The sequence below is a fragment of the Neoarius graeffei genome, chromosome 3 (assembly GCF_027579695.1).
Source record: "Neoarius graeffei isolate fNeoGra1 chromosome 3, fNeoGra1.pri, whole genome shotgun sequence".
Classification (NCBI taxonomy): domain Eukaryota; kingdom Metazoa; phylum Chordata; class Actinopteri; order Siluriformes; family Ariidae; genus Neoarius; species Neoarius graeffei.
Window position 1 is genome coordinate 114,408,345 of NC_083571.1, and position 144,179 is coordinate 114,552,523.

The 144,179-nt window shown below is 41.6% G+C and overlaps 2 protein-coding genes across 6 annotated transcripts; both read left to right on the top strand.

Moving 5' to 3' along the window:
• Positions 1-4,454: 4,454 nt before the first annotated feature.
• filip1b (filamin A interacting protein 1b) lies at positions 4,455-102,935 on the top strand. Of its 5 annotated transcripts, XM_060917926.1 has the most exons (7): positions 4,580-4,661; positions 43,946-44,240; positions 50,987-51,160; positions 54,461-54,639; positions 79,838-82,631; positions 85,204-85,264; positions 101,019-102,935. In XM_060917926.1, the coding sequence occupies exons 2-7, from the start codon at positions 43,947-43,949 to the stop codon at positions 101,054-101,056; spliced, it is 3,540 nt and encodes a 1,179-aa protein (XP_060773909.1). In that variant the 5' UTR covers positions 4,580-4,661; position 43,946; the 3' UTR covers positions 101,057-102,935. The 5 variants fall into 5 exon arrangements, with proteins under 5 accessions (XP_060773910.1, XP_060773909.1, XP_060773912.1 ...); XM_060917927.1 differs by lacking the exon at positions 101,019-102,935 and having other exon boundaries at positions 4,455-4,661; positions 85,204-85,880; XM_060917929.1 differs by lacking the exons at positions 4,580-4,661; positions 43,946-44,240; positions 50,987-51,160; positions 54,461-54,639; positions 101,019-102,935 and adding exons at positions 78,972-79,126; positions 79,611-79,688 and having other exon boundaries at positions 85,204-85,880.
• Positions 102,936-123,087: 20,152 nt separating this feature from the next.
• Positions 123,088-139,721, top strand: LOC132883863 (cell cycle control protein 50A-like). Its single transcript, XM_060917937.1, has 7 exons — positions 123,088-123,594; positions 127,146-127,262; positions 131,621-131,728; positions 131,858-131,945; positions 132,043-132,189; positions 135,026-135,232; positions 138,741-139,721. Exons 1-7 carry the CDS (start codon positions 123,349-123,351, stop codon positions 138,932-138,934), a joined length of 1,107 nt encoding a protein of 368 aa, XP_060773920.1. The 5' UTR covers positions 123,088-123,348; the 3' UTR covers positions 138,935-139,721.
• Positions 139,722-144,179: the final 4,458 nt, after the last annotated feature.

Genomic DNA, 144,179 nt, shown 5'->3' on the forward strand with positions numbered 1-144,179 from the left:
GTATGAAAAATATGAGTTTTTCAACATGAGAAGATAAACTTCAGAGAAGATAAATGGCCGTTAACAATAACGAAAATGTCAAATTAGCAGTAAGTCAGATTATTGGTTGCATCTGAAGCAGAATGTTTTACATCCAGTCACAGTAACGATGTTAACAAATAAATCAGACAATACATTGGCAATTTAGTGAAATCCCCACAGTTGTGGTTTCGACTGGTCTTGAAATAAAATCCCAAGTCCTCTATGTCTGAGACTGAGACAAGACCGAGTAAAAATGTGGTCGATTCCGAGACCAAGACCTTCACAAAGTGGTTTTGAGACCAAAACCGGTCTCAAGTACTACAACAATACTTCTTGTTGTGAGGTGACAGGGCTAACCACTGCACCACCCTATTGATACTTTATTAATTTTATTACAATTATAATTATAAGAATCCATCCATCCATTATCTGCAGCCGCCTGTCCTGCACAGGGTCACAGGCAAGCCGCAGCCCGTCCCAGCTGACTGCGGGTGAGAGGCAGGGTACACCCTGGACAAGTCGCCAGGTCATCACAGGGCTAATTATAAGAATTAATGTTATTATTATGCTTAAACTCACAATTGATATACTGGAAAAACTAGGGCTGGCAGCAACAAGCTGCCTTAATGTTCTAGTATTCTTCGAAGGATTCTTGCTGAGCCTAATAGTACGGTCTTCTGCATTCTATTTGCCTTAAGTCCAACATGGATAGCTTCCAGGAAGATCCTAGTTGTAGGATGTGTAGAATTCTCCTGGGTTTTGTCTCTCTAGTGCTCCTATAACAACTGGGGCGATGCCAACTCTTTTCATCTTCCAGAAGGTTTTTATTTCCAATGCTAAGTCATGATATTTGTTGACCTTTTCCTCATCTTCGAGGGCGATTCTACTGTCCCCTGGCCATGCTACGTCAATGATGTGACATGTCTTGTTGGTCTTATCTACCATGACTATATCAGGCCTGTTGTGAGGCATCTTCTTGTCAGTCTGGATGGTGACATCCCAGAGTATCTTTACATTTGTGTTTTCCACAACTGGCTATGTTCTTACCACTTATCACCACACTCAATTCCAAAATGCTTGCAAAGATCCCAATGGATACCCAAAGGTACCCTTAGCCACATTGTCATGGCGGCGTTTGTATTCCATCTGAACTAGTTTAGGGCATTCACTGAGAAGATGGTTCACGGTTTTGTCACTTTTTCTACACATCCTACAACTAGGATCCTCCTAGGTCTTGTCGATCTTTGTCTTGATAGCATTTGTTCGGACTGACTGGCTCTGTGCTGCCATAATCAAAGCTTCAGTGTTCTTTTTAAGGTGGGCCTTTTTTATTTATTTATTTTTTATTTTTAAAGATTTTTTGGGGGGCTTTTTTCACCTTTATTATTGGATAGGACAGCGTAGAGACAGGAAATGAGCAGGAGAGAGAGACGGGGAGGGATCGGGAAATGACCCCGGGCCATAACTGAATCCGGGTCCCCGGACCCATGGCACGGCGCCCCATCCACCCGAGCCACGACGCCCCCAAGGTGGGCCTTTTCAAGCCAACCCCAGCACTTGTCACTAGCTACTCCTTCCATCTCTCTGATGAACTGGCCATGCAGTTTCTTGTCTTTCAGCTCACTCATCTGTTCATCATATATTCTCTTCTTGAACTCTTTGCAATTCTCCTTGCAACCGCTCCAATCCCTTCAGGTTGCCGTGAACAACCTTTCACTGCATCCCACTATGTAATTAGTAAGTAAGTAATTATTATTATTATTATTATTATTATTATTATTAAAAGGCCTTGCCTTTTGATGTATCTTTTTTGCAGTCCAAATAAAGTGTGATGTCTTTTCCATGTCCAAATTATATAAAAATTTTAGATTAATTTTTGATGGCTTTCCCCACCTTACCATCTCTGTGCTGAGGATTTCACGAAGGCTCTGACTTAATCGAGTCTGATTCTGTATATTTAAAAATAAATGTACAGTGGATATAAAAAGTGTCCACGCCCCGTTAAAATGATCGGTTTTTCTGATGTAAAAAAAAATGAGACCACGATAAATAATTTCAAAACTTTTCCCACCTTTAATGTGACCTATAACCTGTACAATTCAACTGTAAAACAAACACATTTGTTCAGGGGAAAAACATAAAAAAAACGTACAATAAGCTGGTTGCGTAAGTGTGCACACCCTTAAAGTAATACTTTGTTGAAGCACCTTTTGATTTAATTACAGCATTCAGTCTTTTTGGGTTCACACCTGCCATCAATTAAAATGACTCTGATTAACCCCAAATAAAGTTCAGACATTTACTCAGTTGCCTCCTCCAGCAAAAGCCAGGGTTCACAGAGAGCTTACAAAGCATCAAAGGGATCTCATTGTTGAAAGGTATCAGTCAGGAGAAGGGCACAAAAGCATTTCCATGGCATTAGATATACCATGGAGCACAGTGAAGACAGTCATCAAGAAGTGGAGAAAATATGGGACAACAGTGACATTACCGAGAACTGGACGTCCCTCCAAAACTGATGAAATGACCAGACGAAAACTGGTCAGGGAGGCTGCCGAGAGGCCTACAGCAACACTGAAGGAGCTGCAGGAATTTCTGGCAAGTACTGGTTGTTTACTACATGTGACAATCACCCGTATTCTCCATATGTCTGGACTATGAGGTAGGGTCAAAGAAAAACATCCAGGCCCGGCTAAACTTTGCAAAAAAAAAACCCATCAATTCTCCCCAAAGCATGTGGGAAAATGTGTTATGGTCTGATGAAACCAAGGTTGAACCTTTTGGCCACAATTCCAAAAGGTATGTTTGGCACAAAAACAACACTGCACATCACCAAAAGAACCCCATACCCACGGTGAAGCATGGTGGTGGCAGCATCATGTTTTGGGGTTGTTTTTCTTCAGCTGGAACAGGGGCTTTAGTCAAGCTGGAGGGAATCATGAACAGTCCTAAATACCAGTCAATTTTCGCCCAAAACCTTCAGGTGTCTGCTACAGTAGAAAGGTGAAGATGAAGAGGAATTTAATCTTTCAGCATGACAATGACCCCAAAAAAGTTTTGGAACGGCCCAATCGGAGCCCAGACCTAAATCCAATTGAAAATCTGTGGGGTGACCTGAAGAGGGCTGTGCACAAGAGATGCCCTCGCAATCTGACAGATTTGGAGCGCTTTTGCAAGGAAGAGTGGGCAAATATTGCCAAGTCTAGATGTGCCAGGCTGATATAAGTATTAGTTTAAGGGTGTGTACACGTATGCAAACAGTTTATTGTACGTTTTTTTATTTTTTATATTTTTCCCCCTAACATATTTGTTTGTTTTATAATTGAATTGTACAGGTTATAGGTCACATTAAAGGTGGGAAAAGTTTTGAAATTATTTATCGTGGTCTCATTTTTTTTTTTACATCAGAAAAACCGATGGGGCGGCACGGTGGTGTAGTGGTTAGCGCTGTCGCCTCACAGCAAGAAGGTCCGGGTTCGAGCCCCGTGGTCGGCGAGGGCCTTTCTGTGCGGAGTTTGCATGTTCTCCCCGTGTCCGCGTGGGTTTCCTCCGGGTGCTCCGGTTTCCCCCACAGTCCAAAGACATGCAGGTTAGGTTAACTGGTGACTCTAAATTGAGCGTAGGTGTGAATGTGAGTGTGAATGGTTGTCTGTGTCTATGTGTCAGCCCTGTGATGACCTGGCGACTTGTCCAGGGTGTATCCCGCCTTTCACCCGTAGTCAGCTGGGATAGGCTCCAGCTTGCCTGCGACCCTGTAGAAGGATAAAGCGGCTAGAGATAATGAGATGAATGAATGAGAAAAACCGATCATTTTAATGTGGTGTGTAGACTCTTTATATCCACTGTAGTACTGGTTTTAATTGTTTGACATAAATCAGATTATGTTCTAATCCAGATTATTCCATTCTTTTCACCGAACGTTTGTCTTAAACACGTGAAATACGGTACCTAAAGGCTTGACTCTGTCCACTGAATGTGCACACAGCCCTGGGTTTGATATAAACTTGCGTCAGTGTTCTCCAGGTCCATTTCAGGCTGTATAATATGGCTTTGCTGGAATGATCTCTGTGTTTATGGGGGGAGTCTGAGAGCTCAGCTGTCAGCTGGGCCTGGAAAGCTCGGCCACAATCTGTTCAGCTGCTAACAGCAATGAGTGAGTGAGAACACAGGTTAAATATAGACACAGTTCTGGTCCATACACTATACACCACTTTAATTTCACTCTGGAACAAAAAGGAGGAGTGGGAGTCGACCAAACAGTCTGCTCGGCTCCCTCTGACCTTGCTTACTTGGAGCTTGGAGCGTGAATTTTTAAGTGCTGGTGGTGATAGAGAAGATCTGACCACCTCTTTTCTCTGATTGGTCACTCACTCTCTCTCTTTCACCGCACACTTCTTTCTCTCTCTCTCTTCTCCTTCTAAGCATGTCAGAGTGTCTCTGCTGGCTCACAGAGTTCGAGAGAGGACAAAACACAGACAGGGAGTTCGAGGCAGGAAAGAGGGTTGGAAAGAGCTCTCTTTCTCATGGTGTCTCCTTCTGGACTGTTCAACTGAAGCAGAAGTCAGAAGAAGGACTGGGATTTTTTTTCAGATTTCTTTTGCTTTTTGTAAGCACTCATACTTTGGGACCATTGTTGAAAGGTAAGTCACTGGTCTTGTTTCTCAGCTGGTGTTTATGTCTAATATTCAACCCTGCTATAAGGAGCTGTCATGCGTGTTTATAAAAGTGAACAAGAACCTCATGGGGAAAATGATTACTGAAGATTTCCCATTTTGCAAGAGCAACTTTCCCACATCCAGTGGAATACACATGTCCTTGATATGTGTACGCATATTCAGCCTTTCAGTCCTTTTCCTTTTTCTTGTTCATTATTGATTTATGTCTATGGGAATGATGATCACCAAAACTGTAACATGTGTGCATTAACTCATTGCTGGACAACTCATGCGAGTTACTCTCAGAGTCCCACATTCGAGGGAAAGCAATCACCCAAAAAAAAAAAAATTCTGGCTGCAATTCTGAGTTTCAGCAAAGTTCAGGAAATACTTACATACGTTGCTTTAATGGCTTACATCTCAGAGTGGTGGAGAACTCAGCATCACACCCAGGAGAGTTAGGTGAGAGGTAAGCTTTCAGCCTCGACAAGGAAACGATACAGCAACAGTGTCATAAGACAGACTCAGACACTGCGGCTCGGTAATCTCCTCAGAGACGTTTAAACGTTTCAGTTTGTAAAGATTAGGATCCAAACACATTCATATCCAGAAAGACAGATGATTATTGTACATCTTATGAGGATCGTTAGTGAAAATCTATTTGACACAAAGATTCCCTTTTCCCAAATGTTACCAATCAGCCATAGTGTCTAATATTTGTTTTATTACTTTTGCACTGGAGATATGAAGCTAATCAGGCTAACAAGCAAAAAACATTGGTTTCATCTGTACAACTTTCTGGAAACATCTGCCTCAAAGCACATCTGGTTTTCCTGTAACATTGCACAGATACTGTATGATTTGTTGTAATCTTTAAAAAAAAAAAACAACAACTAATAAATAAATAAAAACCGGTCAGTATTTAGGAAAATTCAAAATCAGAATTTAGCAAAGCACCAAAGCTGTGGAGGCGGCCATCTTGGACAATGACTTTTTCAAGGTGGAATTGCAGTGGAAGGCTGGAAGTTGTACTGGTGGTAATGTAGCTCAGTGCAAATTTGTAAAAACAGACACTCTTTGCTTTGTTAATATTTTATATATATATATATATATATAAAATATCTCATCTCGTCTCATTATCTGTAGCCGCTTTATCCTGTTCTACAGGGTCGCAGGCAAGCTGGAGCCTATCCCAGCTGACTGCGGGCGAAAGGCGGGGTTCACCCTGGACAAGTCGCCAGGTCATCACAGGGCTGACACATAGACACAGACAACCATTCACACTCACATTCACACCTACGGTCAATTTAGAGTCACCAGTTAACCTAACCTGCATGTCTTTGGACTGTGGGGGAAACCGGAGCACCCGGAGGAAACCCACGTGGACACGGGGAGAACATGCAAACTCTGCACAGAAAGGCCCTCGCCGGCCACGGGGCTCGAACCCGGACCTTCTTGCTGTGAGGCGACAGCGCTAACCACTACACCACTACACCACCGTGCCGCCCCATATATATATATATATATATATATATATATATAAACTTAATTTATTTAGAGTGAGATCTGGGTGCCACACAGATCCAGCGCAGCACGAAAGTGGCAAGTCTTAGCTTAGCTTATTGACGACATTTGATTTAAATTGTGCAAAGTTGATTTGATACTGAGCGTTTGTTTTAATCCTTGTGCTATTAATGAGTTCATGGTGGATGATGTCTGGACTTCGATTCTGTGTTGAGAAATTTCCAAGCCAAAGGCACTGTAGTGAAAGAGCACAACATTAAATTTAATGTAGCATTAAATAACAGCATTCCATCTTGTTAAGTTTCAGTATTCATAGCACTTTGGTCAAGTCAGAGAAAAGTGATTTGAGCTGGTGTGTTTTTCACTTGGCTGATCGCAAGCTATATGCCCAGGATTTACAATAACAACTAGCTCCCTGGTGGACCTTGAAATGCTCATATTTCTGCTATAAATATAAATATACTGGACAACAAATTGGATTCTCAAATTTCTATGCAATCCCTTCGATATTTCTTGTTGGCAAGTTTCAGTTTGTCTCTTTATTGATTCAACTATTTCATTTGATGTGTGGACGAGACATCATAACTTCATTCGTTCTGCTATTCTTCGTTTGCAACCACGTGACCAAAACTGCTTGCGTCATTGATCGCCGCCGTGTTGGAGGATAAACTATATACATTATATACATATACACACAGTGTTTTGAGTACAGACTGGAAGGTAAAGAGGAGTTCCATTTAGAAGCTTGTAGTCGTTTCTCAAATCTATTTTAAAAACAACCATTTTGTCTGCTTCAAAAGACCGGTATCTAACACACTATAGAACATATTTAGTTCTAAAAGAGCCCTCACCGGGCGACGAGGCTGCAGGATTTGAGGTCGGGGATTGACGTGAATCTTGTTCGATTGATTCTGTGATTGTTTGGGAAGATTCTTCAATAATTCTGCGTTTCTTTCTGCGCTCTGTAAGCCTTGCATTTCGAGCTGCCGCTTTAGTCCCATCTTTGATTTTGTTGTTGCTCGTATTTTGTGTCGGAGCCCAGTCTGGATCCGTAAAATTGTCGAGATCAGCAGGTTTCACTAATGGAAAGAAAAAGCAAAATAAAAGCAGCGTCATCAAAAATGATATACAGCTCTTTTTAAAATGAAATAATCATAGAAGCCTTTGATTGTCGGATCGCACACTCGATGATCACAGCGAGTTTCTGTACGACCAGGCTATTAAATGATCCGATATTTCTTATATATTGCGATCTTTCATTAATAACTAGTTCGTAGCACTTACCGTTGATAAAATGTTCACTGCAGACTCATGTGGTTTTTACTTTCTCATCGCTGAGATCAGCTCGGTTTATGTTGGACAGCCAGTGACGTCTACGTTCCGTCGACAACTCTCTTGTTTTTTCTCCTTGATTATTTATAATAGTTGGAATTCTAAAGAACTTATAAGCCCCCTCGTCTCAAATAGAGTTGAACCCACATCCAGTTACAGCACAAAGAGTGTAAAGGCATAGCGAAGAAACAAAAGGAATTCTTGAGCGTAACGACCTCTCTAGCAGATCTTCTATAGTAAATGTGCGCCACGTGAGTTTGTGTAGATCCTCCAACATGGCCACCTTCCGGTTCAAAGCCTCGCGCAGAATTACTGTAGCTATGACGTCACGTGCAAATGAAGAATTCTTGAAGGCATTACAAGTTTATGGTGTCCTTCCTTGCCATACCACAGAGGCATGTTTCTTGGTGTATTTTCCCCCCAGAGGTATCTTAATTGCCTTTCTCACCCTCAGGAATGGCTAACACCATGTTTTCTTTGAAATGGTAGCCAGAGTCGGCGTCACAGCTGAAAGCTAAGCGATAAGCGGCTCGATCCATGAGATCAGCAGTCTAATTCAGCTCGGCCGTGTCACTGAGGAAGAGAAACAACAGCACAGAAACTGCCTGATCCATAGCAACATATCAGGCAGGATGGAGTTATATTGGTTTAGGGGTTTTCCGAAATCAACTCTATAATGCTTTATGAAGCTATGGAACGCTCGTGTGTACAAATATTCTGCCGGATCAGAAACTGGTAGTTTATTAAGTGATTAAAACGATGAGGCTGGAAGCTAAAGGCATTATTTCACCTTTCATTTTATATAGTTTGGGTTTGATTGTAAGACAATATTTTCTTCTGAGCATAATCTAATTTTGTTTCGTCTGTGATCTCGATGTGTAATTATAGACTTCAGAAAGTGATAGATGTTTATCGCAAATGAAACATATAATATATCATTTAAAGATTTTGGCTGACAGACTTTCATAACTTGAATTTTCTCTCTTTGTATCTTGAGTGAAAAACTAAAAGTGTAAGCACCAGACACTGGCTGATTGACTGCATTTGTGGGAAAAAAAAATCTTCTATGTGAATTAAACTAAAGGCTTTTTTTCTGATTATATTTAAACTGGAACAAATCTGTTGAAAAATGCTTTAAAAAAAACCACACACAGTATGTGAAAAGACATCTTAAAGTCTGCAGCCTTCTTTCAGTGGGTGTTTCTTCACATTCCAGCCATGAAACACGGAATTTTCTTGATATCCTGGACGTCATAACACGGCCACACACACTGGAGCTAATCATTTATTACACACATGCAGGAAAAAAGATGTACAGTAGATCCCAAAAAACCTCATGTAACGATGAAATCTTTTTCACAATTTGTCCTTCCAGACATTCCTAAACATTTCAGAAAGGCATCATGGGAATGCTGTAATATCTATTTGATTTAAAATTCTTTCAGCTTCTTGTATAATTTACAAACTATTTGGAGAGATTCGCTGTGAATGTAACCCTTGACAGAGAGAGAGAGAGAGAGAGAGAGAGAGAGAGCCTTGAGCCTTGAGTACTGGAAGATAATTCAGAAAAGCCATCATAAGTGGTGGAGACATTGGACATAGTCAGTATTTGTTCTCTCTCTCTCTCTCTCTCTCTCTCTCTCTCTCTCTCTCCTCCCCTCGCTCTTTCTCTGCTCTCTCTCTGCATTTACTTTATGAGGGAAGTGATCTCATTTCCATCCCAACAGAAAGGCATTTGAAGCCAGGCTGCTTGAAGAGTACATCTGGCCAGTGATGTCACTCCTCTGGACACGGATGGTTCTGTCCGTGGAGATAAACCTCCATACTTATCATTCACGTTCACTCACGTTCACGCATCGATCACACTCACACACTCAGCCCCCAAAAACTCTTTCTCCTCCCTTTTACTTTTACATTTCACTTATTCCAGACCATTAAAAATGAAACATGAACCCAAGTGTTATACAACTATCCATGTTTCTCGCTTGGTCTGTAATGAAGTACAGTAACTTTGGAGCCTTTCCCCAACTCAGGCCTGCATTTATGACCTCTATTTTTATACTCGCTCTGGAGTTATGGCCCTTCATCCACTGTAGGTGACCTGTAATAGGGTCACGTTCATGTGGAGGACGGCTCAAATAGACTTCGGCAGAAAGTCCCTTTCTCGTAGTTGTGCTAACTTTCAGATTTGCCTTTAACTCTTCACCTATTAGATCCACCACAGATGTCCGATGATGTGTGTAAAGTCGGACGCCTGAAGATAACAAAAACTTTCACTGAATTAAACGAGAACTGAAGTCATTTTTAAACTTGCTTTATTTCTTAATTAACGTGTTATTCAATTACGTTTCCGGTTTTAGTAACCTTATATCGTGACTCGTATTGGCAACTCATTGCAATTAAATATTATATTATACTTATCGGCCTATTCGGTTTTTAGCCGTGTTGAATTGAGTTCGTTTGGTCCACGGCAGGCGTCGCTTATCCGCGCGATCTTCACGAGACTTGTGTGAGACTTCGAAACGTGAAGCGTCAGCCAGGTGTCAGTGCCGCCATTTTGAAAACTGTTTTCCGAACGAAGTATTGCACAAAAACGAGTTTAAATGACGATTACTGCCTACTTTTTTCAAACTTTCCTGATTGCTATCAAAACAAACAAAACTTCCAGCTTGATCACGTCAGCATTCGAAAGAGGGCACGCGCGTCTTTTGACAACGTTGGTAGCTTTGATTTCCACTGTACGTTTTACTTCCGTCCTATGATGTCTCGCACAGGTCTCAACGAATCTTGTTTATGCCCATTGCTTTGACATCTCATCTCATTATCTCTTGCCGCTTTATCCTTCTACAGGGTCGCAGGCAAGCTGGAGCCTATCCCAGCTGACTACGGACGAAAGGCGGGGTACACCCTGGACAAGTCGCCAGGTCATCACAGGGCTGACACATAGACACAGACAACCATTCACACTCACATTCACACCTACGGTCAATTTAGAGTCACCAGTTAACCTAACCTGCATGTCTTTGGACTGTGGGGGAAACCGGAGCACCCGGAGGAAACCCACGCGGACACGGGGAGAACATGCAAACTCCGCACAGAAAGGCCCTCGCCGGCCACAGGGCTCGAACCCGGACCTTCTTATTGTGAGGCGACAGCGCTAACCACTACACCACCGTGCCACCCTTGCTTTGACGTATGGACTGATATATTACAGAGCATATTTCAAACACTCAGAACTTGCTATAGCAGCGACAAAATAGCGATCAAAAATGCATTCCGATATTTAATAAAATGAGAAATAGAATTTTGATAATAAAAAAAATTGCCTTCAGTTCTCCTTTAACTGGCTTTAGATTTGCTAGTAGTGTTTTTTAATAGATTTGAATCCATACCATATACAGTATCATACAAAACATCACAAAAACATTTTAGAGTTCCAAACGTTCTTATTTTTTCCAGCACAAAATGAAATGTTACGGGGGAAAAAATTTTTGCATGTAATCTGAGCAGCGTATTCCATAAGAGAGCACTTTTCAGATTAAAAAAGAAAACATAATGACCCTTACAAAAAAGAAGTTTATTCAAGTGTGCTTCTAGTAAACTTCTTTTAAACTAAAAATAAGAGAGTATGCTTTCAGTTTACTTTTTATTTACTTATCAGGGATATCCTTAATAAAGTTATACATAAGTATACTTGGCTTATACTGAAAAGTATATCGAAAAGTCTAAGTATATTAAGCTTATACTGAAACTTTTGATCAAGATATACTGAACAAAAGTGTCATAAAGTATTAAAATATTTGTGCCTTAAGTTTAAGTGGACTTACCCTGGAGTTGTGCTTCAGCATTGTTGACTCTTAGGTATCTCTGTGAGTCCATATAAGTTTTTTTTTCTCTTGAGTGGGATAATTAAAATTTTTTAAATGTATTTGTTTTTCTTTAGAGCTTGGATGTCCATTTCAGTTGTCATTGCCATGTTTTTGTACTTTGGCATTGAATACAATGTTGCTTTAAATTTTGATTTTTAAAGAAAATGAATATGTTCTTAATCCTGAGTATCTGTTGTTATTTTGTGAATTCTTACCTTTATAACTTCATTGTAACTTAAGGTACAAAACACTTAAGTTGTCTCCTGGTAGTGTGTATGAGGTAAGGGTTAGGGCGCGAAAACTAATAGTATACCAAGAAGGGTAATTGCAGTAAACTTCAAAACTAAAAAGTGGACTAGATGTATATAACCAGTAACTAATAGTATATTCCAGTATACTACAAAGTATACTTTAGTAAACTAAAAAGTGGACTACAAGTATAAAATAAGTAAACTCGTACAGTAGTATATTTCCAGGATACTATGAAGTATGCTTTTGTAAACTAAAGAGTGGACTACAAGTATAGAACTAGTAAACTATTAGTATATAAGTTTACTTGTGGTATACTTGCAGTACAAAATAAAAAATACTAGTTGTATACTCAAAGTTTACTTCTCTTAGACTTAAAGTATACTTTTTATAAACTAAAAGTGGGCCAATTTAGTCCCAAGAAGTATTAGATTAGTTTACTTATAAGTATACTGTAAGCACATTGATATCACTATACTTGGTACATAAAAGTATACTTAAGGAAATATACTTTAACTTTACTTAAGTATACTTAATAAAATGAACTTAAAGTATACTTCTTTTTGATAAGGGGAAGGCTACTGGGTTTCGAGGCAAAATGAAGAAGTGAGTGTGACAGTCAAAGTGTCCAGAAGAACTGTGGCTGGTTCTGAAGATGCTCAGTAAAACCTACAGCTCATTTCCGCATAAAACTGCACTCACTGGAACTGAGACGACTATTTCTTTTTGTTTTTAAGCAAAGTATTTGGTCTCACACCAAATACTGCTTTTGTTTCATTTATTATGGCTTACTGATTACTGTTAATAGTATTTTTTTATGTCGGAACATTTCGTTTCATTATTTTTAAGCCTTTTTTTTGTCTACATGTGTCTAAGACTTTTACACTTTACTGTATATTAACATTTTACCAACTTCTCTGTACTGAGAAAACAACAACAGTCCTGTTTACTCCAAACCTGAGGTCTATGGACAGATGTTGAATTTCCTAAATAAATGCTTTCGTGAATTCATCAATCAAAGATATTTCTAAATTAAGCTATAAAGCTGTATAATTCAACCTTTCTAAAATGAAAAAAAAAAAAATTTAGAGGAAAGAATTTGTGGTTATGCGTCACCATGGTATTTGTGTGGCTCTGGTTGCACATGGATACCACAAAACCTAAAGACGAAGGAACCGTAATTACTTTTTACTGTATTGGATAAAACTTCAGAAGAACAGTTTTGGTAAGACTTCCTCTCAAGTCAATCTCGTCCTAAGACTTTTACTGTTATCGTCTAAATGTTGTTTCCAATTTCATATGGGTTTTGGTCATTGCGATGAACTTTAACGACTGCCCTTAAACCTGAAATGTGCATTAATAAGTGAGTTTCAAGTAAACATTGTGTTGCTTTTTTGTCCTCAGTGCCAAAAAAAAAAAGATTTTTTAAATCTGGTAATCAATAACGCAAGTGCTGCAGATGCAGTAGATCGAGATTAGGTGGGAAATCACTGGAGAATTCCTTTAACGTTCCAGATGTGCAAACATCAAACCATATGTCATATGACATCCAAGGATGTCTCTCACGTCACGCTGATCCTAAAGATAAACGCTTAGCGACAAAAGCACAGAGCAGATGGCTGGGAAGTACGTAATTAGGCTAAAGCTAGATTTATGATCTAGACATTGTTACTTGGACTTACCCGTGATGTTTTAGGCTCAGAGTGCCAGCTGTGTATTAATAACAGCCTGAATTGGAAAGCGTCACACATAGTGTAATAGGTGTGAAACCAGTTGATGAAATTCAATGAAATCTGAGCTCAGTCTGGAAATCTAGTGGATTATAGTTTACAGATTCTCAAAGAATTACAGAAAAGATCTTTTCAATAACCAGGATGTTTCCTGTTATATTTATTTAAGTCATTATATTTCACAGATTATTACCAGAGTGCTGTTGGATTCTGCATTCTGATTGGTCTTCGGGTTTTGATTAATTTTGTAATTAATACATCAGCATTTTTATCCGAACAACTTACACAGGGACTTGTATGATCGACGCGCCACAAAATATAACGGATCACAACATGTGTGATTGTTGATATTCTATGAGATGTTTATTTATCAGTTTCGAAGCCGTCTCCAGTGTCGGAATTTTGCAACAGACGTAAAGCGTAAAGCTGTAATTTTACGTTTTCTGACACAGGAATATCTTCAGGATGGAAGACTTTGTGGTTTCAATTTCATAAAATCGGTGAAATTTAGTTCCGTCTGAAATGCAGTCATTGTGATATCTGTTTATTTCTGTAATATCTCAAAATATCAGGCCATTCTGTGGCTGGGAAGTTATTTAATTTGAGGGGATTAAAGCAAATAATGTGCATGAAATTGTTTGCGTCGCGCAGTCAAGCAGACAGAGGAAGTCTGTGTGTGTGCGCATGCGCAGGTTTACCTTCTTCTTTTGGGTTTTACGGCAGCTGGCATCCACAGTGTTGCATTACTGCCATCTACAGGTTTACCTTTGAGCGTGCACTGACAGTTCCATCATTCTGTCGCTAAACGAACAGCTGATCACACCGAGGTGCTCGCTGAGCGCCAATATTTATTAGTTTGGTCCTGCGTTTCCTTTCCTTCGTATAGAACATAACGTCTTTTCTTCTCGCTTTCTTTCCGTTACTGTAGTCGGTCTTTCACGTTTCATTCGCACACTCACGTCCTCCATTTTTCTCTCCTGTTTCAAATTTGTATCCCACAATGCCTTGCGTGAATGGGGAAAGCCCACCACGTGATGCATGACTTAGTATCTTGAATTGCATCATGGTGAAGCAGGAAAAAAATAGCAGAGAATTTAAGGCCATGTGGCTCTAAATACATTAATTGTTCTATTTTTAAAAAAATAATAAAATTGGAAGTCTGTGATTGAAATTCAGTAGCTTTCAGTCCACTAAACAAAAATAATTGCATGTCGGGGAAAATTCTTTTTATGACCTACGCTTGAAAAATCTGAAAGGCGGTCTAGCTTTAAAGGAACAGTCCACCGTACTTCCATAATGAAATATGCTCTTATCTGAATTGAGACGAGCTGCTCCGTACCTGTCCGAGCTTTATCCTTCTACAGGGTCGCAGGCAAGCTGGAGCCTATCCCAGCTGACTACGGGTGAAAGGCGGGGTACACCCTGGACAAGTCGCCAGGTCATCACAGGGCTGACACATAGACACAGACAACCATTCACACTCACATTCACACCTACGCTCAATTTAGAGTCACCAGTTAACCTAACCTGCATGTCTTTGGACTGTGGGGGAAACCGGAGCACCCGGAGGAAACCCACGCGGACACGGGGAGAACATGCAAACTCCGCACAGAAAGGCCCTCGCCGGCCACGGGGCTCAAACCCGGACCTTCTTGCTGTGAGGCGACAGCGCTAACCACTACACCACCGTGCCGCCCTCTAGAAAGTTCTGTGATAAGTATTTCTGCACCCACCAGTGGCTCCTGGTTAAAAACAGAATACGATCTTTGATGAGCATCGGAAACCTTGCTGTTAGACTTGCTGTATATGTTTATATTCCACAACAATAATTATAGACACCTTGAAAAGCTAATGGAGGAACCAAACAATGTGTTTCTTTTCAGTGACAAAATGCTCATTAGAAACTACTGGATCTCCCACAGGCCAGGATAGTGGAATTAACTGCACAGCTGTGACTGACTAGTGAAATGCTCTTGCACTGTCAAAAATAGAGGTACAGTAGGAGTCCATTTCTGTCCCACAAGGTACAGTCTACACTAATGTACCCTCTAGGGCAGGGGTCACCAAACTATGGCCCGCGGGCCAGATCCGGCCCGCCACCCCCCTTTGACCGGCCCCCCAGCCCCTCTGCCCCCCATCACTTGAACCGGCCCTATGAGGCAATCCCCAAAAGTGGTCATGGCCTATTTTTTTTAAATTGCTTTTTGGCAAATAATAACATGTCTGCATCTTGTATTTTGTTGATTTTATCAATTAAAATTGATATTTAGTTATAAAATGAACTATTAATATTTTCCGAATTTTCATCATATGCTCGCGATCAAGCAGTGACAGGCAGCGCATGCGCAGAGAACCGTCAGTGTTCAGGACAGCAAAATGGCTAGCGGTCAGCGAAAAGCTGACAGAGAGTGCAGAGTTTTTAAAGAACAGTGGACCACCGATTATTTTTTCGTTCAGTGTAAGGACCGTGCAGTTTGTCTTGTATGTAAAGAAAGTGTGCCGGTTTTCAAAGAATATAATCTGCGTCGTCACTATGAAACCCGCCACAAAGAGTATGCTAGTTTGTGAGGGCAAACAAGAGAAGACAGGATTCGGAGGATGAAATGCAGACTGGCTGCACAACAGAATGTATTCCTTCACCAAACCCAGATCAACCAGGCTGCTGTCCGAGCTAGCTATAAGGCAGCTCACCTACTAGCTACCCATGGAAAGCCGTTTACTGATGGGGACTTTGTTAAAGTATGCATGCTTGCTGTGGCCGAGGAGGTGTGTCCCGACAAGAAGGATGCGCTCAATGCGGTGAGTCTCTCCGCACCTACTATGACCAGGTGACCCGAAGATTTGGGGGACAACGTGTATGACCAGCTGAATGAGAAAGCGTCAGAATTCGAGTTTTTTGCTTTGGCCATGGATGAGAGCAATGACGTGCAGGACACAGCACAACTGCTGTGATCTATTGATCTACTGCTCATATTATTATAATTTCACTGTTTTTTTAAAATGTATTTATTTTATAGGCCTATTTATTTGACCTTTATTAAGTGCTGCATACAATTATTATTTATATTATTAATAATATCAACAGGCCTACCTACAATTTATAATTTTCCACTCACCTTTGCCAGTGTCAATCACCTCAAATAGGCAGATGTTTCTTACCTTGACAGCTTTGATATTATTTTTATTAGAAAATAAATAAATGGAATATCAGTGGTATTTCAAATTAAAACAAAGTGTGAAGACTCGATTACTACTTTTGCAAACCACTAGTAAAGATAAACAAATATGTGCCAGGAATCAAGTGCTGATATAGTAGTATGGATATAGTAGTGTGGATATAGTAGTGTGGATATAGTAGTGTGGGGATATAGTAGTGTGGGGATATAGTAGTGTGGGGATATAGTAGTGTTGATATAGTAGTGTGGGGATATAGTAGTGGGGATATAGTAGTGTGGGGATGGCCGTGCCAGGCTAGTAATCTCTACTACACAATGAGGCCTGCTGGTGGTCATATTTGTCTGGGTCATACAATTCTATGTGATATAGCTGACCCGACCCCGGCCCCCATCACAGTCAGGAACGACAATGTGGCCCCCAGAGAAAAAAGTTTGGTGACCCCTGCTATAGGGCTTATTATTGGACCTCAAGGTAACTATGTGTACCTTTTGAGGGCCAAAACGGTACATACACAGTGGTACTTGAAAGTTTGTGAACCCTTTAGAATTTTCTATATTTCTGCAAAAATATGACCTAAAACATCATCAGATTTTCACACAAGTCCTAAAAGTAGATAAAGAGAACCCAGTTAAACAAATGAGACAAAAATATTATACTTGGTCATTTATTTATTGAGGAAAATGATCCAATATTACATATCTGTGAGTGGCAAAAGTATCTGAACCTTTGCTTTCAGTATCTGGTGTGACCCCCTTGTGCAGCAATAACTGCAACTAAACGTTTGCGGTAACTGTTGATCAGTCCTGCACACTGGCTTGGAGGAATTTTAGCCCGTTCCTCCGTACAGAACAGCTTCAACTCTGGGATGTTGGTGGGTTTCCTCACATGAACTGTTCGCTTCAGGTCTTTTCACAACATTTCCATTGGATTAAGGTCAGGGCTTTGACTTGGCCATTCCAAACCATTAACTTTATTCTTCTTTAACCATTCTTTGGTAGAATGACCTTCTCTTGAGATTCAGTTCATGGACAGATGTCCTGACATTTTCCTTTAGAATTCGCTGGTATAATTCAGAATTCATTGTTCCATCAATGATGGCAAGCCGTCCTGGCCTAGATGCAGCAAAACAGGCCCAAACCATGATACTACCACCACCATGTTTCACAGATGGGATAAGGTTCTTATGCTGGAATGCAGGGTTTTCCTTTCTCCTATTTTGGTCTTATCCATCCACAAAACATTTTTCCAGTAGCCTTCTGGCTTGTCCACGTGATCTTTAGCAAACTGCAGATGAGCAGCAATGTTCTTTTTGGAGAGCAGTGGCTTTCTCCTTGCAACCCTGCCGTGCACACCATTGTTGTTCAGTGTTCTCCTGATGGTGGACTCATGAACATTAACATTAGCCAATGTGAGAGAGGCCTTCAGTTGCTTAGAAGTTCCCCTGGGGTCCTTCGTGACCTCGCTGACTATTACACGCCTTGCTCTTGGAGTGATCTTTGTTGGTCGACCACTCCTGGGGAGGGTAACAATGGTCTTGAATTTACTCCATTTGTACACAATCTGTCTGACTGTGGATTGGTGGAGTCCAAACTCTTTAGAGATGGTTTTGTAACCTTTTCCAGCCTGATGAACATCAACAACGCTTTTTCTGAGGTCCTCAGAAATCTCCTTTGTTCGTGCCATGATACACTTCCACAAACATGTGTTGTGAAGATCAGACTTTGATAGATCCCTGTTCTTTAAATAAAACAGGGTGCCCACTCACACCTGATTGTCATCCCATTGATTGAAAACACCTGACTCTAATTTCACCTTCAAATTAACTGCTAATCCTAGAGGTTCACATACTTTTGCCACTCACAGATATGTAATATTGGATCATTTTCCTCAATAAATAAATGACCAAGTATAATATTTTTGTCTCATTTGTTTAACTGGGTTCTCTTTATCTACTTTTAGGACTTGTGTGAAAATTTGATGATGTGTTTGGTCATATTTATGCAGAGATATAGAAAATTCTAAAGGGTTCACAAACTTTCAAGCACCACTGTATGTTCCCAAGCAGTATTTACAGGGCACAAGTACGTACCTTAGAGGGTACTGATCCAGTGACAAGCTGTTGTACACCTAAAATTTAAGTTTTCAGTCCTTAAATCTGTGGTAATGTTAATCTAAACCTTGTCAAATGAAATAAGCTCTACTTTTTCTACTTTTATCTTGAAGACTTTTTGTTTTTCCATTAAATTTTTACAACTGTAGCTGTTTAGTTCTAACCTAAATCTAGCATGAAGTATTTAGTGTATGTCTAACAGCTCTGTGTGCATTCTTTGTTTGCAACCATATGACCAAAACTGCTTGCGTCACTGACTGCCGCCATGTTGGAGGATATACAATATACATATACACACAGTGTTTTGAGTACAGACTGGAAGGTAAAGAGGAGTTACATTTAGAAGCTTGTAGTCGTTTCTCAAATCTATTTTAAAAACAATCATTTTGTCTGCTTCAAAAGACCGGTATCTAACACACTATAGAACATATTTAGTTCTAAAAGAGCCCTCACCGGGCGACGAGGCTGCAGGATTTAAGGTCGGGGATTGACGTGAATCTTGTTCGATTGATTCTGTGATCGTTTGGGAAGATCCTACAATAATTCTGCATTTCTTTCTGCGCTCTGTAAGCCTCGCATTTTGAGCTCCCACTTTAGTCCCATCTTTCATTTTGTTGTGGCCCGTATTTTCTGTCGGAGCCCAGTCTGGATCCGTAAAATTGTCGAGATCAGCAGGTTTCACTAATGGAAAGAAAAAGCAAAATAAAAGCAGCGTCATCAAAAATGATACACAGCTCTTTTTAAAATGAAATAATCGTAGAAGCCTTTGATTGTCAGATCACACACTCGATGATCACGGTGAGTTTCTGCACGACCAGGCTATTAAATGATCCGATATTTCTTATATATTGTGATCTTTCAGTAATAACTAGTTCGTAGCACTTACCGTTGATAAAATGTTCACTGCAGACTCGTGTGGTTTTTGCTTTCTCATCGCTGAGATCAGCTCGGTTTATGTTGGACGGTCAGTGACGTCTACGCTCTGTCGACAACTCTCTTGTTTTTTCTCCTTGATTATTTATAATAGTTGGAATTCTAAAGAACTTATAAGCCCCCTCGTCTCAAATAGAGTTGAACCCACATCCAGTTACAGCACAAAGAGCGTAAAGGCATAGCGAAGAAACAAAAGGAATTCTTGAGCGTAACGACCTCTCGAGCAGATCTTCTATAGTAAACGTGCTCCACGTGAGTTTGTGTAGATCCTCCAATATGGCTGACTTCTGATTCAAAGCCTCATATATAATTAGCTATGACATCACGTGCAAACGAAGAATTGTTGGCTTCTTCATAAGAGACGTAACTGTTTGATCTGAGCTTTGAGTTTAATCGTATAGTTTATGTTTTTCTCATTCGACAGATGTTAAGATGTTGTCAGATAAAACAAAGATATCTAAATTAGGAAAGTTTGGATTTGCCATTGTTATGTGGTTAGCACTGTTGCCTCACAGCAAGAAGGTTCTGGATTTGAACCTCGTGGCTGACTGGGGTCTTCCTGTGTGGAGTTTGCACGTTCTCCCCGTGTCTGTGTTGGCTTCATCTGAGTTCTCTGGTTTTATCCCACAGTCCAAAGACATGCAGATGAGGTCAACTGGCCACTCTAAATTGCCCATAGGCGTGAACGTGAGTGTGAATAGTTGTTCATCTGCCCTGTGGTAGATGAACGACCTGCCCAGGATGTACCCCGCCTCTTGCCCAAAGTCAGCTGGGATTGACTCCAGCTTCCCCTGTGACTCTGACTGATGAACAGTGTGGGAGAGTAGTAAAAAATTTTGGTTGACAAAAATGTTTAACTGCACATCCCTTGCTGCAGTGTCCAGCTTTGTACACTACCGTTCAAAAGTTTGGGGTCACTTTGAAATGTCCTTATTATTATTTTTAAGTTTTTAAGTACACGGTTCAAGGCAATACTGATTTGTTTTCTAGGGGTATAATTGAGTTATTTAGACAAAAGTACGTTTTTTAAAAAAACATTTATTTTTCAAAACATTTATTTCTGCAACAGAAGCCCAAGACAAGCCCTGAAAACATGAAACATACACTACCGTTCAAAAGTTTGGGGTCACTTTGAAATGTCCTTATTTTTGAAAGAAAAGCACTGTTCTTTTCAATGAAGATCACTTTAAACTAATCAGAAATCCACTCTATACATTGCTAATGTGGTAAATGACTATTCTAGCTGCAAATGTCTGGTTTTTGGTGCAATATCTCCATAGGTGTATAGAGGCCCATTTCCAGCAACTCTCACTCCAGTGTTCTAATGGTACAATGTGTTTGCTCATTGCCTCAGAAGGCTAATGGATGATTAGAAAACCCTTGTACAATCATGTTAGCACAGCTGAAAACAGTTGAGCTCTTTAGAGAAGCTATAAAACTGACCTTCCTTTGAGCAGATTGAGTTTCTGGAGCATCACATTTGTGGGGTCGATTAAATGCTCAAAATGGCCAGAAAAATGTCTTGACTATATTTTCTATTCATTTTACAACTTCATCTCATCTCATTATCTCTAGCCGCTTTATCCTTCTACAGGGTCGCAGGCAAGCTGGAGCCCATCCCAGCTGACCACAGGCGAAAGGCGGGGCACACCCCGGACAAGTCGCCAGGTCATCACAGGGCTGACACATAGACACAGACAACCATTCACACTCACATTCACACCTACGCTCAATTTAGAGTCACCAGTTAACCTAACCTGCATGTCTTTGGACTGTGGGGGAAACCGGAGCACCCGGAGGAAACCCACGCGGACACGGGGAGAACATGCAAACTCCGCACAGAAAGGCCTCGCCGGCCCCGGGGCTCGAACCCAGGACCTTCTTGCTGTGAGGCGACAGCGCTAACCACTACACCACCGTGCCGCCCATTTTACAACTTATGGTGGGAAATAAAAGTGTGACTTTTCATGGAAAACACAAAATTGTCTGGGTGACCCCAAACTTTTGAACGGTAGTGTAGCTCTGAAGGAAGTCGGTTACTCTAAAGGGCAACATCTAACTTCTGATGTGACCTAAAACCTGATTGGTTGGAATTAATTTATGGGAATACAAACTGTACCAAGTCTTCCTGTCCCAAGTCTCCCTGCTCTCCCCTATAGATAATAGATGGATATGAATTTATGAGAAAATCATAAATCTTCATACCTTTAAAGGTAGTTTCTGGAAGACAGTTTTTGTTAAGACACTAATCTGGGCTTCCATCTCTTTGAGAAATATTTTGGAGCTCCACAGTAGGCGTGTGGGATTTTTATCAGCCCCAGTAGTGCTGCTTTTTCAGGGCAGAAGAAAAGTTACACCCCACAGTGACCTTCCTGACCTTGTGGCGGCTTCCTGGTTTTAGTACCATAGATCTGTTCAGGACTGCAAATCACCATGGAGAACCAGGTTTTCACAAAAAAGAAAACAAAACAAAACATCACTTAACTCAAACTAAACCTTTGTAGAGATTACAGTTTAGCATCTACTCCTAAGTTCTTCTATAAACTGAGTGTCACCATGTAAACAGAATAAAGCAACAGAAACTTGAGGACATGTGAAGCTAAAAGGAGATACTGTATGACCTTGCAGTTCTCCATAATGCTTTCAGCTAACTGATGAGCCTTAAAGCTAATTCAGAAGCTAAAGCTTCTCCAAAAAAGAAGAGTATGGGTCTGTTCATGTTACTCTTGCCTTATTTAGTCATATTTCTTCTGATCCGAATTCTATTCTCAGGACTTTTCTTCCAGGATCAGAAAAAGATGATGGTGGGGGTTGGAAAGGCTCCAGCACCTGTCACAACCTTGTTTTATTGCTGCTAACTAGACGCACTCCCGGCTGAGTTTAAGGGGGTGGAAATGGCAAGAATGTGTTAGTGTCTTTCTTCATTACTTCTCTGGGAGTGCTCTTTTTTTGTGTGCCTTTCACTTGAGATAAGGAAACGAAACCATAAAAGATGTGACGTGATCTGGAAATTTGGAAAGAGGGGAATGGGGTGTGTTAGCATGGAATGGAAGCGGTCATGAAGAGAATATTAGTACTGATCTAACTAGCTGCTGGCTGAAAGAGGGTGGCAGGTGGACATTAGCACCCATGAGAAGCGAAAATACTGTGGCCTCGAGTCTGTTTATGTCCCACAGCAATTGCGTTAGCAATGCCTGGCTGGCAAGAGCCGGTCTTTGTGTTCCCAGTTTAGCCTGACTAGCATCCCAGTGAGGATTATATATGTCAGCACACCCAAGCAGAATCCATGGCTATATTTAAATGTTGTGTACTTGTAGTGCTGAACACCCCCAATACCCCAATAATTTAAGGAATTCATTAACACAAGAGGAGCAAAGATGCTACAGTGCTAAGTATGCTAAGATCTCAACCGCTGGCTGTGTAACAATGCTCACAATTGGCGACCGGAATAAACTTTGCCAAGTGTTGTCACGGAGATACATGCTCAAGTAGGAAAGCCATGAAAGCCTAGAGGTTAGAGATGCAGCTTTGGGACCAAAAGATCACCGTTTTGATTCCCTGGACCAGCAGGAATGTCTGAAGTGCCCTTGAGCAAGGCACCTAACTGCTCTGGGTATGTTGTATGTCGCTCTGGATAAGAGCGTCTGCTAAACGCCATTAAAGTAATAAGAGAAGTAATACTGTTTGGTGTTTCCTAAGAGTACATGAGGGAACGACTCCATAAATATCAACTTCAGCTAGAGATGACAACCAGGGTTCTAGACATACAGTCTTGGTTCTTTCTCAATCCAAGTACTCGGCTTTAAACTTAGAAATGTAAAACTGTCCATTATTTTCAATGATAATTTTAAATTTCAGAACTTTTTATTTCCCTTTCATGTGTAAAATGTTACAAGGCAGCAAAGAAGTTGAATGATGCAATATAATATGCACGCAACAACAATAACAACGATATATAGAGTTGAGCCTGGGGGATAAAATTGATTATATTAAGGTCCAATGGATTACCAAAGTCTTTTCAAAACACATCAGTAGCATACCGTTAAATGTTCGATCGAAAATGGCATTCATGATTTACAGTGTCTTGCAAAAGTATTCAGCAAATGTCACATGATCTGTCACATGATGTCTGTATAAATCAACCTGTTCTGGAAGGACCCTGACTCTGCAAGCAACATGAAAACCAAGGAGCCTCCAAACAGGTCAGAGACAAAGTTGTGGAGAAGTATAGATCAGGGTTGGGTTATAAAAAATATCCTAAACTTTGAATATCCCACGGAGCGCCATTAAATCCATTATAGCAAAATGGAAAGAATATGGCATCGTGGCGGAGTGGGCGGGGCTTTATGGAAGAGTGGTCAGAATAAAGGTCATTGCTTAAGAAAACACGTTTGGAGTTTGCTGAACAGCATGTGGCAGACTCCCCAAACACATGGAAGAAGATTCTCTGGTCAGATGAGACTAAAACTGATCTTTTTGGCCATCATGGGAAATGCCATGTGTGGCACAAGCCCAACATCCTGAGAGGACCATTCCTACAGTGAAGCATGGTGGTGGCAGCATCATGCTGTGGGGATGTTTTTCATCTGCAGAGACAGAAAAGCTGGTCAAGACTGAAGGAAAGATGGATGGCACTAAATACAGGGCAATTCTGGAGGAAAACCTGTTTGAGTCGGCCAGAGGTTTGAGACTGGGACGAAGGTTCACGTTCCAACAGGACAAGGACCCTAAACATACTGCTAAAGCTACACTGGAGTGGTTTAAAGGGAAACATTTAAATGTCTTGGAATGGCCTAGTCAAAGGCCATTGAAGGACTTGGAGCAGTTTTGCCTTGAGGAATGGGCAAAAATCCCAGTGGCTAGGTGTGCTAAGCTAATAAAGACATAGAGACCTGCAGCTGTAATTGCAGCAAAAGGTGACTCTACAAAGTATTGACTTTGGAGGGGGTGAATACCTATGCATGCTCCAGATTTCTGTTTTTTCATCTTAATTATTGTTTGTGTCACAATAAAACAACAATTTGCACCTTTAAAGCAGTCGGCGTGTTGTGTAAAATGCCTACAAATGGTGCTAACTCCAAAATCCATTTTAATTCCAGCTTGTAATGCGACAAAACAGGACAAACACCAAGGGGGATGAATACTTTTGCAAGACACTGTACTTTGAACAACCATCAAACACAAGTCACTAGGTAGCACTAAACATTTACAGGAAATGATGCATGTAGATAGTTATTGCTTACATGTTATCGTTGTTTCAGCTCATTGTTTAACAATGTTCACTGGGAATTTTACACTTGCAAGATTGACTTGTTTTAAAATTACATTATAAGAGCTGATGTTTGAGGAATTATCTTACTGAAATGCTGTTAAATTACCATCATTAGTGTCTTTAACACTAATGATGGTAATTAAACAGCGTTTCAGATCACTTTTTACAAATATATCACTCGCTATTGTTGGTTCTTTTCAGGGATTACTTTTCCAGCACTATCATTTTTGGCTACAATGCTCATGACTGATATTATGGAAATGTAATTAAAACTAGTTTTCTGGCTCCCGAGTGGCGCAACAGAAATGTGTTCACTGTATCATTCAGCGATCATGAGTGTGAATCCAAGTCCAAGTTTTGTTTGAGTCCAAAAGCGCAAAATTGGCTGTGCTGTCTGGGTAAGAGACATGTCATACTCTCTCTCTCTCTCTCTTTCTTTATCTCTCTCTTTCTTATCAATCACAGTAAACCCCCCCCCCCCCCCAAAAAAAGCTCATAAAACTAGTTTCAATATCTCTGTTTCTACAACCCCGATTCCAAAAAAGTTGGGACAAAGTACAAATTGTAAATAAAAACGGAATGCAATAATTTACAAATCTCAAAAACTGATATTGTATTCACAATAGAACATAGACAACATATCAAATGTCAAAAGTGAGACATTTTGAAATTTCATGCCAAATATTGGCTCATTTGAAATTTCATGACAGCAACACATCTCAAAAAAGTTGGGACAGGGGCAATAAGAGGCTGGAAAAGTTAAAGGTACAACAAAGGAACAGCTGGAGGACCAAATTGCAACTCATTAGGTCAATTGGCAATAGGTCATTAACATGACTGGGTATAAAAAGAGCATCTTGGAGTGGCAGCGGCTCTCAGAAGTAAAGATGGGAAGAGGATCACCAATCCCCCTAATTCTGCGCCGACAAATAGTGGAGCAATATCAGAAAGGAGTTCGACAGTGTAAAATTGCAAAGAGTTTGAACATATCATCATCTACAGTGCATAATATCATCAAAAGATTCAGAGAATCTGGAGGAATCTCTGTGCGTAAGGGTCAAGGCCGGAAAACCATACTGGGTGCCTGTGATCTTCGGGCCCTTAGACGGCACTGCATCACATACAGGCATGCTTCTGTATTGGAAATCACAAAATGGGCTCAGGAATATTTCCAGAGAACATTATCTGTGAACACAATTCACCGTGCCATCCGCCGTTGCCAGCTAAAACTCTATAGTTCAAAGAAGAAGCCGTATCTAAACATGATCCAGAAGCGCAGACGTCTTCTCTGGGCCAAGGCTCATTTAAAATGGACTGTGGCAAAGTGGAAAACTGTTCTGTGGTCAGACGAATCAAAATTTGAAGTTCTTTATGGAAATCAGGGACGCCGTGTCATTCGGACTAAAGAGGAGAAGGATGACCCAAGTTGTTATCAGCGCTCAGTTCAGAAGCTCTGATCATACTCTGATGGTATGGGGTTGCATTAGTGCGTGTGGCATGGGCAGCTTACACATCTGGAAAGACACCATCAATGCTGAAAGGTATATCCAGGTTCTAGAGCAACATATGCTCCCATCCAGACGACGTCTCTTTCAGGGAAGACCTTGCATTTTCCAACATGACAATGCCAAACCACATACTGCATCAATTACAGCATCATGGCTGCGTAGAAGAAGGGTCCGGGTACTGAACTGGCCAGCCTGCAGTCCAGATCTTTCACCCATAGAAAACATTTGGCGCATCATAAAACGGAAGATACGACAAAAAAGACCTAAGACAGTTGAGCAACTAGAATCCTACATTAGACAAGAATGGGTTAACATTCCTATCCCTGAACTTGAGCAACTTGTCTCCTCAGTCCCCAGACGTTTACAGACTGTTGTAAAGAGAAAAGGGGATGTCTCACAGTGGGAAACATGGCCTTGTCCCAACTTTTTTGAGATGTGTTGTTGTGATGAAATTTAAAATCACCTAATTTTTCTCTTTAAATGATACATTTTCTCAGTTTAAACATTTGATATGTCATCTATGTTCTATTCTGAATAAAATATGGAATTTTGAAACTTCCACATGATTGCATTCCGTTTTTATTTACAAGTAGTACTTTGTCCCAACTTTTTTGGAATCAGGGTTGTACAATTGAGTGATCAGACCTAAAGTTTTCAGTGTTCCTTGTTCATCAGCTTTAACACCAAAATCATTTGAAAATATCTGCATTATGTCACTTCTTTATCTGAAAAATAAGATACAAAACAGGCTTGTAGTCCGTTTGCACACTTATGCAACCAGCTTATTGTACATTTTTTATTTTTTATGTTTTCCCCCCTAACGGATTTGTTTGTTTTTCAATTGAATTGTACAGGTTATAGGTCACATTAAAGGTGGGAAAAGTTTTGAAATTATTTATCGTGGTCTCATTTTTTTTTTTTTACATCAGAAAAACCTATCATTTTAACGGGGTGTGTATATTTTTTATATCCACTGTATATAATCCACCAGATTCTCACACTTGCCAAAAACCAAATAAACCAAAAGTGGTGCAACTCCTCTGTATTCCTGTCAGTTTATAACCTGGCTATTTTAATTTTAATCTCCTTCAAATAGATATCATTCATTGACTTATTCATTAAACTTCAGTAAACACTTTATCTTGATCAGGGTCACACGGATCCAGAGTCTATCCATGGAAAACTGGGCATGAGGTGGAAATACACCATGGATCCCAAATAAGGGATCACGTTGTCCCCAATCAGTTTTCATATCAGTTGAGTCTTAATATAGACGTTACATGATTGCTAATGGAGTGAATTGAAGGTGCTACATGTTATCGGCTGTAATCAGATTGCCTTAAATACAAACACGTAATTTTAGACAGTGACGCTCAGGCTGTCATCTGAGTTCCAAACCACAAATCAACACCAATCTGTGTCTGATTACAGAGACAAACTGAGAATCATCAGCGTTACTGAGATTGTAATCCTTCTGAACAATGTTATTAAACGTTTCTTTAATAACAGTATCATGGGATGCAATTTAAAAAAAAACTGTCAAAATGAATTTAGGAGAAACAGATTTGAATCTCCTATGAAATGTACAGTACTGTGCAAAAGCCTTAGGCACATGCAAACCAAAAAATGGCTTTAAAATAAAGAAATGAAATGTTCCAACATTTAAATAAAATACTACAAACAGTAAGCAGTCAGCCATACACTGTAAAAAAAGAATAGTTGAGAATACTTGAAATTTCAAGGCAACAGTCTGCATTAAGAATTTTATGTTTTGCCAATGATGTGCCCATGATAATCCAAACTATGATAAAACACTTATCTTTATTAAGAATTCTTAATTAAGTCAATTTTCAATTCCTCATTCTGCCAACATAGATTTCTCTTTTTGCTGAACAGTGGCATTCACAGTAGTACAAAAAGGCAATTGAGGTTATCAGACTTTTTTGGGGGGCTTTTTTCACCTTTATTTGGATAGGACAGTGTAGAGACAGGAAATGAGCGGGACGGGGAGGGATCGGGAAATGACCTTGGGTCGGAATCAAACCTGGGTCCCCGGATTTATGGTATGGCGCCTTATCCACCTGAGCCACACCCACGACGTGGGTTTTAAAAAATTTTTGTAATTGTGTAGAACAATGAAAAAAGGCATGTATAAATTGTGATAACCTCAGGGGCGTCGTGGCTCAGGTGGATAAGGCGCCATACCATAAATCTGGGGACCTGGGTTTGGTTCCGACCCAAGGTCATTTCCCGATCCCTCCCCGTCTCTCTCCTGCTCATTTCCTGTCTCTACGCTATCCAAATAGAGGTGAAAAAAGCCCCAAAAAAATCTAAAAAAAAATTGTGATAACCTCAGTTGCCTTTTTGCACTACTGTGAATGCCACTGTTCAGCAAAAAGAGAAATCTATGTTGGCAGAATGAGGAATTGAAAATTGACTTAATTAAGAATTCTTAATAAAGATAACAGTTTTATCATAGTTTGGATTATCATGGGCACATCGTTGGCAAAACATAAAATTCTTAATGCAGACGGTTGCCTTGAAATTTCAAGTATTCTCAACTATTTTTTTTTACAGTGTAATAAGTGAAACAAAGTCAGGTCCACTGAGTGCAGTTTTATAAGGAAATGAGCTGTACGCTCACAAAAAAGAAGTTTATTCAAGTGTGCTTAGTAAACTTCTTTTAAACTAAAAATAAGAGAGTATGCGTTCAGTTTACTTTTTATTTACTTATCAGGGATATCCTTAATAAAGTTATACATAAGTATACTTGGCTTATACTGAAAAGTATATCGAAAAGTCTAAGTATATTAAGCTTATACTTAAACTTTTGATCAAGATATACTGAACAAAAGTGTAATAAAGTATTAAAATATTTGTGCCTAATGTTTAAGTGGACTTACCCTGGAGTTGTGCTTCAGCATTGTTGACTCTTGGGTATCTCTGTGGGTCCATATAAGTTGTGTTTTTTTTTTCTCCTGAGTGGGATAATTAAATTTTTTAAAATTTATTTCTTTTTCTTTAGAGCTTGGATGTCAATTTCAGTTGTCATTGCCATGTTTTTGTACTTTGGCATTTAATACAATGTTGCTTTAAATTTTGATTTTTAAAGAAAATGAATATGTTCTTAATCCTGAGTATCTGTTGTTATTTTGTGAATTCTTACCTTTATAACTTCATTGTAACTTAAGGTACAAAACACTTAAGTTGTCTCCTGGTAGTGTGCATGAGGTAAGGGTTAGGGTGCGAAAACTAATAGTATACCTCGAAGGGTAATTGCAGTAAACTTCAAAACTAAAAAGTGGACTAGATGTACTCTTATCAAAAAGAAGTATACTTTAAGTTCATTTTATTAAGTATATTTCCTTAAGTATACTTTTGTGTACCAAGTATACTGATATCAAAGTACTTACAGTATACTTGTAAGTAAACTAATCTAATACTTCTTGGGACTAAATTGGCACACTTTTAGTTTATAAAAAGTATACTTTAAGTCTAAGAGAAGTAAACTTTGAGTATACAACAAGTATTTTTTATTTTGTACTGCAAGTATACCACAAGTAAACTTATATAATAATAGTTTACTAGTTCTATACTTGTAGTCCACTTTTTAGTTTGCAAAAGCATATACTGGAATATACTATTTCCAGTATACTATAGTATACTGGAAATATACTATTAGTTACTGGTTATATACATCTAGTCCACTTTTTAGTTTTGATGTTTACTGCAATTGCCTTAATAGGTATACTATTAGTGTTCGTGCCCTAACCCTTACCTCATGCACACTACCAGGAGACAACTTAAGTGTTTTGTACCTTAAGTTACAATGAAGTTATAAAGGTAAGAATTCACAAAATAACAACAGATACTCAGGATTAAGAACATATTCATTTTCTTTAAAAATCAAAATTTAAAGCAACATTGTATTCAATGCCAAAGTATAAAAACATGGCAATGACAACTGAAATTGACATCCAAGCTCTAAAGAAAAAGAAATACATTTAAAAAAATTTTAATTATCCCACTCAGGAGAAAAAAAAACATATGGACCCACAGAGATACCTAAGAGTCAACAATGCTGAAGCACAACTCCAGGGTAAGTCCACTTAAACATAAGGCACAAATATTTTAATACTTTATTACACTTTTGTTCAGTATATCTTGATCAAAAGTTTAAGTATAAGCTTAATATACTTAGACTTTTCGATATACTTTTCAGTATAAGCCAAGTATACTTACTGTATGTATAACTTTATTAAGGATATCTGTGATAAGTAAATAAAAAGTAAACTGAAAACATACTCTCTTATTTTTAGTTTAAAAGAAGTATACTAGAAGCACACTTGAATAAACTTCTTTTTTGTAAGGATATATAACCAATAACTTATAGTATATTTCCAATGTGCTATAAAGTATGCTTTACTAAACTAAAAAGTGGACTACAAGTATAGAACTAGTCAACTATTAGTATATAAGTTTACTTGTGGTATACTTGCAGTACGAAATAAAAAAATACTAGTTGTATACTCAAAGTTTACTTCTCTTAGACTTAAAGTATACTTTTTATAAACTAAAAGTGGGCCAATTTAGTCCCAAGAAGTATTAGATTAGTTTACTTACAAGTATACTGTAAGTACATTGACATCAGTATACTTGGTACATAAAAGTATACTTAAAGAAATATACTTTAACTTAAGTATACTTAATAAAATGAACTTAAAGTATACTTCTTTTTGATAAGGGTAGGTTTTACTGAGCATCTCACAGAACCAGCCACAGGTCTTCTGGACCCTTTGACTGTTACACTCACTTCTTCATTTTGCCTTGAAACCCAGTAGCCTTCATTATGTTTTCTTTTTTAGTCTGAAACGTGATCTCTTATGGAATACGCTGCTCAGATTACAAAAAATGCAAACTTTTTTGTACCCTGTAACATTTAATTTTGTGCTGGAAAAAATACAAACGTTTGGAACTCTAAAATGTTTTTGTGATTTTTTTGACTCGATAATGTAGAAGTCATAAAATAGAAATCTATGACAAAGTTTGTATGAAAAGAAAAACAGGGTGCTGAAGACTTTTGCACAGTACTGTATATACATTAACAATTATTCCACGAAATCGAGTCATACACGAGCTGAGCGTGGCTATAATCCATGTACAACGAGATTGAGTGGAATAACTGTTTTATTCTATCCACATTCACTGGATTTTGAGAAACAGAGCATGTTTATTTTTATTTTTTGCAAATTCGATACAAAACGTCCGATAAAATCATTTCCGCTCAGATGGACTTCTTAAAAACCTATCGATGGCGGCACGAATTGACTTTAGTGTTGTTTTTTTGTAGAAAGTACCGTCTTGCTGTTGTGCTGAGGTATTGAACAGCTTTAGACATTTATTTAATTCTTTCTTATACATTTCAGTTCTGTAATTTTCAAACGTCTTTGAGATTTTGAACCGGGCTAAAAAAATCAACAAATTTTAATGCATAAAGATGAAGAATGCAAACAAACTGGTGAAATGACAGTCGCAATTTGTGAAAAATTCTATAATAATGTGATAATTCTTGAAAAAAAGAGATATGTCCTTACCATCAAATACTTTCATTCCATATTTTGTTGCTTTTTTTTTGGTATTTTTTGAGGTTTTGAGTAGTTTCGAGTTGAGTTTTTATTTTGTCCTTGATTGGTTCAGCAACATGCTCTGCCATTTTGTTTTTCTCTACTCACGGTATATGAGCTGATATCCTAGTATCTGATTAGAGTAGCCAATCAGAGCGTGCGGTTGCTCATATACAGTGAATGTGGATAGAATAATAAGAAATATATCAGAAATAGTGTACAAAATCGGTTGGAGTGCAAAGTCACGATGTAAAAAGGTAACAAATGGAATAATAATAGTCGCATATTAGACAATAATTATATGAGTTTGTGCAATTATCCAGACCACACAGGTGGTCTAGTAAAATGCTGTTGTTGAAGTAAATATCACAATTTATTGCTGTTTTTGAATTGCTGCTTGTATAAACTCTACACTGATGTATTACACCCTGAGCTGAGGATGCCAGACCTCTTTACAAACCAAATTGAGGTTCAGAATGAAGACAGCACCCACAGGAGTGCTTGGCTGTTCCCCTATAATGACTATTAATAATCCAAACACTATACGAGTTGTTACAGACCAACTGAGTCACACACTGGTTTCATCAGCATCCCACAAACTTGTGAGGCCCTGAACTTATTGCACTCAAGCGTTTGTGTGAACTACGTTTACCAGAAATGGCCATAAAACAGCTCGCCAAATCACCTCCTCCTCCTCCTCCACTTGAGGCAGTGAGGCCATTGTTAATCACGTAAGCAAAGCTTTGGACAAGTCGGGACAACAGTGCTGTAATACATGGAATTGTTTGCTCATAATCGTAATAATAAATAATCATTTTCCCAGCGGTGTGACTCGTTAATGGGTTTCACGAATGAACACGTTATTTCGATCCCAGGCCTTTCGATGAACGTGTCCGTGTTGTTCAGCGCTTTCAGCATCCTCTCCTATACAAAATAGAACCGCAGGACCAGAAGATCCAAACAAGGCAGGGATCCGACCTCATGGAAATCATGAGTGTGACTCGGGTTGATAATGGAAACAATGGGCTCACGCTTTAACGTGCAAGACCCACGTCACACACACACAGCCGGATCAGACCTCTTAAGACTGAAGTGCCAGCAGAATGGGTTTGAAATCCATGATTAGATTCGACTCCCATCCACCCTTATCTAATTTACCCTCATTAAAGGTGCTGTTTGTAATTTTTAAAAGAGTCACTAATTACTTCATTTCTGGCTTCCGTTCACATTTTTATGAAATTTGCTTTGCCTCCAGAAGCTCACGAGGAAAATGTAGTTTCAACAGAGGGGTTTAATCTGTCAGAGGGGTTTAGTTAGATGACAGAAGGCAGTGGTTTATTATTTGCCGTGGAGGAAATAAATGGCTGTTTAACTCCAGTACTTACTGGAGATACTTTTACGACCCTGAAATTGATTATTTTCAAATAAAAGCACATCCTAAAATGTTTTATTCTGCTCATATGACAGCAGTTTACTTTTGCAAACAATTTTTTATTAGATTAAAGAATGATATCATACATTTAAACCATTTCTAGGTTGTGGAACATCCGTGAAACATGTTCCTCATGTAACATACGTTATAGCAGCTATAAACAGTCATTCCTTTATCAGACTCTCTTTTATTTTCTCTCTCTCTCGAAGTTAGCAAGACAAAAACGCAGCTCGTCCTGTTACCAAAGATGAACAAAGCCCTCCAGTTTTACACTTGACGCTTGTAAAGAACTGACAGTGAAGATTCCTTCTAAAAGTGCTCAATAAACGCCTCACAAAAAACAACTACATCAACAATTACATGCGTGTTAAAAAACACTTTTATGTATTTTTAAATTACTTTTACTTCCTTACTCGTCTGTCTTACTATACATATAAAACAATTACGTATAAGAATGAATACATAAATATAAATCCATTTTATATCCAGTCAACCCGGAAAGTCTGCACACCCCTTTCACCTTCTCCACATTTTATTACGTTACAGACTTATTCTACAATAGATTGAGTTTATTTTTTGTCGCAAAATTCTACTCAAAATAGCCCATAATGACAAAGTGATAGTGGGTTTTTAGGAAATATGCAATTTTATTTTACTGACAAAAATAGGTTATTTAGGGGTTACATATCTGGACACACCCTTAGCCTAATACTTGGTTGATGCACCTTTGGCAGCAATTACAGCTTCAAGGTGTCTTGGGAAAGAAGTTCTGAGCTTGGCACACTTGTTTCTGGACCTTTTTGCCCATTCCTCTTGGCATATCCTTGCAAGCTCCATCAGGTTGGAAGGGGAGCATTGGTACACAGCCATTTTCAGCTCCTTCCACAGACGTTGGAGCGGCTCTTCCTCAGCCTCCTCAGACCCCAGGTACAACATGCCCAGGACTGTCTGTTGGTGTGGAAGATGCCATCCTCTACCTGCTACACCGAGCCCACTTGCATCTGAATAAGGGAAATGGCACAGTGAGGATCTTCTTCTTGGACTTCTCAAGTGCCTTCAACACCATCCAGCCCCTTTTGCTTCAGGACAAACCGAACAGGATGAGAGTGGACCCCTGCCTGGTCATCAGCACTGGAGTACCCCAGGGAATGGTGCTGGCCCCTCTTCTCTTCACCCTGTACACCACGGACTTCTGCTACAACTCGGAGCTGTGTCACATTCAGAAGTTCACCGATGACACGGCCATCGTTGGGTGTATCAGTGATGACAGAGAGGAGGAGTATAGGAGCCTGGTGAGGGACTTTGCTGTGTGGTGCAACAGGAACCATCTGCAGCTCAACACCTCAAAGACCAAGGAGCTGGTCATTGACTTTGGGAGGTCCAGACCAAGGTCACGACCAGTTCTGATCAAGGGAGTCGAGGTGGAGGCTGTGGATTCCTACAAGTACCTCGGGCTGTGGCTGGACAGCAAACTGGACTGGACTTGCAACACCAAACACTTATACAGGAAGGGACAGAGCAGGCTATACTTCCTTAGGAGGCTGCGGCCCTTTAACATCTGCAGGAAACTCCTGTGGATGTTCTATCAGTCCGTGGTCGCCAGTGTCCTGTTTTACACCGTGGTGTGCTGGGGGGGCAGCACATCCAAGAAGGACACATCCAGGCTGGACAAACTGATCAGGCGGGCCGGCTCTGTGGTCGGCATGAGGCTGGACTCTCTGGTGACAGTGGCAGAGAAGAGGACTATGGACAAACTATTGAACATCATGGACGATGCCAGTCACCCTCTGCACACCGTCATCAGTAACCAGAGGAGCCTGTTCAGTGACAGAATGCTCCTTCCCAAGTGCAGGAAAAACAGACTCAAAAACTCCTTTGTCCCTCACGCCATCAGACTGTACAACTCCTCTCTGGTGGGGAGGAGGGGTAACAGGAGGACAGTGGATGGGAAGAAGCAGTAGCCTAGCCTAACAATAAGCAATACTGGACAATGTGCAATATAATGTGCAATATAAAGTGCAATATCTCTCCTGCTGCCCCCCCTTCTTTTTTCCCCTCCCTCTCTTCCCCATATCTTATTCTTTTTATATTTGTATATGTAAATACTTAATTTAATTTAATTAATCTAGAAGTTTTTTCTCTATTTTCTATTCTCTGTTTATCCTGTAATGATGCTGCTGGAATCTTAATTTCCCTGAGGGAACCCGCCCAAAGGGATCAATAAAGTTCTATCTAATCTAATCTAATCTAATCTAATCTAATCTAATCTAATCTAATCTAATCTAATCTAATCTAATCTAATCTAGATGTTCAATTGGATTCAGGTCTGGGCTCTGGCTGGGCCACTCAAGGACATTCACAGACTTTCTCCTAAGCCACTCCTTTGTTCTCTTGGCTGTGTGCTTCGGGTCGTTGTCATGTTGGAAGGTAAACCTTCGCCCCAGTCTGAGGTCCAGAGCACTCTGGAGCAGGTTTTCTTCAAGGATCTTGGTGTACTTAGCTGCATTCATCTTTCCCTCTATCAGGACTAGTCACCCCGTTCCCGCTGCTGAAAAACATCCCCACATCATGATGCTGCCACCGCCGTGCTTCACTGTAGGGATGGCATTAGCCAGGTGATGAGTGGTGCCTGGTTTCCTCCAGACGTGATGCTTGGTATTCAGGCCAAAAAGTTCAATTTTGGTTTCATCAGACCAGATAATTTTGTTTCTCATGGTTTTAAAGTCCTCTAGGTGCCTTTTGGCAAACTTCAAGTGGGCTGTCATGTGCCTTTTACTAAGGAGTGGCTTCCATCTGGCCACTCTACCATAAAGGCCTGATTTGTGGAGTGCTGCTGGATGGTTGATCTTCTGAAAGGTTCTCCCATCTCCACAAGGATACGCTGGAGCTCTGTCAGAGTGACCCTTGGGTTCTTGCTCACCTCCCTGGCCAAGGCCCATCTTCCCTGATCGCTCGGTTTGGCCGGCCGGCCAAGTCTAGGAAGATTCTTGGTTCCAAACTTCTTCCATTTACAAATGATGGTGGCCACTGTGCTCTTTAGGACCTGTAAAGCTGCAGCAATTTTTCTGTACCCTTCTCCAAATCTATGCCGTGACACAATCCTGTTTCTGAGGTCTGCAGATAATTCCTTTGACCCCATGGCTTGGAGTTTGCTCTGACATGCTCTGTCAACTGTGGGACCTTATATAGGCAGGTGTCGGCAATCCCCAATCATGTCCAATCAATTGAATTTACCACAGCTGGACTCCAATTTAGTTGTAGAAACATCTCAAGCAGTATCCGTGGAAACAAAATGCACCTCAGCTCACTTTTGGGTGTCATATCAAAGGGTGTGCACACTTGTGTACATATATTTTACATTTTGATTTTTAATAAATTAGCACAAATGTCTAAAATGTCTGAAATTTAGTTCGCTCTGAAATGTGGGCATTGTGACATATGTTTATTTCTGTAATATATTAAAATATCAGGCCATTCTGTGGCTGGGAAGTTATTTCATTTGAGGGGATTAAAGCAAATAATGTGCATGAAATCACTCGCTTTGCGCAGTCAAGCAGACAGAGGAAGTCCGTGTGCGCATGCGCAGGTTTACGGTTATTTAGCACAAGTCTTTTAGCACAACTCTAAGTTCTTTAGCACAAGATGCAAGAACACTTAATCTTTATTATGAATACTTACTGATCATGTTTAAAGAAGTTTGATGGATTTTTTTATTTTTTATTTTAATGAAAGTTGCTGAGATTCCGATCGAAAACAAGCAATTGTACTGTATTTCCCCACTCCGCCATCTTGAAACCACCATTTTTGATTCCCGGTTAATTAATTCGGAAAACACGTAATTATTGACAGTCAGTTGAATTTGTGATATGATCAGAAGTGACTGAAGTTATCTATGAATGTGCCGACAATTCAAGGTTTGTTCTTGATTAACTTCAAATATCCAAAGACGCCAAAGAATCAGATTTTCAGTCCACGTTTCAGGGATCGACAACTGATCCTTAACATGCACAGCAGCAGAAATTCCAGCTTCCAGTCCCTAAGCGATCATAATAAACCCATTCCTATATCAAGAGGAGTATTTTTTCGATTACTGTGACCAAATCCAGAGTCGTGCTAAAAGACTTTGGATTTGTGCTAAAAAACTTTTGTGTGAAATAACTGGATACCGCGCACCTTCTTCTTCTTCTTTTGGGTTTTACGGCAGCTGGCATCCACAGTGTTGCATTACTGCCATCTACAGGTCCATCATTCTGTCGCTAAATGAACAGCTGATCACACCGAGATGCTCGCTGAGCGCCGATATTTATTAGTTTGGTCCTGCGTTTCCTTTCCTTCGTATATAACATAACGTCTTTTCTTCTCGCTTTCTTTCCGTTACTGTAGTCGGTCTTTGACGTTTCATTCGCACACTCACGTCCTCCATTTCTCTCTCCTGTTTCAAATTTGTATCCCACAATGCCTTGCGTGAACAGGGAAAGCCCACCACGTGATGCATGACGTAGTATCTTGTATTGGGTCATGGTGAAGCAGGAAAAAATAGCGGAGAATTTAGGGCCACGTGGAGATAAATTCATTAATTGTTCTATTTAAAAAAACAAAAAACAAATAAAATTGGAAGTCTGTGAATTGAATTTAGTAGCTTTCAATCCACTAAACAAAAATAACTGGGTGTCGGGGAAAAATCTTTTCATGACCTACGCTTGAAAAATCTGAAAGGCAGTCTAGCTTTAAATAATGCAACAATTTCTTATTATTTATTACTAGTTTTAGGGTTTATTTCACAACCAAATAAGTGTTGGGCAAAATTGAGGGTACAAGAGATAAGAGATGACCCGAAGAAGTGATACTGGGCAGAAAATAGTGGAGAAAGTGGAGATGAAGAACACCATGTCGTGATATTTCTGATGTCGGGACACTTAAGCTAGCTTGCGTTGTGTAAGCTTTGTTTCATCATAACTGAATGATATTAATAGCACACACACAGACATTTATTTATTTATTTCACAGCCATTATTTCAATCGGTTCTTGAAAGTTGGAATGAAAATATTTTCATGCACTGGAGCGAATATATCATTCCTTTCTGCATAACTCAAATGACTAATTTATTTAGGAAATTCAAATATTTGTGTTTGATGGGAAGTTTCTAAAAACTTAGCTGTCCAGATGTGAGAAAATAACAGCCTTTTCCCGGCCCAATGGTACGAGTTGTTCTCTCAAACCTTGTCAGATATTTACATTATTTCCAGAAATGTCATGTCAAATTCACATAAGAATAATCACATTTCAGTTTTCACAATTTTTTTTTTTGCATGTCAACTTTTCACACGTAGTGTTTATGTTTTTTTTTTTTTAAACCCACATTATTTTTTTTTTAAATCACATTTTAACTTTTGTTTTTGAGATGTGAATTTCGGAGATGAATAATGACACGTGTTTACTCTGAGGTCGTGTGTAATTTCAGGCCGTAACATGTTGAAATGCTTTTACATGATGTAAAGATGCCGCCTTGAGAATTGGGATTTTTTTCTTGTTCCCCCCCGGATATAACAAAAAGTAAAAATCCCCGACTAACTTTTCTTATCTGGAAATCATTAAAAAATTATCTGCAGATCTCTGGATAATAGGACAGGAAAAAAAAAGGCATTGCCTCCGTGGAATTTTTCAAGCATCTTGTTTTAATTGGGAATTAAAATGAAGAACGCTGTTACTGTTGAAGGCCATCTGGTGTAAAAATCACTCCCTGTCCCACTGAAGATTGTTCAGGGTCCCTGTGTGAAAATGAGCTCAACACCTCATCCCCTCGTCGCGTTCACCCGAGAGACAGAGTGGGAGCACGTTTCACAAGGATCACATTTCTGGAGCTTAGAAGCTATGAGATCAGGGTCAGGGGTCGTGTATGACATCATGGGTGAGGTGCGGCGAATATGCTGTTGATCAAAAATCCTGACGTCATGCCTGATTACATAAAGCTCCCACTTCTCTCTCTCTCTCCCTCTGTCTCTCTCTCAGAGGGAAATCCCCCTCACAAATCACTAGTGCATGGGAACAAGACTAATGTAGATTTATTGTGAAAATAAATGAGACATAGGGTCAGCGCATGAGCCTCGGCTTGGATTTCTGGTCCATATTATCCTGAACTTGTGTACCTGAATTCAGCATCTAAAGGCCAAACTGAGTTTGATGAGAAAAAGCTGAGAGTCAGCGACATTTGCTTTTCTCTGTAGAAATGTACCAGTTCCGTAACTGGACTGACAATTTTTGACTCCAGGTGATAAAGAAGTAACAAATGGGAGCCAGAGCCAGTGGGACGTATTTGCTGCTCTTCCAGAAGCGTGACATGAATCATGAATGGAGTCAAAACACAGGCAGACATTAAAAAAGGAAAGAAATCCAAAACTAGAAGGGCACTCGGGAGACTGCATATGTCCACCAAGCCACATATCTGGATTTGCATCAAAATCTAATCAATTGTTCCTTGGCCCATGGCTCACATTTCCTCCAAATTTCATCAAAATCCATTCATTACTTTTTGAGTTACGTTGGGAACAGACAAACAAACAAACAAACAAACAAACAAACGAAGACGAAACATAACCTCCTCCAACAAAGTTGGCAGAGATAATGATCAGTTACTCCTGGACTAGCAGAAGCACGATACTTATATATCCTGTATACGGCATGCAAGGATTAGCAACACAAACGAAAGTGTATAAAAAAAAGGTTACAGATTTTCACTAGAGCAGCGGCTACAATTATCGACAGTCCATAATTATCGACACTTTTTCAGATTTACCAATAAAAAACAATTTTACAAAGGTGAGTTTCAGTTCCAACAGTTATTATTGGTTAATTAATCAACCAGAAGACCCCACCTTGTTACCTGAGATGGAATTTTTTTCGCACGATCAGCAATCTGAAAAAAACCCGGACGTTATCATCGCAGGTAAGCATGGTGGAAAGATCATGGACATGTTTTTACTGATCAAATTCATCGATATTTCATGATCTCCTTGTCAAAACCGACTTTGTTTCTGACTCTTTCATTTGGCAGCCGCCATTTTGTATCTAAACACGCGTTTGAGAATCACGTGAGGTGTCGATAATAGTGATCACTTTCACCGGTGTCCACCATTATCGACACCCTGTGGGATTAAGGGACATTTACAACTGTTATGGATCAATCTTTGGGTCACATTGTTGAAGTCGATGAAGTACTTTAAAAAAATAAAAGAAGTGCTGCGATTTATAATAATTGTTTTATAGAGTATTTGGAATCCGATTGCAGTAAATAGAATTAGACCAGAATTTAATTCCCAGCATATAAAAAATTACATGCTTGAAATATTCAGATTTTTCTATCCCATTCAGAATTTTTTTTTTTTTGCAGTTTGTTGTAAATATCGACCACATATTACAATATCAGTACACATTTTATATTTTGGTTCGAGGAATGACATGCAACCTCTGACCTGGATTGTCATGTGGTTACAATGTCAATGCCTGTTGACGTTTATTGGTAAACTACAAAACTAGAAATTAATACAAACAACAATGAATGATGAACAAAATGTGATCTACGGAAATACTTAGAAGGCATGTAGAAAGTGGAAGTGGTTGTTTTGTTTTCAATGTAACTCAAAAAGTAGTGAACTATTTAGATCAAAAGGTGCAGGCTATCTGCTGGTACCTCGTATAGTGAAGGCTACATCAGGGGCGGAGCCTTTTCTTACAAAGCCCCACAGTTATGGAACAGCCTTCCAAGTAATGTTCGGGAATCAGACACAGTCTCAGTGTTTAAGTCTAGGATGAAAACATATCTGTTTAGTCAAGCCTTTTGTTAATGGTGTTTATGAGGTAAAGGAGTAGATCTGGAGGGTCCTCAGACATAGAGTGTTTTGGTAAACTGGGATGTATGGATGCTGTCAGTCCCCACTCGCTTGCTCACTCGAGTTTGTTGACGGTGTAGTGGCTGGCTGCTTTATGTCCCGGGGCTCCCTCATGCCTGTATTACCTTCTGGCTCTCCCCTTTTAGTTATGCTGTCATAGTTAGTTGCCGGAGTCCCTGCTTGTACTCGGTGCAATATGTATACTGCTCCTACTTATTCAGGTGACATTGGGCATACCGAACAACCTGTGTTTTCTTTCCTTCCCCCCCACCCCAAATCTGTCCCTCTGAGTTACATGGAGTCAACAGGAAATCTTTTGGTGGAGAGGGTGGAGACCTCGACTGGCTATCGTAGCCTGCAGGGAATCGGCCGTCAGACATTCTGTCGCATGTCCCAGACCCGGTGAAATGTAACTGAATTGTCTTGGCCAGCCCTAAGGGTCCCATCTGCATCTCATCATTGCTGAGGAGTGTGCTCCCATCACCCAATCAAGCATCCAGCCAGAGCAGGTCATGATATATTTTACCATATTAACATGCCATTGTTGTGTGTTATGCCTGATGTAAAGACTCTCGTCTCTGCGAGCCTACCACACAGATTTAATACTTGTCATTTTTAGGGCATACCTAACAACCTGTGTTTTCTTTCTCTCTCTCTTCCCCCCCCCCAATCTGTCCCTCTGAGTTACATGTTGATCCTGGGATTGAGATGCTGGCCTCTTCTGCCCCTCGGACCTGCTTGATCCATCCTGGTGCCCTGTGTCTGGTCGGAGTTTTATCGCACCGCTCCTGTGAAGGACGGCCCCATGAGGACAGTTGAGGGTTATACCTGTTAAAACTGTTAATATTATAGTCAGGCTGTCTGTTGTTGCCCAAATGAGGATGGGTTCCCTTTTGAGTCTGGTTCCTCTCGAGGTTTCTTCCTCATGTCGTCTGAGGGAGTTTTTCCTTGCCACCGTCGCCACAGGCTTGCTCATTGGGGATAGATTAGGGATAAAATTAGCTCATGTTTTAAGTCGTTCAAATTCTGTAAAGCTGCTTTGCAACAATGTTTATTGTTAAAAGCGCTATACAAATAAACTTGATTGATTGATTGATTGATTGATTGATTGATTGATTGAACAGATTTGGATGAAATTTGGTGGACAGCTTTAGCATCATCCTCGGTGCAAGTGATTTGATTTTGATGTTGATAATATGTGGCTTGGTGGAAGTATGGACTCTAACGTGTGCTCTTCCAGTTATCGAAAAGGATTAGGGTTATTTGCTAGCTGTAGCGCAAAACTTCGGAAGCAAACACTGAACAAGAAATCATATGTCTTGGCTGAGCGACAACACTTGAGGTAGGAGGAATATTTTACCAGTCTTTTTTTTTCAAAACTATTCCTTTAATGATACAATAATGAGATGAATTACACAAGCTGTATATGAACAAGAGGTGCTAACACCAGTCAGGAAGTGTGGTCAGGAGAACAGTGAGGAAAACTGGAAGTAAAGCAGGAGGTACACAGAGGCCTTTAGTATGAACATAGCAGATCTTTGTTTCAGTAACATGATGAATTCGGAGATGTGCCAGTTTATTACCTCATGTCAACAAATGAGCTCATCAGGCTGGATTGTCATGCTACTGAGCTTTCATTTCATGCTCGTGATCTTTCATTTTAAATGCTGTCGTTGGGTACAGAGAGTCTGAGGCGTGTGTACATCTTAATCACCGCCATGACTTCATGACTGTTGTGTTCGCAAGCGGCTTGAGTTACCCGCACTCTTCATTTCCTGGTGATGTCAGTCGGACCACCCAAGTGCTTTTGGTCTTTACACATGTAAACCTGAGGTCAAATCATGTTGTCATCAACTTTAAATAGAGTCAAAAACAAAAACATGGCTATGAAAGTTGTCATTGGTCAGGTTCGAGGTACAATGTCCAAGGTATCACGTTTGCTTAATTTGCTGACAGACCTACAAGTGAGTGCAAAAGTTTTAATTCCCCTTGGATCCTGGGGAAAAACAAAATCTAATTTAGTTCTAGGAATTTCTTGGTTATATAATAATGTTTTTCTAGAACAAAATATCACAGCAACGACTCTATAATTATAAAGCTCAAAGGCCTGCGTCCCTGTTTCTTCAGTTCATTTATTTAAAATGTCTAATTGTACATGTTCATTAAATAATGGCTTATTTATTAAGGCATGAATCAAAACAAGAAAAATAGACAGGGAGCAAGAGGGATATAATAGTGTTCAGAGACAGCTTTTGTGGTTAACGGTCACCAGAATTCAACCACATAAAAACATTATTCATTATTCTCCAACAAAAGAAACACGGACACAGAGACATGACCACAGAAAGGACAAAAATAAGATAAAAAAAACAAACAGAAAAGACGTCTTTGGAGGCAGGTCGAATAAATCCGCATTTAATATCATGTTCAGATATTTATTAATTTTTCATACTTCATGACATTTTCTCCAACAAGCTCATGTCATAAATGTCTTTTCTTTTCGGCACAGGCTTCAATTATTTTATTTGGATAAATTATTGCATCAGTAACTTCTAAATGCACTGAGATCTCGGTCTCTATTGTCATTGATATTGAATCTTGGTGAATATGACTGTTCTTCAGAATGAGGTCCAGGAGCAGTGGGATGGAGGCTCCTGACAGCGGGCGCCTTCAAGTCAGACAGTCCAGCAAAGGCTACCAAAAAGACAAGGACGAAGGAGACAGCATCGAGGATATGATGAAGAAAAGTCCTGCCATGGTGGAGAAGGAAGAGAAAGTAGAGGATGGGTCTGTACGTGCGACAGTGAAGAGTTCGCAGAAACCTGCAGGAGAAAAGTGCAAGAAGAAAGCAGGACTAATGCAGCTTTCAAAAGAAGAGCTGCTTCACCTGCTTGGCATCATGGAAGGAGAAGTGCAGGTACCTGGACTTATATATTTAAATAATATTGGCTGGCGTTGAGTGGTATATCAGATATATTCCATTCAGCTAACATGATGTTGAACGAGTCGAAAATGAGGAGCTGAATGGAATATATCTGATAGACCATGAAAAAAACAGGCAATATTATTATTATTATTCATACACATTCGATGGAACAATTATAGATTTTACAAAAAGTGAAAAACAGGGGGGTAACTTAGCAATACTGAATGCTGATTCTAATCGAATGTAATTCAGTGTTCTGTCAAACATGAAGTCAAAGTTCTAACAATAAAAACGGTACAAGTCCAAAAAGCCTGAACAACAACCCAACTTATATACAAGCGATATCCGGGTAGACAGTTCAAGTTCAGTTACTTTTGGTCGTAGTTAATTGTTCCATTGCAGTTGTTCAAAACAAAAGGGCTTTGCTGAGTGAAGTCCACGAGTGAAGTCGTCTTGTAAAAGTCTCCGTCACGTTTCCTTACCTCCAAGCAGAACTTTGACAGTATTTCCGATATTGCTCTCTCTTCCAGTTTTTCGATGTCCGTTGGTATGTTTTTCTCTTGTAAATATGCGTGAAGAATATCCAGTGAAGTTCTGGTAGCCTTTTGGGTGTTCAGTGCGTCTTTCTCTTTAAATCTTCTGCTTTTAACGAAGCAAACCTCGCCGCCATGTTTGTGTCCAAACTGTTACAGTCACTCACTAGCACGGAAGTTTTACATCTCCGATGTGTCTCTTTTCCAGTTTTTTTTTTATGTCCGTTGGCATGTTTTTCTCTTGTACCAGTAAATACGTGTGAAGAATACCTAATGAAGTTTTGATAGCCTTTCAGATGTTCAGCGCGTCTTTAGTTTCAGTTTTCAGTTTATTTATTTAGTGCTTAATCCGAGCACTGGATTAACCCCGTCTTTTCTCTTTCCCAGCCGACAAAGAAATGATTTTGTGCGCGTGCGCAGCAGAAAAGTTTTGTCATTGGATCTTCGCATGAGCTCTGACATGTGATGTCGTGTTGTCTTGACAACGTGCGATATTATAACAATATTGCATACTCATTCCCCATTGGGTAGAGTGGCGTAATACATGTAGGATAACTGATATGATAAAAATACTGCATGCCATCAATAAACCCACTAGAAGGGAATAGGACACGTTTTTACTCTATGGAAAAAGTGTCCCGTACGTACAATAACATATTATATTTATATATTCATAGTCCGGTTTTTGTGTGGAGAGGCACCAGACTATGTGCTGAGGAAGAAAGTGATTTAGTTTCAAGATTGAACTGTGGCTATTCATAGCTGTCCTTTAATCCATTTTTATTGACAACCACATGCCATACAGTGTCACACACAAGAGTATGAATATTTAAACCTGCAATTTAAATGATCTTAACAAGTAGCTAGAAGCTTCCTTGATGTCCCAGTTGATGTTAGCCTTGAATCACCAGTACAAAACTGCAGAAGCAAACTTTGATTGCAAAGATATCATGGCTAATTAGCTAAATTTGGGTCCAAGAGACTTTATGCAAGTTTTTTTTTTTGTCCTAAATGCTCATTTAACCAGCTGTTATACATAGTTTAACTTGAGGCTTGGTGTATGAAGTGTCAATTTCTTTTAAAGTTGCCGTTATACTATGATAACAGAATGCATTTTTTTTGGATGTTTGTTTTTGTAGTGTGTACGTACAACCTATCTGGATCTGCTAAGCATTTTTTTCCCCCCAAAATAAAATTAATTAATAATAATAATAGGCGGCACAGTGGTGTAGTGGTTAGCGCTGTCGCCTCACAGCAAGAAGGTCCGGGTTCGAGCCCCGTGGCCGGCGAGGGCCTTTCTGTGTGGAGTTTGCATGTTCTCCCCGTGTCCGCGTGGGTTTCCTCCGGGTGCTCCGGTTTCCCCCACAGTCCAAAGACATGCAGGTTAGGTTAACTGGTGACTCTAAATTGAGTGTAGGTGTGAATGTGAGTGTGAATGGTTGTCTGTGTCTATGTGTCAGCCCTGTGATGACCTGGCGACTTGTCCAGGGTGTACCCCGCCTTTCGCCCGTAGTCAGCTGGGATAGGCTCCAGCTTGCCTGCGACCCTGTAGGACAGGATAAAGCGGCTACAGATAATGAGATGAGATGAGATGAGATGATCATGATATAGCCAAAAGCGACTGCATATACCGCCCTCTGGTGGCCACTTTTTACAAACACACCCCGTACTCAGTCAGTTTCATGATTTGTTTTACAGACAAAAGACAATTTTGTTTAATCAATTTTAGAGATAAAAAAGTACTCTTCATGTGCAAGAAATAATAATATATGATTTTAAAAACAATTAAAACCCAAGTTTATAACCTTTTCTCTGACTATTTGTGCTGAAATTATTTTCACTACTAAAGTAGAATTCAGATATAAAGCTTCAATGATAAAGTGATATGAGGTGGAGTATAAATAGGTATTGAAACACTGACAGCATTAAGAAACTGGAAAGAATAAAGGTAGAGAGAATAAAGACGCAGCCAAAACTAACCATAAGGACTGGAGTAAGTGTTAGTGTTCAGGGATGAAATACACATTCATCATAAAGCAGTCAGTCAAAGAGCATCAGCTTACAACAGGGTGCCAAGTAACGCAAGCAACTGTGAGACGCAAGAGAGACCACACACACACACACACACAGAGGGAAAGAGCTGAAGGTGTTTCTGCATCAAATGCCAGAATATCTGTCTTGAGAGTTTACATGTGAGCATAGATAGATAGATAGATAGATAGATAGATAGATAGATAGATAGATAGATAGATTTACTTTATTGATCCCAAGCTGGGAAATTGTTTAAAAATGTATGTACAGCATGTGCTGTGCATACATTTTTAAACAATTTATGTACATAATTTTACATAAACTTAAAATTTACATGTAAAATTTACATAAACTTACAGCATGTGCTACACATACACTGCACGTGTTCATTTATCAACCTTTTTAATGCCTTTATTCCATAAATTATTACATTTGTGTGTCTCAATGATTGATTGTGAACCACTTGGTCTTCCTTTGCTCCATTTAAATAATTTCAGACCATTTTACTTCTTTTATATAATTGTTTCATTGCTTTTTGTCATTTTCATCGATCCATTCCATCTATTGCTGGGTTTCATGTGACGCCTCATTAGTTATTCAAAACTTTAGCTGGTGGTCGACCAAAGCTCAGTCGACAAAGCGTTTGTACGGAGAAGGTGCATTGCTAGCATGAAAAATGCTTCACGCTTGCGTTGTTTTAGGTTGTTCGAATCGATCAAACCGTGAAACTGATCAAAGTTCCTTCAGGGTTCACCTTGAACTAATAAAAAAAGGGTGAACAAACACAGGATTTCACAAAAAGACGTGGAGAAAGGTGGCTTTTGAACCTCTGACTGAAATCAAAGGGAGCTGAGTCGAAGCACGCTGGAGTTTGCAGTGATCACTTGGTGAAAGGTTTGTATTTCCCTCTCAGCTCTGGCCTTAGTGCTTTCCAAGTACTTTTCTTGCTGTGCGTCATTATTTTACGGTACTTTTTCAGTCACGAAGCACTAAAGTCCCCAGCTGTTTCTTTATTTACTCCTCACAAAGTCCATATGCATGAAGGTCGCGACAAAATTCTTCCCCAGCCGTACAGTTACAATGCGCCGTGATCACTTCTCCATCTTGTTTAACTAAGATCCAGGTTTTTAAAGGGGTTTCTGATGATCTTTGTGAATGATTTAGCTGAGAGATAAGAGCCAACACAAGTGAGAATCAAGCCAACTGTTTGTTTACACTTCAACTTGCAGCGCTTCGTTGTAAAGATGTGAACAAAAAGCTTAAAAAACCAGACTTCCACGGGCAAAAACAATCCAGGATTCATTCGGCAGCGATTTGATCCCGAGGTCCTTTACCCAGTCACATACAAAAAAGTTGTAAGCCTCCGTACTCTTCCACGCTTTCATCTGTTTTGCGGTGTAGAAGGACGTCTGGAACACCAGATAGTTGGAGATGTCGGGGAACTCGACTGAAGGGTAGTTTTCCAGATCGTATGACAAATCCTTCTTTCCCAGACTGTAGCGGTCGATTCCATTGCACATAGCAATCTTCTGAATACATCTAAAGCCAGCAGTGGCTTCTAGATTACGAGCGTACTCTGATAAGTTATCGCTAGTTGTTTGCAGCTATTTCACTTCCGGTAAAACCGCTAAGAAAAGTTACGTGACTGAAACCCAACAATACCGTGTATCTGTCAGGGGTCGCACGTGAGCTGGAGCCAGTCCCAGCTGACTTTAGAAGACAGACAGGGTACATCTTGACTAATCAATCTAGCACAAGGCAAAGACAGAGACACACAACCACTCACACTCACATTCACACCTTGGGGGTAGCCATTTAGGGTAGCCATTTGACCTAATCTGCATGTCTTTGGACTGTGGGAGGAAACCAGAGAACCCAGAGGAAACCCACACAGGCATGAAGAGAACACACAAACTCCACACAGCAAGTCATGAGGTTTGAACCCAGAACATTCTGGGTCTGAGGCAACAGTGCTAATAACCACGGTCATTTTCCAGGACATTTACCATTAGTTATACACAAGACAGTTGTGGCTGATGGAAGATCATCTTCGAATGACTCACGTCTTAAATAAATAGTGACTCATCTTAAAATGTGGCCTCACATTCGACTCATTGTGACTTGAACCAACACTACTGGATGATGTCAGATAGCGAGAAAACAAACTTGTGAGTAACATGTCGAGGGAAGTTTGCCAACAACTGACATAAACATACTTTTAAACAGTGATTTATCCAACAAGGAGTGGCAATCCAATAAACTACAAAATGTGCACCTTAAAAATGGATGCTTTGGAGTACCATTGAGTAAAGATGTAGCGATATATTTTAGTGTATTTTCTACTTAGATGAGTTTTTTTATATTAAAAAAATAAATGAAATAATTTCACGTGTGTAATAACCCAGTTTTTCAGAAACTTACTTCTCTTTTCAGGACATTTTCCTCTTCCAGGAATTTTCCATGACTGAAAAAAATAGTCTTTACATTTCCAGGTTTTCTGTTATGTGGTTCAATGTTAATATTTTCCCATTTTGCATTTGTACAGTTCAGTGGTTCTCAAATAGAGGACCGGGGACCCACTGGGGTACATGATGCATAGCCAGGGGTCAGTGATACAGGATATTTAAAAAAAAAAGTTACCGGAAAATCCAACCCACCATTATCAAAGTTACTATATTTATTATTGAGCTCTTATAGTTTTTAACCTGTTGAATGATTTGAATGCAAATCTCACAAACACAAAAAAAACATATCAGATTATAAATAACATTAAGGGGGCGGCATGGTGGTGTAGTGGCTAGCGAGGGTCTTTCTGTGTGGAGTTTGCATGTTCTCCCCGTGTCCGCGTGGGTTTCCTCCGGGTGCTCCGGTTTCCCCCACAGTCCAAAGACATGCAGGTTAGGTTAACTGGTGACTCTAAATTGAGCGTAGGTGTGAATGTGAGTGTGAATGGTTGTCTGTGTCTGTGTGTCAGCCCTGTGATGACCTGGCGACTTGTCCAGGGTGTACCCCGCCTTTCGCCCGTAGTCAGCTGGGATAGGCTCCAGCTTGCCTGCGACCCTGTAGAACAGGATAAAGCGGCTAGAGACAATGAGATGAGATGAAATAACATTAAGGTTCAATAATGTCAATTTAGGCCTCGTGTATTCTGTTAAGAAATAACTCGAGGACAGGCTTGGAGTACTCGAGTCTGACTCGTGCCGTAATTTTAAGAACTCGTGACTTGACTTGGACTTGACCGCTGATGACTCGGACTCGTGCATTTATTGCATTCGGACTCGTAAATTCGAGAAGAGGACTCGGGATTTTTTTCTTTTGTAACATGTCATAATAATTTGACATAAGATATTTATATCTACATTAATTTTTGTACTAATTTCATGCAAGAGTGTCACACCTGCGCACCTTGGCTTGTGCATCAGATAGACTCTCGGATGTGCTCTGGACAGTGCGCACGCCAAGCGGACTCTCACGTGCACCATAAACGACTCGCACCTGCACAGGATTAAGGCGCAATCAGCGTGCCAATATAAAAACTGTGAAAACACACTCACTTTGCGAAGTATTGAGTTGCGTTGCTGATACATTACCGAGCCATACTTCTTTGTTTGGGTTCCTGATCCCTGATTCTCGTCTTTGATTCTGCCGAGTCTACGATAGCCTGTTTGTTCCTCGCTCGATCTATCGCCTGTTTCACCATTTTACAATTTTGCCTGCCGTTCTGGATTGTTTACCGTCTTCACTTGTATTAATAAACACACCTTCTGCACTCACATCCGTCTCCCAACCATCTCTGACAGAATACTTCACACTCCCTGATAAAGAGAAGCACATTCACCTGTTCATACGCCATGTTCAGGAACAAACTCATGTTAATGGTGCCGAAACAAACACCGTCACATGGTACGGTTGGAGTCTTGTTCTCGGACTCAACTTGAAATTTTCTTTAATGACATGGACTTGAACACTGGGGACTCGAGGTTTAGTGACTCGACTACAACACTGCTCTCGGGTGCCAATATATAACCAGAATATTACTGTACACACGTTTATAAAATAAATCTGTACTGATAGGATCTGGAATTTCTGTGTTCCTGTCACAATCCATTTCAAACTGTGTCACAATTTTGTTATCCAGCTATCATAACTGCAGCAGTTTGTTTGTCTCTGCAGGCTCGTGAGGACATTATTCACATGCTGAAGTCGGAAAGGACGCGCCCCGAGTCCCTGGAGGCTCAGTATGGATCAGCTGTCCCTGTCTCACCTCTGCAGGCCTTACAGAGAGACAAAATACTGACCTGTAACAGGAGACGTGAGGATGATGTTTATGAGGTCCCCATGATGGAGGTTAGAGACGCTAGATCGATGACTGCATCTCAGTTAGCATGATGTAATATACAGTACACAGCACCAGTGCCAATCAACACACTGCTACACATGAAGGTTTTTCACTCCAAATCTGATTGTTAGCGCCACCAAATTTGTTGGAGAAAGTTATGTTTCACCTCCATTTGGTTGTCTGTCTGTTTCCAACAAAACTCAAAAGGTAGTGAACAGATTTTGATGAAATTTGAACAAAAGGTGGGCCATGAGCCAAGGAACGATCGATTAGATTTTGATGGAAATCCAGATATGTATGCGGATCCAGGATTTTTTGCTTGTTTGTTTGTTCCCCCCCCCCAACATAACTCAAAAAGTAGTGAACGGATTTGGATCAAACTTGGTGCACAGCTTTAGTATTATCCCAGGTTGAAGTAGATTTGATTTTGATGTTAATAATATGTAGCTTGGTGGAGGTATGCACTCTACCAAGTGGCCTTCTAGTTAACAGATTGTTGTTGATCAGAATAAACAATATTGCTGGGAAACGAGACCCTCACATGCTTCTAAATCTCCCTGATGGTGTATAGGAATGAAAATAAAAGAGATAGATAGAGACACAACTAACATTTGGTTCAGATTTTACCCTGACAAAAAAGTTTATTCAAGTGTGCTTCTAGTGTACTTCTTTTAAACTAAAAATAAGAGAGTACAGTGCCTTGAAAACGTGTTCATACCCCTTGAACTTTTTCACATTTTTCCACCTTACAACCACGAACTTAAAAGTTTTTTATTGAGATTTTATGTGATAGACCAACACAGAGTAGCACATAATTGTGAAGTGAAACGAAAATGATAAATGGTCTTCAAAATTTTAAACAAATAAAAATCTGAAAAATGTGATATGCATTAGTATTCAGCCCCCCTGCGTCAATACTTTGTAGAGCCACCTTTTGCTGCAATTACAGCTGCAAGTCTTTTGTGGTATGTCTCTACCAGCTTTGTACATCTAGACACTGAAATTTTTGCCCATTCTTCTTTGCAAAATAGCTCAAGCTCAGCCAGATCGGATGGAGAGCGTCTGTGAACAGCAATTTTCAAGTCTTGCCACAGATGCTCAATGGGATTTAGGTCTGGACTTTGACTGGGCCATTCTAACACATGAATATTCTTTGATCTAAACCATTCCATTGTAGCTCTGGCTGTATGTTTAGGGTCATTGTCTTGCTGGAAGGGGAATCTCCTTCCCAGTCTCAAGTCTTTTGCAGCCTCCAACAGGTTTTCTTCCAGGATTGCCCTGTATTTAGCTCCATCCATCTTCCCATCAACTCTGACCAGCTTCCCTGTCCCTGCTGAAGAAAAGCATCCCCGTAGCATGATGCTGCCACCACCATGTTTCACAGTGGGGATGGTGTGTGCAGGGTGATGAGCAGTGTTAGTTTTCTGCCACGCATAGCACTTTGCATTTAGGCCAAAAAGTTCAACTTTAGTCTCATCTGACCAAAGCACCTTCTTCCACATGTTTGCTGTGTCCCCTACATGGCTTCTGGCAAACTGCAAACGGGACTTCTTATGCTTGTCTTTCAACAATGGCTTTCTTCTTGCCACTCTTCCAAAAAGGCCAGACTTGTAGAGTGTACGACTTATCGTTGTCCTGTACACAGATTCTCCCACCTGAGCTGTGGATTTCTGCAGCTCCTCCAGAGTGATCATGGGCCTCTTGGCTGCTTCTCTGACCAGTGCTCTCCTTGCTCGCTCGGTCAGTTTAGGTGGACGGCCATGTCTTGGTAGGTTTGCAGTTGTGCCATACTTTTTCCATTTTTGAATGATGGATTGAACAGTGCTTCTTGAGATGTTCAGAGCTTGGGATTTTTTTTTTATAACCTAACCCTGCTTTAAACTTCTCCAGAACTTTATCCCTGACCTGTCTGGTGAGTTCTTTGGTCTTCATGATGCTGTTTGTTCTTCAGTGTTCTCTAACAAACCACTGAGGCCTTCACAGAACAAGTGTATTTATGCTGAGAGTAAATTACACACAGTAAGACTCTATTAACTAATTAGATGACTTCTCATCTCATCTCATTATCTCTAGCTGCTTTATCCTTCTACAGGGTCGCAGGCAAGCTGGAGCCTATCCCAGCTGACTACGGGCGAAAGGCGGGGTACACCCTGGACAAGTCGCCAGGTCATCACAGGGCTGACACATAGACACAGACAACCATTCACACTCACATTCACACCTACGGTCAATTTAGAGTCACCAGTTAACCTAACCTGCATGTCTTTGGACTGTGGGGGAAACCGGAGCACCCGGAGGAAACCCACGTGGACACGGGGAGAACATGCAAACTCCACACAGAAAGGCCCTCGCCGGCCCCGGGGCTCGAACCCAGGACCTTTTTCCTGTGAGGCGACAGCGCTAACCACTACACCACCGTGCCGCCTAGATGACTTCTGAAGGCAATTGATTGCACTGGATTGTATTTAGAGGTATCAGAGTACAGGGGGGCTGAATACTAATGCACACTACATTTTTCAGATTTTTATTTGTTTAAAATTTTGAAGACCATTTATCATTTTCGTTTCACTTCACAATTATGTGCTACTCTGTGTTGGTCTATCACATAAAATCTCAATAAAAAACTTTTAAGTTCGTGGTTGTAAGGTGGAAAAATGTGAAAAAGTTCAAGGGGTATGAACACGTTTTCAAGGCACTGTATGCGTTCAGTTTACTTTTTATTTACTTATCAGAGATATACTTAATAAAGTTATACATAAGTATACTTGACTTATACTGAAAAGTATATCGAAAAGTCAAGGTATATTAAGCTTATACTGAAACTTTTGATCAAGATATACTGAACAAAAGTGTAATAAAGTATTAAAATATTTGTGCCTTATGTTTAAGTGGACTTACCCTGGAGTTGTGCTTCAGCATTGTTGACTCTTAGGTATCTCTGTGGTTCCATATAAGGTTTTTTTTTTCTCCTGAGTGGGTTAATAGTTAGCTTTGGGACCAGAAAGTTGCTGGTTTGATTTCCTAGACCAGCAGGAATCACTGAAGTGCCCTTGAGCAAGGCACCTAACCTCCAACTGCTCCCCAGGTTCCTCTGGGTATGTTGTACGTCACTCTGGATAAGACCGTCTGCTTAATACCCGTAATGTAATGCAACTGTGCTTCTGTCAAACAACATTGACTCACCATGTAATGTAATGTACTGTGAAAGGGATGTTTGATAAGGAAACTAGGCTTCACATTGGTGTCCAGTTGAAGATGTTTCCAATACTCTTTAAAATTAATATGAATATGAATTCTGTGATGTACAGCTGGACCGTTTGGAGGAGAAGCACAGAGAGACGTACAGAAGGATGCTTGAGCAGCTCCTGCTGGCTGAGAAATGCCACCGGCGCACAGTTAATGAGCTGGACTGCGAGAAGCGCAAACACATCGACTTCATGAACAAGAGCGATGACTTCACGAACCTGCTGGAGCATGAGCGCGAGAGGTGAGGAGGCTCTCTCGGTGGGTGGGTGTGTGTGTGTGAGAGTGAGAGAAAGATTGAGATCGCACAGCATGTAGTACATTGTTCTCACACAGCAAAGGGAGCTTTGTTCCACATCACTTCGTTTACTTAAATCTCAGGAAACACATTAAGGTTGAGCCCATGAACACAATGATGCTGAGTGACAACGAATAAAGCACATCAAAACACCATCAAACATGATCAAGATTAAAACATGAAAGAGAGAAATGACTAAAAAAAAGTTTTGTCATGCAGTTACAGTCACTCGTGATTACACATTTATGTAAGACTTTATATCAAGGCTCTTTTCGTAAGATCTTTGGAACACTGAATTATTTATTTATCTATTAGGTTGTGTGTGTATACAGTAGATATAGATATATATATAATAGAGACAGGATATTACACGGTTGCACGAAGATATGAAGTTTATCTTTGAGTGGTGAATGTATACATCAGCGAAATATTTTCAACACGTGAAGATAAACTTCACATCTTCACACCACCGTGCAATGTTCTTTATATTATACGGACACATTCACAAAAAATACACAAGGTAATCAAAAGAATTTTAATTTTGAACCGGTTCACCATTTTGACAACACACCTCCAGTCTGCGGGAAAACACTGGGAGTGACGTCATCGGAGTGAAATATCAGGAATTATTATACACACAGGACACTTTTTCCATGGAATAAAAACACGTGTTCTATTCCCTTCTTGTGAGTGAATTGATGGAATGCAATATCGTTGTCATATCGCTTATCCTCCATGTATTACGCCACTCTACCCAATGGAGAACGAGCATGGAATATCGTTATAATATTGCATGTTGTCAAGACAACACAACGTCATACATCAGGGCTCATGCGAAGATCCAATGACAAAGCTTTTCTGCTGCGCATGCGCATAATCATTTCTTTGTCGGCCGGGAAAGAGAAAAAAACGAGGCTAATTCAGTGCTACTGCTAGAATTAGCTATGCTATAATTAAGCACGAAATAAATAAACTGAAAACTGAAATTAAAGATGCGCTGAAAGGCTACCAAAACTTCATTATATATTCTTCATGCATATTTACAAGAGAAAAAAACATATCAATGGACATCAAAAAACTGGAAAAGAGACATGTCGGAGATGTAAAACTTCTATGCTAGCAAGCGACAATGATAATTTGTAAACAAGCATGGCCACGAGGTTTGCTTCATTTAAAATGGAAGATTTTGAGAGAATTTTGGCTGCCAGGTTGCGCTGTTGTGTGTCACTGTTGATTTTAAAAGTAACGAAGTAAATTACACAGAGAAAATAATAATAATATTCGGCTTGACTGCGCTAACATTGGCCTTCGCTAACACTACACCCGCTGGAAGGTAACTGGACTGCCGCGCTAACAGCACCGAGTCGCGGGTAAGCTAGCATTAGCCTTCAAGAATGCTGATATGAAGAGAGTGTGTATGTATGTATGTATAATAATAATAATAATAATAATAATAATAATAATAATATTGGCTGGCTATTTTTCATGGTCTATCAGATATATTCCATTCAGCTACTCATCTTCGACTCGTTCAGTATCATGCTAGTTGAATGGAATATATCTGAATATTATTTTAAATATGTCACTCAGATCCGCGATGTATTTCGTATGAAAAATGCAAGTTTTTCAACATGAGAAGATAAACCTCATATCTTCAAGCCAACATGTGATTTTTTTTTTTATTATATCGACACAAACTATATTGCCAATATTTAAAATGACTCAGTGTTATAAGAGAATCTAGTTTCACACTGTACAGATGTATTTACTTATCTTAGGAAGTCTTTATTTCCTCTCACAGAAATATAAGTCCATTTACTTCATGAAACATCTCGGATCATCTTACAAATGTTGACGAGATGTTCGTTTATAGTCAGGCATTATTCTTTAAGTGCTTATGCTTACGCATGTGTTATGAATTTCTTATGGAGTTTTCCCAGTACTTTCCCAATACTCCAGTCTATTCCAAGACTGTACGTTACAGTCGGCTTTCCCAGGTCAGAAATGAATCATCGATCTAGAATACACACCACACACTGTCTCCATAAACATGTCTGGTTCAGATTTAGTGTAATCACATGAAGGCTGCAATACAGCAGCATACAAAACAGAAGAGCACCAAATGAACCAAATGGCCTGGGTTTTTAGGCTCGGAGAGGATGAACGAGGCCTCCTAAAGCACCTCTGATTAGTGATCCAACAATCAACACTTAAAGGAGAACTGAAGTCATTTTTAAACTTGCTTTATTTCTTAATTAACGTGTTATTCAATTACGTTTTCGGTTTTAGTAACCTTATAATATGACTCGTATTGGCAACTAATTGCAATCAAATATTATACTTATCGGCCTATTCGGTTTTTAGCCGTGTTGAATTTAGTTCGTTTGGTCCACGGCAGGCGTCGCTTAGCCACGTGATCTTCACGAAAGTTGTGCGAGACTTCGAAATGTGAAGTGCTAGCCAGGTGTCAGTGCCGCCATTTTGAAAACTGTTTACTCAGCGGCCAGATCGCCATATCATTCCAATTTAGATTAATTTTGAGATTTGCCAGCTTCATCAGTGATGGAGATTGTTCCATACGACTTCGAACCAACGTGGAGTAGAGAAGAGTTGGAAAGACGACAGGATGAGGACTGTGACAGAATGATTATACAGCATACACCTTCGTCTCGTCTCGTCTCGTCTTCTTCCGCTTATCCAGGACCGGGTCGCGGAGGCAGCAGTCTAAGCATGGAAGCCCAAACTTCCCTTTCCCCAGACACCTCGGCCAGCTCCTCGGGAAGAACACCGAGGCGTTCCCAGGCCAGCCGAGAGACATAGTCCCTCCAGCGTGTCCTGGGTCTTCCCCGGGGCCTCCTCCCGGGGGGACATGCCTGGAACACCTCCCCAGGGAGGCGTCCAGGAGGCATCCGAAAAAGATGCCCGAGCCACCTCAGCTGGTTCCTCTCGATGTGGAGGAGCAGCGGCTCTACTCCGAGCTCCTCCCGAGTGACTGTGCTTCTCACCCTATCTCTAAGGGAGCGCCCAGCCACCCTGCGAAGGAAACTCTTTTCAGCCGCTTGTATCCGCGATCTTGTTCTTTCTGTCATTACCCAAAGCTCATGACCATAGGTCATACACCTTTAATAAAAAAAAATAAATAAATAAACACTAGAATTTGGTGCACACAGTTTAATTTTCTTTGGGTTTTCTGAACTCAACACAGGGTCAAAATTATACATACAGGGTCAAAAGTATACATACAGCACACCTAATATTTGGGTAAAATGTCTCTTCGCAAGATTCACCTTGACCAAACATTTTTGTTTACCATGAACAAGCTTCTGGCAGAATTCTGGTTGGATATTTCATGACTCTTCATGGTAGAATTGGTAGAGTTCAATCAAATTTTTTTTTTTCTTGGCATAGACTCGACTTATAAGCACGGTCCATATATTTTCAACAGGGTTGAAGTCAGGACTTGTTTTAAGCTTAAGGTTAGCCTGCTTTATCCTCCACAACTCTGATGCGTGTTTGTGTTCATTGTTCTGTTGTAACTCCCAAGTCGTGTTCAAGTTTCTGATGGTTTATGCTGAAGAATTCTGAGGTAGTCCTCCTTCTTCATTATTCCATCCACTTTGTGCAATGAACCAGTTCCACTGGCAGCAAAACCGCCCCAGAGCATGATGATCCTACCACAACCACCAGCTGGTACAGTGTCCCTCTGTACATGGTGGTCATTGTGGCCAAACAACTCAATCTTTGTCTCATCTGACCATACAGCTTTCCTCCAGAAGGCTTTATCTTTGTCTGTGTGGTCAGCTTCAAACTTTAGTCAAGCTTGAAGGTGTCAATTTTGGAGCAGGGGGTTATTTCTTAGATAGCAGCCTCTTTGTCCATGGTGATCTGAACTGTAGACAGTGATCCATCAGCTTCCAGTTCATGGCAGGGCTGTGCCATGGTGGTTCCCAGGTTGTTTCTGACCATCCAAACCAATTTCCTTTCAGCTGGGGGTGATAGTTTGGGTTTTCTTGAAGCAAAGTGGCTTGGCAAAGTGACTACACCTCACAATAACTTGGATACAATTGTTTGAACTGATCTTTGGAATTTGCAGTTGTTTAGAAATGGCTCCAAGAGACATTCCGGAGTTGTGTATATCTGCGATCCTCTTTCTCAGATCTGCACTGAGCTCCTTGGACTTTCCCATTTTACTGTGTGTTGGCCAATCCAATAAGTGCTGTAAACAAACCCTTTTTATGAAGGCATAGAGAAGCTACCAGCTGCAGTCAATCATGATCACTAACAGGAAGTTAAGAGACCCCGGCCTTGGCAAGATAAGAGACATTTTGGAAGTTTCAGCCCCTCTGAATCATCTAAGTGAGTGTATGTAAATTTTTAACCCTGTATGTATAATTTTGACCCTGTGTTGATTTCAGAAAACCCAAAGAAAATTAAAATTTGTGCACCAAATTCTAGGGTTTTTTTTTTTCCATTTTTTATTAAAGCTGTATGCTGTACAATCATTCTGCCACAGAAAAAGAACAGTTCAAAGAAATGACTGAAAGCCCAAATATTGCCATGACATTCATATCCAAGATGACATTCATGTCACTGTATGTAAACTTCTGACCACAACTGTACATGCATGTGATAAAATTTTTGTGATAAATCCATATTATAGTGAGCGTATTTCCTACATTAATAAATACAAGGTATTTTGTGTCTGCTGCATCTTTCAGTTCCTTTATATCAAAGCTGAATACTTTATTTCTTCTTTGCCGCTGCCTTTTATTAAATCAAATTTGAGCCTTTTGATTAATTCCTCACTCTGCACTCTAACGTTTTTGTATTTTATCTGTCTTATTCCATTTTAGCTTTTCTATTCTATGACTGTTTTTAATTGTACTTGAATGTCTGTTTATAATGTGTTTCTTCCTCCGTCCATTCACCCCAACACACTTTTCTTTCAGCGCAACCGAAAGAAAGATTGGTTAGTGCCAATCAGTTGTTCACTACTTTTCACTTTTTTGCATTGTAGGATACTATGAGTCCACTATATAGCACGGGCGATTGCTCTAAGACAACGAGGGAGGCTCAGCCTCCTCTAAAAATGATGAACATCGTGTAGGATGAATTGCGCTAGGCTTATGTTATAGCCGACCTTATAGCATTGCTATTTCAGATCCAGAATCATAGAAATATATGTGCTCAACCCAACTACAGTGCGAAATCATTCCGTTATAACTTTCCCCAGTTCGCCTAATGTGCGCGTGAGTTTTTCGCCCTCGTGACAGCGCGATGCAGCCCAGCCTCAGTGGACTTCAATGGCATTTGGGAGCTCTGCGCTTTTCAATATCAAAATGCAAGACGATTATTGGACAAATACTGCGAAAACGCCCGCCCACGGAGTCTCACGGACTCCCAGCCTCAGTGGACTTCAATGGCATTTGGGAGCTCTGCGCTTTTCAATCTCAAAATGCAAGACGATTATTAGACAAATACTGCGAAAATGCCCGCCCACGGACTCCCAGCCTCACATGGGAGGGACATGGCAAAGCTTTCCGCGAGGAGACTGGTGATTGGTGAAAGCGGCCGGATATTTTCTTTGATTGACAGCTCGTTTCAAATATAGACAGGCAGCAGTGAATTTCAGTTCAGTCCCATGCGGATTCGCAAGTGCTGTGGTGTATTGTAAGAGATCAGCTTACATTTCGATTTCATTCATTACATACGGTTTCTACCAGCTTTTTTAGTTTGTATATATTTTCATTGTAAATAAAGTGTAAATATAGTGTTGTCAAGTTTGCTATCTTAGTTCCAGAAATTTCGTTTATTTGAGTGACTGAACTTGAACTTGAGGGGGCTAGTCAGCTAGCAAGAAAGCTGCGCACGGATGCCAAGCATTGCTGATTTAATTTTGGCGAAGCCATTTGCCAGTCTTCCTTTCGAGGAAAAAATTAAAATTAAAGAGCAGGATAGACCAACGCCTCAAATTGACTTGGTGAAAAAGGTAGGGAATAATACTCGTTCCTTTCAGCTCTCCTGGTACAAGAAAGTGAATTGGCTAACAGCAAGTGACCCACATCAACAACAGTAAATAGGCTACTTTAGTAATATGTCATGGATGGACCAAAAATATAGAATCTATTTAAAATGTTTATGCTGAGTATATTATATTGGAATATATGTTTTTCTGGATATGAATTAAACACAGCTACAATTTGGAAAACATTTTTAAACAAAAACACAGCCGAGGTCAATTTTTAAACAACATGCCACAATTTTAAAATATAAAATGTTAAAATATAACCCCCCCCAACACTACCATCATGTATATTGGACAGTAGGCTAATGGGCCAAAAGAACCTGTTATTTCACAGTTTGTGACCCTGCCAATTATGAATTAAACACAGCTATAATTTGGAAAAAAATTTTAAACAAAAACACAGCCGAGAACATTTCACACTACAGACCTGGATTAAAAGTGAAGGGTTATCAAAACTGTCAATAAAACATTTCTCAGTCAAAATAAGTAAAATATAGGGAAAGTGTCATTGAATGAAATGTGTGGCACCCAGCTCTACTGCTGAGGTTCCTGACAAAGAGCTGCTTTCAATAATAATCAATTTTTAAACAACATGCCACAATTTTAAAATATAAAATGTTAAAATATACCCCCCCCCCAACACCACCATCATGTATATTGGACAGTAGGCTAATGGGCCAAAAGAACCTGTTATTTCAGTTTGTGACGCTGCCAACAATCAGCCAGATCAGAGGCAAGAGTATGGGCAAAATTGATGTTTTTTCTTTTAAAATCTGGAAATATCGTAACCGACCAGCCTCCCCTGTTTGAAAGACTACCAGCCGCCACTGCTATATAGGGTATAATAATTCTCACTATACATTCGGACAGCACTACAAAACAGCAAACTCACGATATAGTCCACTATAGTGAGTGGTTTTGGACACAGGTTGTATGTCTGTGAAGGTTCTCAATCATCCAGGTCATCGTAATCCAGACTTGCTTGAAATTCTTGAAGACGTTTCACTTCTCATCTGAAAGGCTTCTTCAGTTCTGTCTGACTAGTAGGGAGTTCCAGGTATTTATCCTCTAGTGGGCCAAAAGCAACCCTAAGAAGATTCGTTGAGGTCACATGCATCGTTGACCCTCTCAGCCATCCTGTAGGTTGTTAGAGTCAGTGGAGGCCAGGTGGGAACGGTGTTAGCAGCCTTGAGGGTTGTTGTCTCTCTCTCTCTCTGCCATCATGTGAGTCATGGAAGTCAACGGAGTCTTGGTGTGGATGTGTATTCAGTTTTCTGGGAAGTGTACCAAGGACTGCATTGTAGGTGGCTGATATCTCAGTGGTGTCTCAGGCCAAGTTTACATTAGACCGTATCTGTCTCATTTTCTTCGCGGATGCACTGTCCGTTCACATTAAAACGCCGGGAAACGCCGGGAAACGGGAATCCGCCAGAGCCCACGTATTCAATCCAGTTCGTGTCTGATCCGGCGCTGTGTAAACATTGAGGATACGCGGATACGCTGTGCTGAGCTCTAGCTGACGTCGTCATTGGACAATGTCGCTGTGACATCCACCTTCCTGATTCACTGGCGTTGGGATCACACACACAGCGGCTCAGTCCCGAATCACTGCTCGTGCGCTTCACTCGCGCGCTCTGTGAGCTGCGCAGGGCCGGAGTGCGCACCCTCCAGAGGGCACTCGCTGTTCAGGGCGGAGTGATTTGGAGTGCAGGAGGAAGCGCTGAGCTGCACTGAGGTTTATTTACACATTTCAACCTCCTTCAGGTGCTTAAACTCAGTGAGAACATGAACATCACAGCCAGGTGTGTTTATCTGCTGGAGAAGGTGTTCGCTTGCCATCCTTCCACTTGCAAGTGGTGAGTGACTTGCGCATGCCCGATATGCACTGGGATCATGTGACGTGCCGTCTAATTAGTCATGTGATTAGCGTATCCGTGTATTGGCGTTGCTGTGTGCACGCGAATCGTTTTAAAAACGTTAATCTGATGATCCGCTGATTCGAAATAATGTAAACAGGGCCTCAGACCACCTCGTCTGTCCAGTGATGGTTGTTCCAGGTTCATGAAGATGGCTTCTTTTACTCCTCTTTCTAACCATGATGACTGAGCATGTCAACGACCCATGTAACCTCAACGACTCTTCTTAGGGTTGCTTTTGGTCCACTACAGGATAAATACGGTACCTGGAACTCCCCATTAGTCAGGCAAAACTGAAGCCTTTCCGATGAGAGGCGAAACCTCTTCAAGAATTTCAAGCAAGTCCAGTTCGTTGCCTTCTTCAGCACCTATGGTTTACATATACAGTACTGTACAAAAGTCTTAGTCCCCCTATTTTTTTTAAATACAAACTTTGTTATAGATTTCTACTTTATGACTTCTACATTATCGAGTCAAAATATCACAAAATCATTTTAGAGTTCCAAACATGCGTATTTTTTCCAGCACAAAATTAAATATTACAGAAAAAAAGTTTGTTTATATCTGAGCAGCATATTTCATAAGAGAGCACTTTTCAGATTAAAAAAGAAAACACAATGAAGGCTACTGGGATTCGAGGCAAAATGAAGAACCGAGTGTGAAGGTCAAAGTGTCCAGAAGAACTGTGGCTGGTTCTGTAAGATGCTCAGTAAAACCTACAGATCATTTCATTATAAAACTGCACTCACTGGACCTGAGATGACTACTTATTTCATTTTTTTTTAAAGCAAAGGGTCGTCTCACACTGACTTTGTTTCATTTATTATGGCTTACAGTATTTTTTTTTAATGTTGAAACATTTCATTTCATAATTTTTTTATGCCATTTTTGGTCTACAGCATTTCTTTACACGCGCCTAAGACGTTTGCCAAAGACGTCCTCTATATTTTAGTCAATTATTATTAATATGTGTGCCCTTCCTAACACAATATTAAAATGTGGTATGCTTTACTTTTAAGCATTTAGTACACATTGTAGAAGTAGAAGAGATTGTGATAGAAACTTTTCGAAATCCAGTTGTCGGGATTTAAGACCTCTAATGAGCAAGCCTGAGGCAAGACTGGCAAGGAAAAACTCCCTGAGACCTCATGAGGAAGAAATTTCATGTAATGTAATGTACTAAGAACCAGACTCCAGTGGGAATCTACCCTCATTTTTGTGACAATGGATTGGATCATTTTGCCATTTAGATAATTACAGCAGAGAACATGTGTGGAAAGTTACAGAATGTGTACGAGTAGAATACAAGTTTATGCAAACAGCAGGAACATGTAATCATGACTGAAATTCTTGGGTCGTGCAAGTTAGTAGGGCATCCAGGTTTCTACTGTCGCAAGATGGTGAATTATTTTGACAGAGAAGAAACTTCAGATATGATACTTTGTGTTAATTGATGAAATAAAATACATCCTGTGGTTTTATTCATAATGTGCTCAATCATCTTTTCCACGCACTTAGGACTGTTTATCTTTACTCTATTACAGTGTTTCTCAACCACTGGGCCACGAATTTTTTTCCAAGTTGAAGCTAATTTTTACTTGTCGTCGGGTACAATTCCTGGGTTGCATCCGACGTCACATCAGCCTCATTAAGCTACGGTCACACTACAGCTTGCAATGCTTTGCGATGGGTTATCGATGAAAATGAGGCATTTTAGTGGTGATGCATGCTGATATACACATGGGATAAAAGTTGTGGTCCCACAGCACTCGAATACTTGACTGTCACACCTTCGCACGCTTGAATCTGGCGCAGCTCGAGCGGCCACATGCACACTCACGGAGCACTTTGTGCACACTCTCGTCATTATGGGAAACACCTGATACTGATTTGAGCGCAATTAGCACGCGCATATAAGGGCGCTGTTCTCACAGAGGCATTGCGAAATATCCTCATTATCACTGTCATGTTTGTTTCTAGTCATGTTTGTAACATTGTTTAAATACTCTGCTTTATGATTCGTTTTTGTAAATATCACACCTGCTCATAAACACTCTTCCTGCACTTAGATCCATCTATCTTGTAGTGTCCTGATCCCCAGATCTTTAACCCAGACACATATATAAAGTCATACTCCTTCATGCTCTTCCAGGTTTTCATCTGTGTGTCCGTGTAGAACGATATCTGCACTGCAGCACCAGGTAGTCTGATACCCCTTTTCCACCAAATCAGTTCCAGGGCTGGTTCGGGGCCAGTGCTGGTGCTGGTTCACAACTCGTTCAACTTGCGAGCCAGCTGAGAACCAGTTTGCTTTTCCATAGCTCACAGTGCTAAGGGAAGACATGTCATTACGTCGCTGTATACGTCAGTTACATCGTTGTATACGTCATTACGTCGCTGTATACGTCAGTTACGTCGCTACGTTTGCATAAACCTTGGCGCGAATATCGAAGCAAAAACAACACGGAAGAAGCAGCAGCAACAGCAACAATAATAATGGATGACTTCGTGTTTGTACAGCTGCTGCTTCTCATCGCTTAAAAGTGGCGATCTTTCGCGGTCTTGTTATTGTTGTTGGTCTTAACAACTCCGCCCCCCCCCCCCCCCCCCCCCCCCCCCCCCACTGACATAAGCGGTTCTTTCCTCTGGCCCAGCAGAGAGTTGGTGCTAGCCTGGAACTGGTTTTTCTGGCCCCAGAGCCAGTTCTTTGTCAGTGGAAACAGAAAACCCGGTTCCAAACTAAGCACTGGCCCCGAACCAGCCCTGGAACTGCTTTGGTGGAAAAGAGGCAATGTCGGGGAACTCAACGGATGGATAATTTTCCAACTCGTAGGAAAAATCCTTCTTTAAAGGATTTTTTTTTGTTACCGTGTAAGGATCTAATCCCACTGAGTGGGTTCTATATCCACTTCTTTTGAGTGTACTTCCTGGTTTTAATAACTTGCGTGTTTGCTGAACACAAACATGGCAATAAGTTCTTGTGTTAATAAACCAGACTCCACTTTTGGATCATTAATCCCTTTTGGCTGAGAATGACCTGCATGCATGGGTTCAGCTTCTGGGACATCCAGACAGTTTTAAATACAATATCTACAATTAAAAAACTGTTTTTATTGCATTTATTTAATTCCTGGGCTCCTATCTGTAACAGGGAGTGATGTTGCGTTCCATTAATACACTTTACAGTAGATTAGAGTCTAATAGAATAGGTGAGCCAAAATAATTGGGGATCTTTTGTAATGGGCAAGTCAGGACTTGTTACAAGGATGAATAGGTGGGCCTTAAAGTAGAAAAGGTTGAGAACCCCTGCTCTACAACACCTGTATACTGTAATAACTATAAGTTGTTTTCCTCTCAAGGTTTCTTCCTACTCTGTCTGTTGTTAAAAGCGCTATAAAAATGAAAATGGAATTGGACAACCATACCATACCATACCAGCGAGTGGCCTAGTAGTTAGCGTGTCTGCTTCTCAATCGGGAGATCGCGAGTTCTACTCACAGTTGGGTCATACCAAAGACCATCATAAAAATGGTATCTACTGCCATCTGGCAAGGCACGCCGCAATACAGATGCGAGTGGGGAGTCAAGGACTAGCCCCCCACTGTAACCCTAGCTATGTAATATAGGCGAGAGGCCGAGGGCTACGAAACGGAGATCGGCACCACCAAACACGCCATGTATGGTGTGCGAAGGACTTTGAAGGACTATACTATACTGTACTCAGACTATACTATAGCAGACTCAGACTTTTGGACATGAATGTCGTGAACACACACATAGCTTCAGTGGTTTCCCGTCCTGGAGAACCCTGTTGTTTTTCCTGCCTCCACACCTGATCCAGCTGATCAGCTCATTAACAAGCTGGTCTGGATTTGCCATGGATGTCTTGGAGCAGGATGAACACTACAACATGCAGCACAGGGGAAACTCCAGGCACAGGACTACATCAGCGCAGCAGAGACGTGCTGTTTCTCATTAACTGTGGCGAAGCTATGTTTATACTCCATTTGGATAAGCAGCGCACACAACCTGAGCATCATGCCTGTGTGTTCACATTCTCCAGACCTGACATGTTAAGACACATACTTTGTAATATTCTGGTCCCATCTGATAAAGCCCTTGCCTAAGACGATTGCTATCAGACTCTCTTGTGTGCTCACCCTGAAGGCATGACGGAGGCTCATGTGCACACGCTGATCTCATCTCGTCAAGTATTACATGGATCGTTTCCTCCGAGTTTTGACAACTTGATGCATGTCTAAGGATATGGATATGAAGGCTTTAGTCCTGCTGGCTTTTGATTGCTTTCAGTATGAATGCATGTGGACACGAGGTGAACGGATTAAAGATTTTGTTCTGCACGAACCTGTTTACAGTCTTGCAGCTTGGAAATGAGTTCCTATTACAGCTTCATCTAATTATCCAATTTATTTGCGGTGGCATTTCTTGGAAATGTGCAATGGCAGAAACGTACATTAAGCTTCCACTGCATGCCTGTGTTATGTTATAAAATGCTTGTTGCTCACATTAAAGGGACACTTAACTCACACCAAGGGTGCTCACAGCAGTTTATGGAACGTTGACATGGTGACCCTGCTCGCCAGAAAAATCTTGAAAGAACATATAAACCTCCGACTGACTATCCCTGGTCTGCCCGAGAGATTTGGTTTCATGTCAAATAGTAATTAGATTGCAAGGGCGGCTGGTGCATAAGGGCGATTGGGTGACGCACTGCCAAAACGAAAAAAAAAAGTTTTTTTTCTTTTTTTAAAACAAACTTTCACCAGCGCTGCTCGAGGCCGTTTTAATCTGTCTCTGGGTATCATTGTCCAATCAGGGTGGTCTCGCTTCTAGAGTACCGCCCCTTTTGGGGCGATTTCAGTCACGCTGAAAATCGCCCAAGAGTTCACTGATAGAGTCCCATGTTAATATATTTTTTTTCTCCTGACTGACACTTCAATGCAATCTCTATGGGTTCCGGGAGGGCTTGCCCTAACGTGCTTACGTCACTGCGAAGCGCGGCAAAGTTGCGTTCGATCCGCTCAGTTTCTGAGGTGAGATGGATGCGGAAAGCAATTCAGTGCGGTCTTTAAAAGAAGTTCCATTGAGACTACGTTCAGACTGCACCCTGAAATGACCCATATCCGATTTTTTTGCCCATATGCGACCTGTATCCGATTTCTTATTGACAATCTGAACGACACAGATCCAATTTTTTCACATGCGACCCAGGCCGCTTGGATATGTGGTCCTAATTCTGATGCATATCCGTTATTTTCACATGCGACTGCGGTCTGACCGGACAGGTCGCATTCATGCGACCTACACGTCATCAACAAGAGACAAACGTCACTATTCTGCGTTGGCTAATCCCACCTCTTTGGTGGAAAACAACAACATTTGTACAGTTTTCAGAATTTAAATAGACTTATAGAATTGATCAAGCTAATGGTGGATTTGGTAGGGACCTGGATGTTAAATCATCCTGTATTACAAGATTATAAGATTGTTCTGGAAATTTCCAGTAATTTGACACCTTCGGTCTCATTAGTCTGCTGCCCACATTAATCAGATTATTGTGTGAGTTCCGCCGCCGCCACAAAAACCACATTGCCAGGTCTCGCCTCATCTCCATGCTTTACTTGCAAACTTGAAGAGTGCGCTTTTTTTTTTGTTTACGTATTATGTAGATGTGCTTATTACATGTCAATTTGTGCATGCGGGACACTTTTGGGTCGTTTTCCGTTCATATTGGAGATCGCACACAAGTCTCATATAATTGGTAATGTGAACGGCCTAACAAAAAAATCGGATTTCACAACAAATTGGATATGGGTCGTTTCAGGTTGCAGTCTGAATGTAGTGCTAGTCAGCAATCAAATCGAGCTAAATTGGCAACAAAACAAGCTGGACCCCCTCGACCAAATCTAAACATAAAACAAATTTCAACAAGGGGGGGAAATCATATACTCGAGGTTTTACTTCAACATGGTCCCAGCGCAAATCCTGGCGAGCTGGCTGCGAGGACGCCTCAGCGGTTTTCTGCTACCCCTGCTTACTTTTCCACCCTGGAGGGGCTCCACGGACAACACTGCTTGGACGGTCACTGGAGTTTCGGACATGCATCATTTGTCGGAGAAAATAAAAAAAACATGAGTCATCAAAGATTCACATGGGCAGCTGCCTGAAATTTTCGGCTTTTGGGAGAGTGAACATCGCTACACAACCGGATGAGGGCTACAGGCTAGCAGTTCACCGCCACAACGATGAGGTGAGCAAGAACAGGCACATATTAAACCGGCTCATCCAATGCATGAAATTTTGTGGAGTGTTCGAGTTAGCTCTACGAGGCAAAGACGAAACTGAGGGCTCCAGTCACCGTGATGTTTTTCTGGGTTTGGTTGACTTCGTCTCACACACACACACACACACACACACACACACACACACACACACACACACACACACACACAGAATCAGTTCACTTTTGATGTTTTCAATGTGCATTTTTATATTTGCCACACTTTGCTCTGAGAGTTAGCACTTTGGTAATATCCTTGGTAAATACCAGTAATTGCAAGATCTAAAGATCCACTCATCTATTTATTCAACTGCTATTGTTATGTTAGCCAACTATTTACAATGTTTTGTTACAGTAAGTGCACTTTCCTGTTTGTCCTTAAGTTGCACAGTCTGTAAAATTCTTGCTGCTCATGGAGTTTGAAGTACAAAACCTATTTACAGAACATTCTGTAGAACAGTTGACTTGCTACCTAGGTCAATTTACTTCAGTCCTGTGGACATTTATGGTCCGTGTAGACATAACGGGGGAAAATTGCCCCCCCCGAAAAAAAATTCAGGAGCCGCCACTGTTAGATTGATTGATGAATTAATTATGAGGGAATAATAATAATAATAAGTCATATACTGTTAAACTGACACATGCTGTGTTTGTGTCTGTTCTCTATTAATGTGTTTATGTGCACAAATAATCTGTGGTTTCATGGCCTTTTCAATATTCAGTCACAGCCCCATAACGCAGTACGTATCACATTCGACACGCGCATTTGGCGGGCTGGGATTTCATTATCTGTGCAACTGAAATTGTTTATAGCCTGGTATATACTCATTATCAGGTTTTTACTGCCCTTTAGTGCCTGCATTGGGGCAGACATTAAAAAAATTTTCCAGTGAAAGTTTGCTCAATTTGAGAAATTCCCAGTCAGATTTAAACCAGTGTTATGAGCGTGGATTTTCTGTAAACAAATGTTTACTTAGTAAGGTGCTTCTTGTCGATTCAAATTGCTGATTTATTTGTAGTAATAATCCATCATGGAAACTCTCCCGAGCAAGAATAATTCAAAGTCGAAGAGTTTGTAGAAAAGTTTAGACTTTTATTAAATTAATTAACAAAAGTCGAGTCAGTCTGCAGGGGGATCTGACTCCAAAAGTGCAAAGCGTCCATTTTTATAGTGTTGTAACACAAAGTTTGGTATAATTTACGAAGTATAATGAATTCTGATCGTTTCCACCAATATTTCCAGCATAGCACTGTCATTTTTTAAAAAGATATTTTCAGGTCTCGCTCTACTAATATTTCCAATGCCATATTGAGCTAACTAAAAAAAACCACAAATCATTTAAATAAGACTTTATTCTTGGTCAAATTGTCATTATGTTTATTTCTGTAATACCTCACAAAATATCAGGCCATTCTGTGGCTGGGAAGTTATTCAATTTGAGGGGATTAAAGCAAATAATGTGCATGAAATTGCTCGTTTCGCGCAGTCAGGCAGACAGAGGAAGTCCGTGTGTGTGTGTGCGCATCTACAGGTTTCCCTTTGAGCGTGCACTGACAGTTCCATCATTCTGTCGCTAAACGAACAGCTGATCACACCGAGGTGCTCGCTGAGCGCCCATATTTATTAGTTTGGTCCTGCGTTTCCTTTCCTTCGTATATAACATAACGTCTTTTCTTCTTGCTTTCTTTCCGTTACTGTAGTCGCTCTTTCACGTTTCATTCGCACACTCACGTCCTCCATTTTTCTCTAATGTTTCAGATTTGTATCCCACAATGCCTTGCGTGAACGGGGAAAGCCCACCACGTGATGTGATGCATGACGTAGTATTGGGTCATGGTGAAGCAGGAAAAAAATAGCAGAGAATTTAGGGCCACATGGCCTTAAGTTAATTAATTGTTCTATTTCTTTTTTAACTAATAAAATTGGAAGTCTGTGATTCGAATTCAGTCGCTTTCGGTCACGCAACAAAAATAATTGGGTGTCGGGGGAATTCTTTTTACGACCTACACTTGAAAAATCTGAAAAGCGGTCTAGCTTTAAGGAAAATCAACTTCATTTACTCTTTAGTGAAAATCAACAGAATTGGCTTTAAATCAAAATACAATCAACATAAAACAAATTACTGTACGTGTGATTATGTGTATAAAATCACCACAAATCCTGCTAAAATAACATATCAAAGTTATGCAGCTGGCTTTAAGTATAAAATTTATATAATTTCCTCAGTACATTATATTTCACAAAAAACTTACAAAATATAGTCTTCATATGACTCACCTTAATATACGTTTCTATTCAAATATGCATAGCAAACAAAATATACTTTATTATATAATTAAAACAAAGAATTTTATTAGACCTTGTAAGTGTAATTTGTTCTGTTTTTTAGATGGGAAAAACATTCAGTCCTAGACGATTCTGATAAAAGACGGAAACTGAGCACAAAAAATTAATCTAATAGAAGTTTCCAGATAAATAATTCTATTTCTCTTGTAATTCCAATATTATGTTAAATCAGTGGTTCTCAAACTTTTTTTTACCAAGTACCAGCTCAGAAAATACTTGGCTATCCAAGTACCACCATAATGACCAACATTACAATACAGTGGTGTAGTAGGCCTAAGTATTCATTAAAAACGAGGCGGAGGTTTTATTTAACAAGTATATTTAATATTGTTGGCCACTGTAACATTACGCACAGTACTTTGAACAGTAACACTGTTTAAATATAGGAAAATAAAACACTGTACTTAAATAATGAATCAAATAAAATTAATTGCACATAAAAGTGAAATAAACATTGTACTAAAATAAATATTAAAAGACAGTTCTTAAAGATTAAATGAAAATGTACTTAAAAGTTAAATAACTGTACTGTACTTAAATGTTAAGTAAAAAAAAAGTACTGTCCCTGCATACAACACACTGCGGCCTGGGCGGCTCCTCTGTCCCACTCCAAATGAATCCCAGTTTTATGTATTTTTCGTCATACTTCCTCCTCACTGGTTTCTGCCGTTTGCTAGCAGTTCTGGGGCTGGTTTTGCCACTGTCGTTAGCATCCGCGCTCGGCTCACACACGTCCTCTTCAGTTCTGCCTCTCTCCTGATCCACGCTCCCATTCGCGGATTTAAGCTACGACAGTAATTTTGTCGTACTCGTCATAATTAGCAAAGCCACCTCCACCTTTTCCCATCACAGCCTAGTCTACCAATGGCGGATAACCGTCTGTCAGTGGAACCGGCAGGAATGCGTACGTACGCTACGTATGGAGCACTTGCATGTGACGTCACAGCCGATCCAGATTGTGACAGACGCCATCTTGTTGGTCAAACGCCATATTCCGCCTTCTACTTCTACTTCTGGTTCTACTTCTGCTTTTACTTCTACCTTTTCTTCTGGAAAACCCTACTATATACAATTCTACTACAACGGCTGCGGCTACAAGCTCTCCCTACCTGTGCACGTTTTTTATGTTTTTTGTGTGTATTTTTGCGTGTTGTTCGTCTGTACCGGACTTCAATATCCACTACAACCGTATGGACTTACTGGACATTGGTTTCCAGCAGAAAATGACGGTTTGTAGCGATCTCCATCACATGCACAACATTCCGGACGAGATAGCGAGACCAGCGGGGTCTCCGTGGATTGTTATCGGAGGCAAAGCGAAGGAGGCGGCGCCGGGAGCGGAAGCAAAAGCGAGGCTGCAGAGCGGCCTGTTGACTAAGCTCAGAAAGCAGCCACTCAGACCTCCACTGCTAAGCCTCTATCTCTCCAACGCCAGATCCATGTAAACAAGACGGACGATTTGGAATTACAGCTGGAATTACCTTATTCTATTCTATAATCGGCTGGTCAGTGCTATACTCAATACTTAAGTGACTTACCCATCCAATGAGGATTCTTGTTTACAAGATGCCACATCTGAGTCGCTGACAAATCCTGAATTTCTGTAAAGATAACTGTCCAGAGATTTATAAGCACGCAGTGCTTCACCACTGAACAGCGAGGGAAAGTTAATGAGGTAATTATACACGTCTGGGTATTCCGCTGGCAGTTCAAAATCCGGTCGTGAAAACTCTGTCCGGTAAGCCATAAGGGTCACTAATCTGTAGATCGTTTATTTTAGACATATATCTAGTTATCTGTTCATTAGAAAAATGAGCCGTGTAGTCCGTCGGTTGAAATTGATCCATTCTGTACACGAGTGCAGCAGTATTCAGCGGTGTTTTTGACCGACAAGATGGCGGTTGTGTACTTTCCGGTCACGTGACTGCAAGATCTCTATGGCTACCCAGAAGCACTTGCAAACTTTTTAAAATTATTAACTTAATTTGTATCTCCTTTCATTTTCTTGTCATCGGTTGATAAGATATTTTCATCCATTCGGATATTATGGATAGTATTTCACGTTTTATTTTATTTTATTTTTTAAATTTTATTTATATTTAATTAAGTGATTCTTTGGCGTACCACTAGAATAGTGGTATGCGTACCACAGTTTGAGAATCACTGTGTTAAATAATTAATGCTTTATTATTCTAATACTAATTAAGAGAAATGGAATGGTTAAAATACTGGGGGGGAGGTTAAAAATTGTAAATGCTACTCAAACCATTAGGCCATGGTTTCCCCTTACTTCATACCTTCCCCTTACCTTAAAACCAGTGTTGTAGTCGAGTCACTAAACCTGGAGTCCGAGTCCAGTCTCGAGTCCCCAGTGTTCAAGTCCGAGTCAAGTCCAAGTCATTAAAGAAAATTTCGAGTCGAGTCCACTATTGATCTGAGTCGAGTCCAAGAACATGACTCCAATGGTACCATGTGACGGTGGCTGTTGCTGCCTTTATGAGAAAGCATCTCTGCTACTGTGTTGGACTAACGTTACTGCTCGACTGCCCCATTTTAGTTAACAGGCTACAGATAAAAAGCTTGTTCATCGCTCAGCAAGCCCCGCCCACTATCAACAGGGCAAATACCATGAGAGAGGGTTAACACTAGCTAGTTCATCGCTCAGCTAGCAAGTCCCGCCCACTATCAACAGGGCAAATACCATGAGAGAGGGTTAACACTAGCTAGTTCATCGCTCAGCTAGCAAGTCACTATCAACAGAGCAATGAACATTGCGTGTCACTTTCTTCTCTGGGTGGAGTCTCGCCAAATGACAATTGAAGTTCGAGGTTGTCCCCGTTGTCTCCTCAATAGTTCTTCTACATATGGAACACATAGCAGTGCATTTTTTCCCACTGCACGAGAAGTCTGTATAAGCAAAGCGGACAATCCTAGGCGCGTCTCTCCAGGCATTTTAGCGCCATTAACATTAGTTTGTTCCTGAACATGACGTATGAACAGGTGAATGTGCATTCTCTTGCACGAAATTAGTATAAAAATTAATGTAGAAATGTATAAATATCTTACGGCAAATTATTATGGCATGTTACAAAAAATAAAGAAAAAATACAAGTCCTCGTCTCCAATTTACGAGTCCAAATGCAGTTAATGCACGAGTCCGAGTCATCAGTGCTCAAGTCCAAGTCAAGTCATGAGTCTTTAAAATTAGGGCACGAGCTGGACTCGAGTACTACAAGCCTGATATATACCGTATATATTTTTTAAGACACTGGGACATTTTTTTTAAAGTGTCCCTCCCCGCCTATGTATTATGTTTTATGGGTTAAGAATGTCGATTTGGAAAAACAGAAGGACAACAACCTATAAAAAAAATAAATCAATGTTTTGCTGAATTAGACATTCTGATGGGGCAGGTTGGGATCAGTTTGGTCTCTGTCATTCGCTTCGGTTTTTTTTTTCTTTTTTTGCCTTCGAGCTATTTAGCTCATGCAGCTTACAAGTAATGCAAGTCTATCTCACACAAAATCCTTTCTGTAAATATCATACCTCCTGTAAACTGCCTCCAGTAGTTCAGAACACAGTGTGACTTCCTGCAAACTTACATGAACAGAACATCATGATGTTATCGAGGTGGCCATCTTGAATAAACAGAATCAGCTTTGTCTTCAGCGCATTTTCATATTGTCCTGACCACAAGCCAACCTGCAGCCAAATCGAACCCTGTTTACTTTTTGACTACTTAGCAATAATGTCTTATGACTGCTATGTTAGTGGTGAGGATCTGAATTGGGTTATGGCTTCTACTACTACTACTGATAATAATAATAATAATAATAATAATAATAATAATAATAATAATAATAATAGTAGCAGTGACAGGAAGAGGAAAATAATAAATGGTATAAGAATAAGAGAACAACATCAACAACAACAACAATAATAAGTGTTGCCCGGCAAAATAAACCTCACCCGGTAGCACTTCTGATGAATATGAAGGAAGATATCACGAAAAAATCGGTCCCCTATGGGTCCATGTGGCTACTGTTTATAAATAAAATAGTTTTCTGATCCCATGTCCATACAGTAAATATAGCATATATAGTTACTCTATGAGTCAGTAGCCACAAAAATGAAGCGTAATCCAAAAATGAACAATTTAAAAATCACATAAGTAAAATATATCAAGTGTCTGTACTTTATATTATTCTACTCTTACAGTTTTCAAAACTGAAACCTCCGAACCCAAACCAAATCCTTATTTCCTGGAAATGGCCCTGCGCTAGAGCTCAGTGGAACGCGCTTTCCCTCTGTAATAAACAAACATGTCTGAAAGCGATTTCTTTAGTCTAGTCCATTTATTTCAAACAGTGAACCGAATTGTTTACACTCACCGGCCATTGTAATCGGAACACGTGTATGTGCAGTGTGCGACTGTTACACTCTTACAGCACAATGACGTAGTGGCTTGCGCCTCTATATGAAACAGTAGACACAACAAAAATGATTTTGACCTTTTCGGTGACCTTGACCGGATGACCCTCAAAATACTGGAGGCTCTATTTGAGACCAATGCCTATCTATCCTGAAAGTTTCATGAAGATTGGGCCAGCTGTTTTCCCGTAATATTGTTAACAAACAAACAAAGAGACCTGACCGAAAACAATACCTCGCCCCCGGTGGACTCCGTCTCAGGCGAGGTAGTAATAATAATAATAATAATAATCTCATATGGCGGCACGGTGGTGTAGTGGTTAGCGCTGTCGCCTCACAGCAAGAAGGTCCGGGTTCGAGCCCCGGGGCTGGCGAGGGCCTTTCTGTGCGGAGTTTGCATGTTCTCCCCGTGTCCGCGTGGGTTTCCTCCGGGTGCTCCGGTTTCCCCCACAGTCCAAAGACATGCAGGTTAGGTTAACTGGTGACTCTAAATTGACCGTAGGTGTGAATGTGAGTGTGAATGGTTGTCTGTGTCTATGTGTCAGCCCTGTGATGACCTGGCGACTTGTCCAGGGTGTACCCCGCCTTTCGCCCGTAGTCAGCTGGGATAGGCTCCAGCTTGCCTGCGACCCTGTAGAACAGGATAAAGCGGCTAGAGATAATGAGATGAATGAGATGAGATAATCTCATATCATCTCTAGCCGCTTTATCCTGTTCTACAGGGTCGCAGGCAAGCTGGAGCCTATCCCAGCTGACTACGGGTGAAAGGCGGGGTTCACCCTGGACAAGTCGCCAGGTCATCACAGGGCTGACACATAGACACAGACAACCATTCACACTCACATTCACACCTACGCTCAATTTAGAGTCACCAGTTAACCTAACCTGCATGTCTTTGGACTGTGGGGGAAACCGGAGCACCCGGAGGAAACCCACGCGGACACGGGGAGAACATGCAAACTCCGCACAGAAAGGCCCTCGCCGGCCACGGGGCTCGAACCCAAACCTTCTTGCTGTGAGGCGACAGCGCTAACCACTACACCACCATGTAATAAGAATAACCCAATAATAATAATAATTTTATGATTAAAATTATTATTATTAAAACCCAATAATAATAATAATATTTTTTGTGTTACAGCTTTAATTAATTTAAGATTCACCTCAAGAAAAAGAAAATAAAACTATTATTAATTTTATTAATTTTATTTCATAATATGTAATTATTTAATAATATTATTAACATAATTATTTTACTCTGTCACTGCTATTATTATTATTTTTATAATTTTATATGTTTTAAACTAATTGAGGAATAATTTGTTGTTTTTATCTTAAATGAAGTAATGCACTGACTATTAATTTTATATAATTAATAATAATAATAATAATAATATCTGTAAACGTACATCCTATATACTATGTGGGTATCTGTGCCATATGTGTGTTAATTGTCCAGTATTATACTATATTTATAATGTTTTGCATAATTTTTATTCACGTTACAACAGGAATATCACAGATTCTAAGATGGTGTCAGCATCAGATGGATATCGGATATTGTACTGAAAATAAAAACCATGGATTAGTACATTTCATAAACTGTATATTTCGCATTTGCTTGGTGTTTGAAAAAATTTTCAGCACTTGATATATCCTTTAACTTTAAATTAGCAAATTTTAAAGTATGATTTCCTTTCAATTTAGATCTTTTTACAAAAAAACCACAAATTTGGCTGATCAGCATTTAAGTGTGAAATTACGAAACCATTTGCACCGTAGTTATATGTGGCTGTAGGTATAGTATCTGGTCATGTTTGTGCTGTTGCAGTTGCCCTTTCTGGACCCCCCCCACACACACACACACACATACATACATACACACACACATATCGCCTCATGCTCCGTCTCGGTGCTCATCTTTCAGCAACGTGTGAGCACATTCCTCTCCTATCCGCTCATCTCAGAAATGCATCACAGGTGATGTCATACGGACCCCACAGCACCTGTGATTGGTTAGCGGGGCGCTAAGCGGAAAGGCCCACCCTGAACAATAAAACTTATTGTGTAGGCAGTTCCAACAGGGAGCCCTGACTTACCACGGTCCCTCTGTATCGTATTAGTTTTCATTTTTTTAAACATTATTTTTATCAAATGATTTCATATTTAAAGCAGACCGAGTTTGTCCTCCCTTTACATTGCAGCAGTTTCCAAATAAAGGACTCTTCTCATATACTTCTAATGTTTCAAAAACATCCCCCCCTCTTTTTTTTTTAATTACATAATCATTTCCTGATGGAAGTTAAGCCTAGAGCTGTGTTTAAAAGACATTTCATTAATAAATTCCCATCAGGCTTATAATTTAGCCTGGTCGCATTCTTTCAGCTGATGTAATTGTTTATTTTTAGCTCTAAATTGAAAGTGGAAGATTTCAGAATGTTATCTACTTAAGTACTTACATCCTGACTGTTTTGAGGTTGTATTCAGAACTGGTGTAAACTAATCAGAGCAGTGTGGTCATCTACAGTGGGTTTCAGTTTATGGAAAGGTCGGCCTGTACGTCTTCACCTAGGATTGGTGATTACATCATCTTTGTGGTATTTGCATGGTCTGAGCCTCTGGACCATAGTAGTCATAGCTTTTCAGACATTTTGCATATTTTGCATAAATATTTATACTAAACCAACGATTGCCGACTGCCTTTAGCTGTCTCTCGTACAAGCAGCATGCTACTTAAAACGTTCCCATCACTGTTTTGATGTTGTACAGTTGTTATAATCTGGAGGAAGAAAAAAAAAAGATTTTTAGCAGTGGTATTTCTGGGTAACAGGGTCGAGCTAGACAGAGAATGAGTCTGGCATTGTTCCCTTAACAAAACAAAACTTTTCTTTTGCATTGTTGTCCTGTCTCCATGGAAACATTTGGTCAGAGAGAAGGGAAATATTTGGGTCATGCCAGACTCCTGGTTTGTGTGCTGTGTGAACTGTGAATCCTCGCCATCTTTAAGTACTTTGACCACTTGGCACTTTGACCAATTGTTGTCCTGTCCATTTCCTGAGACAACATCCTGACTTCTTCGTTCTAAGCAAACAGTGAAAAGAGAGAGCGTGAGGACAGACTTTGTGAGAAACGACACCCACCTCGTCAGTCCCCTCCTCCTCTGCCCAAACAAGGGTAGAACAATTCTGTGCCTTATATGGGAGGATGATATCACCAGTGAGTGGAGCAGTGCCTTTCCACACAGCGTTCACCTTTCATTTTGCACTGATGACATGTTTGGAATGTGATGGCTAATTCTGCAGGGAGCACGGGACCTTCGCTCGACCCTGCCGAAGTCTTAATGGGTTATAACGACAGACACAGCTGAACACTCATTAGACATGGACTCACGTGGAATACATCATAGTTAGTAGGTGAGTTTGAAATCTGTTTAGAATCTGACAGATGTTGAGGATATGAACACACCAGTGGATACTTGGATCTCTTTCAGAATATTGTGATTTCTGACACCAAGTTTGGTAAATAAGTTAGCTTCGATTTAGGCTTCTCTTTCATCGCTAATGGGGTCTGGAGCACTTGCAGTGGATTTATTGTGCTGACATAAAGGTCCCCTGCAGAGCTGAAGCAGTGTAAACATTTACCACCATCACGGATGGTTACTTTTTAGGTGCTCCTGACTGCAAGGCACGTATAAGAGTAACAGGGATTTAGTGGAAGTCTTTCATGCCGTGTTACTTTGTACAGTCTTACAGTGCTGTGATCGTGCAAGCATGTGAAACACATTAATCTGTTGTCAGAGACAATCACATGAGGGCTCGGAATCAGCTCTAACCCCTTCTTTGTTCTCTGCTGTCATACTTTTTCCCTTTTCTTCGTCTGTGGTTTGCATCCCACTAGCATTTTGCCATGACGTTTAGGCATCTGATCGAGGTTTCACAGGACTGACATACCGTATGTAGGTTCCTCCTTTGTCAGGTAAACAACGGAGTTGTTGAGAAAAAAAACCTAACAAATGTTCTTGTGTATTTTACGCCAATTAATGAAAGAAATATGGATGATTCATTTTCTCTTACAAATTTCCATCCGCTGAAATAGATTTTCTAATTGCTTTGTGTTCCTCCCAGACTAAAGAAACTGTTGGAGCAGGAGAAGGCATACCAAACCCGTAAAGACAAGGATCACAGCAGGCGGCTACAAAAAGTAAGAGAAGAGCTAGTGAAGCTGAAGTCCTTCGCTCTGATGCTGGTGGACGAGAGACAGCTCCACATCGACCAGATTGACCAGCAAAGCCAGAAGATCATGGACCTTAGCAATAAGCTGCAAGAGAGAGAGCAGCATCTGGAAAGTGTCACCAGCAAATACAAAGAGGACAGTCAGAGAATTCAGAAGTTGGAAGTGGAGTTAGAGCATAAAGCTGCTAAGTTCTCACAGGAACATGAGGATATGACAACCAAGCTCTCCAGTCAGGAGTCCCAAAACCGACAGTTACGCACAAAACTGGCTGGTCTGTCTCGGAGAGTTGAGGAGCTGGAGGAAAGTAACAAATCACTCCAGAAGTCTGAGGAGGATTTACAAGAGTTAAGGGACAAAATCAGCAGGGGAGAATGTGGAAACTCGAGCCTCATGGCTGAGCTTGAAACTCTCCGTAAGAGAGTGCTGGAGATGGAGGGAAAGGATGAGGAGATCACAAAGGCAGAAGCACAGTGCAAGGAGCTGAGGAGGAAGCTTCAAGATGAGGAGAATCACAGTCGTGAGCTGAAACTTGAAATCGAAAAGCTACAGAAAAGGATGGCAGACTTGGAGAAACTTGAGGGAACTTTCAACATGAGCAAATCAGAGTGTACACTGCTTCATGCAAGCCTTGACCGAGAGAAGAACTTGACAAAGAACTTAACCAAGGAGCTAGAAACTCTTAAAAGTCATGTTAAAGAGCTAAAGTGTGCTGAGTCGAGGCTCGAAAAGGCAGAAAGTAACTTAAAAGATGATTTGACGAAACTCAAGTCGTTTACTGTAATATTGGTGGACGAGAGGAAGAACATGGCAGAAAGAATTAAGCAAGAGGAACAAAAAAGTGAAGACATGAGCAAGCTGTTTAAGACTGAGCAAGGCAAGGTCATGGAAATCACAGAGAAGCTGATTGAAGAGAGCAAAAAGCTTTTGAAGTTGAAGTCAGAGATGGAGATGAAAGTGTCAGCTCTCACAAAGGAGAAAAATGACCTAAGGACCAGACTTACATGTGAAGAAGAGAAACAAAATGATCTCAATGCAAAGGTCAACCTCATGCAAAAGAGGGTGGACTGTTTGGAGGAGGCTGAAAGAAAATCCAGAAACAGACCTGAAGTGGACAAGGCAAGATATGCTGATGAAGACAATAAGGTTAAGGAGTTAACAGAGGAGATTGATAGGCTGAAGAACCGTCTGAAGCAGCTGGAAGTTGTGGAGGGTGATTTGATGAAGACAGAGGATGAATATGATATACTTGAAAAGAAGTTCAGAACAGAGCAAGATAAGGCCAATGTCCTTTCTCAGCTCCTGGAGGAAATGAAGTCACAGATTGCTAGAAACAAGGCCATTGAAAAGGGGGAGGCTGTGAGCCAAGAAGCTGAACTAAGATTGAGGTGCAAGATGGAGGAGGCCAAATCCAGAGATTTGCAGGCAGATGTCCTGGCTCTTAAGGAAAAGATTCATGAGCTGATGAACAAGGAGGATCAGTTATCTCAACTTCAGGTCGATTACACAGTTCTACAGCAGAGGCTCGTCGAAGAGCAGGACAAAAAGAAAAGCATGAGCCAACAGATCCTAAATCTTACCAAAGAGTTAGAGGTGACCAAGCGATACAGCAGAGCACTACGGCCAAGCATGAATGGAAGGAGGATAGTGGATGTCCCTCTTACCTCAACAGGTGTCCAGACAGATGCACATGCTAATGAAGTTCTTGAAGAAGAGACTCCGGCGGTATTCATAAGGAAATCAGTTCTGGAAGAAAATCACGTGATGAGCAATTTGAGGCAGAAAGGTCTTAAAAAACCAGCAGTGCTGGACCGTTATCCACCTGCATCTGCAGAGCTAGGTATGAAAAAATCATTGATTCCCTGGATGAAGAAGAAAGAAGCAAGTGCTGATGCACAGGATGGCTTAGACAAGTTGACTTATAAAGTTAATGGAGATGCATCACCTCAACCACAAGAGTTAACCATGTCACAAAAACCAGGCCGGCCACTGCATATAAGGGTGACTCCGGATCATCACAACAGCACTGCCACATTGGAGATCACTAGTCCTCGTGCTGAGGACTTCTATTCAAGCACCACAATCATCCCCACTTTAGGGCTGCAGAAGCCACGGATAACGATAGTTCCTAAACCCACTACTGTGTCACCAAAGAGCAGCTATGACGTAATGGACAGGACCAAGTCTCCAGTGACCATTACGACCATTTCTAGGGCCAAGTCTCCAGAGGGAAGCAAAATATCCCACCCAGACTCTCCAAGCTCTCCTGTCTCAGTCATCACAGTTAGCACAAGCCCAGTGATGCAGGCACCAGTCTCTCCAGAATCTCAGGAGACCTCAAGCATGGGCCGAGCTGTGTTTAAGGTGACCCCAGAGAAGCAGGCATTGCCAACACCGATCCGCAAATACAACTCCAACACCAACATCATAACAACAGAAGACAACAAAATCCATATTCACCTTGGGAGTCAATTCAAGAGGTCTCAGGACTCTGGAAGCAGTCCCACACTCACAGTAAGACCTCTGAGTGTATGCACAGAGAACAAGGAGACACCTACTACGGGGACTGTCCTGCGTTCCCCCCGACAGTCCTCCACTTCCTTAGGGAAAACTACACCTGGAAAGATGACAAGTAGCATCACCATTACCCCCATTACGTCTGCTCCTTCCAGGCCAACCCAGTCTGTGGTGAGTGACCATAAACCGCACATAGAAGGTGTCAACCCTTGAACCACTTGTTTGCTATTCGTCATTTAGCCATTAATAAAACTGTGTGACTCTGTGACCCCAAACAACATAATGATGTGCAATCTTCTACATTACAGTTGCTTCTGAATTGTTTCAAAATGATATCAGGGGGTGTCTGCTCCCTAGATAGATCTCTGTCCAGGTATAGATACGTCCAATACATTCCCTAACACATGACTGTTAACTAACCCTGGAATGACCTGCTATGCCAATTCCACCCAAAACAAGTGGAATTATTTTCTTCGATTGTTAGAATAGTTTTACTTGGCACCAACTGACTCCATCATATTTAACCACGAAGTTGGCCTGAACGATTTGCATAGCACTTAGCATTAGCTAGTCTACTTGTGTGAGCAGACGCAAGCTAACATGCATATCCTGGCACAATAAGACCCTCTACTAAAACAAGCACAATAGCTAATCGAAAGCTGGATCTTGACGTATTCTCTTATTGAATCTTGTGGGTACATGGTAGGTTATCTACGTCACATCCTAAACATGCGGTTTGTAGATATTTATATAATAATCAGGCTTTAGGATCCTTGGGAAAACCCTTTATTGCTTGACGCATCAGAGTATTTGTTATATAATGGATGGGATGGCCATCCCTTTCTACAATTTAAAGGTAGGCTGCCTTTCAGATTTTTCAAGTGTAGGTCATAAAAAGAATTTCCCCCGCCCCTCAACACCCAATTATTTTTGTTTAGTGGGCCGAAAGCTACTGAATTCAAATCACGGACTTCCAATTTTATTATTATTTTTTTAAACAGAACAATTAATGAATTTAGAGCCACGTAGGGTGGCACGGTGGTGTAGTGGTTAGCGCTGTTGCCTCACAGCAAGAAGGTCCAGGTTCGAGCCCCGTGGCCGGCGAGGGCCTTTCTGTGTGGAGTTTGCATGTTCTCCCCGTGTCCGCGTGGGTTTCCTCCGGGTGCTCCGGTTTCCCCCACAGTCCAAAGACATGCAGGTTAGGTTAACTGGTGACTCTAAATTGAGCATAGGTGTGAATGTGAGTGTGAATGGTTGTCTGTGTCTATGTGTCAGCCCTGTGATGACCTGGCGACTTGTCCAGGGTGTACCCCGCCTTTCGCCCGTGGTCAGCTGGGATAGGCTCCAGCTTGCCTGCGACCCTGTAGAACAGGATAAAGCGGCTAGAGATAATGAGATGAGATGAGATGAGAGCCACGTGGCTCTAAATTCTCCGCTATTTTTTCCTGCTTCACCATGACTCAACACAAGATACTATGTCATGCATTACGTGGTGGGCTTTCCCCATTCACGCAAGGCATTGTGGGATCCAAATTTGAAACAGGAGAGAAAAATGGAGGACGTGAGTGTGTGAATGAAACGTGAAAGACCGACTACCAGGGGCGCAGATACGTTTTTGGAACTGGGGGGGACAAAAAACTGGGGGGGACAAAGCTGCCAGCAAACCAACCCCAACCCCGATATGCCTGTCAAACTTGTGGGTTACCATAGCAACCAAGCTCGAGCTCACAACCTGTGCAGTCTGCGCAGCTCAACCAACCGAATATCAGTCTTTGTTTTGTTTTATGTGAGTTGTTGCAACTATGTATACACTGCCGTGCACCTCAATAAACCGAATGGTAATTAGTCTTTTGTTTTTCCGTGAGGTTTGCCTTATGCAAAGAAAGACAGCATAGACATTTTTTCCTCCTTATAAGTGGGGGGGGACTGAACGAAGTGAATTTAAATCTGGGTGGGACGAATCCCACCCGTCCCCCCCTCTATCTGCGCCCGTGCCGACTACAGTAACGGAAAGAAAGCGAGAAGAAAAGACGTTATGTTATAGACGAAGGAAAGGAAACGCAGGACGAAGCTAATAAATATCGGCGCTCAGCGAGCACCTCGGTGTGATCAGCTGTTCGTTGAGCGACAGAATGATGGAACTGTCAGTGCACGCTCAAAGGTAAACCTGCGCATGTGCACACGGACTTCCTCTGTCTGCTTGACTGCGCAAAGCGAGCGATTTCATGCACATTTTTTGCTTTAATCCTTTAAGATATTACAGAAATAAACATATATCACAATGACCAAATTTCAGAGGGAACTAAATTTCATCAATTTTATGAAATCGAAAGGCCGTCTACTTTTAACCATGACAGTGTTGGAATTTATACACAAATTGTTTTGGAATAAACAGAGGGAAATTTTAATCTCCGACAAAGGGGCTTGCCAGCTGCCTTTCGCCTCCTGATGTGTTCAGATTCCATATGGTTTCTGAGGTGTTTTTTAGAGAAAGGTGTGGAATTGAGCAGCTCTGTTCTGGCAGACGGATAATTTTCAGGCTTGTACCTTAAAAAGATCCATTGCATACTGTAGCTGTACTGTTTTTCTCATTTTTAAAGTCGCCTGATTATTACAAGTGTAGAAGCACTTTAGAAAATTGATAACATCATTTTACTATTGATTTGCTACAGTAATTGAGACAAACACATGCTGTACAAGTTTGTATTTGACGCATATCTTTCTTTCTTTCTTTCATTACCAGTCCGGGACGGATGTGCAGTCAACTCGGTCTTGCTCGTCAACACGAATCCCTATGTCAAAAGGTATGAAACCAGGCAAAACTGTCATGGGTGTCGCTGCAGTATCCAGGATAGAGTCTCGAGCTGAAAGCCAGTCAATGAAAATTGAACTGAGGAAGTCTGCAGTGATCAGCTCAGTGTCCGCAGCAGGGGGCAAGAGCTGAGCATCTAGCACTCTGTTATAGCTCAAGTTAATTGATCGATGCACTATACAGCCACTGATGTACCTGCTTAGTTTAAAGTAAATGTAAACACACGAGGACTCTCTATTGAAGCACTTGCAGATACCATATTACCATCATTCTCACCTCTGTTTAAAAAAAATGTGTGATTGTGTTTATATTTTAAATATATGAGCTGGAAAGTATATCGTATGTATATAGTATTGTATATACATACTAGTTAATGTATATAGTGTTGACACTTGAACATACGGTTCTTTGGCTCAAATGCAACTCCATTTCCCCTACTAGAGCACAATGTTAGGCTACTAACCCCTTGGCTGGGTTTTGTCTTCTCTTATCATTTCATTTCTTGTTTTGTTTGACATGATAGTTGCTAGTGGAGGTTTCCAAACAAAAAAAAAAAGCATATTTAATGTATTCTGTCATCTTTGAATCATTTGCACCAAGCCTAAATAAATGGAAATTCTTCATCTCTCGACTTCAATACATTTGCCTTTTACTTTTGACGTCGCACCATACCATTATTATTGTATAACAACTTGCCAATAATAATGTGCATAAAACCTGCACTAGGAAACCTCCATTAGGTCTACAATGATGCAATCCATAATGCTTTATTCTCCATAATGAAATCCATAATTCTCTCATCTGCATAAACAATCATATTGCACCATAAAATGCTTCATTGAGCATGCAGTAGTCAAGAACAAGCGCTTTCACATAAAGGCTCAAGCACGGACTTATCCTTCAGGAAGGAGTTCAAGAGCTAAAGCAGAGAGAGTGAGAGGAAACGACTGACTTTTTTATATCAAAAAGTCAACTTTGTTATCATGCAATATTAACATGATTTTATATTATTGTAATTATATGAAGGACTGTTACAGGAAATACACAACAACAACAAAAAAAACCCACAATGTTTCTCAAACTGATCACTTTTTCTGGATATCTTGCACCACTTTCTGGTTATAGAGTGAACATTAAACTTTTTTTTTTAAGGAGATACACAGAACCAATGGCCTCACTTTCGTTTATAAATGCCTTGAGACCTCAAGAATGGCACAGGAATAGTTTTAAGCGTTAACAATAAATCTAATATAGTAATTTTTACGATTAAAGTGATTCATATAGGTAGCGGTCTGAGTGAATGACCTTGACGTCCGTAACGTCACAGCAGGAAGGCTATCAGTCTCATCGCCATTTCCGCTATACTAAAACACAGAGCTGACTGCAACTCCGATCCTCCATTTTGAGCTAATTTATCACCGTGCCACGTAGATGTGTTGCTGGCGGATGCAGCAACACAACAGAAGGTGGATTTACATTGCATTCATGGCCCAAGAATGTTCAAACTGCAAAGATTTGGACGCATTTTGCCAGAAGTTCACGGGCACATTGGGCACCTACGAAGTGGCCCCTCCTCTGCTCTGCACATTTTACTGAGGACTCACATGAGACCTCTGATCTGTTGAGGAGCGTTGGCTATAAGCCCGGATTGAAAGAGGGTGCAGTATCAACAATTAAAGGAAAAGAAAACTACAAGAAAAGGAAAGGAAAGTAAGTTCAGTTGCACCAGCTCTCCCAGAGTGTGAGCCGAGGGTTGTTGCTAAAACCTGGGACGGAACGGGACGTGACATGACATATTATCGCTCGGGCAGTGACCTCCCCGCGGTTGCTGCTAAAACCGGTGATGTCCCGTTAGTAATTGCCTGAGCCGAGCAGTAATGGCGGAGTACTCAGTATGGAGAAAATGGAGAATGAGTGGACCAGTCATCTGATTTCTCCGCTGGATATGCCGCCTCAGCAGCAATATCTCACTCTTACGTGGAAGAAGCGAATGAACAGAGAACCGAACGAACAACTGAAAGTCAGATTGTTTAAAAACAATCAGCCACAAGGTCGGCCTTCAAGAAGTGAGAACACAGACGGGTAAGATGCGACTCTTATTTGGATATAAAACAACACTCGTTGTTTACCTGCATTTAGATTAATCCATGTAACTTGTATTGTGTGTTTAAGTTAGCGGTATAAGATTATTTAATTTGCTTCAGAATGTGATTGTCTCAGTTCATCTGATTATTTAATGAGCCATTTACGTTTTATCAGTGAAAATGCATGCATGTACATGCATGTTGCATAAGTTATAACACCCATCCTGTTTTAATGAGAGTCAACCCACAATCAGTGAAGTCAAATCAGTCTTAGTTGAGCAAGTCGGTAACGCTATTTCTTACTTTCACTATAAATTATTCTTTATAAGACTTTGGTCTATAGCTGTAAAAGGCCTCGGCCTTAAAACCGGTTACCGCTGTGACATCACGCACTCAGGGCTGGCTGGCTCAGCGGGGCAGCGCCAATGACAACTTTGCGGTCGATTTTAACTCTCAAAAATATATATTTTATTCCCATTTATGCAGCATACAAGAGTCAAGGATGGAGATACTATCCACTCAGAAATGTATTTAAAAATAAAGGTTCTGTGTATCTCCTTTAAGGTTTGTGTTTGAGGCCAAAGTTTGGTGCAATTTCACGACTATATCAGATTAAATACAAACGTATTATGTCATTTTTATTCATCCCATCTTTGTGGTGGTCTAGGAAAACCCATCAATGCCTGAATTCTGACAAACAGCCAAAAAAGATGAAAACAAACAAACTGGTTTTAACAAAATTGGGTTTTTCTGTCTATACTTTTCTTCGACACCATAAATATGTTAGCCAAATTTATTTTATAATTTTATTTGAGTTAATCTTGTCAAGGTTATCTTCCTGCAGGGATCATGGCAGGTAAAGAACCAGTTAAAGCAACAAAGTGGTGAAGACACTCTGGTTGTCTACAGATATTTAAAACCTTCCAAGCTAGAGCGGCGGCTACAATTATCGACACCTTAACGATCTTTTGGCTGTTGCAAAAGTAGAAAAGACTTTCATTACGTAAATTGTACATGAATAATTACTCAAACTTCCACTGGAAAAAATGAGTTGATTCCTGATTACTTAATGTATCAGATCACGTGACACTGTTCCACAATTATCGTCACCTTTGTCCACAGTTATCGACACCGTTCCACAATTATCGACATCCAGATGATTATTTATAAAATAATAATCGGTATGTGGTATTCAGTTAACGAAACATAGTTTTTATTTAAAATTTGTTTTCCATAGTACAAAATATCTTTTATATAAATATATGGATGTCGGTGTTTACATTAATGAGGAAGTAATGATAATGTTTGTAAACAAATGAACTGATAATGTTTAACCTGCGTCAGAAAATCTTTTTCTTCCACTTTCTACCCGCTTTCTAAGTATTTTCATCGATCACATTTTGTTCATCATTCGTTGTTGTTTGTATTAATTTCTAGTTTTGTAGTTTACCAATAAATGTCAACAGGCAGTTGATATTGTAACCACATGAAATTCCAGGTCAAAGGTCGCATGTCATTCCTCGAACCAAAATATAAAATGTCTACTGATATTGTAATATGTGGTCGATATTTACAACAAACTGCAAAAAAAAAAAAAAAAATTCTGAATGGAATAGAAAAATCTGAACATTTCAAGCATGTAATATTTTTACATGCTCGGAATTTAATTCCGCTCTAATTCTATTGACTGCAATCGGATTCCAAATACTCTATAAACATTCCATTCTGTTATGAATCAGAAAAAAACAATTATTATAAATCACAGCACTTTTATTTTTATTTTTTAAAGTACTTCATCGACTTCAACAATGTGACACAAAGATCGATCCATAACAGTTGTAAATGTCCCTTAATCCCACAGGGTGTCGATAATGGTGGACACCGGTGAAAGTGATCACTATTATCGACACCTCACGTGATTCTCAAACGCGCGTTTAGATACAAAATGGCGACTGTCAGATGAAAGAGTAAGAAACAAAGTAGGTTTCGACGAGGAGACCATGAAATATCGGTGAATTTGGTCAGTAAAAACACGTCCATGATCTTTCCACCATGCTTACCTGCGATGATAACATCCGGGTTTTCCAAAAAATTACTGATCTTGCTAAAAAAATTCCATCTCAGGTAACGAGCTGTGTCATCAGACGACAAGATCAAAGGGCGAGGCGGGTCTTCCGGTTGATTAATTAACCAATAATAACTGTTGGAACTGAAACTCAGCTTTGTAAAATTGTTTTTTTATTGGTAAATCTGAAAAGGTGTCGATAATTATGGACTGTCGATAATTGTAGCCACCGCTCTAGTAAATGTGATTTCTTCACACAGTAAATATCATGCTTTGATCAAGTTGTTGGATGGCTACTTGCTGGAGTGAAATGAACATAAGCCCAATGAATTCAGTTTATACTCCGATACAGGGAGCTGTCACAATATTGACTCAAAATGAAGAACCATTCACAGTTTTCAAAACTATATCGAGTAGAAAATGTTAAAGGTGCTGCCTGCAAAGTTGAATTCTGGGCAAAATGTTCTATATCTATTGCCGCTGGAGTTTTAAAATGTTTTGCTGCTGTACACACACACTGTGTATCCTGTGTGTAAATGTTTTACCAAGATAAAAAGCATCCCGCATTTGACGATTCCGGTGATCGCCGAAGCAAGCGAGCAACACTATCACGTGACCATTGTGGGGCGTGTTTGAGCTACCTTTAAACAAAACAAGTCGGCATGGGCGAACATGGCAGACTTCGGCTCTCCCGCCAGCGGAAAAGAAAAGGAAAGGAAAGGAAAGCCTGCCTAGTGAGTGCAACTGCAAGATAGCGCAAGGTTAGATGACGTCATTTTTCTGGACAGATAACTAAATCATTCTAGCTAGTGCTCTAGCTTAGCCTTAGGATGCATACGCTTTACTCCGTGGGTATGGAGTTGCACACCTAATGCTTTGATCTTACAGAGAAAGAAACGATAACACAAAAGCAGTAACAGAAAAAAGATATATTCATCTTTTGTTTCACGGATCTATTCGCAAATTAAGTGGTAGAAAGTATACCGAGGGAGGAACGCGTGCTGATAGGGGCAGATTTCAACGGACATGTTGGCGAGGGAAACAGAGGAGATGAGGGCGTGATGGGCAGATATGGTGTAAGAGAAAGAAATGTGGAAGGACAAATGGTGGTTGATTTTTCAAAGAGGATGAATTTGGCAATAGTCAATACATACTTCGAGAAGAAAGAGCAGCACAAGGTGACGTTTAAGAGTGGAGGAAGCTCTACACAGGTGGACGAAGGGGTAACCTGAAGGAGATTGGAGACTGTAAAGTGATGGCAGGGGAGAGTGTAGCTAGACACCATCGAGTGGTCGTGTGCAGGATGAGCTTGAAAGTGAAAAAGAGGAAGCGTGAAATAGTGGAGCCAAAGATTAAGTGGTGGAAACTAAAAGAGGTTGAACATCAGAAGGAGTTTAAGGAAGAAATGAGACGAGCATTGAGTGGTCATGGAAGTCTGCCAGAAGATTGGAATACTACTGCTGTACTAGTAAGAGAGGCAGCAAGGAAGGTGCTAGGGTGGTCATCGGGAAGGAGGAAGGAAGACAAGGAGACATGGTGGTGGAACAAAGAAGTGCAGGAAATTATAAAAGAAAAGAGGCTAGCAAAGAAGAATTGGGATGATTAGAGAGACGAGGAAAGCAGGCGGTTATACAGAGAGACGAGACAGAAGGCAAAAAGAGCGGTAGCGAAGGCGAAAGCAGATGCATACCAGGAGTTGTACGAAAGACTGGAGACCAACGAAGGAGAGAAAGACCTGTACAGACTAGCTAGGCAGAGAAACAGGGAAGCGAGGGATGTACAGCAGGTAAGAGTGATGAAAGATGGAAATGTGCTGACAAAGAGAGTGTATTAAGAAGATGGAAAGAGTACTTTGAGGATTCATTAAATGAGGAGAATCCAAGAGAGAAAAGGTCAGATTCATTGGAGACAGCAAATCAGGAAGCAGAGTTGGTTAGTAAGGATGAGGTGAGGGCAGCCATGAAAAGAATGAAGACTGGGAAAGCAGTCGGACCAGATGGTATCCCGATTGAGGCTTGGAGATGTTTGGGTGAGACGGCTGTGGAGTTCCTAACAAGATTGTTTAATAAGATCCTAGAGAATGAGAAAATCCCAAATGAATGGAGAAAGAGTGTGCTAGTCCCAATATACAAGAATAAGGGAGATGTACAGAGCTGCAGTAATTACAGAGGAATAAAATTGATGAGCCACATCAAGAAGCTATGGGAAAGGGTACTGGAGACGAGACTGAGAAGAGAGGTAGCAATCTGTGAACAGCAGTACGGGTTTATGCCAAGGAAGAGCATGTCGGATGCAATTTTTGCTTTAAGAATGTTAATGGAGAAGTACAGAAAAGGCCAGAGAAAGCTACGTTGTGTGTTTGTAGACCTGGAGAAGGCATACGATAGAGTGCCGAGAGATGAGTTATGATATTGTATGAGAAAGAGTGGAGTGAATGAGGAGTATATCAGAGTGGTGCAAGACATGTATGAGAACAGTGAAACAGCAGTGAGGTGTGCAGTTGGAATGACTGAATGGTTCAAGGTGAAGGTGGGACTCCATCAAGGATCTGCTTTGAGTCCTTTTTTGTTTGCCATAGTGATGGATAGCTTGACGGACGAAGTGAGGCAAGAGTCACCATGGAACATGATGTTTGCGGATGATGTTGTGATATATGGTGAAAGTAGAAAGGAGGTTGAGTTGGGTTTGGAGAGATGGAGGTATGCATTGGAACGAAGAGGAATGAAGGTGAGCAGTAGCAAAACAGAATACATGTGCATCAATGAGAATGGGGATGAGAGTGGAGTGAAGATGCAAGGAGCAGATGTAAAGAAAGTTGGTGAATTCAAGTACTTGGGGTCAACTGTGCAGGAAAATGGGGGCTGCGATCGTGAGGTGAGAAAGAGAGAGTGCAGGCAGAGTGGAGCAGTTGGAGAAGGATTTCGGGAGTCATTTGTGATCGGAAAGTCCCAGCAAAAGTGAAAGGTAAGATGTATAAGACAGTAGTGAGACCAGCTGTGATGTATGGATTGGAGACCGTACCCTTAACGAAGAGACAGGAGGCAAAGTTGGAGGTGGCGGAGTTGAGGATGTTAAGGTTTGCGATGGGAGGTTGGACAGGATAAGGAACGAGCACATCAGAGGGACAGCACATGTGGAGAGCTTGGGAATGAAGCTAAGAGAGATGAGACTGAGATGGTATGGGCACATCCTGAGAAGAGATGCAGAGCATGTTGGAAGGAGAATGTTGAGGATGGAGCTGCCAGGCACACGAAAACGAGGAAGGCCAAAGAGGAGATACATGGATGTGGTGAGAGAGGAAAGTGGCAGATGTGGTAGAGAAGGATGCAGAAGACAGGGAGCAATGGAGACGAAAGATCCGCTGTGGCGACCCCTAATTGGGAGCAGCCAAAAGAAGAAGTAGTAGTTCTATTCGCTAATGTCAACCACAAATTACTTTACATCCCTGCGACTCAAAACTCTCCGAGGTCGATTCAGAATCACGATGTTTTCCACACGTCGCCATCTTAGTGTGGCACAGTTCCACAATTATGCTAATTAGTTAAATCTCCTTGCGTTCAGCTGTTTCCTTCAGGCCCGTACTGTTTACCTCAAGAGGTAGCTAAACGGTCTCAAAAATAGAGAAAAGTGACCCTCAGGACATCAAAATGATCACATCTCATCCACGTGATATTGTTCTTGCGAGAGAGACACTGAAAAATGGCATTCACAATTAAACAGAGGTGGACAAAGTACCCAACTAACTTACTTAAGTCAAAGTAGAGATCCCACTGGTCAAATGTTACTCCGATTCAAGTGAAAATTGAACAGTCAAATTTTTACTTAAGTTAAAGTCCTGAAGTACTTGCTTTTAAAAATACTTAAGTATTAAAAGTACATTTTCTGTCAATGCATTGTTGTATTATTGCCACAATGCTTGCAAAACCTAATGCCTCTGAAACAACCGACTGAATTTACAAAATGAACTCATGCTGTGCATCATGGTGGTTTAACGTTAAACTAGCTAGTCAGTGATGCTCCACCTGACATGCTAGCAAACTCTTTTCAAACTCAAAATCATATTGGATAGCTAACGCTACGAGAAAAGAAAGATTTCTACATTGTTTATTCGGCAAGATTATGCTAAAACATATTTCTGAAAGGACTTCAGATAAGTTAACGTTATTCATGTTACCGTAACTCCATTTTTACATGCTAACTAACAGTGTCCAAGTTAACTAGCTATGTGTAAATGTTAGCCATGGACAAAGCTACAGCAACTTGGCGGGCAAATCCATAGAAAGTCATTTGACTAACCAGACTGCATGGCTACATTTGCAACGTTATCGCTAGCTCTAAAAGCACAGACAACTTCATTGCAAGCTTTCTCTTGGAATAAAACGTTTATATACCTCGATATGCTTCAGCTGGTTGGACGGTGAGTTTTTGTAGGCCGTGATGTGGTTCATTTTCAGCAAACATAGCAAACATTTAAAACGAAATGAATCTTTAATCCGTACAGAAAACTGAAACATGGGTTCATGGGCCATGGGTGCGTGTGTATTCTCCAGAAGAACCGCCTCCTTCCATTCTGCCATCAACTGTGTTTAAATAACGCTGCTGAGAAATCACTGAACTTGATTTTATCCAGTCTATGGACGTGACGTGACCCTAATGATTACTGATCGGCTGTCTCAGTGTCACCTGCGAAAAAACTATCACGTTTTAGAAAAGAAAAGAAAAAACCATCCACTTTTAAAGCTGCTTTATAGTAACAAGGACCTTGATAGAAATGTATTGGAGTGAAAAGTACGATATTTGTCTTTCAAATGTAGTGAAGTTAAAGTCATAAGTTTAAAAAAAAAATACTCGAGTACAGATACTCAAAAAGTGTACTTAAGTACAGTACTCAAGTAAATGTACTTCGTAACTGTCCACCTTAAAAAAAAAATTTTTTTTTGAAAATTTGCAGTCAGCACCTGTAAAAGTTCACATTGTGAAGGGTTTTCCCGGGCCGCTGAACAAATACACTCCAGTTCACCAAGATTCAAGTCTCAGTGCCCTTCCTACCCTTGAAAGGCATTGCTGACCTGAGAACAACAACAATGTCGACTTTCTGGACAGAGAAAACGCAGTTTAGTGGAGGAGTAAATGAGGTCATCTCATGTCAAGCCATCTCCAGAAGAACATCTCTGAAGAACAAGTTTTGAAGTGAATCATTTTCTCACAGTGCTTTCCATATCCAGGCCTCAATGATCAACATATAAACTTGCCAAGCTTCATGATGTCATACGTGTTGATCACAGGTAGGGTTTATATGCTGTGGAATTTCCCACCATTCACTCGAACTGATGAAGATGAGCTCGACAAGTCTAGACTACTAGAAAATGTTCGAAATGCCATTCACGTTGAACTGTTCATTATTTTTGTTGGATGCGTCTTTGAGGTATCAAAGGATAAGGTAACAACTTCAGAAGCGACAACACTGAACATGTCTGATTTCTGAACACACATTCTGATGCTATAAGCCATCTCAAGTCGCTACTAATCTGTGTGTATATTCCAAGCTTCTCTAATCAGTCTCAATTCCATCATATCATCAACCATGAAACCTTTTCTCATTTTATTTTTGAATATTTATTTTCTAATCATACTCATGTTCATCAACTAGCACCAGCTTTTCACCAAAGAGCTGCTCATGATAAATTCAGCTAACTTTTTTTTTTTAAAGAACTCATGCACCAAAATTTATATTGTGAGAAATGGAATATTTTTGATTGCTTGGGAAAAAAAAAAACTTTAAAAAAAATCAAAACTGCATACTTCATACACATTAAGCCCAAGACATATTTGGTGTCTGATTTTGGCTTCTTACAATGGAGCTGGAGATATGCAACAGAGCCATGAGGATAATGTACAGTAGTAGCAAATAATTAAAGTCTATCTCGGTCAAAATTTCTTTCTGTATGTCTAAATATTCCTATAGATGCATCACACAACATCGTTAAGCTCTATAATCACTACATACAGTAAATTTATGCTCCAGTTTTGTCCAGCACTGTTGTAATTTTTTATTTTTAGAAATACAGAAGTATCATTAATTTTAAATATGTGATGCATCGTTTATCGGAGTAGCAGATGGAAGTAGAAATACAAGATGGTGAGGACATGGAACATACGTACAGTAACAGGAGCTTTTTGGTTTGTGTCGAAAAACATTTTAATTTCACCATGCTACTCTAGGGAGAAAATAACACAGAACATCATCTTGGTAATATAAAATTATACGTTAAAGAGAATATTTATGTGGGAGAAAGTGAGCCAAGAAAAAAAATCATTCTGAGGGTCACGTTGACTCAAACAGAATACAAGGGTTAAAGCTAGACTGCCTTTCAGGTTTTTGAAGTGTAGGTCATAAAAAGGATTTTTCCGACACCCAGTTATTTTTGTTTAGTGGACTGAAAGCTACTGAATTCGAATCGCAGACTTCCAATTTTATTATTTTTTTAAAAACAGAACAATTAATGAATTTAGAGCCACATGACCCTAAATTCTCCGCTTTTTTTCCTGCTTCACCATGACCCAGTTCAAGATACTACTCCATGCATCACATCACGTGGTGGGCTTTCCCCGTTCGAGCAAGGCATTGTGGGATACAAATTTGAAACAGGAGAAAAATTGAGGATGTGAGTGTGCGAATGAAACATGAAAGACCGACTACAGTAACAGAAAGAAAGCGAGAAGAAAATATGTTATGTTATATACGAAGGAAAGGAAACGCACGACCAAACTAATAAATAATCGGTGCTCAGCGAGCACCTCGATGTGATCAGCTGTTCGTTTAGCGACAGAATGATGGAACTGTCAGTGCACGCTCAAAGGTAAACCTGTAGATGGCAGTAATGCAACACTGTGGATGCCAGCTGCCGTAAAACCCAAAAGAAGAAGGTAAATCTATGCATGCGCACACGGACTTCCTCTGTCTGCTTGACTGCGTGAAGCAAGCGATTTCATGCACATTATTTGTTTTAATCCCCTCAAATGACTTCCCAGCCACAGAATGGCCTGATTTTTTTTCAATATTACAGAAATAAACATATCACAATGACCAAATTTCACTGATTTTATTTAATCGAAAGGCCGTCTAGCTTTAATGATGATACCAAACTGCAACGTGATGACAAACTGATTTTTAATGACATAGACGTCCATTAGGTGGCACTGTGGCACACGGTACTTTAGTAGCTTTTCTAACTCACAGCTCCAGTCCCTGATTTGATCCTGAGCTTGTGTTACTGTCTACGTTTGTGGAGTTTCGCATCTTGTCCCCATGTCCGCGTCGGTGCATGTTGGTCAGAAGTTCCATCTGTGGTGTATTCTCAGGGTCGGCTCCATTAAATGGCATTTAGCGACATACAACATACCCTTGTTGTTCCTTGGGGAGCAGTTGAGGGTTAGATGCCTTGCTCAAGGGCACTTCAGCCATCCCTGTTGGTCCAGGGAATCAAACCAGTGACCTTTTGGTCCCAAAGCTGCTTCTCTAACTATTAGAAACAATGTAGGAACAATATCATGAGCTATAGTCATACAGTCTGATTTACTTACTTGTTAACAAATTTATTAATAATAACCTCATGAGCACCCAATATCAAGAAACATCAAAAGTGTCCAATATTGGTCCTCGGCTGACTTAAATGACTTAAAAGGCTACTGTTGATCCATTTTAAGCCAATCCTGGGCCTTGATCTGACTCTTACTTCTGGAGATACTGTACAGTGGTGCTTGAAAGTTTGTGAACCCTTTAGAATTTTCTATATTTCTGCATAAATATGATCTAAAACATCATCAGATTTTCACACAAGTTCTAAAAGTAGATAAAGAGAACCCAGTTAAACAAATGAGACAAAAATATTACACTTGGTCATTTATTTATTGAGGGAAATGATCCAATATTACACATCTGTGAGTGGCAAAAGTATGTGAACCTTTGCTTTCAGTATCTGGTGTGACCCCCTTGTGCAGCAATAACTGCAACTAAACGTTTGCGGTAACTGTTGATCAGTCCTGCACACCGGCTTGGAGGAATTTTAGCCCGTTCCTCCGTACAGAACAGCTTCAACTCTGGGATGTTGGTGGGTTTCCTCACATGAACTGCTCGCTTCAGGTCCTTCCACAACATTTCCATTGGATTAAGGTCAGGACTTTAACTTGGCCATTCCAAAATATTAACTTTATTCTTCTTTAACCATTCTTTGGTAGAACGACTTGTGTGCTTAGGGTCGTTGTCTTGCTGCATGACCCACCTTTTCTTGAGATTCAGTTCATGGATAGATGTCCTGACATTTTCCTTTAGAATTCGCTGGTATAATTCAGAATTCATTGTTCCATCAATGATGGCAAGTCGTCCTGGCCCAGATGCAGCAAAACAGGCCCAAACCGTGATACTACCACCACCATGTTTCACAGATGGGATAAGGTTCTTATGCTGGAATGCAGTGTTTTCCTTTCTCCAAACATAACGCTTCTCATTTAAACCACAAAGTTCTATTTTGGTCTCATCTGTCCACAAAACATTTTTCCAGTAGCCTTCTGGCTTGTCCATGTAATCTTTAGCAAACTGCAGACGAGCAGCAATGTTCTTTTTGGAGAGCAGTGGCTTTCTCCTTGCAACCCTGCCATGCACACCATTGTTGTTCAGTGTTCTCCTGATGGTGGACTCATGAACATTAAAATTAGCCAATGTGAGAGAGGCCTTCAGTTGCTTAGAAGTTACCCTGGGGTCCTTTGTGACCTTGCCGACTATTACACGCCTTGCTCTTAGAGTGATCTTTGTTGGTCGACCACTCCTGGGGAGGGTAACAATAGTCTTGAATTTCCTCCATTTGTACACAATCTGTCTGACTGTGGATTGGTGGAGTCCAAACTCTTTCAAGATGGTTTTGTAACCTTTTCAAGCCTGATGAGCATCAACAACGCTTTTTCTGAGGTCCTCAGAAATCTCCTTTGTTCGTGCCATGATACACTTCCATAAACATGTGTTGTGAAGATCAGACTTTGATAGATCCCTGTTCTTTAAATAAAACAGGGTGCCCACTCACACCTGATTGTCATCCCATTGATTGAAAACACCTGACTCTAATTTCACCTTCAAATTAACTGCTAATCCTAGAGGTTCACATACTTTTGCCACTCACAGATATGTAATATTGGATCATTTTCCTCAATAAATAAATGACCAAGTATAATATTTTTGTCTCATTTGTTTAACTGAGTTCTCTTGATCTACTTTTAGGACTTGTGTGAAAATCTGATGTTTTAAGGCTCACTCACAACCCACTGTACGTGCTACTACCGGTGGTCTACGGTAAAAAAAATGGCAAAACCGTGCTTGAGACTTGCGCAACACTTGCATGTGTTCAGCGCTGTAGAAGGTTGCAGACTGGCCGTGGAGACTTTTGGTCCTGCACATGCAAATTCTACGGGTCTTGAGAAAAGTCAAGAACGCATACACTACGTATGGGACCCACACTCGTTTTGTACACCTGAACCAAGTCAGCAGCACGGCTAGTAGGGGGCTTTGCGATGGCCATAAGATGCACGAGCGACGCACGGTTGTGTGGCTCCCAAGATAGAAGTACATCTCACTTTCTACCTCTGTGTGTGGCGTACACGCAGCGCACGCGACCCACATGCGACAAGAGGGGCAAGACTCTGGGTATATATATTGGGGAGGAACCAAGGAACCAATCATGTAATGTGTAGCATTGTAGAGGGGAAGAAGATGGCTGTCGCCATATCACCGCAATGACTGAGGGAGTTGGACCTTTATAAGCAGATGATAGAAGCTGAGGAGAAGCACGAAGCGATATTGTTCTTCAGCTGAAAGACAGATGCAAAATGCTGCAGACACACTGGTTTTATACCCACTCCTGGCTTGCGTCACATGCAAGTCATGAGTGATTGTCACACGCTAATCATGTGTGTCACACATGCGTCACAAGTGCGGCCCGAACTCTAGCGCAGGAAACTGGTAAAATGCAAGTCACACACACTCCACACTCACTGATCACGTGCGTCAGAGATACGCTTTCCACGGGCTAACAGCGCAATTTTTCCCACGCCTCAAGGAAGTCAGATGTGCAACCTGTGCTTGATAAGTATTTTGCCTGTACTCCTCCACCAAACTTTCCCCCGGGTTCACCACGACTCTGTGGCATGGCTGCGAGCTACTGTACCAAACCCTGCGGCCTGAGCATGTCCAAAACACTTACAGCGGATAGTGAGTGTGGCATTAGGTCCTATTTATGCAGAAATATACAACCCTGATTCCAAAAAAGTTGGAACAAAGTACAAATTGTAAATAAAAATGGAATGCAATAATTTACAAATCTCAAAAACTGATATTGTATTCACAATAGAACATAGACAACATATCAAATGTCGAAAGTCAGACATTTTGAAATTTCATGCCAAATATTGGCTCATTTGAAATTTCATGACAGCAACACATCTCAAAAAAGTTGGGACAGGGGCAATAAGAGGCTGGAAAAGTTAAAGGTACAAAAAAGGAACAGCTGGAGGACCAAATTGCAACTCATTAGGTCAATTGGCAATAGGTCATTAACATGACTGGGTATAAAAAGAGCATCTTGGAGTGGCAGCGGCTCTCAGAAGTAAAGATGGGAAGAGGATCACCAATCCCCCTAATTCTGCGCCGACAAATAGTGGAGCAATATCAGAAAGGAGTTTGACAGTGTAAAACTGCAAAGAGTTTGAACATATCATCATCTACAGTGCATAATATCATCAAAAGATTCAGAGAATCTGGAAGAATCTCTGTGCGTAAGGGTCAAGGCCGGAAAACCATACTGGGTGCCCGTGATCTTCGGGCCCTTAGACGGCACTGCATCACATACAGGCATGCTTCTGTATTGGAAATCACAAAATGGGCTCAGGAATATTTCCAGAGAACATTATCTGTGAACACAATTCACCGTGCCATCCGCCGTTGCCAGCTAAAACTCTATAGTTCAAAGAAGAAGCCGTATCTAAACATGATCCAGAAGCGCAGACGTCTTCTCTGGGCCAAGGCTCATTTAAAATGGACTGTGGCAAAGTGGAAAACTGTTCTGTGGTCAGACGAATCAAAATTTGAAGTTCTTTATGGAAATCAGACGTTTACAGACTGTTGTAAAGAGAAAAGGGGATGTCTCACAGTGGGAAACATGGCATTGTCCCAACTTTTTTGAGATGTGTTGTTGTCATGAAATTTAAAATCAACTAATTTTTCTCTTTAAATGACACATTTTCTCAGTTTAAACATTTGATATGTCATCTATGTTCCATTCTGAATAAAATATGGAATTTTGAAACTTCCACATCATTGCATTCCGTTTTTATTTATAAGTTGTACTTTGTCCCAACTTTTTTGGAATCGGGGTTGTAGAAAATTCTAAAGGGTTCACAAACTTTCAAGCACCACTGTATATACTTTCCATATAGGGCTCTCTTTTGCTCAGTGTAAATTCACAGTGTGTCAATATTGGCCAATAACATCTTCCATTCAGTTAAGACTAACAGCTGGGACTTCAGTTCACTCTTCCTTTTTTCACCTGCAGAAAATGTTGTGCTCCGCATGACTTTTGAGCCTCGTTGAGACTGAGGTGTAACACTAAGGCCAAACATCTCCACAGCTCAGACGGCCGTGTTCATGTCAGCTTCTCGACTGGCACCCGGATCAGCACCACCCTGAACTTTACCGCTGGAGCCAAGCGACGAATCTGGAGCACACAAGTCTGTTGTGTTGTTGACATGTGTTTTTTTTTTTCCCTTAATAGAGTGTGATGGATGTTTTGCGGAGAAAAAAGTAAGTTGTGGGATGACATGAAAAACGAATGCATGTGAATAGGAAAGAGCTGGACTGCTATGTACAGAAGCAACATATATAAAAGAGTAACACGACTGACATTTACAAGAGATCAGCGATTGTATGTGGCATGTAAGCGATACTGATTTAATTTTGTTTTAATTTAATTCTGAAGGTTTCAGAATTGTATGTATATCCAGTTATGATGGTATTGGTGTGGATATATACAGTATGTGTACACAAACATTGATATGATAGATCTAATGTTTTAATGGCGTGCTTTTTAAATTAAAATATGGACTGTGGAATTTTCAGTTTTAGTAATATATGGTAAATCTGGACAGTCCAGATATGCTTTCTAAAACAGAAATTGCTGACTTGATGAACAACCAGCTATAAATTTCCTTGTACATAGTGCGATTATTAAATGAGAATCAGCTAAAGAAGAGTAGGTTATTAAAAGCCTGAAATGGTGGACACTTTCAGTAAACTAAGACAATGTTATCGGTCTTGTGTTAAAACTTTGCCTTTTAACTTTCAGCAGAAAGCGTGAGTGAGAAAGAATATAAATGTAGTCTATGAAAACTTCTTTATGTAATCATTTCTAGGTTGTTTGAACAGCAGAGGGGAACCGTCAGGGCCTTCTCGGCCTTCAGAGAAGCCCAAACATATCAGCAATTCAAATGTTATATTTAATTTATTTCATTCTTTCATTTATTTCATAATTTCATTATAATTATATCTCTTGTAATTCTAATTTGGTCTTATTTTCTCTCAAATTTGCTTCAGAAATGAACGGACAGAAATTACTGTCCTGAAAACATTAAAACCGAGTTCTCCAATGAGATTGTTTTGATTGTTCTCTCTAGGCTGAGAAGAGTTTAGCGCTGCTCACTCATTGGTTCAGACTTCATTGCCGGGACAGAAGGCCATGGCAGTGTACGTATATGTCGGAAGTGACAGATTAATTAACCAATCAGATTTTGATTTATAGTGGGAGGAACCAAAAATTTAATCGCCCTAGGCCTTCTCGAAGGCCAACACGAGCATAACCGTGACTCGGTGCCATCAGTACAGTCACCTTCCAGCCGGTGTAGCATTCATCAGGAGTGTTAGTGAATGCTAATAAAGCAGTCAAGCCAGTGCTATTCAGCGCTCCAGGCTAACAACCGAGAAACTACAATTTCTGTCTCCAGACTCTTCTTCCACGCACATGTAGCAATGTCATAATTTCATATGAATAGTTTTTTTTTTTTGTGAGCTTCCTCAGATCCCTCTATTGTAAAATATGTTAATTTGTCAGGTTCCACTATCGTTTCTGATGGAGCATTAATTAGTGTAACACACCTGTAGACATTATCGTGTTGGAAAGGGGTAAGCTGGCTTCGTGAATCCTGCATGGACAATATTCATTCATACAGTGTATATATATATTTTTTCCCAATATATGATGTTTAATTTTTGATCTAAGAATGTTTTAGCACACATCTGCTGTTTGTATCAGATCAAATATGTAAATTAGCATCATAAAATTCTGGATGAAACATCAAGTGTTTATCTGAGTAGCCATTTGGCTGGGTGCTAACTGGTGTATGATGTTGTCGGGATGTCAAAATTGTTTCCCGTGTCTCCGTGTGTTGATAGCCCTGTCATTCATTGTTTTCCAGAATAAAGGCTGACAGATCAACTCTTCGCCTCCTCTGCATCATCTATTAGCCACACAGAGACTTTGAGTTATTATTCGAGTAACTGACTGGTTATATTCGGTTACACACACTCGCCATGGTATTTTTTTTTAAGTATTCATTTCCCTTTGTAATTTACTTAGTTACTTTGAAAATCTCATTCTCATCTCATCTCATTATCTCTAGCCGCTTTATCCTGTTCTACAGGGTCGCAGGCAAGCTGGAGCCTATCCCAGCTGACTACGGGCGAAAGGCGGGGTACACCCTGGACAAGTCGCCAGGTCATCACAGGGCTGACACATAGACACAGACAACCATTCACACTCACATTCACACCTACGCTCAATTTAGAGTCACCAGTTAACCTAACCTGCATGTCTTTGGACTGTGGGGGAAACCGGAGCACCCGGAGGAAACCCACGCGGACACGGGGAGAACATGCAAACTCCGCACAGAAAGGCCCTCGCCGGCCACGGGGCTCGAACCCGGACCTTCTTGCTGTGAGGCGACAGCGCTAACCACTACACCACCGTGCCGCCCACTTTGAAAATCAAGATCAACAATTCCACACAACAGAGCAACCCGGTACCCTGCCACTAATCCCTTGCAAAATCCTTTGCCCTGTTTCTTTTTTGGTGTCTGGCTAAGTTTTGGCTGAGCTCAAGTCCCAGCTCTAATAGTAACAGTTCACCACTGTTGAACAAGAGGTTTCATATCTCGGATGGACTGTAGTGTATGTTTGCACAATCCCATCAGTTGTATCCCTCAAATTCAAAACATCCTTCGTGAACATCATTCATGAACGAGATAACTCTTTGAGCCTTGTAGATGGGAAAAAATTCACAAAAAGAGTTGTCATATTTTGTTGAGAATGAATCTGTATTTTGTATTCATGACTCTCTAACACGGGCGGCACGGTGGTGTAGTGGTTAGCGCTGTCGCCTCACAGCAAGAAGGTCCGGGTTCGAGCCCCGTGGCCGGCGAGGGCCTTTCTGTGCGGAGTTTGCATGTTCTCCTCGTGTCCGCGTGGGTTTCCTCCGGGTGCTCCGGTTTCCCCCACAGTCCAAAGACATGCAGGTTAGGTTAACTGGTGACTCTAAATTGAGCGTAGGTGTGAATGTGAGTGTGAATGGTTGTCTGTGTCTATGTGTCAGCCCTGTGATGACCTGGCGACTTGTCCAGGGTGTACCCCGCCTTTCGCCCGTAGTCAGCTGGGATAGGCTCCAGCTTGCCTGCGACCCTGTAGAACAGGATAAAGCGGTTAGAGATTATGAGATGAAATGAGACTCTCTAACGCCATTAATCATACTGTGCATGAGCTGGATCTTATCAGCAATGTCTGGGACAGCGCCCAGTGAGAAAGGTAAGATGTGACTATTGATTTGACAGTGTAGTGGTTCGCACTGTCATCTCACGGAAAGAAGGTTCTGGGTTCGAGCCCAGTAGCCGACAGGGGCCTTTCTGTATGGAGTTTGCATAGTCTCCTCGTGCCTGTGTGGGTTTCTTCCAGGTGCTCCGGTTTCCTCCCACAGTCCAAAGACATGCATATTAGGTCATTTGGCTACTCTAAACTGCCCATACACACTTATGGTATGTGTACGCACCACAACATGAGGGTTTGGGTCCCTCTAGTGTATTATCACCCAAGCTAGTTGACAGCTTCCTGGATCACTAACCCTCAACTATGAGGATGGCAGCAGACAGACAGACAGACAGGTGTGTGTGTGTGTGTAGGGGTCTGCTGCCAAGTTTATTTTTATAGCGCTTTTACCAATAGACATTGTCGCAAAGCAGCTTTACAGAATTTTAATGACTTTAAACATGAGCTAATTTTATCCCTAATCTATCCCCAATGAGCACGCCTGTGGTGACGGTGGCAAGGAAAAACTCCCTCAGATGACGTGAGGAAGAAACCTCGAGAGGAACCAGACTCAAAAGGGAACCCATGCTCATTTGGGTGAAAACAGACAACATGATAACATTTTTAACATGAAGTCTGTTTCGTTGATGTTATAAACTGTTTATTGATGGAAACTTGAGTGCAGAACTGTTCATGACAACTGCAGTCCTAAAGTTAGCAAGTCAACTGTAGTCCTCAGCCATAAAAGCATTACTGTAAGAGTCCAGAGCGTCCTCCAAGTGCGACTTTTAACTGTCCATATGGAGCCGTCCTCCACAGGAGCGATGTGATGAGACTCCAACTGGACGTAGAGCATCAGGATGGATCAGGCAGGTCGGAGGAGACTGCACTGCACTGCTAATTGTTAAAATGATGTGTACTGTATCGTATAGGCCCCTTGTGTGTGACGTCACGTATCACGTCATAATTTCTCCTGGGGGACAACCAGACACCGTCTTTCCTGCAAGTAAGGCTTAATCTGTCTTAAAGTGCCATTCCACCATTGGATGTATTCTTTGGCATAAAATACAATATATTTTATGACATGACTAGACAGAGAAATCTTTTAGCTTCAAAATGATATATCAAACATAATTTTTTGACAACGACAAGTATATTAATTTTGCGACCAAAGTCACCTACCCTTTTAATTTCCGCGCGGTAGTGAAACGTGATGTCATCGGCAGGTTCCCCTTCTTGTGTACCACGTGTCGGTCTATTTTTAGACCAGGAAACCCCCAAAGTGAGAGAGTCATTTCTCCTCGTATATGGGGGCCAAAAAAATTGCAAAAAATTTTGAGTTAATCTTTCAGTTAGCTAGATTTATTGGTATTAGCTAGATTTATTGGTATTATTTTTATCGCGTTCTATCCGCCATTGCTGATAATATGTGCCACGTCACACGTCACGTGGTACACAAGAAGGGGAACCTGCCGATGACATCACACGCGGAAATTAAAAGGGTAGGTGACTTTGGTCGCAAAATTAATATACTTGTCGTTGTCAAAAAATTATGTTTGATATATCATTTTGAAGCTAAAAGAGTTCTCTATCTAGTGATACCATTTATATATGTTGTCAAAATATATTGTATTTTATGCCAAAGAATACATCCAATGGTGGAATGGCACTTTAAATGTGGTTCATTTTTGTGATGTTTTTTGGTTGTTCCAATCATTCAAAGAGAGAAACAATAAAAGGTATTACTGTCTCCCTGGAACTTTGTCTTGAACTGCTGATTGTGGCTTGGGCATTTCTTTGGAAAGGAAATATCTCTGATCTGGGAGTAGGAGACTTTTTTCACAGAAGTAGGAAGAACCCAATACGCCTTTTTATCTGTAACTGTCAGTAAATCCCTTTGTTTCACTCCAGCTTCGAGCCCGCGACAACGATGCTATGTGAGAACAGCTCTCTCAAGGCCTGCTGTACATCGCAGTGTACGGCCACCATCTTGCCATTTTCTTCACTGACAATCCACGGAGTGAAAGGTTTTTCGGTCGTTCTTTGCAAGTGGTTAACCTGGAATAGAATATAGGTTGTATTCAGTCACATGACTTTTGCTTGACAGTTTACTTCTGGTGAACAAAGTGGTGGTCAGACAAACCAATCTGGCTGCCAGCATGTGAAGAGCAAGTGAAACAGTCTCGGGCTACTTTCACAGTTTAGAGGCCAATGCACGGTCAAGATACCTTCAGAAAGTTGCTCTTTGTGATGGGATAGATCCTTATGCATTAAAAAAGAAGGACTTTTCAGACGATTTGAAAAATTATCCACCCGTTGAGTTCCCCGACATCTCGAACTACGTACCTGGTGTTGCAGACATCGTTCTACACGGACAAAGAGATGAAAACCTGGAAGAGCATGGAGAAGGACAACTTTTTATATGTGGCTGGTTAAAGAGCTGGGGATAAAAAGACAAGATAATCCTGTATCGTTTATACCCAGGTAAGTAGGAACTTTTGGGCTTTTTGTACGTCTTTGCAGTGGTTGATAGGACGCTACAAAAATTGTATTGGGTGTAAACAAACCACAGCTGCTCAGTTCTCAGTCCTCCCTGTTTTTCTCTTCCAGTGAACGATAAGTTTTTTTTTAAAAAAAATTAAAACAGAGTAAATGCAGTGAGAAGGAACATTCCAACATCTACAGTGGCATGCAAAAGTTTGGGCACCCTTGCTGAAAATGTCTGTTACTGTGAATAGTTAAGTGAGCAGAAGATGAACTGATCACCAAAAGGCATAAAGGTAAAGATGAGACATTTCTTTTCAGCGTTTTCTGCAAAATTTGTGTATTATTTTTGTTTTGCACAACTGGAGGGTGAAAAAAGAAAAGGAACACCATGCAAAAGTTTGGGCACCCCAATACATTTGAGTTCTCAGGTAACTTTTACCAAGGTTCCAGACCTTAATTAGCTTATTGAGCTGTGGCTTGTTCAAATTCTTCATTAGGAAAGGTCAGATGATGCAGATTTCAAAGCTGTACAAATTCGCTGACTCCTCAAACTTGTCCCTAAAATCAACAGCCATGGGCTCCTCTAAGCAACTCCCTCGCATTCTGAATAATAAAATAATTGATGCTCACAAAGCAGGAGAAGGCTACAAGAACGTAGCAAAGTGTTTTCAGATAGCTGTTTCCTCAGACTGTAATGTTATTAAGAAATGGCAGTTAACAGAAACAGTGGAGATCAAGGTGAGGTCTGGAAGATGAAGAAAACTTTCTGAAAGAACTGCTCGTTGGATTGCTAGAAAGGCAAATAAAAAGCCCTGTTTGACTGCAAAAGACCTTCAGAAAGATTTAGCAGACCCTGAAGTGGTGCTGCACTGTTCTACTATGCAGCGACACCTGAACAAATATGACCTTCATGGGAGAGTCATCAGAAGAAAACCGTTCCTGCGTCCAAGCCATAAAATTCAACATCTGAAGTTTGCAAATGAACATCTAAATAAGCCTGATGCATTTTGGAAACAAGTCCTGTGGACTGATGAAATCAAAATAGAACTTTTTGGCCACAATGGGCAAAGGTATGTTTGGAGAAAAAAGGGGGCCAAATTCCAGGAAAAGAACACCTCTCCAACTCTGAAGCATGGGTGTGGATCGATCATGCTTTGGGGTTGTGTTGCAGCCAGTGGCACAGGGCACATTTCATTGGTCGAGGGAAGCATGGATTCGAATAAATACCAGCAAACTCTGGAAGCAAACATCACACCATCTGTAAAAAAGTTGAAGTTAAAAGGAGGACGGGTCCTACAATAAGACGATGATCCAAAACACACCTCAAAATCTACAATGGAATACCTCAAGAGGCCCAAGCTGAAGGTTTTGCCCTGGCCCTCACAGTCCCCTGACCTAAACATCATTGAAAATCTGTGGATAGATCTCAAAAGAGCAGTGCATGCAAGACAGCCCAAGAAACTTGTAGAACTGGAAGCCTTTTGCAAGGACGAATGTGTGAAAATCCCCCAGGTAAGAACTGAAAGATTATTAGCCGGCTACAAAAAATATTTACAAGCTGTGATACTTGCCAAAGGGGGTGTTTACTAGGTACTAACCATGCAGGGTGCCCAAACTTTTGCTTCAGGTCCTTTTCATTTTTTGGTATTTTACACCTGTAAATGATGGAAATAAAAATTTAATCTTGTGGAAAATATTAAAGAAATGTGTCGTATTTACCCTTATGCCTTCTGGTGATCAGTTCATCTTCTGCTCACTTAACTCTTCACAGTAACAGACATTTTCAGCAAGGGTGCCCAAACTTTTGCATGTCACTGTACTACAGTGGTGCTTGAAAGTTTGTGAACCCTTTAGAATTTTCTATATTTCTGCATAAATATGACCTAAAACATCATCAGATTTTCACACAAGTCCTAAAAGTAGATAAAGAGAACCCAGTTAAACAAATGAGACAAAAATATTATACTTGGTCATTTATTTATTGAGGAAAATGATCCAATATTACATATCTGTGAGTGGCAAAAGTATGTGAACCTCTAGGATTAGCAGTTAATTTGAAGGTGAAATTAGAGTCAGGTGTTTTCCATCAATGGGATGACAATCAGGTGTGAGTGGGCACCCTGTTTTATTTAAAGAACAGGGATCTATCAAAGTCTGATCTTCACAACACATGTTTGTGGAAGTGTATCATGGCACGAACAAAGGAGATTTCTGAGGACCTCAGAAAAAGCGTTGTTGATGCTCATCAGGCTGGAAAAGGTTACAGAACCATCTCTAAAGAGTTTGGACTCCACCAATCCACAGTCAGACAGATTGTGTACAAATGGAGGAAATTCAAGACCATTGTTACCCTCCCCAGGAGTGGTCGACCAACAAAGATCACTCCAAGAGCAAGGCATGTAATAGTCGGCGAGGTCACAAAGGACCCCAGGGTAACTTCTAAGCAACTGAAGGCCTCTCTCACATTGGCTAATGTTAATATTTGTGAGTCCACCATCAGGAGAACACTGAACAACAATGGTGTGCATGGCAGGGTTGCAAGGAGAAAGCCAGTGCTCTCCAAAAAGAACATTGCTGCTCGTCTGCAGTTTGCTAAAGATCACATGGACAAGCCAGAAGGCTATTGGAAAAAATGTTTTTGTGGACTGATGAGACCAAAATAGACTTTTTGGTTTAAATGAGAAGCGTTATGTTTGGAGAAAGGAAAATACTGCATTCCAGCATAAGAACCTTATCCCATCTGTGAAACATGGTGGTGGTAGTGTCATGGTTTGGGCCTGTTTTGCTGCACCTGGGCCAGGACGGCTTGCCATCATTGATGGGACAATGAATTCTGAATTATACCAGCGAATTCTAAAGGAAAATGTCAGGACATCTGTCCATGACCTGAATCTCAAGAGAAGGTGGGTCATGCAGCAAGACAACGACCCTAAGCACACAAGTCGTTCTACCAAAGAATGGTTAAAGAAGAATAAAGTTAATGTTTTGGAATGGCCAAGTCAAAGTCCTGACCTTAATCCGATGGAAATGTTGTGGAAGGACCTGAAGCGAGCAGTTCATGTGAGGAAACCCACCAACATCCCAGAGTTGAAGCTGTTCTGTATGGAGGAACGGGCTAAAATTCCTCCAAGCCGGTGTGCAGGACTGATCAACAGTTACCACAAACGTTTAGTTGCAGTTATTGCTGCACAAGGGGGTCACACCAGATACTGAAAGCAAAGGTTCACATACTTTTGCCACTCACAGATATGTAATATTGGATCATTTTCCTCAATAAATAAATGACCAAGTATAATATTTTTGTCTCATTTGTTTAACCGGGTTCTCTTTATCTACTTTTAGGACTTGTGTGAAAATCTGATGATGTTTTCGGTCATATTTATGCAGAAATATAGAAAATTCTAAAGGGTTCACAAACTTTCAAGCACCACTGTATGTAGCTAATGCAAGGCCACAAATCTACATCATCACTCCAATCGTTTCAAGGAATTCTGTACGGATCATAACCACTAATAAACTCTAATTTCTGCGTATACGGGTCCGTCTCAGAAACCGGTCTCTCATTTGGGACACATTATGGTTGTTCGGTTCTTCCTGATTTTCCCACCGAACGGGGCATCAAAAGAGCACACTGGAAGGTTATAACTCGTCTTTGGTTTATTTTATTTTGTCCACAATTTGCTTCAGTAGCTGTACATGCTACAGTATTAGGCAGTACAGTACATTAGTGGCAGTACAGTAGCAGCGTTTGGCAGGTTATAAACCGGTGCCGTGTAGCTCTCTTGACAAGATGGCAATACTGACTTTGTGCGCACTCCAACTTTTATACATTCTAAATTTCATTGGATACAAACCAGCCTATGAGGATTTACCAGCTCCAAACACTTTAACAAGGTAAGTAAGAAAGTCCTCTCCACTCATTGCATCCAATTGCTTTAATTGATTGCCCAACTTGACTCCTCCTACTCACTAATAACTTAACGGACGCAACACCTCCCACTTGACCGACTGATCAAAAATGATTCAAAGAGGTCACAGCCAAACCCATTATACATCACAATATATATATATATATTTTTTTAAATATACTTTTCCAGTCTTTTTCCGCCCAAAAAGGAGAGAAAGAGAGAGAGAGATTAAGGTGATGGACATCCTGGGCAGTGTCTCCAGGAACTAGATTTTAAAGTCCTGAGGCAGTGCCTCCAAAGCTGGGGCTGAAAATATCAGCCCATGACGTCAAATATCACTGATCCTCCACAGGAAGGAGGACTACCAATCTCCTCACATCTCTCCGTAGGGTGACAGCCGCTGTCAACTGCTCAAGATTCTTCTTGGATTGCCCAACTGCCAGAGGAGCAGGAAGGCCAGCACAAGTCTTCACGTCAACATCCCTAACCAGTCCTTTCTTATCTGGGTATACTACTTGGACTCGTCCGAGTCGGAATTGACCCCGCAAGGCGTTTTGGTCAGCAATCCACACAATGTCGCCAACTTTGACATTCCGCTTCATCTGGTGCCACTTAGGTCGAATAAATAGATTAGGTCCTGCAAGTTCACTCCACCTCTTCCAGAAGATGTCAACACCAATCTGGATGGCACGGAGACGGCGCCAGGGGTGGGTGGACAGGTCTATTCCACCCGTATCTCCTCTTTTATTGGTCCTCCCAAGGAGCAAAGAGTTAGGTGTTAAATACTCTATGGAATCTTCCTGTTCTTGCGCTCTGGCGTCAATTGGCCTTTCATTGGTGAGATTGGCTGCCTGGTAAAAGAGGGTTTGGATTTCACCCCAGGTAAGTGAGCTTGTGGTTCCTCCAAGGCTTGTAAGTGCTCGCTTTATGAGCTTAACTGCGGCTTCTGCAGCTCCATTTCGGTGAGGCGCATCAGCAGGGTGGAAGTTCCATTCCCACTCTGTTCCATTCCTACCAGCTGCTTGCTCTAAGATGGCTAGATTACTTTGCAGGTCATGTAGGGCAGGTTTAGCTCCAATAAAATTGGTTCCCATGTCTGACCACAGCTTTCTTGGATGGCCCCTCAACGCTACGAAGCGAGAGTAAGTTTGGAGAAAACTCTCAGATGACTGGTCATCAACAATGTCCACATGAACCGCTCTTGATGCCATACAACAGAATACTATGCCCCAGACCTTTTTGCTTGTTCTCCTTTTGACTGCATCCTTGATTTCAAAGGGGCCGAAGAGATCCAAGGTTGTATATTCAAATGGCTGGGCACACTGTGAGCGTTCAGTTGGCAGATCACTCATCATCTGCTGGCAAGTCTTTACTTTCAATTTGCGGCAAGTGACACAGTTAATAACAGTTTTCTTCACTATTCTCCGCCCTTGTACAATCCACGTCCTTTTTCTGGTGCGTAATAGAGTGGCAGCAACACCTTCATGATTCTCATCATGTGCTTCTCTTGCCACCAAGGTCGCAACCCAGGATTTAAAGGGGAGGAGAGGAACAGCTGCTCCATCTACAGTCCAGGACTGGATTCTGCCTCCACAGAGGAGGAGTCCTGAGTTCTTGTCCTTGTACACAACCAAGCGGTTCAATGTCGAGTCCCGGAACTGACTGCCATTTTGGGCTGCAAGGACCAGGTCTTGGAAGGCTTGTGCCCTTTCTTCAGCGGACAATGCAGGGCAAATTACCTCCCACTTTGGATGCACAGGGACCTGGCATTTCCCCAGCCAAACTTTTGCAGCTCGTCGCGTCCATGCTATTGCAGCGCACAATCTGGACAGAGAACTGAAGCGCTCGGGATTGACAAGGCGCACCAGCCCAATTCCCCAGAGTCTTTGTCTGTCTGCAGATACTGTACTTGATACATGTTGTGAAGGTGATCCATCTTTGGCTCCTTCATCCTTGATGTCAGGGTGTTCTGTGGTATTGGACTCAGTTTTCTCTTTTGACTGGGCCCGAGTAGCCACTGCCGAAAAGGCCTTTCGCTGCAATTTTCCCACAACTTCAGCAGCAGAAGATATGACTTCATTGACCATCTTCATTGGCCATTCTGATTCAGGCAATTGCAAGAATTTGGGGCCTTGTTGCCATTCTGAGCCTTCATCGAGTTCCTCAGGAGTTGCACCTCTGGTAAGTATATCAGCGATATTTCGGTTGCCTTCGATCCATCTCCAGTCCTCCACTTGAGTATCCTTCTGGATCTCACCAATTCGGTTAGCGAAGAAGGTCTGGTAACCATAGCTATCTTTCTGTATGGCTGCCAGGATTGTCTGGCTGTCCACAAAGTGAATCCAGCACCTGACTTTTATATAGCAATGCTTTTCAAAGTACTTCTTAAGACGAGTAGCAAAAACTGCACCACACAGTTCCGCCTTTATCACATCTCCCTTTTGATCAAGGGGTGTCAGCTTTGCTTTTGACTCTACTAAGGTCACTATGACTTCTCCATTAGTCTCCCACCGGAGATAGAGTACAGCTCCATATGAGGACTCGCTTCCATCAGAGAATGTTATTCCCATCGGTGGGCCCAAGGCATCAGGTGGTGTAAGGCTCCTATTAAACCTAATCTGGCCCAGTCTCACATATTCTTCAAAAAGGTTTACTGCAGCATCTCGAAGCTTGGGCGAAAGTGGGACATCCCACGTGTCCTGGTTGTTCTTACCAGCCTCCTGGAATGACTCCCTAACCAGCATCACTCCCTTCTGCTTTGCTGGTGAGGCAAGACCAATTGGGTCATAGAACCCAGCAATCTGACTAAGGAGTATACGTCGAGTCAGGGGGTTGGGCGTTTCTTCCCTAACTTCATCCATATGCAGATTGAGTCCAGTCCTCATTTTTCCCCTTTTCTTTGAAAAGTTAACAGATGTGAGAAGCCGAAGTTGGTCTGTTCCGGGTTCGTAGCCAACGCCAAGTGCTTTGTTCTCACTATCGGACATTTGATTAGGCAGTACTAGTGTCTTGGGTGCAGCACCATCTTCACTGGGACCAGAAAGATCTTCACTCCTCCCACTTTGATGAGACAGGACCCAAGGCTTAAGAAAGAAGCCTCCTGCTTCCAGAATTTCCTCCACTCCTTTAATGATCCTCTTCAAAGTCTCAAGATTATTGTGGGAGGTTAGAATATCATCCACATAACTGTCCTCAGTTAGGACTCGCCGTTCTTCAGCCATGTTAGCGAACTGAGGAAGGCTGGCCGTTTCCCTCATGGCAACTTGGGCGATACAACCTGCAGGTTTGTCGCCAATATTGACCCTAACGACTGCATACTCCTCAATGTCATCTTCTGGGTTGTCTCTCCATAGAAAACGATGGAGGTGGACTTCATTGTCTTTAAGCCACACTGAGTTATACATTTTCTTAACATCACCCAGTGCAGCATAACGTCCACTTCTGAACCGCAAAAGGACTCCCCTAATGGGGTTGAGGACATCAGGGCCTTTGTGAAGGAGATCGTTAAGACTAATGCCATGGAACTCCTGACTGCTATTCCAAACAATTCTTACAGGGGTTGAAGAAGAATGAGGGTTAGGGGCGACGAGATGGCTAATATACCATTTGGGCCCCTTCCAAACATTAATTTCTTCCTGTGAAAGTTTCACAGCAGCTCCTCTGGAGACCATTTCATTGATTTGGTCCCGGTATGCAGACTTCCATGCAGGCTCCTTTTCCAAACGTTTCTCCATATTTTTAAATGTTGCCTCCACTGCTTGCCGATTATCTGGAAGCATTGTAAGATCTCCTTTCCAGGGATATGCAGCATCCCAATGAGGAGAATTACTGTGTTTGTCTGCCAGCATGTAAGTAAGGCAGTCTTTAATTTTTTCAAGATCCCGCTCTTCCTTGAGGGTCATTTCTTTTCCTCCTGGGGGGCACATGCCACACTTACAGCCACCACACTGAGGACTGCAGGCCGCTCCTATGCTGTCCCACTTAAACCATTCAAGGACTTCCTTGTTGGACGTTGCTGTGCTCCAGGCTTGGGCATTTCCCTGCTGGGGTATGATTGTCTCTATGTATACAGCTGAGGCTGACCTCATACTCCTAGCAAGGTGGGTGTCAGAGCGGTGCACAGTCAAGTCCACCCTCTCAATAAGGTTGGGATGGGTTCCTCCGACGGTCTTACCCAATGGACCGTCCCAAAGTACTAGGTCCCCCACAATGTTGATTGGCTGGGGAACAAGTCGACCTTCTCGGTGACTGATCAATAGGTCTATCTTTGTGGGACGGACCAATTCGTCCCTTGACACATTTGGAAAGAACTCTTGCAGCCGCTCAGGAGATACAGCATAAGTTACCTCTGCAATGCTCTCAAGGCCATAGCAAAGGATCTTGTGCACTGCAACTTTTCCTTTGGAAGTTTTCACTTTCAGCCGCAGGAAGTAACGTTTGGTCAGGACAGTCCTCTTCATGCCCCCAACTCCATGGACTATAAGTTTAATGTTTTCACCACACAGTCCAAGGCGATCAGCCGCCACATGGGTGATGTAATTTGTGTCAGAGGCAAGGTCAATCAAGGTGCCGATTAAACAGCCGGAGTTTGTGGTGACCTCCAGTAGCATCATCACCACTGGATGTTCTTTTGCCCCATCTCTGTACTCTGTGCAAGCAGTTGATGACACCTTATTTGAGAACGCCTTCTTGTACTTTTCCCGCAGGTCCGGAGTGAGCTCAGCTAGGAACACCTCCTGTTGAGTGGTTAGGCCCAGGGGTACCTTCCCTCGGTTTCTTGTGCCACTTTGCCCTTCACTGCTACCGTCCCTTTTAGCAGTTGGTGGCTTAGAACACAGCAGGTAGTTGTGGTCCGAACCCCCTTCCTTCCGACAGTCTACCTTTGGGCAGAGAAATCTGGGCGTACATCCTTTCCCATCCTTGGGGTGAGACCGTAAACACTTAGTGCACAACCCCATTTTTTTCACATGGGCCATTTTACTTGAAAAGTTTTGTTCTCTGAACACTTTGCAAGAAAACAGCTTGCCGGCATGGGAGTTATCATCACAGACAGGACAGCTTAGCTGATCATCCTTTTGACCTGCCGTAGACTTGGTGAAAGACTTCTGGACTGTTTTGTTTGAGTGGCCTTTGAGACCTCCAGGGCCTTTTTCTGCTGGACTCTGCTCCAACTGATCCAATTCTTCCAAAATTTCTTCCTGCTTTTTTAGGAATTCCAGGAGAGAATCAAAGTGATTTAGTGGAGAGAAATGATTTGCAGGGTCAATTTTATACACTATCCACTCCTTCTTAAGAGAACTGGGCAGCTTGCTTTCTAGGGATTGAGCAACAATGCGGTTTTTTACAGCATCCTCTTTGCCCAGGATCTGGAGGCTGCACAGCGCTCTTTCCACAGCCTGAATGAGCTCGATTGTTTTCCTCGGGTTGTTTCCTTTGATGGGGGGCAGAGACTGGACCTCGTTAATGATGAGCAAAACTATCTTTGCCTTGTTCCCATATTTATTATCCAGCAATTTAAACACATCTTTAGTTGATCCACAACTGGTTAGGACAAGCTCCTTTTTGACCTTCTCATCTAAACTATTTAATAGGTGGAATTTTGCAATGCAGTCCACACCTTCTGGGTTGCCCAATTCCTGCAAGTCCTCCCACTCAGACTTCCAGTGATAATAATCCCTCATCTCACCAGAGAATGTGGGCAATCGTGCTCGTTGAAGGCTGATTTGGGGCTTGGAATTACTGTCTACTTGGGCTGGTCTTGGGCTGCTTTGCCGGGAGGGTGGCTGAGTATTTATGATTGACACCCCGACATTCATACGGGGCTTTATCTTTGTGTCAACCGACAGGTCAGGAAGGGAGAGGAAGGAAGGATCCTTTATTCGATCAGCAGCGATGTCTCCATCCACTCCTTTTCTTCCTCCACTCCTCAGCTCTTCTGCTTCGTCTTCCTCCAACTTGTCACACAATACCAGGACTCGCTTTTTCAGTCCACCATAACACATTTGCAGGTCCAAGGACTTTGGTCCCGGAATCAGCTCTTCCCACTCCATCAGCATGTGTCCAAGCTCCACAATCTCACGGTCCAGGACTCTGTTCCTCAGTCTGCGGTCCTTGAACGAGTCTTGAGAACTGATTTCCTCCTCCTCGGCTTGTGTGACAGCAGACTCAGCCATTCTGGCTTGTTTAAAAAATGCCTCCTCAGCATAATTATTCCAGAAAGTCTCTTGAGTGGTCCTTTTAACTTCCAGGAAGCGATTTTCACACTCCTGGGTCTTTTTCTCAATCTCATTTGCGCATGCTTCAGCCTCTTCACCAGGGGTTTCCCGTAGAACTTCTACATACTCATACCCCGCGTCAGTGACTTTTGAGAAGTCAGCTTTGAAACTTTTCCATTCTTTAATAATTTCAGTTGACTCCAATAGTCCTGGCTTGGTGAGTGCGTTGGCCCTCTTGGTGAATACTGCTTGTGCTCTTGAACGTGCACTTTTAAATTTATCCAAGTCTGCCATTTTACTTGAACTCCTTTTATGTTGACCGGGGAACTAACTGTTGCCACCAATGGGCCTTTAGAACTTCTTTATCCTCGTCAATGGGCTATGTAGTCAGTGGCAGGGCTGGACAATGGTGCAGGCAGGCACAGGAGTGACAGGCTGGCTATTCCACAAGCAAATAATTGAGTCCTTTTTGAATCAGTCCCAGGGATTAATTTGCTGCACTTCCTCCGGTGCAGTGGGCGTCGGTTTATAACTGTTCGGTTCTTCCTGATTTTCCCACCGAACGGGGCATCAAAAGAGCACACTGGAAGGTTATAACTCGTCTTTGGTTTATTTTATTTTGTCCACAATTTGCTTCAGTAGCTGTACATGCTACAGTATTAGGCAGTACAGTACATTAGTGGCAGTACAGTAGCAGCGTTTGGCAGGTTATAAACCGGTGCCGTGTAGCTCTCTTGACAAGATGGCAATACTGACTTTGTGCGCACTCCAACTTTTATACATTCTAAATTTCATTGGATACAAACCAGCCTATGAGGATTTACCAGCTCCAAACACTTTAACAAGGTAAGTAAGAAAGTCCTCTCCACTCATTGCATCCAATTGCTTTAATTGATTGCCCAACTTGACTCCTCCTACTCACTAATAACTTAACGGACGCAACAATGGTCAAAAAATAAATGTTCTAATTTTACTAATTTTTTTGCATTTACCTAACACTCAATGTTTCTTTTGTCATGTTTAATCAGAATAAAGATAGTATCTTGCTTTATCTGGCCTCCACTGTGGAAAGATTTTTTGATTACAATTCAAATGCTTTTGTAAAATTGATTTCCATATAAAATAAATAACTCCATCATGAAGAATTAAAGCCCCTCCCTCACAGAGGAGTGAAAATATTGAATAAATTTCCTCTTTTTGATTGCTTGGGTTAAAAATGCCAAGTTATGATGACTGAATTGATTATTCACTTAAATATGAATAATATGATACATTTTGGGTATTTGATATGGCGAAATAGGACACAATGGAAAAATCAAGAACACACTGGAAAGATGAGAATAACGGCGGTGGCAAAAGAACAGCGACTGTACCGGCTGAAGGTCGCGCGGGTCTCTACTGCGGCGCGCGAGCAACGGGACATCACTACCGCACCGACGGAGAGGGGGCGGGGCAAAATGACTGGCTGTAGAGTCTATCAAAAGTTCGATCTAAATTGACCATGGTTGCAAAATATTGGCAAAAAATATGCAAACACTACGAAATATGAAAGTATGATGAAAAAGAAACATTCTATTGCCTTATACTGCAAGACTAAAACAAAATAAAACTGTCAAAACTCACCTTTTCAGCGATAACGTCCGAACAGATCACCCGCGTAACAGAAAGACCGCAAATGGAAGCACGATCAACTTCTAACTGCTGGAGTGGAAAATTTCCATTCTACACATGCAAATTGTTAATGTGTGTCCTTCCCCGCACACAAATAACACGCTACGGTAAAAAATAGACCACAACTCATTTTATAGCTCAGAAATTCATCCAAGACCAGCTACCATCGTAACATATTCTGTAAGAAACATATTCTATACCTAACTTTCAGCTTTCATTTAAAAAAACCAAAATCGCAGATTTATAACTAAATTTTTAGATGGCGTAGTGATTTTAAGTTCCCACTTTTGGTGAGGTCGTGACCTTGACCCTGAGGCTTTCCGTTTAGATCAAAACACACGATCGTATTGGTTTTGGGTTTGCGGAAAATGGAGTTACAACGGTGAGCAAATATTTTGCATGATGTTTTATTATAGTTATGATTATTCTGTGAGCGCACCAATCCTTAGGTGTATAAAGTTACAACTTAAAATACAATTAGTGATAACTGTAGACTTTTCAGTGGACTACAACCTTTTTAAGGGAATGCGATGTAGTCAACTGTTTATCATGTCCCAGATCAAGCCGCCATTTTTCCACAAATTTGCAGAATTTTTGCCAAATTCTGAATATTCACATCAAAGATTTAGTTTTATCTGTATTATTTCTTTCATCATTTTATTTCAAATTAAAACCAACATCACCATTCAAAACCGTATAGTTTATTGACTGTGAGTATATTTAGTGGGGGACCCCCACAGTACCCAGTTTCTGAGACAGACCCATAGCTATCATTTGCTTCTTTCTGACTTAGATTATCCAAGTAATCGTGTAGTAAAGCTTTTTTAGCTGTAGTTTTCTTCAAACTACAGACTACTGACATCTTCAATATCGCTTGTCTTCAGTATGTAAACAAAATTTGCTTGTCCCCCAGGACAAGGGTAGCAACAGTTGCTAACGTAAGTGTGACGTCAGTGCAAGGGGTCTGGAGAGGTGAGGTGAACGTGTGCATAACAGAACAAGAATCACTGAGTGCAGACACAGCACTGTAAATAATGTTATACTGTAAAGTGAGGCAAAGTCTTTGTGGAGTCCTTTGTGTACCTGGGAAGTGTGATGGACCAACAGGGAGGCACAGAACAGGATGTCACAGCCAGGATTGGCAAGGCAAGAGCAGCCTTTGTCATGCTGAAGGACATCTGGGCCTCCAGGGAAATCCACATGGACACCAAGGTGTGCATCTTTAACTCCAACGTCAAGTCAGTCTTGCTATATGGATCAGAGGCATGGAGAATGAACAAGACAACACAACACAAGATACAAACATTCGTCAACAACTGCCTCAGGCGCATCTTCAACATCAGGTGGCCAGAGAAGGTCAGAAATGAAGAACTGTGGTGTAGGGCAGGACAGGAACCTGTTGCCAAACAGATCCTGAGAAGGAAATGGGGGTGGATTGGTCATACCGTCAGGAAGTCAGCTGACAGTACCACCAGACAGGCACTGACCTGGAACTCCCGAGACAAGAGAAGGAGGGGCCGCCCTAGAAACTCCTGGAGGTGAGACACAGAGCGGGAGCTGATTGGGCTGGGGATGCGTTGGGAAGATCTGGAGAGGGAAGCCCAGAACCGAGCTGGATGGAGGAAGATCATCGGTGGCCTATGCTCTGCATGGAGCCAAGGGCCCAAGTAAGTAAGTAAGTAAGTAAGTAAGTAAGTAAGTAAGTAAGTAAGTAAAGTGAGGCAGGATTGTATCGTGCAGTGAGTCTTTTGGAAGTCCAAAGAGTTTGCTTTTTGGGATAATTGTGAAAATTTACACTTGTGTGTACAATATCTTATCTACCCAATAAAAATCATAATATTCCCATAGCACTCCATGTTTAATTTTTTTTTTTTAAATTGATGCACATCAGAACACAACATACAACATCACCACAAGGACGACACAGCAACGGCACAATAATACATCATTACAATTTACAGACATAAGGGGGAAAAGAAAGAGGGAAAAAAAGAGGAAATACAATTATCTTTTTAGGACTGTGTGGGGGCGGCACGGTGGTGTAGTGGTTAGCACTGTCGCCTCACAGCAAGAAGGTCCGGGTTCGAGCCCCGTGGCCGGCGAGGGCCTTTCTGTGTGGAGTTTGCATGTTCTCCCCATGTCTGCGTGGGTTTCCTCCGGGTGCTCCGGTTTCCCCCACAGTCCGAAGACATGCAGGTTAGGTTAACTGGTGACTCTAAATTGACCGTAGGTGTGAATGTGAGTGTGAATGGTTGTCTGTGTCTATGTGTCAGCCCTGTGATGACCTGGCGACTTGTCCAGGGTGTACCCCGCCTTTCGCCCGTAGTCAGCTGGGATAGGCTCCAGCTTGCCTGCGACCCTGTAGAACAGGATAAAGCAGCTAGAGATAATGAGATGAGATGAGATGAGATGAGGACTGTGTGGAAGAGGCACAGTAGCCTGTAATTTTTTTTTGTTATTTCTTACAATATGGGGGGAGCTGAGGAGCAACTTGAACTCCAAAACAAGCTCACAGAAGGAAGGCTGCGGGTTTTTTTGCCATTTTTTTTTTTTATGAAGGAAAAATTTTGCCTGCAAAATAAAGTAGTTCACCACATATTCCAGTAATTTGTTTGTGGGGTTTTCATAATAAAAAATAAAATCTTTATCACTAGGGGAGTACGGTATCTCGAGATGGATAAAGAGGTGATTGTTTAGATCATTGATAAATGCTTTGGTCCTTTCACATTCAAAAAAAAAAGATGTAGCAATGTTTCATCTATATTCCCACAAAAAGAACAATCAGTGCTTTTGTCTGTATATTTAGCTAAGGTAACATTAATCGGATTAAATTTTGTAAAGAATCTTAAAATGAACTTCCTTCACTTTATTTGTAATGCAGTATTTGTTTGGTAACAGCCACACTTTTTCCCAATTAATATCCTGAATCAGAGATCACCAATAAAATTTCCCCCTTGGTGTTTGTCTTTTTCTGACCTGAAAGATCTGGCGAACATGTTTATTGTCACATTTTCTGTCTACCACATTAATCCCATGCAATAATCGTTGTGTTACACTACTAGTAGGCAAACCAGAAGAGAGAGATGACTTTTAATTAGCTAGATTAATCCCTTAGAGATAGCTTTATTTAATAAATTAAACTCCCTAAATGGGACTGGGAGGCCATGGCGTGACAAAAATTGTTCATAAGTCAATATAGAGCCAGATCTATCAAATAAAACAATAACATTATGAATGCCGGCGGCACGGTGGTGTAGTGGTTAGCACGGTCACCTCGCAGCAAGAAGGTTCTGGGTTCGAGCCCAATGGCCGATGAGGGCCTTGATGTGTGGAGTTTGCACGTTCTCCCCGTGTCCGCGTGGGTTTCCTCCGGTTTCCCCCACAGTCCAAAGACATGCAGGTTAGGTTAACTGGTGACTCTAAATTGAGCGTAGGTGTGAATGTGAGTGTGAATGGTTGTCTGTGTCTATGTGTCAGCCCTGTGATGACCTGGCGACTTGTCCAGGGTGTACCCCGCCTTTCGCCCGTAGTCAGCTGGGATAGGCTCCAGCTTGCCTGCGACCCTGTAGAACAGGATAAGTGGCTACAGATAATGGATGGATGGATGGATTATGAATGCCATTTTCAAACCATCTGGGGTAAAATAGGGATTATTTTTAATTGTAATATCTGCATTGGTCCAAATAAGCGTTTTATGAGGTGAGAAGTTGTGAACAAAACCGTTTCCAAGCAAGAAGACACTGCTGATGAAATTTCATCTGATCTCATTATCTCTAGCCGCTTTATCCTGTTCTGCAGGGTCTCCGGCAAGCTGGAGCCTATCCCAGCTGACTACGGGCGAAAGGCGGGGTACACCCTGGACAAGTCGCCAGGTCATCACAGGGCTGACACATAGACACAGACAACCATTCACACTCACATTCACACCTACGCTCAATTTAGAGTCACCAGTTAACCTAACCTGCATGTCTTTGGACTGTGGGGGAAACCCACGCGGACACGGGGAGAACATGCAAACTCCACACAGAAAGGCCCTCGCCGGCCACGGGGCTCGAACCCGGACCTTCTTGCTGTGAGGCGACAGCGCTAACCACTACACCACCGTGCTGCCCGCTGATGAAATTTAGATATCATAATCGGTAGTTTCGTAGGAGAAGAGTTACATTTAAGAAGGCCACCAATCTGGTTAAATATATGATTAGGGATGAAAAACCACAGCGATTTGGACTGAACGAGAAATCTCTTCATCCATCCAATCCTAAATGAGTTAACCATATCAGTGAAAAGTCTAAACCTCCTTGGGCTCTAGTTTCACCTCTTTTTTTTTTAAGCTAGTGAGGTTTATTTTTCCAGATAAAGTCCAGAAAGATTTTGTTAATCTTCTTTAATATTCTGTCAGTCATGGATAATGAGGGGGCGGGGTATACAAAATGCATGCTCTTCCTATCACGTGCGCATGTATGACGTCATTACGCACGTCCCCCAAGGACGCCTGATGTCATCACGTTGATTTTGTGTCAACATTTCCGGAAAGACACCACCTCCACAGATACACCGATTAAACATAGAAATAAATTACATATAGAGCGGATTTAAATCTGTATTTGTTTTCCAAAGAGGACATATACCTTTATAACAGGTATATCTAACAGTAATATACATAAAATAATTTGTAATAGTCACGGGTATCTCGTATATCGGCTGATTTAAGTGCTTAGCTGAGCTTAGCTAAGCTAGCCGAGCTTCAGCTGCAGTCATGATGGCGTCCAGCTACAACGCCAAGGAAGAAGACGGACATCATCCCGGGGCCTCGGGGGCGACTGGAAACGCCGTCCGGAGTAAAAAACCAGACAACACGGCTTTCAAACAGCAGCGTTTACCGGCCTGGCAGCCCATCCTGACGGCTGGCACGGTGTTACCGGCGTTCTTCGTTATCGGGCTGATCTTCATTCCGATCGGTATCGGGCTTTACGTCACGTCCAACAACATCAAGGAGTTTGAGGTGAGGCTGTTTAACGCTGGAACTGCATTTTACAGAACAGGCGAACTAATTCACATCACTCATAACTAAAGCAGTTTAAAGATGAGGCCAACTGGAGTGTTGGATGGACCGCCTCGTGTTCTTCTTCCAGCATTAAACCCGAATCAAGTCATTTTTATTTTTACCTTTCTCTATGCCAGGGACGCTCTGCGAAAGCTGCCCCAGTGGCGGTGGCGCTGCTCTATGAAAGATGCCCCAATGGTGGCGCTGCTCTATGAAAGCTGCCCCAGTGGCGGTGACGCTGCTCTATGAAAGCTGCCCCAGTGGCGGTGGCGCTGCTCTATGAAAGATGCCCCAGTGGCGGTGGCGCCGCTCTATGAAAGATGCCCCAATGGTGGTGGCGCCGCTCTATGAAAGATGCCCCAGTGGTGGTGGCGCTGCTCTATGAAAGATGCCCCAGTGGCGGTGGCGCTGCTCTATGAAAGCTGCCCCAGTGGCGGTGACACTGATCTATGAAAGCTGCCCCAGTGGCGGTGCTCTATGAAAGCTGCCCCAGTGGCGGTGGCGCCGCTCTATGAAAGATGCCCCAATGGCGGTGGCGCTGCTCTATGAAAGATGCCCCAATGGTGGCGCTGCTCTGTGAAAGCTGCCCCAGTGGCGGTGGCGCTGCTCTATGAAAGATGCCCTAATGGCGGCACTGCTCTATGAAAGCTGCCCCAGTGGCGGTGACGCTGCTCTATGAAAGATGCCGCAATGGCGGAAGCTGCTGTATGAAAGCTGCCCCAGTGGCGGTGACGCTGCTCTATGAAAGATGCCCCAATGCTGGCGCTGCTCTGTGAAAGCTGCCCCAGTGGCGGTGACGCTGCTCTATGAAAGATGCCCCAGTGGCGGTGGCACTGCTCTATGAAAGCTGCCCCAGTGGCGGTGACGCTGCTCTATGAAAGATGCCCTAATGGCGGCACTGCTCTATGAAAGCTGCCCCAGTGGCGGTGCTCTATGAAAGATGCCCCAATGGCGGCACTGCTCTATGAAAGCTGCCCCAGTGGCGGTGCTCTATGAAAGCTGCCCCAGTGACGCTGCTCTATGAAAGATGCCCCAGTGGCGGTGGCGCCGCTCTATGAAAGATGCCCCAATGGCGGTGGCGCTGCTCTATGAAAGATGCCCCAATGGTGGCGCTGCTCTGTGAAAGCTGCCCCAGTGGCGGTGACGCTGCTCTATGAAAGATGCCCCAATGGCGGCGCTGCTCTATGAAAGCTGCCCCAGTGGCGGTGGCACTGCTCTATGAAAGCTGCCCCAGTGGCGGTGACGCTGCTCTATGAAAGATGCCCTAATGGCGGCACTGCTCTATGAAAGCTGCCCCAGTGGCGGTGCTCTATGAAAGCTGCCCCAGTGACGCTGCTCTATGAAAGATGCCCCAGTGGCGGTGGCGCCGCTCTATGAAAGATGCCCCAATGGCGGTGGCGCTGCTCTATGAAAGATGCCCCAATGGTGGCGCTGCTCTGTGAAAGCTGCCCCAGTGGCGGTGACGCTGCTCTATGAAAGATGCCCCAATGGCGGCGCTGCTCTATGAAAGCTGCCCCAGTGGCGGTGGCACTGCTCTATGAAAGCTGCCCCAGTGGCGGTGACGCTGCTCTATGAAAGATGCCCTAATGGCGGCACTGCTCTATGAAAGCTGCCCCAGTGGCGGTGCTCTATGAAAGCTGCCCCAGTGACGCTGCTCTATGAAAGCTGCCCCAGTGACGCTGCTCTATGAAAGATGCCCCAGTGGCGGCGGTGCTCTATGAAAGATGCCCCAGTGGCGGCGGTGCTCTATGAAAGATGCCCCAGTGGCGGCGGTGCTCTATGAAAGATGCCCCAGTGGCGGCGGCGGTGCTCTATGAAAGCTGCCCCAGTGGCGGCGGCGGTGCTCTGTGAAAGCTGCCCCAGTGGCGGCGGCGGTGCTCCGTGAAAGATGCCCCAGTGGCGGCGGCGGTGCTCCGTGAAAGATGCCCCAGTGGCGGCGGCGGTGCTCCGTGAAAGATGCCCCTGCCGTGGCGGCGCTGCTCCGTGAAAGTCGCCCCAGTGGCAACTATGGCGCCGCTCTGTGAAAGTCGCCCCGGTGGCAACTATGGCGCCGCTCTGTGAAAGCCGCCCCGGTGGCGGCGCCGCCGCTCTGTGAAAGCCGCCCCGCCGCTCTGTGAAAGCCGCCCCGGTGGCGGCGCCGCCGCTCTGTGAAAGCCGCCCCGGTGGCGGCGCCGCCGCTCTGTGAAAGCCGCCCCGGTGGCGGCGCCGCCGCTCTGTGAAAGCCGCCCCGGTGGCGGCGCCGCCGCTCTGTGAAAGCCGCCCCGGTGGTGGCAGCAGCGCTCAGTGAAAGCTACCCCAGTGGCAACTATGGTGGGGCTCTGTGAAAGCCACTCCAGTGGTGGCGCTGCTCTATGAAAGCCGCCCCAGTGGTGGTGACGGTGGCGCTGCTCCATGAAAGATGCGACGGTGGCGCTGCTCCATGAAAGATGCCCCGGTGTCAACGATGGCAGGGCTCTATGAAGGATGCCCCGGTGGCGAGTGGGTATTTGGTAAAGGTTGTGATTAGGCAGGATTTAACAACCTGTCAAAAACATCAGTGTGCTCTTCTGTCTGTCACTAATTCATACAAAATTAGCGATGATCAGGACGCGTAAACGTGTTTTAGGATGGTGGGACGTGGATGCGTTCCCAGTATAAATGTGAAATTGAAAGAAATTCATACACTGGGGCAGAAATATTCAAATACTGTTTTGATCGCAGCAAAGAAAAGTACAACAGCATATGATTTGTCTTAACACGTGACTCGTTGTAAAAGTTTGCTTGAAGAAAGCACCGGTTTGAATGCTTTAAAGCTTAATTTTATTCAGTTTTCCTTTTCACTGCTTTCCAGGGTTGGTTTAACTTCCTGAACGCTGCACGTTCCGTTGGCATTAAACAACCAAGATGCACAGCCATGACTGATGCGCAGCAACATGAAACATTAAACAAGGAAGTGAATACTTCCTGAAACGTCCCGTACAGTCCACACGTTTCAGTTCAATTCATTTCTGTGCGTTCATGTCTTCAGTGTGTAAATGTAATGGACAAGTGTCTGTCAGACAATCAGTTTTTTATTATTATTATTATTATAATACAAGTCTGCATTACAGACTGCAGACAGCCACAAAGTTATTGTCCTACAGTGCTGCTGAATTCTTGACTCTGATTGGTCAGAAGACTTTGGTTAATTTTTGATTTGACATTAAGAGATGCTTAGTTACCGTTTAATGAAGGTGTCTACGGTGTCAGAGGTGAAGCTGTAAAGTTTTCCATCATGAAAGTTTTCATTTCTCTCACACAAGGAATGTGCACGCACTTCTTTTTTTTTTTTTTAAAGACAAATTACCGCCAAGAGGCAAAAAAGTGCTTGTGAAATAACTGTTTATAACAGAGTTATAACTTGTTTTATAGAAAAATGTAGCTATTTCTGAAAATCTTGCACAGTGAGTAACAGTCATAGAGGGTTTGCTCTTGAAAGTGTTTAAGTGCAGCTCTATATCTCTGCTCTTTTATTTTATTTTTGTTAACAGATTGATTACACAGGGGTCGACGCATCAAGTCCGTGCTATAATTGCTCACAGAGCAGCTGGAACAGCACGACGCCATGTAAATGCTCGCTGCCTTTCTCTCTGGAGCAGCCCTTCGAGGTAAACACACAGCCTGGCTTAATTTCTCACACTTCAGTTTATATACACATACAATATATACAGTGCCTTCACAATTATTGGCCCCCTTTGTACAGCTCATTAAAAAGGGTTAGGGGGAAAAAAAAATCCACCTTTCGTTGAAGTCGCTTCATTTCATATTGAAAAAGAGAAAAATGCACCCTTAAAAATTATTCAGCAAAAAATAAATCCGTCATCAAGAAAATTTAACAAAAGCGCATGTACCACTATTATTGTCACCCCTGAAATTATAGTGAACATACTGTAACTGAAACAAGTTTCCTATTTATAAGTGAGACGGCGTTTCGATTTCATAAAATCGGTGAAATTTATTTCCGTCTGAAATGTGGTGATTGTGATCTATGTTTATTTCTGTAATATCTCAAAATATCAGGCCATTCTGTGGCTGGGAAGTTATTTAATTTGAGGGGATTAAAGCAAATAATGTGCATGAAATCACTCGCTTAGCGCAGTCAAGCAGACAGAGGAAGTCCGTGTGCGGATGCGCAGGTTTACCTTCTTCTTTTGGGTTTTACGGCAGCTGGCATCCACAGTGTCGCATTACTGCCATCTACAGGTTTCCCTTTGAGCGTGCACTGACAGTTCCATCATTCTGTCACTAAACGAACAGCTGATCACACCGAGGTGCTCGCTGAGCGCCCATATTTATTAGTTTGGTCCTGCGTTTCCTTTCCTTCATATAGAACATAACGTCGTCTTCTCGCTTTCTTTCCGTTACTGTAGTCGGTCTTTCACGTTTCATTCGTACACTCACGTCCTCCATTTTTCTCTCCTGTTTCAAATTTGTATCCCACAATGCCTTGCGTGAACGGGGAAAGCCCACCACGTGATGCATGATGTAGTATCTTGAATTGGGTCATGGTGAAGCAGGAAAAAATAGCGGAGAATTTAGGGCCACGTCGAGGTAAATTCATTAATTGTTCTGTTTTTAAAAAATAAAATAAAATTGGAAGTCTGTGATTTGAATTCAGTAGCTTTCGGTCACTAAACGAAAATAATTAGGTGTCGGGGAAAATTATTTTCATGACCTATACTTAAAATCTGAAAAGCAGTCTGGCTTTAAATTGTACATTTTTGAGTTGATTAGAGCGTGTAGGAACTTTCAAGCTGTAATCCACGATTTCCTGATTAACTGGGGAACAAATATGAGGTGACACAGAGGCCAAATTCTCTCAACATCAACATGGGAAAGATAAAAGACACATAAACCAAATGACGGAGAAGTGTGTTAACCTTCATAAGTCAGGGAATGGTTATAAAGAAAGCTACTTGCCTGAAAATGTTAATTTTCGTTAAAATGTTATAGACTTGCCCAAAAGGACCCAAGTTTATTTTGCCCTTATGTACAGTGAGGAGGAGGGCAAGAAGCGCAAAAAGTCTCCAACGCTCACTGTTAATGAATTACAAGAAATCAGTAAAACCTTGGGGTTTCCAAGTCTCCAAAACCATCATCAGACTCCACCACTATGACAGTAGATTATCTGGAAGGTTTGCCAGAAAAAAAAAGAAGCCTTCAAACATTAGCACCTGAATTTTGACTACAGCTTTGACTGGAACTGTGTTCTGTTCTGTTCTGGAACAAAAATGGGGTTTTTTGGAAATAAACACTCAAGGTGGGTTTGGTGTAAAAAGAAGGATGGCTATAATGAAAAGAACCTGATCCCTACTGTAAAATATGGTGGAGGTTCTGTGATGTTTTGGGGCTGTTTGTCCTCCAAAGGCCTGGAAGCCTTGTGATGCTTCATGAACTCCATGAAATACCAGGATGCGACTTCACCAAAAAGTGGATTTGATTCCCCCCCCCAAATCCTCTTTACTCATCGTTACAAGGGGTGCCAATAATTGTTGAGGGCACAGTATACAAGTGGGGTTTTTTCCATAGGTATTACAGGACGCATTTACACAGAGGATTTTCAGGTATTTTGAAGAACAAAAGATTTGCAAGACTTTCCTCAATAGGAACAAAACACTTCTTTGACAAGTTGCTGTTTTGCTTGAACACACTGTTGGGCCTCTGAGGCACAAACTAACAGCCCATAATCTCATCTCATCTCTAGCCGCTTTATCCTGTTCTACAGGGTCGCAGGCGAGCTGGAGCCTATCCCAGCTGACTACGGGCGAAAGGCGGGGTACACCCTGGACAAGTCGCCAGGTCATCACAGGGCTGACACACAGACACAGACAACCATTCACACTCACATTCACACCTACGCTCAATTTAGAGTCACCAGTTAACCTAACCTGCATGTCTTTGGACTGTGGGGGAAACCGGAGCACCCGGAGGAAACCCACGCGGACACGGGGAGAACATGCAAACTCCGCACAGAAGGGCCCTCGCCGGCCACGGGGCTCGAACCCGGACCTTCTTGCTGTGAGGCGACAGCGCTAACCACTACACCACCGTGCCGCCCCCGCCCATAATATCAGTTTTATTATATTTAGGGGTCCAAGCACCAACATAGAACACATTAGGACAGAGTTTATCAGTGGAAAGTTCAGGAATAGAAAGCTAAGATGTTATTTCACAAATGTAAATGTTCAGAAAATAAGTCCTTACTGAGGTCATCCATGGAATTTAATTTAAGTTAAAGGGGTCCCTGGGTGGAGGGGAGACACAAATCGGTCACGCTGCATTTTCCATGTTGCATTGCCTTTAAATGCGCGTGTGTGTGTGTGTGTGTATACACACACTTACCGGCCACTTTAATAGGAACTTGTTCTGCTGTTGCATGCTGAGATGCTTTTCTGCTCACCACGGTTGTAAAGAGTTGCTGGGTTTCATGTGACGTCACATCCGCCTCATTAGTTATTCAAAACTTTAGCTGGTGGTCTACCAAAGCTCAGTTTGTACGGAGAAGGTTCATTGCTCGCATGAAAAATGCCTCACGCTTGTGTTGTTTTAGGTTGTTCGAATCGATCAAACCGTGAAGCTGATAAAAGTTCCTTCAGGGTTCGCCGTGAACTAATAAAAAAGGGTGAACAAACACAGGATTTCACAAAAAGACGTTGAGAAAGGTGACTTTTGAACCTCTGACTGAAATCGAAGAGAGCCGAGTCGAAGCACGCTCGAGTTTGCCGTGATCACTTGGTGGAAGGTTTGTATTTCCCTCTCAGCTCTGGCCTTAGTGCTTTCCAAGTACTTTTCTTGCTGCGTGTCGTTATAGTCACGAAGCGCTAAAGTCTCCAGCTGTTTCTTTGTTTACGCCTCACAAAGTCCAGATGCATGAAGGTCACGACAAAATTCTTCCCCAGCCGTACAGTTACGATGCGCCGTGATCACTTCTTCTCCGTCTTGTTTAACTAAGATCCAGGTCTTTAAAGGGGTTTCTGATGATCTTTGTGAATGATTTAGCTGAGAGATAAGAGCCAACACAAGTGAGAATCAAGCCAACTGTTTGTTTACACTTCAACTTGCAGCGCTTCGTTGTAAAGACGCGAACGAAAGCTTAAAAAAATCCTTCCACGGGCAAAAACAATCCAGGATTCATTCGGCAGCGATTTGATCCCGAGGTCCTTTACCCAGCCACGTACAAAAAAAAAAAGTTGTAAGCCTCCGTACTCTTCCACGCTTTCATCTGTTTTGCGGTGTAGAAGGACGTCTGGAACACCAGATAGCTGGAGATGTCGGGGAACTCGACTGAAGGGTAGTTTTCGAGATCATATGACAAATCCTTCTTTCCCAGACTGTAGCGGTCGATTCCATTGCACATAGCGATCTTCTGAAGATATCTAAAGCCAGCAGTGGCTTCTAGGTTACGAGCGTACTCTGATAAGTCAGTCATCGCTAGTTGTTTGCACTACGGCAGCCGTTTAGACCGCCAGCTATTTCACTTCCGGTAAAACCGCTAAGAAAAGTCACGTGACTGAAACCCAGCAATATCCTTCCTGACAAAAAGCTCAAACCAATCTGCCCACTTTCCTCTGATCTCTCTTAAGCAAGGGCTTTGTTTCCACCCACAGAACTGTTGCTTCCTCACTCACTCGATGATATTTTTTGCACCATTCGGTGTGTGTGAAAACCCCAGGAGGAGATCAGCAGTTTCTGAAATACTCAAACCGACACCCGTGAAAGTCAGTCAGTCAGTCACACTTCACTGTGAGATCACCGTGTTTCCCATTCGGATGTTTGAACATTATGAACGTTAACTGAAGCTCTTGATTTGTATCTGCGTGATTTGATGCATCGTGCTGCTGTGAACGTATCGGTTGATGAGCGAGCTGCAGAAAACAGTAGGTGTTTCTAATAAAGTGGCCGGTGAGTGTAGCAGGACAGTACAATTCCAAAACTTGTACACTCTCACTGTCTTTCTTCTCCCCAGAGCAATGTTTTTATGTATTATGGCCTTTCAAACTTCTACCAAAACCATCGTCGCTACGTGAAATCCCGAGATGACAGCCAGCTGAACGGAGACCTCTCGTCTCTGAAGGTACGGATACGTTTTAAAGATTCTGTAGATGTCCAGCTTCATGTGAACGAGTTTCAGTGCAGTAGATAAGTGTAGGCGAGCATGTATTGATCAGCAGTGTCCTCACCACTCATGGCTTTTCTACCACAGGATCCGAGTAAAGAATGCGAGCCGTACCGCATGATTGGAAACGCACCCATTGCCCCTTGTGGTGCTATTGCGAACAGCATGTTTAACGGTAAGACAGAAAGCAATTTCAGACAGTCAAGGATTAAACAAAAGCCTGCAGTATGTGGCGGTTAGTAAGCATCATGGGTTTTCTCTAATTTCCACAGACACGCTGGAGTTGATTTATCTGGATCCCAATGGAACCAGGAACACAATCCAGATGATGAAGAAAGGCATCGCCTGGTGGACAGATAAGCACGTGAAGTTCAGAAACCCTGGTGGCAGTAACTCCAACCTCACCGCTGTTTTTCAAAGTAGGAAATAAAATTCCAGGTTGAAACAAAATATTTTAAAATGCTTAATTGAAGAATCTAACATTCAGGGCACTTCCTGAGCTCCAGTGTTCATATTAAAGCTAGACCGCCTTTCAGATTTTTCAAGTGTAGGTCATAAAAAAAAATTTTTCCCAACATCTAATTATTTTTGTTTAGTGACCGAAAGCTACTGAATTCGAATCACAGACTTCCTTTTTTTTTTTAAATAGAACAATTAATGAATTTAAAGCCACATGGCCCTAAATTCTCCGCTATTTTTTCCTGCTTCCCCATGACCCAATATAAGATACTACGTCATGCATCACATCACGTGGTGGGCTTTCCCCGTTCACGCAATGCATTGTGGGATACAAATTTGAAACAGGAGAGAAAAATGGAGGATGTTAGTGTGCGAATGAAACGTGAAAGACTGACTACAGTAACAGAAAGAAAGCGAGAAGAAAAGACGTTATGTTATATACGAAGGAAAGGAAACGCAGGACCAAACTAATAAATATTGGCGCTCAGCGAGCACCTCGGTGTGATCAGCTGTTCGTTTAGCGACAGAATGATGGAACTGTCAGTGCACGCTCAAAGGGAAACCTGTAGATGGCAGTAATGCAACACTGTGGATGCCAGCTGCCGTAAAACCCAAAAGATGAAGAAAATAAACCTGCGCATGCGCACACGGACTTCCTCTGTCTGCTTGACTGCACGAAGCGAGCGATTTCATGCACATTATTTGCTTTAATCTGCTCAAATTAAATAACTTCCGAGCCACAGAATGGCGAGATATTACAGAAATAAACACGTCACAATGATCACATTTCAGACGGAACTAAATTTCACTAATTTTATGAAATCGGAAGGCCATCTAGCTTTTAATGTTCACCTTCTAATGTTTGCATTTCTTCGGCATTCTTAGTAGTTGTAGAAATAAATAGTTAAACCAATAAAAAAGAGGAATCGAACACTTTGGATTACGCTCTTGTAAGAAAATTAGCAGCAAAAGGACAAAAAAAAGTAACTCCATGTTGTGTTGGGTCCAAAACCTGAACTTGATCGCATGTGTACCAAATGTTTACTTACCCTGGAAGCGGGACGTCGGCAATCCAAATGATGTCATTTTCGACTTCTGTGCTACAAAGAGGAAAACAAAACGAAACAGACACCAGGATAGCCAGCGTTTATTGATTTAACAGTTGAATATTTAAATAATATTGGCTGGTGTTGAGTGGTATATCAGATATATTCCATTCAGCGAGTATGATACTGAATGAGTCAAAGACTAGCAGCTGAATGGAATATATCTGACCGACCACGAAAAAAAACCCAGCCAATATTATTATTATTACCGTATTTTCTGGACTATAGAGCACACCTGTATATAAGCCGCATCCGCGCTCTTTTTAAAAAAAAAATTTAAAAAAAGATATACAAGCCGCACCGGGCTATAAGCCGCAGATATCTATGTTGATATTTACTGCATGTACAGAACGATTTTGTACTGTAAATGTACATGTATGTACCTGAACAGATTCTTTCCGAACAGTGCCTTTTAACACGGCAGCAACTTTGCTGATTAAAACGGAACAGAACCAAGAGAAAATAACCGGTATTTATTTACCTTCATTTCTCCTGTGTTTGAAACCACAAGTCACTTTAATCATCTTCGCTGGATTTGAAAATAATTACCAGTTAGTAATTTGTCGTGCGTGTTCTATCTGCTAAAGATCTGCTAATTCTTCTTTGCATTGATTTTCCGTCTATCTTATTTTTGATTCTACTTCCGGTTAGAGCGCCCCTAGCGGTGGAAGAAAAATCCACAGAATAGCCGCACCTTTGTATAAACCGCATGGTTCAAAACCTAGGAAAAAAGTAGCGGCTTATAGTCCAGAAAATACGGTATTATTCATACAGATTCCTTTTGGGTGTTCAATGTGTCGTTCTTTTTCAAAATTCTCTCAAAATCTTCCGTATTTAACAAAGCAAACCTGGCGGCCATGTTTGTTTGCAAATTATCCGTCTCACTCTCGTACTGAAGTTTTGCGTCTCTGAAGTGTGACGTCATGTTGTCTTGTCAGTTGTGCAATGTCGTATTCTACGCTCATTCTCCATTGGGTAGAGTGACTTAAAGCCTAGGTCACAACCGGACGTGCGATTTTTGGCGTTTCCCAAATCGCTGCGTTTTTTTTGTTCGTGGAGAAAGACGCACGTTGGTCGTAAGTTTGTCTTGCAACCTGAAAAAAAACGTAAGCGCCCGTAGAGTTTGTTTGACATGACAAAGAACCTTTGCGGCCGGTCTACGGCTCGAAAATCAGCACATCACACACGCGCTCTCCGTGCGTTTTTTGCACGTAGACCGGCCGTAGGAGCACGTACGGCCGGTTGTGACCGAGGCATAATACATGTAGGATAAGCGATATGATATTGCATGCCGTCAAACCCAATGAATGAAACCCGCTCGAAGGGAATAGAAGACGTTTTTATTCCATCGAAAAAAAAAGTGTCCTGTATGTATAATTATTCTGTATATTCTTTTGATCTAAAGTAAATACCCGGTATAACGGATTGAAGGGTAAGAAGTGCCGGTTTGTTTCCTGTTCATGCCGTGAGCAGCCGTGCTGATTTACCGTCACCTCTCGAACTCTGAATCGAAGAGACCGCCCCAGGTTCCCGAGTAGGAAAGTTGCAGAGATGTTTTCTTTGTCCTTTTCCTAATCGAAGGTCATAAATTAAGATTCACAATCTTTTAGTTTGCAGTGAATTATTCAGACAGCTAGTTTGATGTTCCCTTTTTTTTTTCCTTCTCTAAAACAAGTCTCTTCTCTTCCAGGAACCGCGAAACCAGTCAACTGGCGTAAGCCCGTCTTTGAGCTGGACTCAGACCCCGACAACAACGGCTTCATTAACGAAGACTTCATCGTTTGGATGCGAACAGCCGCCCTGCCGACATTTCGGAAACTCTACCGCATCATCCAGAAGAAGAACAACATGACGCCGACGCTTCCCAGAGGCAACTACACTCTGGAAGTCACTTACAGTATCCTCTCAGTTCAGATCTCAATCCAAGTTTACTGAAGGTCTCCGCACTGACCACGCCGCTCCATCCAGCTCACGAGAAGCGGAGTTTATTATGGATTCAGTTTACTCTTTTAAACCTGCGCCGATTCAACTCCAATTGAGCTACGAACGAGTTAAAGGTTCCGACTGCAAAGTGGAACTCTGGGCCAAAAGGTTCTCTTTCTATCGCGGATAGTTTCATGTAGATTTGAGCTGAAATTGAGGAGTTGTAACCTTTGTGTAAATGTTTTGCTGAGATAAAACGCGTCCCGTGTTTTGCGATTCCAGAGATCGCCCAAGCAACAGGATCACGTGAGCACTGTGGGGCGTGTGGCCTGTTTTTAAACAAAAGTCGGCGTGGGCAAATCGAGTCAACTCCGCTGTCCTGCCAGCGGGAAAGAAAAGGAAAATACAAAAGCAAGTCAGTTAGAAAGTGCGTCAGAAAAGCGACGAAAACCAAAAGGTCGTCTGGAAGAATTTTTATGAAGGCACAGATTGAACACTGAAGGATGAAATGGGCGTGAAACCTGATGAATTTGCAGCGTCGTCTTGGATCGGCGAGTCTGAATATGGAGTTATACACCATGTTTTAAAGGCAAACTGAAGTCGTTTTTAAACTTGCTTTATTTCTTAATTAACGTGTTATTCAATTACGTTTTTGTTTTTTTTTAACTTTATATCGTGACTCGTGTTGGCATATTATACTTATCGGCCTATTCGGTTTTTAGCCATGTTGAATGTAGTTCGTTTGGTCCACGGCAGGCGTCGCTTATCCACGCGATCTTCACGAGACACGTGCAAGACTTTGAAACATCAAGTGTCAGTGCCGCCATATCATTCCAATTTAGATTAATTTCGAGACTTACCAGCTTAATGGCGATTATTCCATACGGCTTCGAACCAACGTGGAGTAGAGAAGAGTTGGAAAGACGACAGGATAAGGACGAGTCCGTCGCGCTGGTATTTACGTCATTACTGTCGCACAATTAAAACGTGCCTGGTGGGTTTTCAAAATAATTAATCCATATTATACTGAGCGCATTTCCCACGTGATCCTCACGAAGGCGACTCATTTTAGATTTTTCGGATCACGGATCCGCCGACGGCAGTTAAATACTACCGCTAGAAAAATAAAAAGTCTGTGCATATTTTTATTTTAACTGCTGAAACGTACAAAAAGAAATGTAAAAAAAAAAAGTCACATTTTTCTTGTAACAGCACTGTATCCCTGGTACTAGGTCATATTTCTTTAAGTAAACGGTATTAGAATCGCAAATACAAACGACAGTGTGTGTTGTATATATCCACTTCAGCCGAGGCCGAAAACGAAACTATTTACGACATTGAGCATTCACTTGAATGTTATGGTATTTACGACCGCTTTACGACAGTGTCAACCTCGTGCTGACCATGGCTGACGCTGACAGCATGGATTCCGAGCTATCGCCTCAACTGTACGTAAGCATAAAGTGTGGTAAAGAAAAGTCTTTTCACTGTCTCACTCACCAAAACGTGGGCGATTTCGTCTCTCAAGCGTTGAAAGTAAACAATGAAAAGATCAAAACGATCTTTGGTTCTCAGAAAGAAGGTGGTGATGTAATGAGCGCGATGCCGAATATGCCTGCCATAACGTTAGTTCGCAATTTTGGCTGCAAGTATCTGACTGTGGGATTAGAAGAGGATGGTGCTGCAGAGAGTCCTATCGAATCAAATAGCACGAACGTATCAGCCTTCGATGTGCTCATGAGAGCTCAACGGTCATATGACCACATACACTACCGTTCAAAAGTTTGGGGTCACCCAGACAATTTTGTGTTTTCCATGAAAAGTCACACTTTTATTTCCCACCATAAGTTGTAAAATGAATAGAAAATATAGTCAAGACATTTTTCTGGCCATTTTGAGCATTTAATCGACCCCACAAATGTGATGCTCCAGAAACTCAATCTGCTCAAAGGAAGGTCAGTTTTATAGCTTCTCTAAAGAGCTCAACTGTTTTCAGCTGTGCTAACATGATTGTACAAGGGTTTTCTAATCATCCATTAGCCTTCTGAGGCAATGAGCAAACACATTGTACCATTAGAACACTGGAGTGATAGTTGCTGGAAATGGGCCTCTATACACCTATGGAGATATTGCACCAAAAACCAGACATTTGCAGCTAGAATAGTCATTTACCACATTAGCAACGTATAGAGTGGATTTCTGATTAGTTTAAAGTGATCTTCATTGAAAAGAACAGTGCTTTTCTTTCAAAAATAACGACATTTCAAAGTGACCCCAAACTTTTGAACGGTAGTGTACCTTCAGAGAAGTAAGTACTGGAATGCTAGTCCGTGTTATATACAAGAACACACACACACACTATATATATATATATATATATATATATATATATATATATATATATATATATAAAATGTATATATATGTGTGTGTGTGTGTGTGTGTGTGTGTGTGTATGTATATATATATATATATATATATATATATATATATATATATATATATATATATATATATAATTTAATTTATTTTTTCATCTTCATCCGACATTGAAATTTTGCCATGCAAAAAAAGAAAATTGGACAAGGACACTTATTTTTATTTCGACCGACATCATCAAAAATATGTTGAAAAAAATCCGTGAACCTAAAGATAAAAAATGGGTGGCCTAAGGTTTCAGCAGCACTGCAGAATGGCGTCTCCACTATACAGCGCCCTATGTAGTGAGTAGGGAGCGATTTCGGACACGGAAAACTTCCAGCTTGATTACATCAGCATTCAAAAGAAGGCATGCACATCTTTTGGCAGATGTTGGTCACTTTGATTTCCGCTGTACGTTTTACTTCCGTCCTACGATGTCTTGCACAGGTTTCAGCGAATCTCGTTTACGGCCGTCGCTTTGACATACGGACTGATGTATTACATAAACACTCAAAGCTTGCTATAGCAGTGACAAAATAGCGATCAAAAATGCATTCCTATACTTAATAAAATGAATTTTGATGATAATAAATTTGCCTTCAGTTCTCCATTAATCTTAGAAAGAAACGATAAATATATATATTTTTTCACAGATCTATTTGCGAATGTCAACCACAAATTACTGTCCATCCCCACGACTCAAAACTCTCCGAGGTTCATTGAGTCATGATGTTTTCCAGATGTTGCCATCTTGGTGTGACGCAGTTCCATAATTAGTTCAAGCTCCTCATGTTCGGTTCCAAGAGGGGCGAAATTCAGTCCCAAAAATGGAGGAACGTGACCTTCAGTACGTCAAAACGATCACATCTCTTTCTTCCACATGATGTTTTTGCAGGACAGAAGAAAATGCCATGTGCAGTAAAAAAAAAATAAAAGTTTCAGATGACTTTGTCGTCAGGACCTTTTAAGATAAGATAAATATCGCAATATACCGAACTGTCCAAAAGTCTAAATGCTTTGTGAACGCTGTCGTGTTCTGCTCCCTAACCCATCCCTCTCAGATTATCCTGTGCGCAGCTTCGATGGGCGAAAGCGCATGATCCTCAGCACCATCTCCTGGATGGGAGGGAAGAACCCGTTCCTGGGCATCGCCTACATCACCGTGGGCTCCGTCTGCTTCTTCCTGGGAGTCGTCCTGCTCTTCATCCACCACAAATACGGAAACCGCAACAACAGCTCCGACATTCCCAACTAGCTTCGCGTAATCACCCGCATGCCGTCAACCACACGCATGATGAAGACCAACCGCTTATCATCTGAGCTAGAGCGAGAGTGTATTGTGTTTGCAGTATAGCATTACGTTTAAGACAGTTGTTGAATATGTGTATTTATTTTTAAAAAGGATAATGATCTGTAAGTCCTGATGTTATTTTGTCAGTATTTTAGAATGGCTGATGGGCGTCGATCATCTTAAGTGTATATAATTGAACAGGCTGTGATAAGTGTGACTTGTTTTGCAAAACCATTTAGTTGTTTAACTGAATGAACGACTGTATATAAGCTATAACTGTTAGAGCTCAATTCCTGACGTGTTGCTGCCTAAAGAAATCGACATCCGACATGCGATCCAGCAGCTCAACAGCTGTATTCAACCTGATGATGAGCCATCCAGCAACAGTGTAGAAGTAGAACGCATTGAGATGGCTGTAATTAATACTCAAGTTTATAAGCAATTGGGATCAAAACTGATTTACTCCTTACATGCCTTATAGACTGCCTTGGCTTCACTCAAAAATATCTCAAGCCCAGCGTGCGAGATTTAGATTTACTCCTTTGGTGTCTCTTAATGTTGTATGTCTCTTTTTTTTTTTTTTTTAAACGGGAGCTTTTGCTTTTATGGTTAGATGTTCATATGAGAATCTGTTGCACTCATGCTCATGTCATGTCCAGCTGTTTGCACTTTAAGCTTGGCACAGCTTCCTGTCCTTCATTTTGGTCACTTATGGATGTTTCCAGAGAAATAAAATTAAATTCAAACAAAATTCAGCTTATTGTTTCGGTTTTTCCATACCGAACCCTCAATTAACATACTTAAACCAAAAGTCAACCCTGAAACGCATGAATCATGTTTATATGGAGATAAGTAAGATGTATATACAGTGGGGCAAAAAAGTATTTAGTCAGTCACCAATTGTGTAAGTTCTCCCACTTAAAAAGATGAGAGAGGCCTGTAATTTTCATCATAGGTACACTTCAACTATGAGAGACGGAATGGGGGGAAAGAATCCAGGAAATCACATTGTCTGATTTTTAAAGAATTTATTTGCAAATTATGGTGGAAAATAAGTATTTGGTCAATAACAAAAGTTCATCTCAATACTTTGTTATATACCCTTTGTTGGCAATGACAGAGGTCAAACGTTTTCTGTAAGTCTTCACAAGGTTTTCACACACTGTTGCTGGTATTTTGGCCCATTCCTCCATGCAGATCTCCTCTAGAGCAGTGACGTTTTGGGGCTGTCGCTGGGCAACACGGACTTTCAACTCCCTCCAAAGATTTGCTATGGGGTTGAGATCTGGAGACTGGCTAGGCCACTCCAGGACCTTGAAATGCTTCTTACGAAGCCACTCCTTCGTTGCCCGGGCGGTGTGTTTGGGGATCATTGTCATGCTGAAAGACCCAGCCACGTTTCATCGTCAATGCCCTTGCTGATGGAAGGAGGTTTTCACTCAAAATCTCACGATACATGGCCCCATTCATTCTTTCCTTTACACGGATCAGTCGTCCTGGTCGCTTTGCAGAAAAACAGCACCAAAGCATGATGTTTCCACCCCCATGCTTCACAGTAGCTATGGTGTTCTTTGGATGCAACTCAGCATTCTTTCTCCTCCAAACACGACAAGTTGAGTTTTTACCAAAAAGTTCTATTTTGGTTTCATCTGACCATATGACATTCTCCCAATCCTCTTCTGGATCATCCAAATGCTCTCTAGCAAACTTCAGACGGGCCTGGACATGTACTGGCTTAAGCAGGGGGACACGTCTGGCACTGCAGGATTTGAGTCCCTGGCGGCGTAGTGTGTTACTGATGGTAGCCTTTGTTACTTTGGTCCCAGCTCTCTGCAGGTCATTCACTAGGTCCCCCCGTGTGGTTCTGGGATTTTTGCTCACCGTTCTTGTGATCATTTTGACCCCACGGGGTGAGATCTTGCGTGGAGCCCCAGATCGAGGGAGATTACCAGTGGTCTTGTATGTCTTCCATTTTCTAATAATTGCTCCCACAGTTGATTTCTTCACACCAAGCTGCTTACCTATTGCAGATTCAGTCTTCCCAGCCTGGTGCAGGTCTACAATTTTGTTTCTGGTGTCCTTTGACAGCTCTTTGGTCTTGGCCATAGTGGAGTTTGGAGTGTGACTGTTTGAGGTTGTGGACAGGTGTCTTTTATACTGATGAGTTCAAACAGGTGCCATTAATACAGGTAACGAGTTGAGGACAGAGGAGCCTCTTAAAGAAGTTGTTACAGGTCTGTGAGAGCCAGAAATCTTGCTTGTTTGTAGGTGACCAAATACTTATTTTACCGAGGAATTTACCAATTAATTCATTAAAAATCCCACAATGTGATTTCCTGGATTCTTTCCCCCCATTCTGTCTCTCATAGTTGAAGTGTACCTATGATGAAAATTACAGGCCTCTCTCATCTTTTTAAGTGGGAGAACTTGCACAATTGGTGGCTGACTAAATACTTTTTTGCCCCACTGTAGGTGGTCTGGGGCTAATTTGTTCTTTGGTGGTGTATTTTAGTTCCTGTGAGAAGTTGCAGGCGTGTGCTGCACTGACATCACAAGAGAGTTTCTTCTTCAGCGTCATCATCTTCCTCCTAGTCCAGCACTAGTGCCAGATCGAGGTCCATGTAGACCCTACTGATCCACATCTATGAATTGGAGCATAGTTGTACACCAGATGCTCTTCCTGCCACAACCATTCACACCCTATGGCCAATCTAGAGTGGCCAGTTTAACCAAACTGCATGTATTTGGACAGTTGACGGTTAACTGACTAAGGCTACATCCACATGACAACGGCAACGAGATTTTTTTTTTAAATATCGCGTCCACATGGGCAACGGATCAGTAAAATATCATCAGGTTCATATGGCAACGCAACGCTTGCTGAAAACGATGCAATACACATGCCACACCTCTACGTGCGCTGTAAGACGGTCCCATCGGAGACACCAGAACAATAGAAGAAGTAGACGCATGCACATAAACCCCTTCTTCTGTAGCATTAGCCACATAAAGTTTTGATTATTAATCAGTAGCGTAAAACGAAAGACGCGGAAAGAGGAATGAATGGGGGTAGATGGAAGCCGGTACGCCAACATTCTGATATCCTCCAGAATTCTTTAATGGTCCGGAATAAATTGAATGCTACACGTTGATGGATTACTTTGTTCTTCTACGCCCTTTTTGAGGAATGTATTGTCAGACTTAAACCAACATCTGAAGAGGTGAGATCGCTCCTTTTTTTTCCCTATTTTTGCTGGCGGGATTGTTTTTGGAAAGCGCACGGGCGGTGCGCGGTTTGGTACTACTTCCGCAGTGTTTGGACTAAAGACTCTGCCCTAAGGGCTATTCTCTCTCTCACTTTGCACCATTACACAATAAATATTCACAGTGAAAATATTTTGTAAGCGCGTTTCATGAACCAAGTTATAGGATTTGTTGACAACTCGCATCGAGTTCGTTACACTTCTACCCGGCGTGAAGCACTGACAGTCATGTGGTTGTGATGTCATTGTAAACAAATCCGTTCTACTCATCCAGACGACTTCGCAACGGGGCCGTTGCCAGATTTTTCCACTCTGGAACCCGTTCTCAAAAGATTTCGTTTTGGGGCACCCAAAACGCCGGTGCCGTGTGGACGCCAGGCCGAAACGATAAACAATTTTATCAGATTCACCTGAATCCATTGCCGTGTGGACAGGGCCTTTAATTGTCCACAGGGGGTGAACGGTTGTTTTCCAAGCCCAGAAATGGGAGGGTTACAGCAGGAAAGGTATCCGGTGTAAAACTATGCTCCAATTCACATGACACATTGATCAACAGAGTCCACATGGCCCCTGGCCCGGCCCAAGGGTTTACGGTCATTTCGTACAAATCCAAAGTCCTATCTAAAACAATGAGATAGATGGTGAAGATTTTTAAGCTAAACAAATAATGTTGTGTTGTTAAATTGTTTGGAGGGAGGATTGATAAAGGTGACTATCTGTCCGGTTTTGAAACAACACATCCGTCTACTGGTGCAGTTTTGAGCCGGACGCTCATTTGTCCTCCATTTGAGGACAAATACTTTCTCTAATGGTATAGAAGGAATGAATGAATCAGCCTAAAAAAAACAAAATGGTATTAATACATAGGTTTTGCCTAATTATACACTCCATAACGACTTTTAATTTTACAAATATTTAGATCAGGGCTGGACAATTAATTTTCCCAAGGGGCCACATGAGAAACTTGGACTGTCATGGAGGGCCGAATCAATAGGCTGAACTTAACTCTGCTCAACTTAACTTTGTTAAAACAATAAATTATCTGGTTTTGATTAGGCTATGAAAATGTCGAGCAGGCCAAATATATTTATTATTTACCAGCTGGGAGGTCCGTATGGTGAAATACTGTGACCGAGGTCTTGAAAGTACTGAGCGAGGCCCTCTGGGCCGAGGTCAGTATTCAAGGCCGAGGTCACGGTATTTCACCATACCAGTGGCGGCTGCTGGTTTTTAAAACAGGGGAAGCCCATTTTACGCATTCATTGTAAAACCTGTAGGCCGGATATCAAAGCATAGAAAGGTGTGCCCCATTAGCATAGTGAACTAGACAACCCTACCTAGTGGCAGAAAGTATTTTTGCTTGTACATTTCATGTTATAGTCTGGCTTGCCAGGCCAGTGCCTCATATCCTTAATCAAAAATATCAAACATCCAAAAATCACTGGCTATTCAACGAAGAGCCTTGAACATCATACCCTGATATGCAACACAGAGTCTTTATCACAACACCCAGCTGTGCAACACATCCTTGAACATCTTCTGCAACACAGTCTGGAAATTCATAACCAGGTAGGCTATGCAACACACAGAACCTTGAATATTATACCCAGGTATAACCTATAACACAGAGCCCACCATTCTCTTAACATTACTGAACAATATACACACTTCAGATTCATGAACACTATCTATACACAAATTCTGCCCTCCGCTCCTTTTCCAGAAAATGGTCTGTGACCCTGTCATACCAGCTGGTTGTGCTTTCCAGAGACTTCACCAATTTCTGTTAGCAGCTAGCACTGCAGATCCCAATAAGGCTCAAGCTAGCCTACAACCAGATTGAACTACAAATGAAATAAACGAGTGAATTCACGAATGATCAAACTGATAGAATGGATGAAAGTTAATGGAGCACAACGAGTAATGTACAGAGACATCAATGAGAA

What these genes read in the sequence shown, in the direction of transcription:
- LOC132883863 (XM_060917937.1), top strand. Translation starts at nt 123,349, where the DNA reads ATGATGGCGTCCAGCTACAACGCCAAGGAAGAAGACGGACATCATCCC. An exon ending in TGCGAACAGCATGTTTAACG is followed by an intron (nt 131,946 to 132,042) that starts GTAAGACAGAAA and finishes TAATTTCCACAG; the next exon opens with ACACGCTGGAGTTGATTTAT. An exon ending in CCTCACCGCTGTTTTTCAAA is followed by an intron (nt 132,190 to 135,025) that starts GTAGGAAATAAA and finishes CTTCTCTTCCAG; the next exon opens with GAACCGCGAAACCAGTCAAC.
- filip1b (XM_060917927.1), top strand. Translation starts at nt 43,947, where the DNA reads ATGAGGTCCAGGAGCAGTGGGATGGAGGCTCCTGACAGCGGGCGCCTT. An exon ending in TCATGGAAGGAGAAGTGCAG is followed by an intron (nt 44,241 to 50,986) that starts GTACCTGGACTT and finishes TTGTCTCTGCAG; the next exon opens with GCTCGTGAGGACATTATTCA. An exon ending in ATGAGGTCCCCATGATGGAG is followed by an intron (nt 51,161 to 54,460) that starts GTTAGAGACGCT and finishes TGTGATGTACAG; the next exon opens with CTGGACCGTTTGGAGGAGAA.